This window comes from Cervus elaphus, chromosome 5 (genome assembly GCF_910594005.1).
Source record: "Cervus elaphus chromosome 5, mCerEla1.1, whole genome shotgun sequence".
Taxonomy (NCBI): Eukaryota; Metazoa; Chordata; class Mammalia; order Artiodactyla; family Cervidae; genus Cervus; species Cervus elaphus.
The window spans coordinates 108,889,893-109,016,833 of NC_057819.1; the positions used below are offsets into that span (position 1 = coordinate 108,889,893).

General features: G+C 52.5%; 2 protein-coding genes, 3 long non-coding RNA genes and 1 other non-coding gene across 10 annotated transcripts in view; 4 read left to right on the plus strand and 2 right to left on the minus strand.

Annotated features, from left to right (window-relative positions):
* DLX4 (distal-less homeobox 4) overlaps positions 1-5,111 on the minus strand; it is a 6,276-nt gene extending 1,165 nt beyond the window's left edge. The window contains exons 1-3 of one of the 2 annotated variants that reach the window (XM_043904231.1): positions 3,960-5,111; positions 378-637; positions 1-40 (exon numbers count right to left, since the gene is read on the minus strand). The exon at positions 1-40 is cut by the window's left edge and continues 1,165 nt beyond it. In XM_043904231.1, coding sequence (XP_043760166.1) covers positions 1-40; positions 378-637; positions 3,960-4,224 — 565 coding nt within the window. In that variant the 5' untranslated portion in view covers positions 4,225-5,111. The remainder of the gene's footprint in view (positions 41-377; positions 638-3,959) is intronic. The other variant, XM_043904232.1, reaches the window with a different exon arrangement.
* Positions 3,764-9,018, plus strand: LOC122694879. The gene is made up of 2 exons (XR_006341262.1): positions 3,764-4,017; positions 7,738-9,018. It is a non-coding gene; the product is annotated as an uncharacterized LOC122694879 (long non-coding RNA).
* A 36,870-nt stretch (positions 9,019-45,888) lies between these two features.
* Positions 45,889-107,776, minus strand: LOC122694878. Of its 4 annotated transcripts, none has more exons than XR_006341261.1 (5): positions 107,655-107,776; positions 94,259-94,440; positions 91,814-91,896; positions 87,412-87,600; positions 45,889-46,037 (listed from the first exon to the last, which is right to left on the minus strand). It is a non-coding gene; the product is annotated as an uncharacterized LOC122694878 (long non-coding RNA). The 4 variants fall into 4 exon arrangements; XR_006341259.1 differs by lacking the exon at positions 107,655-107,776 and adding an exon at positions 101,395-101,499; XR_006341258.1 differs by lacking the exon at positions 107,655-107,776 and adding an exon at positions 98,546-98,702.
* Positions 51,216-51,318, plus strand: LOC122695841. Its single transcript, XR_006341588.1, has one exon. It is a non-coding gene; the product is annotated as a U6 spliceosomal RNA (small nuclear RNA).
* LOC122694880 lies at positions 72,387-78,482 on the plus strand. The gene is made up of 3 exons (XR_006341263.1): positions 72,387-72,486; positions 77,379-77,703; positions 77,953-78,482. It is a non-coding gene; the product is annotated as an uncharacterized LOC122694880 (long non-coding RNA).
* A 3,933-nt stretch (positions 107,777-111,709) lies between the features above and the next one.
* Positions 111,710-121,000, plus strand: TAC4 (tachykinin precursor 4). Its single transcript, XM_043900782.1, has 3 exons — positions 111,710-111,844; positions 116,733-116,826; positions 120,649-121,000. The coding sequence occupies exons 1-3, from the start codon at positions 111,710-111,712 to the stop codon at positions 120,678-120,680; spliced, it is 261 nt and encodes an 86-aa protein (XP_043756717.1). The 3' UTR covers positions 120,681-121,000.
* The last annotated feature ends 5,941 nt before the right edge of the window (positions 121,001-126,941 follow it).

The following is a 126,941-nucleotide window of genomic DNA, read 5'->3' on the forward strand; positions in this document are numbered from 1 at the left end:
TCTTATACTTGGAGCGTTTGTTCTGAAACCAGATCTTTACCTATGGGGAGAAAAGGGGAGACATTGGACGATCAGGAGGAGTGACCAAGGGAAAGGGGTCCAGCAAGAGGGAGTCACTCGTCCTGGGAGAAGAGCAGATGTTGGGAACATTGGCTCCAGGCCTCCATAAGCCCCTGAAGGCCCTGAATTCCTGCCTCTGAGTTAGTATCCAGTTCTCCCAGTCTGGGTACTGTCCTCTATGCCCTGAATCACCCCACCCCTTTTCCATCCCCCATCCCCTCCTACCCCCCACCCTTTTTAACACACTCCCCCAGTTTACTCAGGGCCAGCTAAGAGAACTGCGAAAATAAGGCTGGGGACTCATCAGTCATTCACACCTGAGGGTGAGTTCCCAGGGAACACACTTGGGGAAGGTTGGTGGAGGATGGCACTGGCCCCACCTGCGTCTGGGTGAGGCCGAGCTGCGCGGCCAGCTGGGCCCTCTCGGGCAGCGCCAGGTACTGCGTGTGCTGGAAACGCTGGTTCAGGTGTTGCAGCTGCAGACTAGAGTAGATGGTCCTCGGCTTCCGCAGCTTCTTGGTCGAGGCCTGTGGGCGCCGCTCCGCGGGCTCCGGGGACAGCGGAGGCTTCTCCGAGTCTGGGGTGGGAGGGGGGCGGCAGGAGACGGTGAGTGCAGGGATAGAGGGGCGGACGCGCCGTCTCACGGCTCATCTGCATCTCGTTTGCATTCCGGCCACGAATTAGCAAAAGCCCAGGCACCGGGCTCGGCCCTGCTCTACCTTGCGCTCACCCTCCTTTCAAACCCCACGTCCACTGCGTGCCGGGTGGGACTAGCCGCAGCTCTTGCCCTCAGGGAGCTGCCACTCTCCACGGTCCTACGACCCTAGGAGAGCTGCGCCAAGGGCCGGAGCGAGGGTAGGGGCGGCGCCCCGCGGCGGGAGGGCAGAGTTCAGCCGCGCGTGGTGGCGCCAGCTTGGGGCGGGGCGGGGCAGAGGGCTGGGGCGAGGCTGCAGAGGACGAGGGAAGGGCATTCCGGGCGGAGGGAACTCAGACACACTGTTCAGAGGCCAGAGTCAGTGTCTGCGTGGCAGCCTCCCCGCTGCCGGAAGACGGGCGGTCGGAGGGGCCAGACAAGAGTGGGCCTTGACTTGAACGCCAGGATGCGCAGTCCTCCCAGCATCAGAGTGTGGAAAGTGCCCCAGGCTTTGCCATCACCTCCCGTATTGTGAGGGCCTCCTCCTGAGGCACACCCTCCAGGAAAACTGACATCTCTTCCCTCCCCCAAGGCCGGCTGGCTTAAAGAGTAGGCTTTCAGGGGCCCTAGAAGCCGGTTGGGGCAAGACAGCCCCCTCCTCCGCCCGGCTGCACTCACAGAGGGGTTCCCGATTGGCACGCCAGGTGACCGCAGTTCGGAAAGCGCAGGCCCTCGGGGCGGCTCGCGGGAGATGCGGCCACCTTCTGCCTTCCCGTTCAGCCCCTCGAGGAACCTCGGTCGGGTCACAGCTCGGCCCGGGGATGGGGAGGGCAAGGAGTTCCCCTCTTCCGATTCCAGCGTCCCACCCTGCGCCACCCTGAGGGACATTGAGACCGTTCGTGCAAAGGACACGGCCGGGGTGGACGGAGCGGCCGAAATGTCCGCGTGCTTAGGGTTCGTTGCCCGCCGCCGAGCTCAGCGGACCGAGCCCCGGGCCCCGGGCGCCTAGACGCAGAGGGGGTCCGACCGCGTCTCCCACCGCCCCCCACCCTCTTCCTCCTTTAGGGCTCACCCCACCCACACTTGAGGTCCCCCGCCCTCGTCTGGCCGCGGTGACCCCGTGCCTTCACCTCCCCCGCATCCCTCACCCTTGGTCTCCGGCGCTACGGGCTTCTCAGATCCACCCGCCTCGACCCCCGCTTCAGCCAATTTCCAGAAAAACCGTTGGGTTTCCGCTCCCGCCCGCGCCTGTCGGGCCTTCCCTGCTTCAACCCTGCTGCTCGCCGCCCCGGGCCAGCCACGGAGCGACCACCCGCACCTCTTGGGCTGCAAAAACTGAACAGTTCAAACCCTGAGGCAGAGACAGCAGGGAGCCTGCTTCAGCTGCGAAACTCTCAACGCCCTCCTCACCCTACCTCTCCCAGCCGACCCCACTCCCAGTTCCTTTCCCCACCGCTGCTTTCTCCACACCAGTTGCAGCAAGTCAGGACGAATCTGCCCAGGTCGCAATTCGGGAGCGCGAGGGCCTCCCTCGAGGCAGCGCAGCACCCTCCTGCTCATCTGGGCGGTGGCACACAGCTCACTTAAAGCCAAACCTCTCCCTGAGGCAGGGGTGAACAAAAGGGGGGCAAAAGGAAGACCCCACAAGTCCTCTCTCACACCCCAATCATTTAATCTAGACTGAGCCAAATCCCTCAGGTTCAGTGAGGTTTTCGTTGGATCCGGGGAAATTTTGTAAAGAAAAGGAACTCTCCACTCTTTAGTCCTTAAACCAAGAAAAGGGAAGGTAAGACAGGACTGAAAATACCAACCGCAATTCCAAGAATTCTCTTAAGGACAGGGTTATCTTATTCCTATCCCACTAAACAGACACACAGGCACACACAAATGTACCACATTAGCATATACTGAAGAGACCAAGGGATTCGGTTTTTTAGAAACCAGATCATTGGTAGAACACCCCCCACCCCACCTTCAGCTGCTCCTCCTCCAACCACAGACCCAGCAGCAGAAAAGCAGCAGCTCCAGTTTTGGAACAGAAGGCAGTTAACTTTGGGGGGGCTTTGAGGAAGTTCCCTAAAATCCTCTTTTCTGGCTTCATGCATGAAAGCCAATTTGCAAGAGCCAAGCCTGAAAAACAGGCTGTGTCCTTGATTCATCCACACTTTCTTTGGACCTCAGTTTGCTCATCTGTACATCAAGAAGGTTGAGCTCCTGAATCTCCAGGGTCATTCCTGGCTCTGATGTGTATGAGGTCATGTGTTTCAGCAGAGCAACAAGGAAAGGGAGGGAGACATCTTGGTCCTGGGCTGACTCCAGCTAAGTCACCAAGTGAGTGTGCATCCTTGGAGGAAACTGTGCCAAAGGCAGTTGTGGGAGCAATTTGGTGGGGGTAGGGAGTGCAGGAGAACTAAGCTCTAAACTCAAGCCAGGACAGATGGATGGATGTATTGTGTTGCATGGGTACAGCCCTGTGCAAGGCTAGGACCAGGAAGACAGGCCAGTTCCCTAGCTTCTTTGAGGCCACCCAGTGAGCACAAAGTTGCTCCAGGCAATGGAACCGGGGCCTGACCTACCCCAAAGGCAAGGGGTGTAGATAACAGGAATGGCCAGTTCTTTGGCTGGAAGGCTGAGATCTACTAGGAGAGACTGCTTGACCCGCCTGTGGCTACATTCTTACAATGATGGGTAGTAGGGTCTTAGCCCCAGACTCTACCAGGTGAGTGTTTGGTCTCTGTCTGACACATTCAGGGGGGTGAAGGGGAAGGGCCCCAGAATACGCGCCCACTTCTACTGCCTTCCAGCTGGGACCTGATTTCTAGTTATCAGGCTTTGGCTTGAGCACTGCTTTCTGAGGCAAGAACTGGGAGAGGAGAGACATGGAAGAGAGAAGGAGTGCTGGATGGAGAGAATCCTAGGGAAGAGGCTAGGCACCTACACCCCTATCTGGATTGTTTCAGTTTTCCGTTACAAGTAGGTACACAACCCTGCTGCCCCAGGGGGTGGGGTAGGGAGCCCAGCCACCCGGCTTCACACACTGCAAATCGAAACCAGGTCGGTCTTGAAAACAGACCTAGATCAGCTCGCCCCCGCCCCTCCTCCCTGTCTCCCGCCCCATCCCTTCGCCCTCCCCCCACCCCCAGATCCCTTGGAATCTGAGTGAGGTCTGAATCCCGCCAGCTGCGCCCAACCAGGCGAGGGCGAAGTTTGGGGGCTCACTGGAGCAGGACCCAGAGGTGGGCAGAGCCGCCGCGGCGGGACTTACCTGTCTCCCGCTCTTGATGAGCCGGCTGAGACGGCGCCGTGGATAGCTGGCAGGGCAGGTAGGAGTCTCTGGGGATCGCCGGCCCGGTGTAGGGATAGGGCAGAAGGTGGCCATACGGCCCAGAATAGGGCAAATCGGAGGCGGCTGCGGTTGCGGGGGACAGGCCAAGCTGGTAGGCAGCCACTACCGATGGCACGGGGGCGATGTCCGGGAAGACGGCTTTGGAGGCGTCCGGGCCAGGGAGGGGGCAGGGCAAAGAGGTCATTGCGGCCGGGGCCGGGGCTCGAGGGCCTAGGCCATGGCCAGGCAGTGAGTCCGCTCCCTCCGCCAACTCTTTCTTTTCCGAGCCTCAGGCGTTGGGGCCGGATGAGCCCCTCAACCAGCCTTCCCCACACTTATCCCGGGGAAAGTGTCTTTCTGAGCCTCATCAGCGGAGAGCCCGCGCCTGGGAAAGGGGTTCGGGGTGGGTAGGGTGTCCCCCATGACTTTTCCCCTCCCCCCTAAATCCATGGGGCCCCCACTCGGCTGGCTCTAGGGTTCGGTTCCCGGGACCCGACGGGGTCCCCGCCCACTTAAACGCAGCGGATTGGCTACCACACGCGGTGACCTCACGGAGGCCTGCCCCCGGGGCCTTCCCCCCACCTCCCCGCCCCGGCCCCGCCCCCGGGGCAGCCCGGGGTAGGGAAATTCAGAACAGGGAGATGGGAGGCGAGCGGTGCGAACTCCCCATGCCCGGCTATCTCGGGGTCCGCTGCAGAGAGGTGCTGGGGTTGCAGGACGATTGGGGCAGTCTGGTCATAACGGCACAAAGGCAAGGAAGTCGACAGGGCGGCAATGCCCAAGGGCCGAGGGGAGCAGTGCCTTAGCGGAGGCGCTGTGGCTGCGGGGGCGAAAGGAACCTGCGGTCGCGCTCTCTGGCTCTGGGGGATCTGCGCGGCGGTTATGACCCTGCCGCTACGGACCAAGCCCGCCAGTCCCGCAGCTTATTCAGCGCGTCGGAATGCGTGGCTGCCGAGCGCCGGCAGTATGTTGGTAAACAGACGCCGGGTCGAAGGAGGTGCCGCCCGGCGCCCAGCCGGCCCAGCACGCGCGCGGCGCGCACGCCCCCGCGGGGCGCCCTGGGCCAGGCACGCCGCGACCGCCGCGATTGCGTCTCACCGCCACCGCACCCCCCGCACCCCGCCCCGTCCTCGCTTCCGCTTCCGGCAGGGGCCCGGGTTCGGTTGCGACACCGCAGCTCCTGCAGGCCCCCGAGGCCCAAGGAGGGATCTGCCGTCTGGGCTTCAGCCAGTGCGGCGCCCCGCCTTTCCTGGCGCCGCGTGAGGCTTTAGCCTCGCACGAAGCTGGACAAAATCTGGGAGTGGGAAGCGAGTCCAGTTTGATGGCTGCTCCTCTCAGGGAATTCCCTGCCGGGTGCTAGGAATACGGCAAGCAGGGCTCGTGGCCTCATCTTCCAGCCTGTGTGCTGGGCCTGCCCCTAAATAGTATCCAAGACCTTGCTGGGCTGGTGTCTCTGTGGCCACAGGTATACAACTTCACAGGGACTCTATTAAAATACAACAGATACATTAGCGTATACCAGCACACCGGTGTCTACACGGATGTTCACATTAGCATCCCTCCACGAACAGAGGTTCATTTATGTATCTGCAAATACAGAGTATATGCTGTGATGTGTACACATCTACACACCCAAAGATGAATGGCAATACCCTAAATAAAAGCACTGTGGTTGTCTCTCACACAGACCCACAACTATACAAGTCTAATTGTCGGTGCACACTCTAAAATAAAGAAAACCCAAGCATATAAATATTTATATACTTGTACCCATCCTATGAGACACACCAGTCCACACACATCTAAGCTGCTTCGTGTTAGGGGTGAGACAGTTAAACACACACACACTAAGCCTATCGGTCCTCACAGATTCCCCAGAATACCCATATAAACCCTCTGACATTTGAGTGTGCAGACAATTCATGTGTGTACACACGTGTGCTCTCTTTATCAGAGTAGAGTGAAGGCAGCAGTCTTAGAATTGGGGGGTAGGAGAGGACAGCAATTGGAAGAAGAGGGAAGCTTAGAAAAGGAAGAGAAGGCAGGCACAACAGGGGTGGCCAGGAGAGACAAAAAGATTGGGAAGAGTATGCAGTCAGGTGTCCTGAGGGAAGGAAGAGCAAGTCAGTTTCAAGTTGATGCACCGTTGCAATGTGGAGAGATGAATTCTGCCGCGAAAACACTCCTCTGACACCTGGCTCTGGGCTTTCTCACCTGAAGTCTTGGAGCATCAGGAGAAGGAGCTCTGTGAGGGAGCCCCCTCCTTTGGAGATCTGGGACCCACTTCCCTATCATCCAACAGGGTTTGCAGGGTTGAGAAATGCAATTTCCATATGGGACCTCCTTTCCCCCTTACCCAATTATAGCTACGCCCTCACCACTTCCTTAGAACTGGGGCTAAGAACTTACAGGGATATAGCCTTCCAAAACTTCTTGCCACTATCGTCTTCCTCTGGAGAGAGGCAGCCACACAACAGTACCATGGTGAGCTCCAGGGGTGGCATCTCAGTGCACACCAAAGGAGAAAAATGCTCTTTGAGGTTTCCCTGGTGGCTCAGTGGTAAAGAATCCAGGAACACGGGTTGATCCCTGGGTTGGGAAGATCCCCTGGAACAGGAAATGGCAGCTCACCCCAGTATTCTTGCCTGGGAAATGTCACAGGCAGAGGAGCCTGACAGGCTATACAGTCCATGGGGTCGTAGAGTCAGACATGATAGCAACTAAGCATGCATGCATGGCTGTCCGGGAAGTTTTTAGAAAGGAGTTGCTTTTGAGGTGGAACTTATAGTTTGGGTTGCGGGGCCATGTATTCAGTCCTTTCCATGCCAAATCTAGCGAGAAAGGGCAGGGGCAGCTTCCCCAGAGGCCCCTGAAGCAGTGACTTTGGGCACTCTCCGAAGCCAGGGGATTCATTGGGACTCATGGTGAGAGCTTCTCCTAGGCTCTCAGGGGCCTTCGCTGAGCTCATGCAGCTCCATGCAGCAGTAGGCAGCATCCTGCAGTCCTTTAGAATTTATGAAGTATTCACAACATCCAAGCCCTGTGCATCTTCACCAGAAATCTGTGAAGTGGCTACTGTTATTATCCCCAGTTTACAAACAAGGAAATCTCTACTTCCATCACCACCTCCCTCTTCAGGGCTCCCTCTTCCCACCTGCCGGAGGGTGTGGGGCTTCGAAACATCTTTAGGAAACTTTGTGGTCTCAGATGTGGAATCCCCATGGAGGGGTCCCCTCTGACCAATGCCACAACTTTGAAGCCTGGAGGGAGAGTGGGGAGATATGGAAGGGCTAGGGGAGAGGTTAGAAGGGATAGGCACGGGCTAGGAAGGGCTGTAAATCTGTTTGATGAGAAGGGAGGGAGAGCCAGCCTGAGAGGCCTGAGGCCTGGATTCCCATCCCAGCTCAGCTACAAACCGGGGGCCGGCTGTGATAGCCTGGGTCAGCCACGTCCAGTCTCTGAGACTCATTTTATCCACTAAAATGAGGAAGCTGCGCTTAAGACCTCCAAGCCATTGTCATTTGCTTTAGAATAAATTGCAAAAACCAAAATCTAGAGACCGAATAAAGCCAAGATGAAGGAGGAGGAGGAGGAGGAGGAGGAGGGGAGGAAGGAAGGCAGGCAAAACACATGAACTAACTCCCCTGTCACTACCAGTACTTCAGCCCCTGCTTGTCACAAAAGCCAGAAGTGGCTCTCCCAACTCTTTCTCACGCAGGTCCTCTCCTTTAGTGAAAGGGGCTCGCTTGGAGAACTCCAGCACGGAAGCGAGGGCCTGGGAGCCGACATCGGGGTCCCGGCTGGGGGACACGGCAACCCCGAGAGCTGGGGAGTCAGCCAAGCCTTGGTGAGTGGACACGAAAGATCCCGGTGGAGCACGGTGGTTTGCAGGCTCTTCGCAATCGCCCGGCAAACACAATCCCACCCGATGAGGTTTTGATTCTTGGCGCAGAATAAGCGCCCTCGGCGCTGGGATTTATGCTTCTCTCGCAGTCCCCCGAGTTCGGACTCTGCCCAGACGCTGGGAACCCTATCCAACAGAATGCCCCTCCTCGAAAACACCCCCAAACACCTGATGAGTGCAGTGCTCGCCGCGCAGTCCCTAAACTCGGTACCACACGGCGCGCCCGCGTTCGGGAGCAAGGGGGAGTGCATGCCACGGGAGCCGGGCGCCGGGGTCTGCAACCTGATGCAGGCCCTCCACGCAGCGCCTGCGTGGACCTGCCCTGGGGCGTGGTTCCCATCAAGACCCGGCCCAAGGCCCGCGGCCACCATTGCGGGATTAGCAGCTCCTTTTTTTCCTCCATCCCACCCATGGACCCCAAACGAAATTTTAATTTCGTCTGTTCTCCGTGGAATTTAAGTCCTACTTGTCGGAGCTTTCGTAGTAACTGGGTTTGGGAAAACTTTGTGAATAATCTGGTTTGGCAGGGAAGGGAGGGGGATGAAAAGTCCTCCCTCCGCTGGGCGGGGAGCGGGGTGGTTAAAGCCCCCACTCTCGGTGAGGCCCGCGAGGGGAAGGGGAAGTCTGTAGGGGCCCGCGTGCCCCGCCACACACAGGGATTTGACTCTTGCTGAAATGTGCATGAGTTATTGTCTCTTCTTTGTGATGGAGCAGTGAATGAGCGTGGACTGGCCGGCGGGCTGGCTCCTGCCAGCCCCGCCGCGCTCCGGGTGCTCTTACCTCCACGCTCCTGAGAGCTTTCTCAGTGATTGGCGTCCCGGCCTCATTTTCCAGATCACCTGGGAGAAGTTCCCGGGAAGGGGGAGGGGGAGACCATGGGGTCAGCGCCGCCCGGAGATCCCGGCACCGCTCGGCAGGCGGGCTGTGCCCTACGTTCTCCGGCAGGCTAGGTCCTCAGTCACTCTCCCCGTGTCATTGCATTATTTACAAATTTCACTCCCGCTCCAGGAAAAATCTTTTATTGGGGTTTGACTGGGACAGTTAAAGTACACACATATACGAAGTCATCAAGTTAATTAAAAACAATACTATGAACCACTCTTGGACCAAATAATTCCCTCCCCTCCAAAAAGGAAAACAAAAAGTGGGGCGGCCCTTTTGAAGATGCGTTAGAGGAGCCGCCCTCCGCGACGGGAGAGCCATTTGGCTGGCCTTGGCCCCAGCCCGGTGCGGGAGCGGGAAACGGCCGGGTTGGGGGCGCGGGAGTTCCGGGCCGGTGTCCCAGGCCCAGGCCTGTCCGGCGGACAGACCGCGGGACACCGCGCTGGATGCCCGTGGGAAGCGCGCAGAGCTGGCGGGAGGCCCAAAGCCAACCCGTCTGCAACGAAGTCGAGCGCCTGGAACGAAGGCAGCTCATCTGGTTTCTCCAGACTTTTCCAGACCCCCGCACGGAACCTAGGGCGTTCCGCCCAAGTCTCCGTCGCCCAGACCCGGACGGAAGCCGCTGGTAGGACGTGGCTGGAGTGGGAACAGCACCTAGCGAGCACCGATGAAGTGGGTGCGTGCACGGGCTCACAGAGACACAACACACTCCCTCCTAGACGCCAACAGCCGCAACACACACTCCGTAGGCCACCACGCCACGCCCGCAACACATATAAAACCGCATCACGCCCACCACACAGGTGACACGCACCTTGTTACTCAGCCCCATCCCTCTAGACCCCCTGGATCCAGCGGAAAGTCTAAATGGTGGGATTATTGGTTTCACTTTCTGTAGCCAAGACTAGACCCTTTGCAGGTCCGGCGTGTTTTGTTTTTGTTTTTTTTTTTTTTTCCGTAAGAAAAGAGTAGGTCTGATCCCGCGCCTAGTCTGGGTTGGAGTCTGGGAGAAGAGGGACAGTCGTACCTCTGCTGGGCTGGACCTGGGAGAATGACCCGAGTGCTTTGGCGAGGGGTCGGGAGTGGGGGGTGGATAGGGGGAGCAGGGCCTCCACATGGATGCGGAAGTCGCACCCGCACGCCCAAAGAGAAATAATCACGAGTACCAACAATACCGCCCCCCTCCCAACCCCGCCGCCGCCAAACCAAACTCCGCGGGCTTTACCCGTGTACCACCTAGTTGGGCTCTGGGGGGTCAGGCCTGATGTTGGGGGGAGAGTGGACAAGGAGAGAGGGTGAGAGGCAGCACAGTCCCTCCATCACTCCTCCCTTCTCTGGCAACCCTCCTCCACTGGGCTCAGCTGAGGGAGGCCCGGGTGCGAAGCCGAAAGGAGGGGCGGGCCCTCGCGCATCCGTCTAAGAAGGGGGAGGTGGCTCACGCCGCTCCTCCTGCCCACATCTACCCTCCACGTCAATCACCCTCATTGATTCCCGATGGAAAGGATCACACAGGAGAGGTTCATCAACTGCTGCTTGGAAAAGGCTGGAGGGCGCGGGAGGGTGTAGAGGGGGAAAGGGCTTGTTCTTGCTGGAGGGGATTAGGGGCTCTGCTCCTCCTGACCTCCAAGGGTAGCTGAACTGAGCTGAGCTATCCTTTCTGTCTTCTCAGACCGGTTTACCCCTTCTCTCCAGAGAAAACTCCTCTCAACTTGTGAGCTAATACGCATCTGTCCTGGCCCTACCTTGGCTGAGAGGTGGCTCCCAATCTCTGGGGGAGACAAGCCCTTCCCAGAAAGTGCCCAAGAACTAATGGGAAGGGGGAAGCTCAGTCCCACTCCTGGCTACTACCAGGCAACCCAATAGGGCACTGCTTAGCTGTCCGGGGGGTGGAGGGCGGTGGGTAGTGATTCTCTGACGCAGGGAGACACAGGGGGATCCAGATGGAAGCACTGTTCCTGAAAACACACCTAAGGAAACTTCTGGAGTCTTTGAAGGCTAAGGTGAGCTTGAGTATTCTGAAACCCTGTGTCTTGGGTAACACAATAGTGATGGTAATAACAGTGAACACTTATTAAGTGTTCTCTGTGTTCCAGGCACTAAGCTAAGCCCTTACATGCATCATTTTATTTATCACACAGATTCTATGAGGTAAGTATTCACTTTATCTCCACTTTACAGAGGAGGAAACTGAGGCACAAAAAGGCTGAGTAACTTGTCCAAGCTAGAACAGGCCAGCTTGTCATCTTAACCACCGTGGAGTTGCCTTGCCTGAAGAAGCATCGCTCAGCAAGGATGAGAGGAAGGTTTGGGGAGGAGGAGGGGACCCCAGGAGATGAATGTCTTCTGTGGAGTGGTGGTGGGAGAAGTTATAACATCAGTAATGGCTGATATTTACTATGGGCTTATGCTTTATGTGCATTTTTCTCAATGACAACTTCAAACAACCCTGCAAGGGAATCCTATCCTTCCTTTTACAGAAGAGGAGACAGGCACAGAAAAGATGTGTGTAGAGTCTACACCCACTTGATTGGAGGCAAGGAAGTAGGGAACGAACTGATACTGAGAGTCAGGAGGCCCCACATTGTGGAGGGCCTCCAATACCAAGAGCTTAGGATGGGGCTGTGGGCAGAGGAGAGGACAGGGATGGGAGCTGAGGGACTTCCCAGGGGCAGCTTGGGTATGACGACGTAGGCTGGCAAGGGAAGAGTCTGGTGGCAGAGAGCCCAGTTAGGAGGCTGTTGCAAATAGATCGTGTGTGAAATGAGGAGGGTGGACCCAGAGGCTTGGTGGCAGAGGTGATGGAAAGAAGGGGACATGTGAGAAAAGTTGCTCTGAGACAGATTCTGCTGGGCCTGGTGATTGTACAGGAAGAGGGTAGAAGCAATCATGACAGAGAATTTCCAGGCCTGGGCAACTAGAGGAGCCTGCGGAGAAACCGAGTGTTTGATTCAGAGATTCAGGCGTTTGGGTGAGTGGAGGGACCTACATTCTAGGTCTGAGTGCTCCAGCAGGCAGCCAGACACTCTGGTTTCCCTCCATGCCCCTGCAAAGGTGTATCTCCCTGGGGCCCAGCCAGGGTGCACAGGTGAGACTTGCATATATGCAGATGTATGCAAATGAGAGTAACTCAGCCTGGGCCCTGAGCCCTGAGCCAAGAGCCAGGGAGGAGAAGGGCCGCCCTCATCTCATCCTGACTCACCCTCTGACACGCTGCCTGGAATGCCACTTCCCCAGCTGGGCTTCCTCAAACTTGGGGAACTTGCTCCTGGAATCGCCCTAAGCTCAGGCCCTGAAGATCACAAGCCCAGGAGACTGGGGTGCTGAAATTGGGGACTGTTTTAATCAGAGTAAGGCTTTATTCTGAACCCTCTTTGCAAAATGGTGGCAAGAGGAGAGAGGAGGGGGAAGAATACCAGGGTAATACAGCCTTCTAGGCATAAACCTACATGGCAGTCCCCAAAACATTTTCATATCTATAGCTTCCTTGGGGCCTCATAGTAACTTGTGAAGTAGATGGTTTATTAGACCCATTTTATAGATGAAGACACTGAGGCCAGTGTTGTGAAGTGCCTTGCCAAGGAAAGACCTGGCTAGTGTATACAGAGCTGGATTTCCAATCCAGGCCTCTGACTCAGTGCTCTTTATACTACCGTATGGTTTGATGATGGACTGAGGGAAGGGGAAGCTGATCCTGGATGCTGAGGTTTCATTTGGGGATCTCCTGGCACTCAAGTACCCAGACAGTCATGGGAAAGTCTCCCCTAAATCCTCTTGGTCTTCAAGAAGTTCTCATTGAAGAACTAATTCCTTGTTGGTAAGCTTTTGATTTTAGATCTGAGGTCATACCCCTTCCATCTGGCTGGACCACGCACTCCACTTCCAGCTCCTTCAAAACTCACTGCAATTCAGTACTTTCTTTTTAAGCACTTACTAGGTACTGCTCTGGGAAGGGCACAGTGGGAGGTCAACCTCAGTCCCATCAAATAGTGAATTTGGCAATTTCTATGTATTAAGTCCATAGGGTCATGAAAGTTGGGCATGACTGAACACGTGAAGATGCACGTGTATTAAAATGGTGATTAAAAATACAAAGAAGAGTGAGTTAAAATACACATGTGCACACAGAGTTAAGGAATACTTATAAACTAGGTACCCAGCTCAAGAAATAAGACTCTGCCAGGTCTTCAGGTACCCCACTGAGGGGACCCTTCTGGACTATAATCCTCTCCTCCACTTGGGTATTCCAGATTTTGTGTTAATAACTTTCCTGCTTTTCCTTAGTTTTTTATCACCTATATCTGCTTACTTTCACCTGTTTGTGAACTTTTCATGAATGGACTCATACTGTACGCACATTTCTTGCTCCCCTCACTTGACCGTCTGTAGATTCTAAAACGTCCTTCTGCCTTCCCTGTTCGGTAACCACCCTTCTGGCAGCATTGTTCCTCTCAGATGCTCTCAGGAGGCAGGGGGCGGTCGGTGGGGGGGAGTTGCTGTGTGAGGGTAGGGATGGGGTCTTTTGCCTCAGGGAACACAGTGTCCAACAAAGGGACAGGCACATAATAAGTGCTCAGTATCCAGGCACTGAAAGAATAAGTGAAGATGAAGGAAACGGTGTACCTCTGGTTACATTAATGAGAAATCCCAGGGGCAGGGGTGATATAGGAGACCATAGGGTGACAAAGGACCCCTTTGTCCCTCCCTACCCTGCCACTGCTCCTCAGAGAGCAGAGGCTGTAAATGGCAGCATCTGCCTCGATTCTGGTCCTTTTCATGGCTTAGCCAGGAAAGCACACTTTATTGACCTGGGCAAATAAAACTTCCCTGTGCCTCAGTTTCTTCACCTGTGAAATGAATGTAATAATAAGCCCACCTTTATAATGTTGTGAAGTTGACCAAATTACCCTGGTTCATAGATGTTTCACATGTGTTAGCTCCCCTTCCTCTTTCTGTTGGTTCCTTTAGCTCACCCACTGGTATGTGCCTGTCCCCATCACTTAATCTTTCTGGAAGGTATCAGAGCCAACCTGATTATAAAGCTTCTGTTCCCAGAGGACTCGGTAATGACTGAAAATTTCAATCCCAGGACCAAAAGCTCCTGTAGGGCAGAGACCCTGCCTTCCCCAGCTCCTCACCCTCATGGCATCTGACACTGTACCCTGCATACCCAGATGCGCAGGGAGACATTTCGTCTCCAGCTAATCCAGGAGCCACCCTCAGCTCCTCCTAAGTACAGGGATGCAGGTGAGGGTCTGTCCCTCGGTAGCATTGGAACTCTTTCCCACTGAGGATCTCAGCTAATCCTCATCTTCTGGTCAGGTGGGGCAAGTATTGCCATCCCCATTTCACAGATGAAGAAACCAAAGCTCAGAGTGGCCCAGGGCCATGCCCCAACATTGCACAACCAGTATGTGAAAGGGCTGGGATTGGAATTCTTGCATCCTGACATTGAGGCTGTCTGGGTTTTTCCAGAGCCAGAGTTGATGGGAGTCAAGACTTAAAGAGAATTAAGATAACCAGCCCCACAGAAAATGGGCAGTGAGCTGTAAGAACTGTCTGAAAGTGTGAAAGGATTCAGACTGATTCTGTGTAATTTTTAAGGCCAGAATACTGAGAACCAAATGGAAGTTGGAGGAATGTATATTTAGGTTCAATATAAGGAAGACATTTTAAATAATTAGAGCATTCCAAGAGTAGCGCATTCTCCACCTCTGTCTTAGGCACCAACTCCCTCTGCCTTGTGTGGTGAGATTCTCAGATCTTGTTTCTTCTGTTGGAATAAGGCATTCTGGGGAACAGGTTTACCTCTCTTTGAGTTTTGCTTCCTCCAACCTGTGTGTGTACAGTCCATCCTCAATAAGTATTTGAGAGTTCCCGCAGTTGGAGGCATCAGGCAGAATTTGAGGGATACCACTGTAAGATGTGACTAAAAACCTGGGTTCCAGAGCAGGTGGCAGTAGGTTTGAATCTCAGTTCTGCTACTTGGAGAGCTGGTTTAGGATTTCTGAGCCTCATTTTTCTCAACTGTAAAATGGAGTTAGTAATACAAACCATTAAAATTGTTGTAAGGATAAAATGACACCCTGTATGTGACTAGCTGAGTGCAGCCGAGCACATGGAATGCTAATGATGCAGCTTTTTGATGACGTGTATACTTGAGGGGCTGCACCAGAGGCTGGAGAAATGGGGCAGGTCCCCACAAATGTCCCTCCAATTTGACAGCATGTGATTCTTCTATGAGCATCAGGAGAGGATCTGAGTAGAAACCTGGAAGCAGGTTGACTCAGTGGAGGAAACTGGGTTCAAAGTAAACAGAACCCCAATTCAGAGTCCCCAGGTACTTGAAACTGTCCCATGGACTTTTCCAACCTTTCCCTGCCTGCCACCCTCGCACTTAAGGCAAGCCCTCAGGCCTGGGGTTGGGACCTAGTACTATAGAACCTCAGGATCATTTTCCCTGGAAAAGGTACCAAGAGTCCCCAGACCACCCTGGAAGCCCAGCATCAGCCAAGCTCAGGGTCCCAAAGTTCTGTTTTGGCTGTCACCTTCCCTAACCACAAGCCCTTCACTGGCCCAAGCCTCTAAACCAGCCAGATGCCGTGGCTACCCTGGGAGGGTGACTGTTGCTTCTGCTTGCCGGGCACCCCAGGCTAGAAGAGGCCTTCGGCAGTCTCTGGAGTAGTTCTTGGCCTCCAGTACTGCTGTTCCTCAATGTTTCATAGTTCTTAGAGCCGGAAAGCACTAAGGAGGTCCCCAGAGCCAGTGGGTCTTCAATTCTGGAATCAAGAAGGTCTGGACTGGACCTAGAAACATTTATATTAATAAAATAATTCCTTCCCCACTGCCCACCATGAGAAGCTGCTTTGGCCCAGCTCCCTTGCCCTTGTGTTACACATGGATAAGCTCAGCCCTAGAGGGGACTTGACTGGACCAAGATGACATACTGGAGCTGGACAAAAGCCTGCTCGTACAGGCTTTGGCCCCTCGCACAGGATGTTTTCCACCCAAGCTGCCTGGCAAGGTTCACTCCTGTGAGGTAGGGGGGAGTTGCCACAGAAGCCTTTCCTGAGTCTATCGCTAACACTACCCTCAGAGGTTGTGTCAATTACACGAGAGCCATACACCCTCCTGGAAATGGCCACTGAGAAGAATGAGACTGAACAGTCTTGGACTTGCTGGGGGCCTCCCTAAGGTCAATGCGTGGGAGCAAATTGGTATTTGGGACTAGGTCCATAGAGGGTCATACAAGCACACATTTGGAAATGGCCATTACACTGCTGGGCAGTTTTGGTCTGATTTACAGTATCCTCTCTCTTCACCAGCATCCAGCACAGCACCTGGCACACAGGCTGAATGATGGCATGTGGAATGAATGGATGGGGTTTAATGCTGATTGGACCATCAGCATCTCCAAAACTACATGCCCCTCCCCTCGGTGGCTATGGGTGTGGAGACTCAGCAAAGCCTGAAGAATGAAAACAGTGGGCACTCAGAAAAGAGGATGGCCAGGGAGGTCCAGCCAAGAGAGGGGTTAAGCTGGCGGCTGTGAGTCGGACACTCCCATTCCCATAGCAGGGGCCAACTCCCACCAGGTCTCAGTCCCAGGGGGCCCATGAGCAGAGTGGGTCTCCATGATGGTGTTAGCAAGGTGGGGATGTGAGCATGTGACGAGTGTGTAACTGGGACTGCATGTGTGTGACTCTCTGTGGCTTGGGCGTGGCTCTGCGCAGTGTGTGCTGTGTGGTTGTGGGCTGCATGTGACCATGGTGTGGCTGTGTGTTCGTGTGACTATGTGGGTAGAAATGGGCATTGCCTGTGTGATATTGTGTATGCTTCTCGGAGGCTGGCTCTAGGGCGCTGGGTGTCAGTGTGTGTACATGGCTGGCTGTGCGCCTCTGGGAGGAGACAGCTGTCATGGCTGGACATGACCGTGTAGGACTCTGTGATGTTATTCGAGTGTGCCTTCTAGTCTGGCTGCGTGATGGTGAGTGTTTATGCCTGGTGGGTGACATGCCCTCAACTGTGTGTCACTGTGTGTCCCTCGGGGACTCACTGTGTCACTATGTGTGACTGTGTGTGAGACAGCATGCCCCTCAAACCACCTTCCTTGACTAGCTTTGATGTGGTTGTTTCTAGGGGCCATAGGACGCCAGTCACACTCCTGAGGACTTCAAAAGATGGCTGTCCTTTCTGTCAGCTGGGGAAAAACCCATTTCCCCTCACCCTCATCCTATCCTCTGCCTGGAGAGAGGCCTGTTTGTTTTCCTATTTGTACTGCCTAGGGTGAGTTCATGGCCACAACTGACTCACCACTCTTTCCAAGAGACGTGGGGAAGGAAATGGGGGTTGCTTGGCTGGGGCCTCTGCCCACTAGCCCGGGGACTTTCAGAGCAGGGCCAGGGGGGGACATCGGGGTCCATTCTGGGCTGTGTGAGCACCTCAAGCCATTCATCCTCCCCAAACCTGCAAGGCCAAGGAGTCTTCTTTCACAGTCATTGTCTAGCGCCCAGTCTCCTACGTCAAATAAGTGGCCTCTCTCTTTATCTAAAAGTTCTCCCTTCCCTTTGCCAAGGTCGATTAAAAAGAAAGTTGGAGCTTTGGAGGGGCCTTTGGCATCTCCCCGGGGATCGGAGTCACCGCAGGTAACCCATGCTCTGTCCAGTTGAAGCAGCAGCCAGGGTGCTCGCCTCAGCAGCACTGTTTGGGCGCCCCCTATGGGCAGAGGCTGCCCAGGCTGATGGAGGCGGAGCTAGAGCCCCGCACTGTTTGATGGGAGAGACACAGTCGGAGCCCCGGGAGTCTTAACCGGGAGTCAGAACCCTCCGACACACAGGCTCTGAGAAGACGAACAAGGAGGATTCAAACTGTTACTCCCTGGGCCAGGAGGAGAGTCATGTTCTGAGTCTGAGGTGGAATCAGAGAAGGCTTCTGGAAGGGGCTGAGGGAATTGATGCAGGCTGGGAGGGAGTGCGTCCCGGGGACCGGACAGCTGGGAGAACTGGGGTGGATCAAATATAGGAGGTGAGGTGTGAGCGGGGAGGAGGCTGAAGTGGCATAACCCTCATGTGACATGGTTGGGGGGCAGGGGAGGGGACTCGGGCTGGGCTCTGTCCATGTGGCAGAGGAACTCTACTTGAACAGAGATTCTGTGGATAGGAAGTCCCTGCTGCTGTCTATCTGGTGTCCCTCCGGCTGCAGCCAGCGTAAAGCCCCCGAGTCTGGTTGCCCAGGAAGGAGCTCAGAGGCTGTCCCTTACCACACTTTCCCCAGCTCTAGCTTGGGGAGCTGAGACCCCAGCCTTACTCCCAACCAACTTGCCCAGGCTACAGACCATCTTGCCCCCACATGCCCCTGCCAGGCTCTTACCAGCCAGTGAGGAAAACTTCCCACCACTCCTGCCCTTCTCGCCCGCTGCCTTGAGAGCTCACTCCACAGAACCTATCCCTCCACTCTCCTGACCCTGGCCTGAAACTCCCCCACTTCAAAGTTAGAGTTATTTGAGCCACCCTCCAGGAGGAATTGAGAAGAGCTTCAGACTAAGTCAAGGGGCTGGGCTTTAGGGGAGTCACTGGGCAAGGTGTTTAGCCTCAGTTTCTTCATCTGCAAAATGGGGCTAATGGCCCCTGCCCTGCTGGGCTCCCAGGGTGGGTGTGGGGAAGGTGCCAGTGAGCTCATGGGTGTGAAGGCCCTGGTGAGCTGTAAATAGTCTGGTGCTCGTGGGAGGGAGGGAGGGAAGGAAGCTGTGTTATTCCAGCTGGGCCTGGCTGCCTGGATGGAGGGCTTGGCCAATGGGGGGCTGGGGCCTGTGAGGGTCTCTTGCCAAGTACTGGAAACCAGGGTATTTAAGCCCAGCACTCCAGTGAGATCTGGGTGTAGGTAAGACTCTGCAGAGGCCGCATCAGGGACGAGCGCCAGGGTGACAGCAGCAGGGACTGTGGTATGAGCGCTTTGGGCAAACCATTTGGACAGCTTTGGGAAGATGGATGAGAAACCTGAGGTCACTGGTGACATCACTCTCAACCTCCCTGACATCCCTGCTTCTCAGGGGAGGAGGACAAAGACGCGATCTCTGTCCCTAAGCTCTGGGGACAGGAGGCTGAGAATGTTAGCTAGCAAGAATTCAAGGGATTAGTTGTGGCTTTTTCTGGTTAGGAAGATTCTGGAGCTTTAGCCAGCTTTTCAGGAGGGTCTTGCTGTATCTTTCTCTTGTCTCTCAGAGACAAATTTCAGACCCGCCTCTTCCAGAGGCAAACCAGGGCCTTCCCCTAGGTACCCTTGTCCCCTCCAACCCATCTGCCTACTGTCTCCCTCTACAGAGTCACCTCAGTCTTCCCCTCCTGAGCCTTTGAACAGGCTACCCTCCCCATTCTGGACTTTCCTCCCCCAGAAAATACCCTCCTCAGCCTCAGATCGAGTCCTGCCCCTGTCAATTTCTTGCCAGATGACCCTGGTCAAGTCACCAAACCTCTTTGAACCTCAGTCTTCTCACCTGTAAAATACGGCTAATACTACCTCCCAGGGTGGTGAGAATGAAGAGGTAATGTATAATGCCCTGAGCCTACTTCCTGTCCCTGGTGAGAAACTCAGCACCTTCACTTTTCCCAGCATCCTTCCCTGTGCCTCAGTTTGCTTTGTACACTGAATTTGCCTTATTTATGGCTTTGTAACAAATCAAAAGACAGACATAAGCTGAGAGCTTACTATATGGTTAGCACCATAGCATGCTCGGTCGGGGAGAGATCCAGAAAAGGTTCTCGGCCCACCTGGGAACATTTTCTAGCCAGGGTGGGCAGCTGACATCCATATACATGGAGTGTCCAACCACTCTGACAGTGCAGCTCTCACGAGACCAAATGAAGAGCAGGATTGTGCAGGAGGCAGAGAATGGTCAAGGCAGGAGTGGTTTGAGGGACTTTCTGGAGAAGGAGGTCCTGCAGTGTAAGTACAGAGGGCATAGCAGAAAGATGACCGTGGTGCACTCAGTGAGGACACAGGAGTGAAGAGAAAGTGTGGGAAATGTTGGGAGTGAAGACTGAATTAAGAGGATCATGCCAGAAGCTGGAGACCCTTAAGAGCCAACTCCTAAGGTACGTAGGAGGACTTAGATTGGACATAGTAAGAAACAGGGAGCCAGGGCACGGGAGCCTGAACAGGGAATAGGTTAGAAGGGAAGGGGTGGGCTGCCCATTTATTAAGCATCAACTGTATTCCAGATTGTGGCTAAATGCTTATTGTCTGTTTTCCTACTTAATCCCCAAGCAACCTGATGAGATACACATTGATTCCCCACTTTATAGACAGGGAAACGGAGACTTGGACAAGTTAATTAACCTCCTCAAGGTCATAGGATTAAGGAGAAATAAAGCAACTAAGCTGGCTAACTGCAGAGTCCATGCACTTCCTGGCTAAACCCAGTTTCCCCCGAAGAGGATGGGGGTCAGCATTGGGCAGGGTCCTTCTTCCTCTCCTTGCCCTCACCAAGCCCTTGGTGGAGCTTGTTTTATAGACTAGGAATGTTTGGGGTCAGGGTGGATAGAGTTGCCTTGGCAGACTGATTTTCCATTTGCTTAGGGGATGTAGAGGAGGCCATGGGACCACTGGTCACCATATATGGAGGAGAAGTCTGGAGGGCCCGGGGTGAAAGGGAGCAGAGGTGACTGGGTGTTTGGGCCTCCTGGCCCAGGAGGAGCAGGAGGTTGTTGACACAACTGAGGAAGCCACAGCAAGCTGTAGAAAGAATGAGAAGTCAGACACATTGGGTCAAGCAGAAAAGCCCCAGCTTTGGAGCCCAGCTTGAGCTCAATGCAGAGGCCTGACCTTGAGGATTTTATAAGCATTCTTTTCTGCCCCCTCCAGACTCGTGATGCTCAGGGAATGGTGACTGGATTACCTCTTTCCTCGGTCTCTCCACTGGCCCTTAGAGTGGGGTCTGGGAGTCATTTCAGGAAGGCGCTAACTGACAACTCCGCTTACCTCGGCCCCTTCTCCCCTCCCCCTCCTCCCTCAGCCCTTTGATGCCTGGAAGCCAAAGGACCGACTCCCCCCTCTACCCTGGGCCTTGCTTGTACTGACCCCCCAGCACTTGGGTTAGCTCTGCGTGCCTCTCTCCCCCAGGTCCCTCATCTCCTGCAATAGAAATCTCGAGTGCCCACTACACCAGGCCTTGTGCTGGGCCTTAAGGACATAACCATCCTCAAAAAACTTACATTCTAGTGGGGGAGATAGACAGTAACCAAGAGATTAGAGAGAAACTCATTTTAGCTGTAATTATGCTGTGAGGAAGGAAAAAGCCGAGGTGTGGAGACAGAGGGATGGGGCTGCCAGGAGACACAGGGACCCTATTTTAGATGGTGGCCACCTAGGAAGGCCTCTAGGAAGAGGACTTTTGAGCTCTGAATGAGAAAAATAAAGGTGAAGGGAAGAGCATTCTAGTTGGAAGGAACGGCCAATACAAGGGCTCTGAGGCGGGATAGGAGGTAAACCTAGGCAAGTGTTTCTGTATGAGAAACAGCAAGAAGGCTGGGAGGCTGGTGAGAAATGAAGGAGGGGAAAGGGGAAGATGAAGTTCCGAGGTGAGAAGGGCCTGGCTGGGGTGGGGCCTTGTGGAGTTGCCATATTATTTTGAACAAGGTGGAAGGGCCTTGTAGGGCTTGAAGCAGAGGAAGGACTCTCTCTGATTGCGTGGATAAAGATCCCTTTGGCTGAGGGGGTGAGTGCTGAGATCAGTCAGGGCCATTTCTCATCCTTCTCCTCTAGGATCTCAATGCCCTATAGCCCCCAGACACTTCTATGCATCTGCACACATGTCCCAGGGAACATTTCAGAGGTGCTGCTTTCATGTATCATCTCATAATGAAAAAAGTCCTAGGAAAGATTTTGGGAGACCCCAGTGGAGTGATTTGGAGGAGGAAATGGCAACCCACTCCAGTATTCTTGCCTGGAGAATCCCATGGACAGAAGAGCCTGGAGGACTACAGTCCATGAGGTCACAAAAAGTCAGACACGACTGAGCGACTAACACTCACACAAGGCAGAGACTATCATGAAAGAACTGCCTCATTTCCCCTCTGGGGCCCCTTTGTCCCCAGCCAGTGTGGGTATGCCTCAGGGTCAGGGGCTCTGTGAGGAGGGTGGCTCCTGACCAGGGCCCACACTGACACCAGACAAAAAATCTCATATCGGGAGAAACTGAGTGAAGAGGGAAGGGAGGCAGGCAGGTGGTGCAGCAAGTGATTCAGCAGGCGACCTTTGCCCTCTGCTCTCCCCCAGACCCTGCTGGAGCCCCTGGTTGCCCAACGTGGCGGGGGGCAGTGGCCTCTTCTGGGTGGGGCCTGTGGCATCTGGCGGCCTCCTGGGGGCTGACCCTGGGAATGGACGCCCAGCAGCCTTGGGAAAGGACTGAGTCAGATCCGGAGAGCGGCACAGGGAGGCCCAGCTGAGGTCACGGTCTGGTGGCTGGAGGTGGCTTCCTGACCCGAGTCCTCCACCCCCAGCTGATGTTTGTTCTGAGGGCCCTCCGACGTGCGCCAGGCACCTTCCTGGACTCAGGGTAGCACTCCTGGGACGCAACACACGCAGAGCCAAGACCAAGCCATGGCTGGACTCCAATCTCTGCCCCTCTGTGGACCCAAATTGACGGAGGCCGACCCTGCCCTCAAGGAGCACTCAGATTCAGGGGAAAGGCACAACCTTGCCCCCAAAGAGCCCCTGGTCTCAGAAAAAACTGAAACCCATTTAAAGAACTCAAAGATGACAGGACTTCCCTGATGGTCCAGTGGTTAAGACTCTGGAGGAAGGGGACCCGGGTTTGATCCCTGGTCGGGGAACTAGATCCCACATGCCACAACTAAGACCCCATGTAGCCAGATAACTAAATTTTTCTTTTAGAAGAACGCAAACATGGGAATCCAAAGGAAACTCTCCAACTGGATCAAGATGAGTGGGGGATGAATGAGGATTGGGGGGAGAAGCACTGTGCGCTCAGAGCTTAGGCAGTAGCTGTCCTGACTTGAGGGCACCCCTGTTCCCACATGGGCCAGCTCACTCCCGGCTCCTCTGTCCGGAAGCTCATTCCCTGACTCCCTCATTCCCACAGTGCACTGCGCGGGGAGTTGTGCAAGGGTCAGGCAGCAGGGTGGCAGGCTGGCTGGAGAGGGGAGATTGCTGTCTCCCTCCGACTCCCTGAGGCCTTCCCTCCTCCGCGTTGTTGCCCTGTCTGGCCTGAGGCTTCCCCTCCCTCCCCCACACCTTCCTGCCCAAGAACAGAGGCCAGAGGCCTAAGACAGGAGAAAGCCAGAGGCTAGAGCGGGGCTGAGGCATGGCTGAGTCCACAAGTGCAAGAAGAGAGTCAAATGTCCCCTGGACAGAGCCTTGTGCTGGGAGGTTCCCTGCCTGAGATGGGCATCAGTGAGCCCCCAGCACATACAGCAGGACTTAGCCCCAGGCTCAGAGACCCCGAAGGTGGATTCTAGATTTAAAACTATGAAAATCAGAGGGTCCTGGGGAGAGATGTGAGTGGTTTTATAACACTCCCAGCCATCTCCACCTGTAACTGCCTACCTTGGAAGGGAGTGAGCTACCCACCAGAGAGGCATTTAAGTAGAGTTGCAGAAGTTAATCATCCTCTCACTGAATATTCATTGACTAACTTCTGTAGGTGGCTCAATCCAGGCAGTAAGTGGGGAGGTGGGTGTTGAGTCACATGGGAGTTTAAAGTCCCTTCCAGCCTGGAGAGCCAAGGCCGTGTCAATCTAGGCAGGGTTCTCAGAGGAGGTGGCAAACAAAAAAGAAAGGACTTCTAAGCTGGGCTAGGAATGGCCAGGCCTGAGGCCTGGAGCCTGCTGAAGCCTGAGGCAAGCTGCTGCTAGACACCAGTCCCCGCCCCGGGGGTGTTCGGGCTTAGGTCCTAGGAGTGCAGAATGGGGAAGGGGAGCCAGACAGCTTCTTAGAAAGTGGTAGGCAGGTGAGCAGGGCTCCCCAGTGATAATTAAGGAACAAAGGTGCCGAGGAGCAGGGAGCCTGCGCGGGCCTCTGGGGCAGGCGGGCTAATGGGAGCCTGGAGGAGAGGTAATAACAAGCGGAGAACTGAGCAGACAGCCCGGCGTCGCTACACCCACAAGCCACCCCCTCGCCCTCCTGCGCCAGAACAATAACTGAGCACCCAGCTGGGGGTGAAAACATATGGATAATACACAGGCAGGCTGTTTTGGGCAGGCGCTGCAATGAGGTGGCTGCAAGGATGTGAATCTGTGGGGAGAGAGAGCCTGGGGGAAGCAGATGAGCCTGCGGGTGGCAGGAGAGGTCAGAAAGAGGGTAGGGATGGGGGCAGAGGACTTGGGCAGGGGTATGTTGGCCTGGGGTGGTGCCTGGGAAGATGCTTAAATGGAGCACTGTCCCCCGCAACCATGTTCTGGTGACTCATGTCTCCAGATGTTGCAGGTGGCCACTGAGGCAAGAGAACTGGGCTCAGAGACAGGGAGCCTGGGCTCTGGTTCTGCTTTGGAAAGTATTGTAACCCAGAGTAAGGGTTTGAATCCTGGGCCTCCTCACCTGTTGAAACGGAAGTAATAACATGTACCACGCAGGGTGGTAGAACAGTTCAGAGGGCTGGTGTGCAGGAAAGCCCCTCGCTCGTGGTACCCTCAATACAGGTATCCCCAGACTAGATGGAAATCAGATTCTCACCTGGAGCCACACACCTGGTTAGTCATCTACCCGAGCCTGCACACCAGCAAATGAACAGAATTCACTCTCAGAGCCTCACACAACATTTGAACTTCCCCAGTCCTTCCCACTGTACAGACACCTGTGTGTTACGTCTGTGACAGCAGAGTCCCTGAACTCCCCTTTTCACAAATTTCCACAGGTTCATGCAGCTCACCAGCTGCACCCCCCAAATAGAGGCCTGCAAAGCCACCCCATCCCCAAGCCATGCTGTAGAGTGCATTCCTGCTCACCACACAGAACCCCATCAATGGACAGAGTGCTCAACTAGTACAGACACATGGTTGCCCAAGCGTGCACACACACACCGATGTATACTTCTGCATGTGCCTAAAGTTTTGGAACCAGGACTGAGAGATTGTCTAGGTCAACCCCTGATTCAAGACTAGAGACAATTCAGTGCTCTCACAACTGATGGTTGTCTAGTCATTGGGGATTTCTGCATGCACACACATTATATACATGTGGTCACATACACACACATCTGTTAGTGCATTTGGCTAGCACAGTAGTTGTTCTCCTCCCCTCCATGCCCCTCCTTATTATAATCTGGTCCAGCAGAGTGCTGTCTGATTCATCTTCCAAGACTCAGCTTTTCCCATGTCTCTCTATTGCTCAGACACCCTATGTGGCACCCCATTGCCCTCTAAGATGAAGTCCAAAGTTGCTTCATCCTGTTTCTTGTTCTTTTTTTAAAAATATTTTTTGAAAGATTTTTTTGATGTGGGCCATTTTTAAAGTCTTTGTTGAATTTGTTATAATAGCGCTTCTGTTTTATGTTTTGAGTTTTTTGTCCACAAGATATGTGGGACCTGGACTCAGGGATCAAACCCACACCCTCTGCACTAGAAGGACCCCCAGGGAAGTCTCTCTCCCTCTCTTGCTTTGGTGGCTCCCCCAACTTCATGGGACACCAGTAACCTTAGAAGACATCAGTTCTGTCCCCAATCCAGTCCATAAATCCCCTTTAAAAGTTGTTGTCAAGCCTTCATTTGAGGTTCCAGTGATGAAAACTCACTACCTTCTGAGCTAGCCCATTTCCTTTTGTTATAGAAAGCTGTAGTTATTTGAGTTTAATCTAGTGAAAGCAACCCAGCCTGGTTCAGCTTCTGTTGCCTCCTGGAAGTTTGCTGTAACCTCTTATTCCATGGTTCTCCCTTGAGCATCCCCTCCCTTCATGTCAGCTATCATTTTCATGCCTCCTCTTCTCTGCCATGAGACTCTGAGCCTCTTGGGACAGAGTGCTTGAAATAACACAAGTGCTCAGTAATTGGGCATCTGTTTGGTGGCAAATGCCCACGTGCACACCCATGTTCAGCTGAGCATGTATGCACATGTGTGCAGGCCTGTCCCCATGCATTCTGGGAATGCACAGCACAGAGACTGCAGGTTCTGACACAGCTGGGCTTCAGAGATCATGACAGGAGACCCCACTGACCTGAGACTCAGATGCTCCAAATTGCCCGGTTCTGTTCCCATGGAGTGAGCAAAGCTTAAGGAGGGATCAGAGGTGCCTCAGCTACTCTCCTGGAGCCCCTAAACTGTCACAGCACCAATTAATTTGGTGATGCAATTGCAGCCACAGTCCCACTCTCTGACTCCCTCCCTGCATTATTTTTCTGCTCAGCACACATCCCCTTCTGCAGGCTATATCACTTGCTTATTTAACTACTTTCTATCTCACTTTTCTAGGATATGAGCTTCTTAAGCACAGGGATTTGTGACTGTTCTGTTCATTTCTGTATGCGTGTGTGTATGTACATGCTTAATTGCTTTAATCAAGTCTGACTCTTCACAACCCTGTGGACTGTAGCATACCAGGCGGTTCTGTCCACTGGGATTCTCCAGGCAAGAATATTGGAGTGGATTGCCATGTCCTCCTCCAGGGGATCTTCCCAACCCAGGGATCAAACTCCTGCCTCTTATGCCTGCCTGTATTTGCAGCTGGGTTCTTTACCACTGGTGCCACCTGAGAAGCCCTCATTTCTGTATCCCCAGCCTAAAATAGCACCTGGCACGTGGGGTCATCATCTGTCAAATGAATGATGGTAATAGATTTATTCTCCATCATCACCCTTGGACAGTGAGCTCCAGGAGGGCAGAGGCCATTCCTGGATCTGTCTGCTCAGTGCCCAGTGCAATATAGGGTGCACTAGAGGAGCTCAAGTCCATGCCTGTTGGTCGAATGAACAGGAGTCATCAGTAGAGTTCTTATCCATCCACAGCACACCCAGAGCCGCCTGCTGGCACAGCCATGGTGAAATGGGTGAGAGGACCAAGCCTAAGAGGAAGAAACCAGTTGCTACTCTGGTGGGTCTGCACACATCCAGCTCCTGACAGCCTCACTGACTGACCAAGCTGCAGTCTTAGGATGTAGACATGCGGGTATGGATCATGCAAGCTTCTTAGGAGTTCTAGGAGAAGCAGGAGGAGCCGGTGGCTATGGCTCAAAGGGACTATCAAAGGGCTATGGCTCAATAGGGTGGAAAGTGAAAGTCGCTCAGTCATGTCCGACTCTTTTCAACCCCACGGACTATACAGTCCATGGAATTCTCTAGGCCAGAGTACTGGAATCGGTAGCCTTTCCCTTCTCCAGAGGATCTTCCCAACCCAGGGGTTGAACCCAGGTCTCCCACATTGCAGGCGGATTCTTTACCAGCTGAGCCACAAGGGAGATAGGGTGGAACTGTTTGGCTTTGTGCCCTTTTCACAAACCACAGAATCAGCCCCTTTGTCATTTTCTAATAGGGCACCTTTAGGCCTCACTCAGCCTTTCTGACCTCAGTTTTTCTAGCTGGAAAATAGTAACAGTATTAACTGGTAAGCGAGCCACTAATGCAGAGCGGGCGCTGACATGTCATCTGTTATTGTGAGGACATTGATGATGATGATGAAAAAATAAGTAGAGGGAAGTAAGGAACCCAGCCTCTCATTTCCTAGTCCTGAGGGTTGTCCCAGACTCCTCTTCTGGATGTTGGGTTAAAGGGAGCGGGATCCCAGGGGCTGAGCTTTAGGGGACCTGAAGGCTGGAGGGACTCAGGGACCCAGAGGATAGAGGGCTGGGCCAGCAGAAGCAAGGTACAGGGAGACCAGGCTCTCCAGTCCACGGGAGAAAGGGGGACTGAGGCAGAACTGAGCCCATGTAGTTCCCTTGCTGCTCTGCATTATGCACCAGCGGGGGGAGGGGGGCAGGGCACGGTGGCACAGAGGATGGCAGCATCAGGAAGTTCTCCCAAGGGACCTGCTATCATGCTGCGGACTTGGAATGTAGGTTCCATTAGCTCTGGGCAGAGAATGTCCTTGCCCTGGAGGTCCCAGGGATAGTGAGAGAGCCCACTGGGCAAGGAGTCAGGAGACCCAAACTCCAGCCTAGGCTCTGCCTCTCACTCACTTTGGGGCAAGTCACTCCTCTCTGAGCCTTAGTTTCCTCCTCTGTCAAATGGGAGGACTGACTAGATGGTCTCTGATGCTTCCCTGAGAGACAGGTCATGGTTGTCTAGAGAAAGGGAGGTGAAGCACATCAGTATGATGCATGGCACATAGTAGTTGCTCAACAAATTTTGGGGGCCCAACATGTTTAGAGCTGTCCTCTGAGGAGAGAGAAGGCAAGGCTCCTGCCTATGAGAGGGTTCTGATCCATGGAGGAGGCAGCCTACAACCTCTCCTTATGGTGGAAGAGCTGCCTTAACAGATGACTGCCAAACTGCACGGGGCATCTGCAAGTGTACCCACCTGCCTGTTGGGGCTGGCGGAGTGCACACGTGGGCTGAGATGAGAAGGGGAGGAGAGGTCATCTCAGGCACGGGGTGGGCACAGTGTGTTCCAGCGATGGGACTGGAAGCACAGGCAGAGGCCAAGCTACGGAGGCCGCTGTGGACCAGGCCGAGTCCAGCAGGAAATGGGTATCAATGAAGCTGGCCATCCATCCCTAAAGTGTGCAGGGCCCAGGACTACAGTCCAAATGGAGGCCTACAGATCAAGATACTAAACTGCTAAATAAAATGTTCTTCTTGCCTTTCTTGACAAGTAGGCCTTCATAACAATAAAAATTTAAAATGTGTATAAAGCCATGGATTTTATATGGCTGAATATTATTATGACTAAAATATTCTAATATAACAATTAAAAGGCAAAATATAAATTATAGCTAATGAATATAAAAACAGTAAATTAGAATTATTAAAGTAAATCTAAATGCTTAATTTAAAATTTTATGAATATAACTATGTATGAAGAGATATTTTTATAAGATACAATGTTTGGTAATTCCAATGTTCAGTGCCCATTGAATTGCCAGTATAAAGATTCACTATCAAATTTCATGTATGATACATGTAGACTTAAATTTATGTAAATTGTTCAATAAATTATTTAGTATAATAAAATGTTTCTCACATGCAATGTGCATCTGTTTTGAATATTATGCTAATTTGTGTGTACTTCTAGAACTCAAAGAGAAGCAGGAACATGGATGCTTGATACTACCAGGAAATTTTATTATATAAGAATCCATTGCAAAAAAAAAAAAAAGAATCCATTGCATTATTCTTGAATTTTTTCTTTAAAATAACATTGCATGAATGCTAGCTGCAAGGAAGGATTTAGCAAGTATATCCATTTACTTTTTATTTCACCTGAGCACTTGCACAACATTCATTGATGTCACTCATAGAGGCACACTGGGATGGCATACAGACACAGTTGCTTTTTGTTTCCCGATCTTAGAGCAAGACCATCCTGGTGTGATCGGTGTTAATCACAAGAACAGGTGTTTAAAGTTCTGGGTTGTGCCATGCAGCGCTCAGCACCAGATCCTGCATAATCTAGGCATCCATGGGTATTTCAACAAACATCACACCAGTGCCGTATTCATGTTTTGAGGGGCCTGGAGCAGGGGGCCCTCTTGCTGATTCTAAGGGCAGTACTTCATTGAAGGGTGTTGAGCAGAGACACGGCATGGTTATATCCTCACATTAGCAAGACCACTATGGACGTTCTGGGGAATAGATTAGAGGGAAATAAGGAGTCTGGGGGGACTTTTCAGGGGCCCTGTTGAAATAATTTCTGGGTAAGAAAAGATGGAAGCCTGGACAGAGACGTTGGTATGGGTGTTAAATGGTGGAGAAAGGTTAAGAGGGATATTTAGGAAGAAAGTTTTTTCTCCTTTTCTCCATGGTCCCTAGAATCTTCTCTCCAAGATGGGGTAAGGGGACATACAGCTAAAGTAAGCGAAATTCCGAATCAAGGACGAAAGATGACCAAGCTGGACCCAGTCCTAAACTGTTCGATATTCTCCAGCAGATAGCAAGTGATGAACCAGATGCCTCGGTTGGCTGACCATCCCCATGGGGCAGTGCCTGTAAGTGTGAAGAGGCGGATCAGAGTTAGACCTCAGGCAGCTCTGCTCAAGATGGGTGCAAGGTGGAGGACAGGCTGGGGCCAGGGAGGAGCATCCCCGGGCAGGGCCTGCTTGGTTTGGGGCCAAGCGCCTGGAGGCATCAGGCTGGACAAGATGACCTCACAGGGAACTCTTCCAACTCCAGGCTCTCTGCCCTGATCCCAAGGGCTAAAACTCCGCCCGCGTCCTCCGCACTCCACCATGTCTACACCTGGCAGCCCTTGCAGATGGTTATCTCCCCTCCCCCCACCCCACGCCTCCGCCCGCCTGTCCGTCTGCCAACAGCCCCACTCCTGGCCTTTCATCTCGTGCCACAGCATCCAGGTCCGACGCGGCAATCCCCCGCCCCCCTGGGGCTGTCCAGCTCCACAGCTTCTCCCAGGCTTGGAGCCCACAGGGCGGGAGACCCGGATCCCCCGGGGCTATAGCCTCCTGCCGCAGACCCTGCGCAGGGTAGCCTGGGGGGCCCACCACTCCTCACCCAGTAAACAGGAGCACACACCTGAGGCATCCCCCCGCTGTCCTTTCCTCCCTGGCGACCTCCCCTCTATTGGTCCTCACCCCAGGACTCCTCCTGCCTCCAGGGCCTTTTTCTTGCCCTGGCCTCTCTGACTTGAAGGCCTGGGCAGCCAGGGGAAGCCTATGAGACTGCAGGAGAAGGCTGGACAATGGAAAGAACAGACGTCGGGTAGGATGGCCGCCATTTTCTTCACCCAATTTTTCTTCTTTTCCTGAGTTTGGCAGAGGCAGTCACAGTGCTGAGGCAGGGGGATGGATGAACTGACCAGTGGCAGGTCAGGATGGTCAGCTCCTCAGGTGATAGGTTGCCACTGCAGGCATCAGTCCCCTTCCAGCCCCAGCCCCGTCTGTTCCTAGGGCCTTGGGGGAAAGCATAAGGTGAGGGCGGCTGGCATAGGTGGGACAGGATAAGTCCTCTGATACTGGTGGGTGGCAGTTGCCAGGAGGCTGGGGGAGGCAGAGCGGTAAGCAGAAGATGCTTTGATGGGGACAGGTAGGCTGACCCAATAGGTCCAAGTGGACCTCTAGGCCTCGCCATGGACTGAGGTCTGGATGGGACTGAAAAGCCTGGGATACAGCCTCTTCCTCTGGCTGGAGTGAGTTGAGTGAATCTTGGCCATCCCCCAGCCTCCAGCAGAAAAGAACAGAAGCCCCATTTGGCAAAGGGAGAGCAGAGACTTGATCCAGAATCTCCCCTCTCCCAGCCTGAAGCACCCTCTGGGCAGCCAGGGGGGCCTGGCCTGAGTTCTGTGGGCCACGGTCATCCAGGAGCCAGGCCAGGAAGTGTGGGTGCCTCCTGCACAGGCTGCGGGGGCGGGGGGGCCCTGAGGTCAGCCACTGAGTGTTCTATACCTTCCTACCTGCTCCCCCACAGTACTGGGGGCCACTGCTCACTGCCGATGACATCCAGGTGGCTTTCCTGAAGCCTCGTTACCTGCTGCTTCCTGCTTTCCAGGAGTCAGGCAGGGAGCAGTAGTGGGTAGGGAGCTCTGTCATCACCCCCGACTGTTTGTCGGTCAAGTTGAATGGACAAATGAGAGGAAGGCATGCTCATGGGGGCTGAGAGGTCCTCAGATTTGCTCAGAAGCATCATGACTTGAGCAGAGCTTCGAGGGATGGGCAGGAATTGGAGAGAAGGGCAGTCACTGCAGCAGGGGAAAGAGGCAGGCAGGAGCCACTGCCCACGTTGGCCGCTCAGCATACTGACTGCCAGGGCTCCAGACCCACGGTGTGCTGAGAGGGGCAGCAGGAAAGTGTCTGTGCAGAGTGGGCAGGATTACCCTTGGAGGAAGCGGGTGAAGGGACATCATTATTTTACTGTTTATTTTCCAACACTGTGCAAACTCATGCAAGAATGCATTCATCCAGTACTTGTGGAATTAAAAATATATAATAAATGGTGAGTCCTGAATAAAGTGCTGGGTTTAGTTAACAGAAATGTACCAGTGTTTGATTCTTCACTGGGACAAAGTTACCTGAGCGGTACAGGTTGTTAACAACCCAAGGCAACTTTCTGTGTACATACAGTATGGGGAAAAGTGTATGGGAACTTTCTGTTTTATCTTTGCAACTTTTCTGTACATCTAAAATTATTATCAAACCAAAAAAAAAAAAAAAATAGGTGCTAAAGTATAATAAAGACCAAAAAGAAAGAAATGCCTCATTCAGACAAAGTGCTACCACTAAGAAAGTCCATTTGTCACCTTGCCACACTGGTGGCTAACTCTGGCCTGACTGCAAGGCTTCGGGGGCAGGTGGATGGGACAGGCCAACTGTGGGAGAGGTCAGGGGTCATTCCACAGAGTACAGGTCGTGGGGGAGACTCTGAACGCTTGACCAGGGGCATCAGGAGTGAGTTTGTCTCCATGGGCCAAGGAACTACTGGATTAATAGCAGTCCAGACAGTTTTTGGGTCGTCCAGCATGTGTGATGGGCTATGGTGCCAAAATGCAGGGGCTGTGGGAGTATGAACCAAGCTTTTAGAAGGCGGGGACATCTCATGCCTAAAGGGTATGTGGGAGATAGAAAGGGGGCGAGGGGAGGAGAGCTTTCTAGACAAAGGGCCCGCATGTGGCTCCTTCTGGAGGGGCGGGGAGTGGCAGCACAGGGTCACCGGCAGAAGGTGGAATCCGGACTCCTTACTCACTGTGTCCCTGGGCAAGTCACTTGAACTCATGGGGCCTCAGTGTCCTCATCTATAAAACGGAGATTATCATTCTATCTGCCTTGCCTGCCTCCTGGAGGCCCTGGTGTGGCAAGCCTCACATGAGACACTCACTGTGGAAAGACCTGGTGTGGCTGGCACACAGTCACTCTGGGAAAATGAGCACCAAGTCGGCAGTAATGGCAGGGTGCTGGGCACCCCCTCTCAGCCAAAGTCAGTTCTAGCCACACTCCACCCTGGATGCAGACCTTGGAGGAGCTCCCCACACCCACCCCTCAGCAGCATCCTCCCTAAGTGCCAGTGGCCTCCCCACGATTGCTGGGGGCAGATGCCAGCCCTCCCCGGGACCCCCAGGAGATAGCCAGAGTCCCCCACGGTGGGTGGGGGCGGGCAGCGGAGGCCCGGGCACGCAGGCTGCCAGCGCCGAGAAGATGCTGAGGTGGAGATGGAGGTATCTGTGAGGGCCCAAGCCCAGGGGGGAAAAAATTCTTGCTGGAGCTGTATAATTAAAATCCTATTAAGCGGCGCCTGGCAGTCTCCCATCAACCCCCACCGAGGCTCCACGCTGAACCCTCACAGCAGCTGCGGCACCCTGCTCTCTGGGCACCGGCTGGGGCTGGCTCTGCTTGGGGAAAGCTGAGGGTCAGGATACGGCTGGCCTTGGGCAGAGCCAGGGTGGGCCGGGATGGGCCCGGGAGAGGGGGAGTGTGGTCAGGGCTCCAGGCCAGGCCTGCCTCTGGGCCGCTGCATCCCTTCCACCCTTCCCTCTGCCCTGGGAGGACTCAGCGTCCTCTCTCCACCCGCTCAGCCTCTCTGCCTGCGACCGAGACACCATCTTCCCGGCTCCACATCCTCCATCCTCCTCTTCTCTCCTAGGCTGCTTTCCTCTGGCAGCTCCTAGAGCCCTGTACTGTCCTCCTCAGCTCCATTCTCCTCAGCTCAGGGCTCTCGCCCCCTGGCACGCTCACCCCCTCCTAAGCTGTTCTCCTGTCTGAGGCAACATCCCTTTTTCCTGCCCTCCTTGGTTCCAGGCTCCTTTTTTCCCATGCTATCTGCTGGGATTCCCAATCCAATTTCTATTTAACCCTTTTCTCTGTGAGCCAGCCCTTCAATATTCATTTCATCTACATTCTCCTGTCTTCCTGTATCTACATCCTGAGTACATTGGTGTCTTATCTCCCCCATTGGATTGGTTAATGTCTCTTCCCCATCACTCTGGAGAGCTCCCTGCAAGCAGACAACAAACCGTGTGAGTTTGATATGCTCAGGGATTGATTATTCTCCCTTCAGGAGGGCATCCATCCAGAGAGCCATGGTGTCCAGTCAAAGCAACAGAGTCCTGAGCAAGGGATAGGGGCTCAGACCTTGGGGATCCCCACCTATCCCTTCAGAGAGGCCTAGAGGTCCATAAGCAGGGTCAGTGAAATGGGGGTGAGGGTGTGGGATAGAGGGCCTGGCCTCATCCCCTGAACAGTGCATTCAGCACCTCTCCTGACCCACACCTCTAGTTTCAGAGCCTGCCCCTTAGCCTTCTGCCTTGGGCCACCAATGGGAGTGAATGTCTAATCCCCTCAGAAGGGGTAGGAGCCTGAAGTAACCCAATCTCCCAGCCCTCCCCCAGGTGCCAGCCCCAGATGACCTTGGTCAGTGAGAATGGTTTGAGGAGTGGCAGGCTGCCTGAATGCCAGCTTTTGGAGGGGGCCGGCCCGGTGTGTCCCTTTCTTTGTTTCCTGGACTCTCTCCTGGATTACAGGGATGGAGAACTTCTGAGAGGTCCTCTGCCACCACACAGAGCTGACCTCACCAGGCAGCCCCTGAGTCTCCAAGACCTCGAGGGCAGAGAATTTCACTCCCTTCAGAACCCCTCTCGGATCCTAGAGGGATGGCAGGACCAGGGCATGCCGCCCTTTCACCTTTCCAACTGGATTCTGAGTCTTTCACAGGCTGGTTTCTGACTCCTTGTGAACTCAGCTCCTCTTCCGGTCTGAGAGGAGGTAACACAGGAAGAAGAGAGCCCCCCCTCCCCCTCTCCCACTCGGCCCCCTCCCTCCAAGTCCTACTTCTAAAATTCTCAGCATCAGTCTAGGTTGAAGTGTGAGCTCTGCCACCAACTGGCTACATGACCTTGGGCAGCCATCACTCCCCGTGCCCCGGCTCCCAGACCCATTTCACCCTCTTGGTGAATCTAGGGATGCAGACACTGACCGACATCCCTCCCTGATGCTGCTCATCACTCTCCCCACCCCAGTCAGGCCCTCCCCATCGCTCCCCTCCTGCTTCCCCCGTCCTACAAGGTACCCACCCAGCAACTCTTCTCAGCACTTTCACTTCAACAAGCATTTATAGGGCGCATACTATGTCACAGGCCCTGTGCCAGCTGATGGGGTCACAGAGATAAGACATGGCCTCTGTCCATTGCACCCCTTCCTTGTTCATGTCATTTAGGAGAAAGATAAAACCAGAAATCGAAGCAAAGGCAGGTCAACAGAAAAACACAGATGCTGTTAGATGTTCCATGCAGATTTATGCAAACAAGCATGCAAATGAATGAAAGAAGGATGGTGGGATCAAATGAGTGTCTGAGCATAGATTTTGATGTAATGTTCAAACTGGATGGGACACTGGAGATGATGTGGTGAAGGTGGGGCCCAGGGAGGAGATATGCCTCCACTGGAGGCCTGTGGCACACAGGTTGGCTTTGGGACCAGAGCCCGAGCTCTGTGCACCAGGCCAAATGGAAGAAGCTGGGCCTTCAGGGGGGAAGTCTCCAAACTCCCCCAGACTGGGACAGTTAAGAGAGTTGTGGCAGCTCAGGCCACATGAGACTCAACCTCTGACACATCTATACCTAAGGCAGCCAGTCTCAGAGAAGTTGGTCCCTGCCTTAAAGGTTTTAAATTCTAAGAAAGAAGGTGGGCAGTAGCCCATGGACAATAATACAAGGTGCATAAGCCATGTCCCAGGGAGAGCCTGAGCATCTGCTGATAAGGACTGAGGAGGGAGAAGCTGTCCCCAGGGGAGGGGACACAGAGGCCAGAAGCAGGCCCACACTGGACGCCCCCTTGATTTACCTGCAGCAATTTAACTCTGTCTCCCGAATTGTCCTTCTACTCAGGTTTGGAGTAGGTGGGATCCTTTATCCCTGTCAAAGCCACTGCTCAGGTCCAAGCTCTTCATTTGGGCTAAGAAGGGCTGTGACACCCCCACTGAGCTCACAGAGCCAGTTGCCCTGAGCTTTCTCCTCCCCAGGTCACATCCTCCAGCTCTCACCATTGACGAGGAGTCATCAAGCCAAAAGGAGCCTGAAGAGACACATCATATGCTGGGGAGGCCTGTTAGGGTGACAAGGTAGGGATAGACGGGAGAAGTGGGGAGCCAGGCTCTTCTATTCTGGTTCCTTCTGCTTCCTGACTCTGCCTCTCCCCACAGCTCCCCTGTGAGACCTCAGCTGAGACCCCCCGCAGTTGCAGGGGTGAAGGCTCAACCAGGGACACCCATACACCTGGTCCAAAGCTGCGGTGACGTCACCATGCCTAATCTTCCTGGATGTGGGATCTTCCCAGGATGGCAGACAAAGTCCACGGGCTTTTCATTCCGTGGTGAGGACAGTGTGGAGGAAGAAGCCTGTTGAGTGGATATCAGAGGCAGCCCCACATACCACCCCAGAGGAGGATCCAGGGTAGCGGACAGGGCCAAAGGCCAGCTCCTGTGTTAGTTAGGCACTTATCTCAGAGGGCCTCATCCACAAAAGTACAAAGTTCTTCCTGAAGTCTGCCCTCCATCGCTCTGGCTGCAGTACGTCGCCCTCCCTGAACATTCGTCTCAGCACTACAAAGCTCAGCTAGTGATCAGCTAAGTATTTATCTTCTGCCATAGACCCAGCATACCGTCTGTCCATAGGAGCCGTGGAAGAAACTGACCATAAATCCCAGCACTTGAGGAGGTTACAGCTTCATGAGCAACACATTTCCCTGCTACAGCCTCCACACTTCTCCACTCCCAGCCTTCACTTTCCCTCAGGAGCCCCGATTCCGCTGACTGTATTCTCCAAAGTCTCTGCTGTTCCCCATGCTCTGTGCAGAACCAGCTGGATAAATCGCTCCCCTCTCTGGACCTCTTCTCCCTGTCTATAAAAAGAAGGGCCTTGTTCCCCTTTGTCGGGGGGTGTCTCAAAGATCTCACAGCCCACTAGGCCCCAGTTGGCTGAGTCAAACCGGGTCAAGGAGCTGGCTATGCTCCCAGACCACAGAGGGAGCCTCTGCCTGCCCCAGGAGGGCTGAGATGCAGGCTTCTTCCTCACCCCTGAGGGCAGGGCGGTCCTTGCTGACAGCATCAGCTTGGTGCCCTCCGAAGTCCTGCCAGTGTCAGCACTCTCCCCCTCCCCACCCCATCTCATCCCACCCAGCCCCACCCAGCCAGCTCCGCTCAGGGTGACAACATCACCAACCTCTTCCCAGAGCGGGGGCCTCTGGCAAGCTCATGAGCAGGAGGGTGGGGGGTCCCTCTGCTCCCCAAGTCCTATTACCTAAAGTGCCACCGCCCTGACTCGATACTAATTGGGGGGCTCATTTGCATTTTGCCTTTGCGAGACTTCCGAGAGGCTTCCTGCCACCCCATTCCAGCGGCTCCACAGATGTCTATTCAAACCCACAGCTGGCTTCAAGGGAAGGAGAGCAGGGCTGAGGAGAGGCAGGAAGTGGGAGCTAGAATACGCACTGGACCCCCAGCTTCTCCAGGGAAGGGTCTTGGCAAGGTCCCCAGACCTCGTGCCAGTCCTGACTCAGGGACCAGGGTGGGGATGTAGGGGGTGACGTCCTCCAACTCCCCAGTCTCAGTTTCCTCATCTGTAAACTGGGGCTAATGACACTTAACGAGCGAGGGGGGTGGGGGGCATGTAATTAGCTCCTGCTGCCTCTGGACTTTGAAGTGGGGGCTGGCTGGGAGGCGTGTAGGCAGGACAGAGTCGGAGGCCTGCGTGCGGCATCCTGCAGAGGGGACAGGTACGAATTCAGGGACTCTCTCCCATCTGAAGGAACACAGAAAGCTAAGCTTACACACCTAAAGTAGGTCCTGGAGGGCATGGGATAGACAAGCAGATCCAAGGCCTGGGGGCACAGAGAAGCCCCAGTGTGAAACCAAGAATGCCCAAATCACCCAAGAAAGGTGACCCATTCCACCCCTAATAGGTAAGGAGAGGGGCCTTGGGATCTAGACCAGGAGTTCTCACACTGTGCTTCTTTTATTTCATGAGCCGCAGTGGCCCGGCACATACCAAGACGCACAAGGCGTGTGTCCACAGGAAGGACAACAACCCTGGGCGCATGGGCTCATGGGAAGCTCACAAGGAGGTGAGAGAGGGTAGGGGTGGTGGGAAGGAAGGAGGTTATGGGGACTGAGCCCAGGGAGGTGAGGACAGGAGGGAGGGAGCCACCACCTCCCACGCCCTTGGCCTTTCCGCTCGCCCCACGACGTCAGGGCTGAGTCACTGGGAGAGGCCGCTGTCCAGCAGGGGTGGGAGGACCCTGGGGACCAAGTCTGGACACTATCCCAGGCCAGACAGTGCGTGGGGCACCTTTGGCCTGGTTGGCGCACACCAAGGATGCAGGCTAAAGCCAACCATCCACAGTCCCGCCACCCACGCCTGGTGGGCAAAGCCTTGGGCTGGGCCTGGGAGGCCCCAAAGGGCCATCTGGGAGGGTCAAGAAGTCATCTCTGGCATCCCTCTGCCTCTGGACAGGTCAACAAGGAAACCATCCAAGATTCAACAAAATATATATTAGGAAGTCCTTCTTGATGTGAAATCATGCATCTTCTCGCTACAAGCCATACCCATTGGGCCTTCATCTGGCGTAAAGACCAGGTGATCACTGCTTTTCCTGGGACTCTTCTCTGCCCCATCAGGCTTTCTCTCTCTAGTTCCGTTTGTTTCCAATAGCTGGTGCGTGGAGATAGCTGGATTTAGCCAATGGATGGAGCGTGTGGGCAGAGTCTCAGACCCCAGGATTAACAACCCAAAGCCACAAAATCCAAGTACTAATCTGGTCTCCTGAATAGAAAGAAGAGCCGTTCATTTGTTCCAGATATTGATTGATATCTACTGGGTGCCGAGCCCTGTTCTAGGCATAGGGATGTATCAGGGCTGGGGGGCCTGTTTCTAGAGGAGGCCTCAGGGGAGAGGTGGGTGTGGGCTGTCCAGGGAAACTCTGGGTAGAAACCCCACCCACCATAAATCCCAGAGGCTCCCTCAACTCAGGCCATCACCTTCCCACTGGCCCTCTATGGTCCTGTCTGAGCCAGGGACTCGCCGGCTGGAACATCTGGAATAACTGACGCGATGTTTTACCCACTCATCTCCACCCACTGGCTGTGTGTTGGGGAGGGTGGCAGGTGCGATTGATGGGGTGCTGGCTGTGCAGGTTGGTAAACCTCCTTGAAACGCAGGGTTTTCTGTCTCCTGGGTTGACGGTCCCCAGATGTCTACGGTGAGAGAAAGCTTCCTCAGATACCTGGGAGCTCACCCAGAAGCTGAGACCTGGGACCCTCCCCCCTCATCCCTGCCAGGGCTCACCTCCATCCCTCTCGGGAGCTTGCCCTCCTGGGCTGCTGTCACCCAGCTCTGGGTGGGTGTCTCCTCCCTAGCTCTGTGACCTCACCGGTTCCTGTAGGGCAAAAAATCCTGGAAAAGATGTTATTAACTCAACTGAATTAGTTCTAATTAAAATTGGAACATGGATATATACGGATGGTAGATTAGATAAAATATTGAATTGATGCTAAATTATGAAATTGATAACCATACTGTGGTTAAGAAAGAGAATGTCCTTATTCTTAGGAAACACAGGCTGAAATTATTTAGGGGTAGAGGCCACGATATATGTAACTTACCCTCAAATTGTTCAGGGAAAAATATCTACATTGAGAGAGAAAGCAAAGGGGATTAAACTTTAACAATAGTTGACATTTTTTCCAATAACAGAGCTAAAAAGAATGACTCCCCCATTTCTAACTCTTCCTTATATCTGCACTCCTCCCGTAAAGCCCTCGGATGAGGGATCCTGTGTCTCGTTCACTCATTCATACTTCAGGGCCCAGTCCATAGAACACTCTCAGAAGTAAGTATGGTTGACACACTTGAGGCATTCTTGTCTTTCTGTCTTTGCATTTGTCCCTTCATTCATTGACTTAGGAGTAAACACTCTGCATCACTCAGCACACATCCTCTTGGTTTCCCTAGAGGTGTATGGGAGCTTGTCACTCAATCGTGTCCAACTCTTTGCAACCCCATGGGCTGTAGCCTGCCAGGTTCCTCTGCATGTATGGGAGAGCTGGGGACAAACTTACAGAGCCCATTTTGGTGGGTCTCTGTGGTTCTGTGTGGGTCTCAGGCCTATACCTCAATGCCCCTGACGCAGACATTGATCTCCTTGAGATTGTCCTCATCTTCCAGGCCTCTCTGGGAATGGGGAATGGGAGGTACTGGATGGAGTTTTTAGAGGTGAGGCCCTGCCCACAGGCCTTTGGCGCCTCCTTCCTCCCTTCCTCTTCAACCTGCTGCCTTTGGAGGGCATAAGTGCTCCCAAATCCTAGGCAATGGCTATGGTCTTGGTGGGTGCTATGCAGCTGTGGGTCAAGCGTCCAGCCCAAGAGGGGCCTCCCTCCTCTTTCCCACTTTCTGACCGCTTCTAGTCACCCCTGGGCCTGGCCCCCATACCTGCCATCCGTGGGCTCCTGAAGTGACATCACAGGGTTCCCCCCAAGCACACACCCCACAGCAGCAGTGACTCCCAGCGCTATCTCATCATCTCTGCTCTGGAACATCAAAGGCCGAGGCAGCAGCGTCCCCCTCCTCCCGGCCCTGGGGGTAATCAGAACCCGTGTATGTAAATGCTGGGCCTTTCAAATAAATAAATACTGGAGCACGCTGGGCCTCCCACCCCTCACTGCTGCCCGGCGCCCTGGGCTGGGACCTAGGCACAGAGCCAGCCCTGATGAGGTCTCAGGGACCGCCTGGAGCCGGAGGTGTGTGTGAACAGTTTCGCGTGGGCTGAGGCCTGGCTTATCCTCAGCAGCATCAAAAAGACTGCATGTTGTGGGGGCCCGGGAAGCTGTGTGGGGAGGGAGGGTCCCTCAGCTGGTGCCCTCCGTCTCTCACAACCCCACCCATTCTACCTCATGCACAAGCCACCCCTCCTTCAACATCTTTGACTCCAGAGCCAGCCTGCCTCTTCCAACGAGTTCGATTGCATCCCTCAACAGGGGGAAAAAGAAAAACAGATAAGTGTTATGGGAAGGGAACCGTTAATAGGCCAGGGCCCTGCAGATTCCCATAGTAGAGGGCGGAGGGTGGGCTGCGTCAAGCAGCTGAGGCCAGGAGGAGGAGGAAAATGAGGAGAAGGAAGAGGATGAAGCAGCCAACATGGTGCTAAACGCTGAAAGAAGAGGGAGCCCCTGCACTCCAGGCCAGGGAAGCAGCTGTCCCATCTCCAGTGGCCAGGGGACATGCCAGGAGGGAGGCATGGGTTCAGGGCTCTCAGTCTTGGCATGTCAGCTGTGTGACCTCCGGCTGCTCACTTTGCGTCTCTGGGTCTCAATTTATCACCTGTAAAATGGCCTCTCCCACAGGGGAGCAGAAAGGATCACTGAAGATGACCCCAAGGAGGTGCTCTATAAACTGTAAAGAGCAGTGCCCCCACTAGGCTTGTCCCCATTGCTAAGAGGGGGACACCTTGAAGGGTGGGAGAGTCCCTGTGTGTCTTCAACTCTCCCACAGGGCCTGGCACAGAGTAGGTACCAAAAACATATCTGAATGATTGAATTTTTACAAAATGAATGAATAAATGACAAACTTGACTTCCTCAATGTCTTTAAGTTTTGGCCATGTTCTCACCTTTTTGGCTCAGGTCTCCTTGGAGAATCTGATGAAAGCAATGAACCCTCACCCCAGATAAAAGTCTATGCATATTTGAACACAATCTTCAGGATTCACACCCTAGGCCCCAGCTTCAGTGGGGTGTGTATGTGCTGTTAATAGTGACTTGTGAAGCATGTTCTTCTTGAAGGAGCTTTATGTGAGTGTTACTGTTCTCTTTTACAGATATAGTAACTGAGGCCCAGAGACATAGAGAGACTTGCAGGGAACAACAGCGAAGAAAAACAGCCAGGATTTGTTCAGCATCTGTGACTCCAAAGGGCTTCAAGGCCTGGGCTTTTACTAGGTTTTGCTCCCTAGAAGTTAAGCTTTTGTCTCAGGCTTTTGAACCCCTAGTTGGAGCTCAACATTAGACAATGCAACATGTTTCTGGAGGAGGTGGCGAGTGGGTGGCCCACGGGCTGGGGCAGACAGAGGCCGGCTGATGAGTAAAGAGGGCAAATTAGAACATGAGGCCCAGAGAGAACATTCTGTGGAGCTCTGACACCACACCAGGGACAGGAGACGGAGGGCAGGCCGCAGGGGTGGGGCAGTTTGGGAAGGGAGAGGAGCACAGGGAAACTCTGAGAGTGGAAACTCTGAGAATGGAACAGGATGCCCTCTCTGGGAGAGCTCCCCCAGGCGGGGTGGGCACAGTTAGACACCCTGGAGTGAGCTGGAAAAGGCAGGTGGAGGGAGCTTGCAAATACCAACCACTAGTCACATAGCAACTGGGTGTGTATGAAGGGCTCACTGCATGCCCAGCACTGTGCTAAACAATATAAGTGCTCTGTCTTGCTTAGTCTTCCCAAGTCTCTGAAGTTAGAACACATTATCACAGCCTCCCTTTACAGATATAGGAAATAAGCTACTTGTCCAAAGAAAGAGGTAACATAGAGTAGGTATGCAATAAATATTTGTCAAACAAATAGATGGATAGTGAGGTGAATGGATGGACAGATGGTAGATGGGTAAATGGAGGGGTGGAGGATGGATGGATGGACAGATGGATAGATGCTTAGGTGGGTGGATGGATGGATGAATAAACCTAGTAAACATGCCTAAGCCCCAAATTTATCTCTTAACTTCTCCCTAATCCTGGGAGGCAGTAAGAAAGAGAAGATTGCTAGAGCCTTTCAGGGGCTCCAAAGGAGAGGCACCCTGGCTGTTTTCCCCTATTTCACTCAATAAAATCCAGAGTCACTGCCACGAGGCTCTGTGGGATCCGATTTCAGCCTCATTTCCTACCATCCTCCCCTCCACTCATCTGCTCCAGCCGCAGTGGGCTGCGTGCTATTCTCTCAACACGCCAAGCTCTCCCCATCTCAGTGCCTTTGTACTGACTGTTCCCTCTGCCCGAGATACCTTCCATCAGCTGTCCACCCAGCTCTCTGCTCAGATGTCACATCCTCAGAGAGGCCTGCTATTCCAGATCAAAACTATCATCTGGTCACTCCCTATTCCCTTATCCATTTTAATTTTTCTCCTAAATAGGAGAGTTCTCCTAACCAACTAGCATCTCTTCTGTTTGGTCTGTCTCCCTTACCCCCAATCAGGAATATGAACTCAGTGAAAATAAAGGCTTTGTTTTGTTTACAGCTATATAAGAAGTACCTAAAACGATAACTTGTACAGTCAACGTCAATAAATATTTGCTGAGTTCATTCTCTGGGTCTGTGAATCTTTGTTTTGGGAGTTCATTTGTATCACTTCTTTTAGATTCCACTTATAAGGGATGTCACGTGATAGTTCTTCTTTTCTGCCTGACTTCCCTCAGTATAATGAACTTATGGTTCCTGGTGGGGAAGGTTGTGGAGAAGGGATAGTCAGGAAGTTTGGGATGGACATGTACACATTGCTATATTTTAAATGGATAGCCAACAAGGACATAGGGTGTAGCACATGGAACTCTGCTCAATGTTATGTGGCAGCCTGGATGGGAAGGGAGTTTGGAGGAGAATGGATGCATGTATACGTGTGGCTGAGTTCCTTTGCTGTCCACCTGAAATTATAACAACATTGTTAATCTGCTATACCAATACAAAATTAAAAGTTTAAAAACAAATAAACAACCATGATCATTCCTGACCAGAAAGATAGGCCCTGCTCACAGGCACTGCTAGGCTTAAACATGTGCTAAATCCATGTGGGAAATTGTCCCTCCTCCAAAAAGCCCTCTTGAATTTACACTTCTTTCAGCAAAAGAGCCCCCAAATCCCCAGTGCTGACTCTCCTTGCTACGTCCCATGGGACACAGTGCCTCCTTCCTGTCCTCTGCTCCCCAGCCTGTGATCTTTCCAGTGAGAGGAAGGGGGAGAGGGCCGGGCTCCGGGGTGCCCTCCTGGCCAGCCTACAGCAATCTTGCCCCAGCCAGGAGGCGGGAGGCGGTGCCCCAGGCTTATGGCATGAATGGGGCGGGAGGCGGATGAAAGACAGCCAGCGCTCCTGGCCTAACGTACAAAGAGGCCAGAGCAGGTGCAAGGGAGGCCTGGGGCCCGCTGAGAGGAGAAACTGGATCTGGATCTGGAGATCAGTTTCACTCACAGCACTGCAGGTTTCCATTAGCTTTCTGTGGCTGTCACTCACGCTTCAGGGACAAAGCTACGGCTGGAGGTTAAGGAGAGCCAGAAGCCTGGGGATGGGGGCTCTTTTCTCCCCGGGGCGGTCATGTCACCACTTCCCAGGAGGCAGCTGAGCGAGGAGACCATGGAGCTTAGGGAAGATGGGCCAACACTGTCATTTTATAGATGGGACCAAAGAGACCTCCAGGTGCAATGACTCACCCAGGCCACACAGCTACTAGCAGAGCTGGGACCTGAATCCAGGAGTCCCCACAATGGGGTCAGCTCTTGGGACCTGATTTTTATATACAAACTGTTCTGTCTCCTGGCGGCCTAAATCCGTGTGATTGGGGCTGGGAAGTCTCTACGGGGCAGCCAAGTTGGGGCTGGGTCTGGATGGCACATGGAGAGGGCAGGCCCAGGGCAAGGACCCAGACAATGCTCCCCAGACAGGGGTGCCACAGGCAGACAAGTTGGGCAGAAGGGCTGGGCCTCCCTGCACAGAAGCCCAGCTCCAAAGCCATCAGGTAGGGGGACACCTTGCTCCCACAGAGCTGCCCAAAGCTATCCTGACCCCACCCCTGCAACAGCTGCATTGCCCCAGGCGATGGAGGAGCCTGCGAAGGGGGCAGGGAAAGGTCTGTGTTTTGGGTGGGGGCAGGGTGGGAGGGGGAGGAAGAGGAGGACAAAGCCAGCCTGTGTGGCACCTGGGACATTCCCAGTCTCTGTCCTGTCCCTCCCTGATTCTGCTTGGACAGGGTGGGAACAATGCCCCCATTGATGCCCATACCCCCGGGGATAACATCTCCGTGTCCCCTGGGACAGGCGCCAAGCAGGTGAGCCTCGTGGGGGTTGGGAGCCTGCTCTACAGCAGAGGTTTCCTTTGGAGACCAGAGCACGGAGATAGTGGTGGCCACAGCAGAAGGGACTGGGGTCAGACTTCTGGGTGGGGCAGGGAACTCACTTCCCAGATTGGATGGAGCACTTCTCTGCTCTGAGAGGGAGCACGGGAGTAACAAGGACCTAACCCCTGATCACAGGAGCTGCTGGTGTGGGAAGAAGAGCCCAAGAGATGAGGACTAACCCTTTCCTTTGGTAGAGAAGCAACAGAGGAAGCAGGTGGAGGACTAAGAGTGACACATACCTTGGTTTTATCCAAAAAGTACAAGTCTGACATGGCTTTCCTTGTCAGAAACAGAAATGCCTCATTACCTACTTGGGGCATCTACTGGATTTCCAATCAACAAGACCTCAAATAAGAAGCTATATTTGCTATAATTTTAAGAAGAAATTCAGCTGGAGAAGATGTAAAGAAAAGGGAGCCTCTTACACTCTTGGTAGGAATGTAAATTGGTTCAGCCACTATGGAAATCAGTATGGAGGTTCCTTAAAAAGCTAAAAATAGAGTTACCATACAACCCAGCAATCCCACTCCTGAGCATACATCTGGAAAAGACAAAAACTAATTTGAAAAGATAGATACATCTCAATATTCACAGAAGCACTATTTAGAGTAGCCAGGACATGAAAGCAAACTGAATGTCCATCAACGGATGAATGGATAAAGAAGATGTCACATTTCTATACAGTGGAATATTATTCTTCTTGCCCTCAGCCTTTCCCAGCATCAGGATCTTTTCCAATGAGTCAGTTCTTCACATCAGTTGGCCAAAGTATTGGAGCTTCAGCTTCAGCACCAGTCCTTCCAATGAACATTCAGGGTGGATTTCCCTTAAGACTGACTGGCTTGATCTCCTTGCTGTCCAAAGGACTCCTTGCTGTCCAAAGGACTCTCAAGAGTCTTCTCCAGCATCACAGTTTGAAAGCATCAATTTTTGGCACTCAGTCTTCTTTATAGTCCAACTCTCATATCCATACATGTCTACTGGAAAAACCATAGCTTTGACCATATGAACCTATACTATACAGCAGAAGGAATTTATGGAAGAGTCAGAAAACCTAAAATGGAAAAGAATCAGGAAAATACATTATATACATGTTTCATATATATATATATATATATATATATATATATATATATATATATATATATGTATATGTATATATCTGAATCACCTTGTTGTATACCTGGAACTAACACAACATTGTAACCAACTATATTTCAATAAAAAAGAAGAAGAGGAAGAAGAAATTCAATACTGTAGACTTCATCACTCTATGGAGCACCCACCTGAGCGAAACTGTCCAGGGCTAGGTCAAAGGACTCCTGCTGGGGCACAAGGGGGAAAAGGGTACCCTGGACCCTGCTCAGGCTGGGTGACCCGGCAGGAGAGTTACCTTCTCTGGGCTCAGTAACTCAGCTCTGAAGAGGGGCCAGAAGCCAGAGCAGCCTGACCTCAGTGGACTGGTCAGCCTCTGCCTCCCCCACAGGAGTGCCCGGCCCCACAGTCAGGAGCCCTGGCCTGGAACACGCCTGGCATGTGCTAGCCTTGGGAGCTCATGAACTGTCTGGTGAATTAATTTTGAACAGAGTGTGGGGGAAAGTTTTTTATATTAGAGGTTGTATCGACATGATTAACAATCCAGTGTGAAGGAGGACTCAGGCCATGCTCTCAAGAAGCCTCTGTTCATTGAGCACAAAGATGATAAGAAAGTGGTTCAGAGAAGAGTGGAGCTTCCCCGGAGAGGGCCTGGGGACGACCTTAAGGACAGGGAGGCACTGAGATGCCCTCGAAGGATGGGAATTGTTCTAACAAGCAGGGATGGGGCGATGGGAAGTCCTCAGAACAGAAGGGTGAAGAGTCATTCACTCACTGACTCATTCAAACTGCTGATTGACGTTTCTTGAGCCCCTGCTGGGCACTGGAGGGGACAGACATGACAAGGTGTGTCCCTGCCCTCCAGGAAACCACCACGGCAATTCCATCACTGCCTCAGTGGGAGTGCCAGCCAGTCTTCATCAAGGAGGCAGTTTCTCAGCCTAGACTGGGGGTGACTTGGTTAGCAAGAGGAGTACATGCCATGTGTAAAAGTGGGGGAGCACATGTCATGTGAAAAAGTGGGAGAGTCTGGGGCCCACTGGCAGAGAATTATTTCTCTGTAGGTAACAGGGAGCCATGGAAGGCTTTTGAGCAAGGGAGTCCACATTTTCAGCAAGGTCCTTTGGAAATAGCCCTGGCTGCCACAAAGAGGCCAGGCTAGAGGTAGAGAAGTAAGGGAGGAGAGGGACATAAAAGTCCACCTAGGGTATGGTGGGGCCAGGCTGAAGAGGGAGGAGGGGTGGGTTGGAAGTGGCAGGGAAGGAGACAGGAAAAGTGGGTAAAGCAACTGGCTTGAGGGAAAAAGGCATGAGCTCCATGTTATCATCTTGCCTGGAGAATCCCAGGGATTGGGGGAGCCTGGTGGGCTGCCATCTATGGGGTCGCACAGAGTCGGACACCACTGAGCGACTTAGCAGCAGCAGCAGCAGCCAGGCTATCAGAGGATGAAGTGAGGTGGAGGGCGTCACAACATTTCAAGCAGGAAGGATATCTTGGAGACTTAAGGGAGCCCCCACCCTGTGCAAAACTCCTTCCTGCAATAGCTGCTCAGAGAACTTCAGTGAAGGGACGCCCCCTCCCCATCATTAGCCTGTCCTATGGTAGAACAGCTCCAGCAGCTATGGAAAAGGGCTTCTGGAGTCCTGTTGAAATAGAAAGTAGGTCAATAGATGGATGAATGGATAGATAGATGGATGAATGGATGCAAGAACACACAAACAAGGGTGAAAAGAACACATCTTGATATCCCCCATGCCAACCCTCGTAGCTCCAGTCCTCATCTTCCTGATCTTTCCTGCCCTCTCCTGCAGGAAGCCTGCCCTTACATCCTACCCAGGCAGCTTTCCTCTCCATCTCCCTGGTTCCCCCAGCTCAGATTAGTTGGATCATATGTCACTCCAGGGCTGTAGCCTGGGAGCTGCAGGGACAGGGACAGAACTGAGGTTCGTGTCCCCTGGTGTCCACATAGAACCCATCTCCAGGGGACCTCAGGATAGGAATGGTGGCAGGGAAGTAACCAGACTTGGTCCCCACGGCAGGCATCAGTGCACATTGCAGGCAGCCCTGAGCACCTGCCCGATGGACTTCCTCCTGTCCTCAGTCTTAAAGTCCCTCCTCTGGGGGGCGGGTCACCTGCTTCAAGCAGGTCCCAGCTGGGATCTCAGGTCGAGGCGTCTGCCATCACACTTTACAAAGCTGTAAAAGGGGCTAATGACCCATTCCGCTGGCCCCCAGCTGACAGGAGGGTCAGAGGAATGCTGGCAGGGCTCAGCAGTTTCCACATGAAAGTGCACAGAAACCTGGGAGGAATTTTTATCCTCCTGGGGAGGTGGGGGGGAAGGGAGGAATGTCACCTGGAAGCCATCCACCCTTCCCTCCCCTCTCAGGAATTCTCAGCCTTGAAAAATTAGGAAATCTAGACACCCCCACCTAAAAACCAACCATATCCTTTTTATAGACAGCCCCACATTTGATGGCCCCTCTTTTAAAATAGTCCTCTCTTGAGGACATTTATCCGTGTGCTAAGAAGTGTTGCAAACTCTCCCCAATGCAATCCTCTGATTAGCCTTATGAACCTGGTATTCTGATTTCCTCATTTTACAGATGCCAACACTGAGGCACAGAGACGTAATTTCCCCAAGGTCCCACAGCAAGCAAGTAACAGGATGTGAGCCTGCACCCTTATCCACTTTCCAAAAGGAGTCATTTCCTTCTGATCCTGGAGGGAGCTGGAACCCCAGCTGACAACAAGGGTGAGCAGAGAGGAAGCTGGATTCACAACTTGTCTGATTTCCTTCTGCAGCCCTGCACCCTGGGCTGGGAGAGACGGCCTCATTTTTTAGAGGCAGAGCCCAAGGCCCCTCCTTCTCGGCCAGTTGAGAGGAGGTCAGAAGGCAGACTGCTCTTCCATCGACCTGGACTCCAATTAGGGGAGATGACACACACCCAGCAATCACATCACCACAGGGAGTCATGGGGAGCCTAAGAGAGGATCCTGGATACAAATCTCGCCTCCATTGCTCACACCTGTGTAGTCTTGATACATTTCTTCACCTTTCTGAGCCTTAGTTTCCTCATCTGTGAAAGGGAGAAAGTAACAGGACCTATTTCATCGGGCAGTTATAAGGATTAAATATATCATCTGCTCAAATGTTTAGCCCCGTGCCTAAAATGTAGGAGGCTAAACCTAGGTCAAGTTCAGCCAGCAGAAAAGCTGCAATACCCAGAAGAAGAGGGAAGCGGCCTGCACTGGGGGTGATTTGTGCCCTGCCTCCCGGGAAGGAGCTAGTCACCACTGCAGTTTCTTCGTGGGCAAACCCGTGGACTGGGGGCGGGGGAAGTGGGAGTTGGGGGGAAGCAACATGCACCAGCTAGGCACAGACCCCTAGCACCTTGAAGCCAGGAGAGAACCAGACCAACCAGCAGGCAGACTTTTTCCTCGGTGTCACTTTAAGTAAGTGCCTACACCTGCCAGTGTGTCTCCCTCTGAAAAGTGAGGGTGTTCCCACTGGCCCAGAGGCTAGCACTGCCTGTTGATTCTCTCTCCTTTATCCATTCTTCTCAGATGCCTGCAAAGGCAGCCCTGTCTCCTTAGTGGGGAGGGGAGAGGTCTGTAGGTGCCATACCCTTGGGGAAACAAAGACAGCCTTCTCCTAGGAGAAGAGCAACTGTTTGCCTCCAGCTCTTTGCTGTTAATCAGCCTTGGGGGAGATCAACAGAGGCCCTTCCCCTAAGGGTTCAGCCTGTGAGTGACTGAAAGTGGCCTCCGGCCTGGAGCAGAGGGCTACGTAGCTAGGGGAGGGGGTGAGGAACAGCAGGCTTTCTCAGAGGGCCATGTGGCACAGGCTTATCTGCCCCTTGGGGTCTGAGTCCTCGGGCTGGTGGAGGAAGGGAATGCAGCCAGACCTGACTCCCTTCCTCTGTCCTGTCCCTCTGGGTCCCTCCAATCCTCTATTCTCAGACAAGGTCATATCCCTCTAAGTGCCCACCCTGCTGTCTGGAATGGCCATACCTCCTAAACACCTTGAAATACACTCTTCCCCTCCTCCCCCTCTTCCTTCTCTTGTCCATCCTCCTCCTCTAGGAAGCTTTCCAGGACCCAGAAGAGGACAGAGGACTGTTGTCCTCTCAGCTCTCCGGCTAGGATCCACCCCTCCCACCTACTGCTTCCCCAACAAAGATGCTGAGTCATGACTTGATGCCGAACTTGGTGATTGGCTGAGTTCTGGACCCTGTGAGAGCAGGGTTTAGAGTCACAAAAGCTGCATGAAGCAGGAAAATGAGCAGGCTCTGACGTCGGACAGATCCAGGCTGGGCTGCCTGTCCCAGGGCTCTTGAGGATGAGCAAACTTACCCTCTCTGTGCCTCAATTCCCTCACTGTGGAGCAGTACATGAGACCATGTGTGAAAAGTTTTATAACAGTGCCTGGCACTATTATTGTGATGGCAATTATTCCAATCACAATATCTCAGGACCACATCAGCTCAGGAACAGTGACAGATTTTATTTTCTTGGGCTCCAAAATCACTGCGGACAGTGATTGCAGCCATGAAATTAAAAGATGCTTGCTCCTTGGAAGAAAAGCTATGACAAACCGAGACAGTATGCAAAAAGGCAGAGACATCACTGCTGGCAAAGGTCTGTATAGTCAAAGCTATGGTTTTTCCAGTAGTCATGACAGGTGTGAGAGATGGACAATAAGTAAAAAAGGCTAAGTGCTGAAGAATTGATGCTTTCGATCTGTGGTGCTGGAGAAGACTCTTGAGAGTCCTTTGGAGTGCAAAGAGATCAAACCAGTCAATCCTAAAGGAAATTAGCCCTGAACATTAATTGGAAGGACAGACGCTGAAGCTGAAGCTCCAATACTTTGGCCACCTGATGCGAAGAACCGACTCATTGGAAAAGACCCTGATGCTGGGAAAGATTGAAGGCAGGAGGAGAAGGGGATGACAGAGGATGACATGGTTGGATGGCATCACTGACTCAATGGACATGAGTTTGAGCAAGCTCAGGGAGCTAGTGAAGGACAGGGAAGAATGGTGTGCTGCCGTCCATGGGGTCACAGAGCCAGACACGACTGAGCAACCACAACAAGGATCATAGGACCACAGAGGCTTGGGTCAGAAGGAGGCTTGGGTGATCACTTCAGCAGCACATATACTAATACAGATACGATACAAATATTAGCATGGCCCTGTGCAAGGATTACATGTAAATATGTGAAGCATTCCATATTTTTTCATTGAAAAAGAAACATATACCCCAATGTGCATTGCAGCACTATTTACAATAGCTAGAACACGGAAGCAACCTAGATGTCCATTAACAGATAAACAGATAAAGAAGCTCTGGTACATATATACAATGGAATATTACTCAGCCATAAAAAGGAACACATTTGAGTCAGTTCTAATGAGGTGGATGAACCAAGAGCCTATTATACAAAGTGAAGTAAGACAGAAAAAAAAAAAAAACCCAAGTATCATATACTAACGCATAAATATGGAATCTAGAAAGACGGTACTGATGATCCTATTTGCAGGGCAAAAATGGAGAAGCAGACATAGAGAACAGACTTGTAGACACAGCAGGGGAAGGACAGGACAGGACAAATGGAGAGAACAGCATGGAAACATATACTCTACCATATATAAAATAGCTAGCTAGTGGGAATTTGCTCTATGACTCGGGGAACTCAAAGGGGAGTTCTGTGACAACCTAGAGGGGTGGGAGGTGGGAGGGAGGGTCAAGAGGGAGGAGACATATGTATATGTATCACTGATGCATGTTGATGTATGGCAGAAACCAACACAATATTGTAAAGCACTTATCCTTCAATTAAAAATAAATTAATTTTTAAAAAAAGGAGCCTTGGAGGTCATGTGGGGCAATTCACCTTCTGGGTCCCTTCCCCCCAGCCTGCCTTTCTAGAAGCATCAGACCTGCAGTCTTGAGATAGAAGTCTCCTCTGTGATGGTCATACCCGTGGCACCTTCCCACGGGTACTTTGATGACAGGGATGACCCAGGTGGATGAGTAAGCCTCTTCCTGTCCTGCTCCCTCTCCCAAAAGTTCCATCCCTGGCCCCAAGGAAGTGTTTGAACCAGGAGGATCACCCCCAACTCCATGCTGAGCCTGTCAGCTGGGGCTCAGGGCCTATACAAGCCTCAGCCTCAGGACCCTCCTGCTCAAAGCTCATGATCTCTAGGACTCTGGGGCTGGGCAGAGTGGGCAAGGATAAAACCCAACACTGCCTATTTCAGACCTAGCCCATGATGTAGCTGCAGGCCAAGACCTATGGGTACCTGGCCCTCTCCTTCCCAATCCTGGCCCACCCTGCAAGAACTGGGCTTGGGAAAAGCTTGTTCATGATCTGAGAGGTAGGCACCATATGCAGAAGATAGTCTGAGCTCTAAGGAGATGGAGGCATGGCAATGGGCAGTCTGCATGCAGATGGGGAGGGAAAGGGGAAGGAGAGACACCCCCAGAGGGCTTCTGATGGAGCCCTCAGCCTGGATGAGGTTGGAGACCTGTTGGTGTCTGGCTGCTAGTGCAGAGTGTGGTGTCCAGGAAGCCTCCAGCCCTGCCCCTGGGAGAGGTGGTGTCTGGTGGAACCCAGGCTTGGGGTCAGGGACGTCCCTTGAGTCTGGCCAGCTCTCCAGACAGGTGTGGCCCTGCCCTAACCAGTCAGGTCACTGTGGGCCATCACCCGCCTTGGTGGGCTCCTTTGTTCTTTTCCTGCGGCATTTCTGCCCTGTGCCCCACTGGCACAAGCCTGGGTCGTGCCAGGGGGGTCGGTGAGCTGGGTGGGTTTAGCAGCTGCTTGGGCCAGGGGAAGAGGTAAAAGGAGACAGGCAGAGCTGGCAAGATGCACCCTCCAGTCTGTGCCCCAAAGCCCACTTGTAGATCTCATCCCACTTACCAGACCCAAGCCCTTGCTTGTAGGCCTTTGAGGGGCTTTGGGCTCTTGAGGAGGTGCTGGGCCCCCGAGGGGGTGTCATAGAGGATGGGGAAGGAAGCTCCTCTGGTGGAAACGCCTGGTGCAGCCTGTCGGCCCTCCTTCCCCACTAGGCCTCACCCTCTTCTCTCGTTCCCTTCCAGGGCTGCTCCTCAACTTCCTCTTCGGGAGCCCTTACAGATTCCTCCCTGCTCTGGCCAGGCTCAGCTCTTCATCTTGCCCCAAGTGTCAGGTACCTGGAACTGTGGGCTTTGCCCCCATCCCTGGCTGCCCACTAAGGACCTCCAGGAAGTAAAGCAGAAACATGCAGCTCTGCCAGGTGTGGAGCAACTGGGTACGTCCCTGGGCACCAGACCTGGCAAACAACCTTCCACTGCTGCTGCTGGAAGCAAAGGAAACAACAAGCCCAGCTCCCTGCACCTGGTGCCCAGAGCCCAGGGATGATCTCCAGGTGCCCAGAGCAGTCAGGAAAAAGAAGAGTGAAGGGCCAAGGGGAGCACACCCCTGGAGGCAACAGGCATTCCTTCTCAACCATGGGGCTGGGCCAGGCTCTGCCACCAATCTGCCATCCGGGGAGACATGCCACCCACCAATGGAGCAAACGGCCACTCACCCCAAGCTACTTCTTTAACTGCAACCCGCAGGCAAGACAAGTTCATCATATAGAGGGCCTCCTCCTTCCTGGCTCTTACCTCTCCTTCCCCTGATCTTATCCCCAGGAACAAAGACACCCTCTCCTTTTTCTAGTACTGCTCCCTTCACTCCTTCCTAGCCCTGCTTGCTCCACATTCCCCTCCTCCAAGAAGTCCACCATGGTTTCTCCCCTGCTCCAAGCTGTTGGCTACTTAACTCCTCCCCCATCCTATCCCCAGCACAAGTACCCCTGTGTACAAATGTTAGCTCACATGGAAGAGCTGCAGGGGTGGCAGGGAGTTATTCTTGGTATTTATTATTACTCAGGGGCTTCACTGGTAGCTCAGCTGGTAAAGAATCCACCTGCAACACAGGAGTCCCAGGTTTGATTCCTGAGTTGGGAAGATCCCTTGGAGAAGGGACAGGCTACCCACTCCAGTATTCATGGGCTTCCCTGGTGGCTTAGACTGTAAAGAATCCGCCTGCAATGCGGAAGACCTGGGTTCAATCCCTGGATTAGGAAGATCACCTGGAGAAGGGCATGACAATCCACTCCAGTATTCTTGCCTGGAGAATTCCCATGGACAAAGGAGCCTGGTGGGCTAGAGTCCATAGGGTCGCAAAGAGTCGCAAAAACACAGCTGAGCGAATAAGCACAGCACACAGCATTACTCCTCAGACGATTTACAGTTTTCGTAACACTATCCCTGACAACTGACTCAAATCATTTTTAACATTACTAAGGTAGGCAGAAAGGGCTAAGTATCTATCTTTCTATAGAGGACACTGGGGCCCAGAGAAAGAGGAGATTTGACCAAGGTCACGGAACCTATTAGAGGACTCAGGTCTTCTGACCCTCCGTGACTCCGGGACGCCCGCGCGGATTGGCACTGCTTGTTAGTCTGGGAGGGCCTCCTGGAGGAGGTGTACCGCGCGCTGCCTCGGGAGGGAAGGCAGAGACCCAGGTGGAAAATCGGCGCGGGCCTCGGTCGGCTGGGCGGCGTGGGAACCCGCCAGGCTGGAGCGAGGGGAGGGGGCGCCGCGCTCACCGCAAGGTTCCGCCCCTCGGCGGGCGCAGACAAAGGGGTCGCTGTGCCTAGTCGCCCCCTCCCCTTGCTCGGCGCCCCGCGCCCGCCCCCTCTCCCCAAAGCTGCTTTCAATTTAAACGCCTCCAACCAGCGGGCGCTGCCCCGGGGGGCGCGACCGCAGCGCCGAGCGCCCCTGTAATTTCCGCGGGGAGCTGACCGGCTCAAACACGGCCCCGCGGTGCCCCGACCGCAGGCCCCGAGACCGGAGACGGCGCCCAGACGGCCTTGCCCGGGTCGTGGGAGCGCCGCTGGGGCGGCCTCCTCCGAGGGCCCAGCCTGGCCCCGCCGCCTCCTCCACGCAGCCCAACGCCACCAGGAAGGCTGCGCGCCTGCCCCCATCGCTGCGTCTCTAAAAACCCACCCCTCGCATCTCTAAAAACCCAACTCCCTTGGGGAGGAAACCGGGTCAGGAGTACCCATTGTGAAGGACTAGAGGCTCCCTGAGGGCAGGGGTTAGTTCTCTTCAGACTAGGGGCTTGTAAGGGAAGGTGTTGGGTCAATGCTTCCCCCAGCAGACTGGGGAGATCTTGGATGGCAAGGCCTTGGGGTCTCCCTAAAAGAAAGGGACTCAGTGAAAGAATGTCTGAAAGCATGGAAGCCTGGTGCTCAGACCTAAAGTAAATTTTTGTGCTTTGCTTGTTAGTTAATACTACTACTGGTTACAGTTTCCCCAAAGCTAAGGCTCCCGGTAAGCAGGCATGTCCCACCTTTCGTCCCTTTCCCCCAATCCACAAGTGCCTACCCAGAACAGTCAGGAAAGAGAGGACACATCTCATGCTGCCCCCTCCCCAGGGACCTTCTTGGAAGATAAGTCTAAGTGACCTGAGCTGGAGTTCCTACTTGCCTCTGAGGAAGTGGAAGGGAGGGTCCTGCCCCCAGGTTAAAAAGGAGGGGACCCCAGCCTCTGGGCCTCCAGGGAAGGACCCAGCATGGATTGTCTCAAAGGGGTAGGTGGGTAAGAGCCACGGACATGGGGAATCTATCTGCAGATCCTCACCTTAGCACAGGTCAGGCAGAAAGGCCAGCTGGACACCAGGAAGAACTTTTGAGAACTGGCAGGGAGCTCCGGGGGCTTCTCCAGGTAGGGCTCTGTGTTGGGATGGTGGACATGCCTGCCAAAGCTCCCTTCTGGCCTGAAGTGTGTATTCTGTTTCCTGCTCCCCTCGGCCTGGGAGCTCTGCCCACCCAACCTCCCTTCTGAGAATTCTGGAGGGGGCATTTTGAGTTAGTACATATGAGTGAATTGTCTAAAGTGCCTGATGTCCCTGGATCACTGCTACACTCAGTAGATGGGGCTCCACTGGAATTTTCCAGATCATACGTGTGAGTGTGTGTGTGTGTGTGTGTGTGTGGTGTGTTGAAGGAGCACAGCTGGGGGCCCTGCTTGTCCTGAGTGCTCTGCGCCACCTTGTCCCCTCCCCCATGTCCCAAACACCCCTCTCTTTCCAGCCTGGCTTTTGTGGTGAAGCTAATCAGAAGTAATTATGGGGAAGGAGGGGTCCTTAGAGGGACCCCACAGAGACCACCTCATCCGCCCTGGCCCAGCCGTGGTGGCCCTGGCCCCCGGGGCCTAGGCCTCGCTCAGCTCCTCCTGGTGAGAGTGAAGCCAACAATGGCACCCCTGCCCACGGCTCCCCTCTCTCCCTGCCGACCCAAGCCCGCAGCCGCAGGTAAGTTCACACATCTGGGCTCCCCTCAGTTGGCCCCCAGGTCTTCCATCCTCATTCGTTCATCCCGCATTTACCGGGCACCTTCTCTGAGCCAGGGCCCACGCTGGGCACTGAAGTGACTGCTGCCTGCCCTGGGACGTGGGTCAGTGTAGACTCTGCAGGGGGGAAGGCAGAGGGCCCCCTCCAGAGGCACAGGCCGTTTCAGGGAGGCCCTCCCCTCACCACCGTCTTGCTGATGCTGAGGGGGCTTGGGGGACAGAGACCGTCAGCTCCAGAAGCAGTGAGGGCTTCCTGACTCCGCACTTCTAACCTGGCAGGCCACCCAGTCCCGCCCCCCACCCGGTGTTGACAGATGTCAGGCCAGCCCAGCTCCATCTTCCTGTCCTGCCGCTGCCCTCCTCTGGCGGCCTCTTCCACCCCCTTCTGTTCCCCTTGCTTCTTTGCTCAGTGGCGCCCTAGCACGAGGAGACCCTCAGTCAGCACACATGGGGTTCAGAGACTTAGACACCTCAGAGAACAGCTGTCCTCTCTCTTTCCCACACGCACACAGAATCTGAGGCCGGACGGGTGGCCGGGCGAGTGCAGGCAATCAGCGCAGCCGAACGAAATCCTGGTCTTCTGACTCCTGGCCCAGTGCTCTTCCTGGGGAGTCCTTCTTGACCTGCACCTGAGGGCAGTTTGGGTCTGCCCCTTCCTCCATCCCTTTACTGTGCCCTGGAGAACTGAGGAGCAAAGAGGGTCTCCACCATCTTGCCTCCTGCCCTGCCCCAGTAGCCTGGGCCCGAAGATGGGTGGTGGGGTGGAAAGGACCAGAGTGCGGCTCAGTTGAGGGTCTCTAATTTGCTCCTGCCCCTTGATGTCCAGAAGAAAACAGGCCTTCTGTGCCCAAGAGACTTCCAAGCAGAAGTGGAGGTCAATGCCCCCCCCCACCCGCCCCGGAGGTGCCAAGGTGGTAATTAGGCTTGGGGGTGGGCCCTGAAAGGATGGGGGTGGGGCGGCCATTATCCCCGGGAGCTGAGCTGGGCAGAGGAGCTGTGTGGTCTGGGCAAATGGGTGGTTTGTAGGTGGTCTGGGGAATGAATGAGTGAGTGTTTGGGAGGGAAGCTGGTGGGGGGGAGCAGAGAGAGGGGAGGGAGCAGGCGGAGGGTAGAGCAAAGCTGGGTCGTCTCTCCCTGGACTCACTGGTCTGGACCCCCACCCCTGTTCTGAGGCATCACCAAGGAGAGTCCCATGAGGCACCTGGGGGTCTCAGGGATGCTTGCCCGTGGCCTGCAGCAGTGGGCCACCTGGGCCACCACATGGGGTAGGGGTGTTGAGGAGAGGATGGGGTTGGGGGAGGGGGCCTGGAGAGCTCTCTGCTGAGATCATGGCTCTAGGAAGCCACCATCTCCCCACCTGCTCCCTCAGCTTCAGTGGGGAGAGGGGAGGAGGCTGGTGGAGGTGGTTCAATGCAGGGTCCCTGGCATGCGGTGTAGTGCTGGCCTACTTCCCCTGTCCCCACTCCCAGCCCTTGTCTGATCCCTCTCACTGCAAGGAAGAATTCCTTCCTGGACTGAGACGGGCCCTCTGATTGAATCCCTGCCCCTGTCTCAGCCTCACTGTAGCTGTCAACCCACGAGATGACCTCTTCTTCTAACCCTCAGGATCACCTGTCCACTGCTTCTCCACTCAGGCTGCACGGGGTAAACTATTAGTGACTTCACCGCCCTGAGCTTTGGTTTCCCTACGTGTGAAATATAAGTAATACAGTATTAACTCTGAGGATTAAGGAAGCCAGCCAGGGTCCGCATTCTTAAAGTGGCAGTTGTGGCAATGATTAATGCCCAACAAGATGTCTCTTGTGTCCAGAGGGTAATCCTCCTCCCAGGAATGGCTACCTGGAACCCAGGACCTGGCTGTGACCCCTGGCATAGGGACCAGGACTGAGGCAGGCAGGCAGTGAGGTGAGCAGGTCATGGGGAAGGGGTGGGGTTACTGGACTGTCCAGTGGCACCTGCTGGGGCCTGGGGCACATTCCTCCTCCCCCGCTCTCCCCACCTGCCAGCTGCCACCTGTGATGTCAGCGCCACTGCTCACCTGGCTTCTACAGCAAGAGAGAGTGCAGTGAGACTAGCTAGCAGACACAGCTGCTCCGAGGGAGGCAATGAAGTGAGGGAGCAGCCCCATCTGGACAGCCTTCTGGGGCACCTTAGCTGCTTGCTCTGCTAGAGGGACTAAGGGTCTCTCGGCCGGTTTCACCTTGGAACCCTTAGCACCCTGGGAGGACACTCACAACAAGGCTGGATCCCCACACTCAGACTGGGATCCCCCTGAGGCAGGGACTGGACCCGCACAATCAGAACAAAGGATTCGTGAAGGGGAGCTCACCCAAAGAACCTGGCCCACGGGGACTGGACTGGGATTTGATGGGCCTAGCCCCTCTCTGGGCTCAACAGTCTTATCGCACTCCTTATTCACAGCCAAAATTCTCCATTGCTGGCAAAGTCTGCAGTAAAGCCAGAAAGAACTAGAAAATCTGGGAGACTGTCTGCTGCCCTGTGATCTGGAAGTGGCTGAGGTCAGGGGGAAGGACAGGGCCTGTGGAGAGGCAGACTCTACATTAGGGTCATTCCCAAGTCAGTCTCCTTCCTCCTTTCCCTCCTCGAAGCTAGCCAGGCTAACCCCTCCTCTCCCTCTGTGCTCTGTCCCCACTGAGCTAGAGCTGGAAGGGACTGGTTGGCGTTTAGTGGTGGGGTGCAGCCAAGGGGAAGAAGGAATCTTTATCTCCCAGGCCTGCAGTCAGGCCAACATAGCAGCCTCTGGGGGCCGCTCCTGGGTGGCTGAGACCTTGAGGATGGAAAAGCCCAGATTCAGAGCCAATGACACTTATACCTTCAGATGTCAGCACCCACTCTCCCAGGAGAAAAGAGAGCCCCTTTCCCACCATTCCCTACTCACTCCAAATATGGATCATCTGGGCTTGATGCTCTGTCCAAGGAACTGGGAGGATTCCGAGGCACAGTGGGAAGTATCAGTTGGGAGTCATTTAGACAGAGAGAGGACAGAGCTTTGGAGAGAGGAAAAGACTAGAAGACCATCTTGCCCATGCCTCCCTTCCACGCCAATCCTTGCTGAATACCTCTCAGAGAATGTCTCCTGTTTTCAGGTCTATCTTCATGTGCATGCTGGAGAAGGAAATGGTAAACCCACTCCAGTATTCTTGCCCGGATAATTCCATGGGCAGAGGAGTTTGATGGGCTACACTCCATGGGGTCGCAAAGAGTCATACACGACTGAGCGACTAACACACATACACACACACCATGTGCATGCAATACAGAAGTCTCCACATCCTCACCTCAAAAATTAAAACATGTTCATTAAAGGCCTACTGTGTTCCAGACCTCCTGTGTGCTGAAGGGTGGTGTTCTAAGCATGAATGAGCAACACTCCCCTCCCTCACTAGCTCAGTCTAGGGACTGTAACACACAAGGCAGATTCCAGTTCAAGACAGAGCGAAATATAAGCTAGGCAGAGACGCCAAGAAATCTGGGTGTACAGACAGGGAAATTCATCCTGACAAAAGATCAAAGATAACCTTCCCAAGCATCCAAAGGGTAATGCAGAAAGTAATTCGGATCCAATACCCTGAAGTGCCTCTTCTGCCTAGAAGCCTTCTTTGAGTCCCCAGTCTAAATCTGTCCCACCCCCATTATAAGTTCTCCTTGAGTTCCTAAAGATACCCTGAACTTATCACAGTTTGTAAGGATATGTTTATTTATGGGATTATGTGATTAATTCTTCTCCCCCACAGCACTGTAAGTGCCAGGAACAAGCTTGTCTGTGAGCCAAGGTGGTGGGCCATGAAAGCATGCAGCATGACTAGGGTGAAACAAGCCACTAGATGTGGCTGGAGTTAAGGGGGTAAAGTGCATAGTGGCGGCCCAGACTGGCAGGGGAAATTGGCACCAGATCAGGGCAGGCTGTAAATGCCAGGTAACGTTGGGACTTTATCCTGCTGGCAGTGGGGAGCCATCAAAGGTTTTTGAGCATGAGAGTGGCATGTTCCAACCTGTGTTCTGAGATTCCAGGATCCCTTAGTACAGTGCGGAGGAGGGATGGGGGGTTGGGGTGTGCCCCCCTGGAGCAGGGGAACCAGCCTTTGTTGCAATAGTCTCAGGGACTGGTTTTAAAAGGCCTCAGTTTTGCATCTGGAGCAATCAAAGTGGAAAGAAAAGTGGGCAAGTTCGAACTACTAATACTACAGAAAGGATGGGGTTTGGTGACCAGTTGGATGGTAAAAGAGTGGACATTAAGGATGACTTGCAAATTCTAGTCATACTGCTTTGGAGATGGTGATGCCTTCAAGCTGGATAAGGCACACCCAAGGCAGCAGTTGTTGAGGAAGATGAGCTATATTTGAAAGATTGAAGGCGGGAGGAGAAGGGGACAACAGAGGATGAGATGGTTGGATGGCATCACCGACTTAATGGATATGAGTTTGAGGAGGCTCCAGGAGTTGGTGATGGACAGGGAAGCCTGGCATGCTACAGTCCATGGGGTCGCAAATAGACATGACTAAGTGACTGAACTGATCTGAACTGAGCTATATTTGGACATACTCCTGATGGCCACTCTCCATTCTCCTACTATAGCCAAAGTCAGCGCTCTCTTACCCCTCCACACAGGCTTCAGGGTGGCATAGCTTCCGCCAGGGTGGTGATGCTCATAGACACCAGGGGGGAGTGTGGGGGTGGGCAGGTAAGAGTTGGAGCTGGGCACTGGTCCTCCTCTCTTCCTGCCCTTGCTTGGCACTGCCTTTTGACTGGACCTCTGACTTCCTGCTCCTCTTGGAGCACCCCTCCAAGAGGAACTCCCCAGGGAGGCTGGCTAAGATGGGGAAGAGATCGAGAAGGAAAGATCTGAACTCTGAGGCAAATTTAGCTCCTAGCGCTTTGCCCTCCTCACCCCTGCCCACTAGATACCCCTGTGCACACCTGGATTCTTGGAACTCTTAGCAGAAAAGATAAAGAGGAGGATCTGGGAAAAACATAGGGATCTGGGGAGGCATTGGGTCCAGCCACATGCAGAGTACTAAGAGGGAGTGCAGGCCCCAGACATGGACACTGAACGATAAACCCAAGGTTGAACTTGCAGTCCTCTGTGGAGGGCTCAGGACTCAGTTCTCAGACTCTGGAAGCAGGAGCCCAGACCTCAGGGCAACCCAGTATGCCCCAGGGTGAGCCCTGGACAGAGAGCAAACGCCTGGTTGGCAAGACCCCCGATGAAAAGAGATGCATTCTGCATCACCCACACCTAGACCTCACAGCTTTCCAAACTGCATTCCCTGGAATCCTCCCTAGGTGTTTCCATCAAATGGGTGGGAGGGAAAGGGGACTTACCCTCTACTCCAACCAGAAACTGTCCACTTTGTTTGATTTATATACTAGGCATCCGCCTGAGACTCCTGCCTGGGGGGTATGGGAGGAGAGGGGCGGAAATGTAGGTTGCTACAAAAACATACAAATACATAATCCCACATTTTTAATTACTAATTCTTTACATTGGAGAAACTCAGTCTTAGAGCCCACTTTCCCTGACTCTAACAGCTGAGCTGACCCTCTTAGAGCTTCGGATGTCTGCACGACAACATGAATATATGGATTTCTGGACTCTCCGTTCAGTGCTCAGAGCTTCAAGGGACTTTCCAGGAGAGGGCACAGCATCATGGGAGGTTGGCCCGCCCCGCGGAGAGCCTTGCGGGGGAGACAGCATCATCTGTCACAGGAGACCTGGCTCTCAGCTGTGTCAGCCCTACGACCAAAGGGGCCTGAGGCCAGCGGGGTGGAGGTGGCCTCCCCCCGCAACCAGCGCCCAGACGCCCACTCAGCCGGCGCGCCCAGCCTCCCGCCCAACCGCCGCTCCAGCATCCCGCCCCTCTGCCCCTCGTGGTTGGCGACCACCCGGCAGCTGGCGGCAGCGAAGGGGTGCGGCCAAGAAAGGGTTAATCTGTGGAGCCTTTCATCAGCAGCTTGGCGGGCTCCCAAGGCCCACAGGCTGGGTACCTGGGCGCCTACCTCCGTCGGTGGGGCGGAGACGTGACCACAGAGCAGCCCTGCCGTCTGCATTCCTCCCGCGTGAGTGCGTGAGTGACAGCCGCCGCCTGAGCCCCTCGCCGGCCGCCCCGCCCTCCTGCCTAGCGCGCGGCAGAGGTGGGGGCGGGCCCCAGGGGAGGGGAGGGGAGGACACCCCCTCCCCCCTGCCACCCCCCTCCCCGCCCCCACCCGCACACACACCGCGCCCCCTCTTCTCTCCTCTTGCTGTGACCAGTGCTCTGGAGTGAGTCCCAGAGTGGGGAGAGACCAAGAAAAGGCTGCTGCGGACACAGCAGAGGCAGGGGTCAGGATTCAAGGATGGAGAGATGACCTGGGCTTCCTGGAGGAAGGGTCAGGACAGGACAGGCACAGCCAAGTCCTAGGCCCGGGTCCCTGGGATTTCTACCTTTGTTCCCTGTATCCTTCTCCTGCTCCAGCTCTCCACATAGGTTTCAACCCTCCTATTACACAGTGGCGGCATGGGCCAGCCTCAGTTCCCTTCCCTGAACTCAGGGCTCTCGCCTTTGATCTCCTCTTGGGGCCTGTTGGTGGAAACAGGAAGTTGCCTTTGGCTTGAAGCAAACTCAGACAGGGTGTAAACAGGCAAGGACCCCACCTGCAGGCTTCCCCAAGGTGGAGACCAAGTGTCAAGACAGTGAGGTGCGTCTTTGCTCTGACACAGAGGCAGAAATGCGCTCCCTTCACCCTAGGCCTGGGGTTCTCCACGAAGGCCAAATGGACTAGAGAGGGGCTTCGTAGATGGGTCCTTGTCTTCAGGAAAAGCCTCTCCCTGAAGTAGGGTTCAGCCCAAGGCGCAGCACCCCTCCTCCAGACTAGAGCACAAGGCACCACTCCTGGAGAGGAACTCCCCCCGGTGGCATCTAGGGTTGCCCAGAAAAAGGAGCTCTGCAGCTCCCCAAATGCCTTAGTAGCCCCAGGGTCATCAGACCCAGGAAACTAGCAGAGACTCCTGAGAACTTTCCACATCCCTCCTCAAATTGGCACTTCAAGCACAGTTTGAAGTGCAAGCTCAGCCCTTGTCTCCAGCTTCTCTCTCTGTTTGGCTTCCAAGGGCCCTGGGCTTATGTGCAGGGGAGAGGGAGGGAGGGGTTTGGCGGGAAGAGGTATGTGGAGGGGAGGTGGGTCAGGGCAGGAGCAGGTGGGGGCCAGCCCCTGAGCAGCCCTACTCCAGGACCATGGAAGCACTACTTTGCCCACTGGTCTCCCTCCCCGCTCCAAGATTCTCAGCCATCTTCTTTACATCTTGGCCTCTTTCAGTTCTGTCTCAGGGAGGCCAGTTGCTGCTGAGCAGGTAGAAGTTGGTCTGATATCTAGATTTTCAGAAGTCTTCTCGGCCTTTGGAATCCTGCCAGGATGGCCTTCTCTCCCTTCTCTGTCCTCAGTTAATTATGTAATTAATGCCTGGGGAGTGGGGTTGAGGCCACTTTCAGGCTTTCAGGGGAGGAGCAACTGACTCCCTGACTTGGGAAAGAAAGTGAGAGTGAAAGTGTTAGTCTGACTCTCTGTGACCCCACCAACTGTAGCCCATCAGGCTTCTCTGTCCATGGAATTATCCAGGCAAGAATACTGGAGTGGGTAGCCATTCCCTTCTTCTGGGGATCTTCCCGACCCAGGAATCAAACCCGGGTCTCCCACATTGCAGGCAGATTCTTTACCATCTGAGCCACCAGGGAAGACCCCCACCCAACTTAGGGCAAAGGGCTTATTCCTGACCTCAAGAAAACAGCAGTCTTTGTCTGAACAGGAGATGGAGTAAGGGGGTAGAGGGGGAAGATATCCAAGAGATCTTGCTTTGCACTGCCACAACTCCGCCCTGGGGCCAATGACTGCATCTCAGTTCTCCCATCTCTGAAATGGGATAATAACTCCAGAAACCACACACAGCGGTTGTTCTGAAGGTTCCTCTCTTAATTAGAGATGGGTGCTGGGTGGCCGGTGCCCTGGGAGAGCAGGCCAGCTTGGCTGCTGTGATCACACCCCAAGCCCATGGTCCTCAGCATGAATGAGATGAATCACTAAGTTACCCACTGCCTGCCCCAGTGGCCCCCCAAGTCAGGGTATCCTTCCAACACCCCAGGCACTACCTTGAAAAGAAATCTGAGGAACCCACAAATAATAATAAGGCATAAGAAAAAAAAAATAATAATAAGGCATAAGGCAAAATCAGGTAAGGACAAAATAAAGTCAAATGAGAAATCAGGCAGCAGATCTCAGAAGAACCAACTTTCTGCCTGGTTGCTGGGGCTGATGCTTAGATAGCATGACCAGCTGTCCCAGTCTGCCCAAGACTCTTCTGGCTTCAGCACAGAAAGACCACATCCCTGAAGACCTCTTAGTTTGAGAGAAACTGGGACAATTGGTCACCCTTTTTCAGGGGGCTTTGGAGGTTGGAGAGATCACAGATGTCTGATTCCCTTTACTCCTCCTGGTTTTCTTTAGGTATCCAGGTAGCAATGGAAAAATGCTGGAAGCCTGAGAAGCTTCCACCCCAAAACTATATGACATCACGATGGAAAGCAGTCCTCCCCAATGCTGCAGGCTAGGACCCCTTTCACCAGTCATCTCTCTTCCAGGAGAATTCTCATCCAGGGACTGTGGTCCTCCCAGGACTCCCCTTCACATACTTCAGGCAACAGCAGAGCCCTGGTGCTCCCTGGCAACCAGGGAGAATCTTTGAGGAGACAAGCCCCAGGTTGCCATCTGGTGGTAATTCCCCAGGGAAGAGATTTGCCCAGGTGACCTCTAGGTCAGGCTCCTTTAAATAGCCCCAAATTGCCTTTGACACAGGCAACCTAGGGTCACTGCTGGGGGAGGAAGACCCAAGACTTTGAAGGCCACACCCCCAGTGGTACTACCTTGAAACTACTTCTAGGGGCAAGCCTTCCAGCTGTGCAACAGTCATCCATAGGCATTCCTGAGGGGTAGCTGCGGCAGCAGTCTTTGGAAGGGGCAGGGAAGGGGCGAAGGAAGTGGGGGCAGGCCCTCCCTTATACACGCCTAGCTGTTTTCTTTTAGGAAACACCAGACCCTGCCTCCTCCACCACACACACAGACACACACACACATACATGAATCTCTGTTGATCTCATAGCATCACCATCACTGTGTAAGATGAGCAACTATGGGCCAAAGGAAACCTGGTGGAAAGCTTAGAGAATGCTGCTCCCCAGGCCCACCCAGCTGTGCATACACACACACACACACACACACACACACACACACACAGGGCGTACAGGTGCCTGGGCCCTGTTTGGCACAGGCCATCACCCATGGAAGCAGGTTAAGGGGGTGGTGGGCAGGCAGCCTGGCCTTGGGCCTCTCACTCAGAGCCAGGCCCCCCAGGCTGGCCAGGGAGCTGTCAAACCCCCCACTACAGAGACAAATGGAGCCGTCAGAGAAAATCGCTTCTAATGGGGAGCAGGAGCCAGCCTGGGCTGGGGCTGGGGGAGGACTCTGCTGGCCAGATGTGAATTCTTCACTAATCACACCAAATTGGCCCAATTTGTTCACTGACACGTGGGGGGACTGGCTTCATCTTTCTCCCACTGAGCAGTCTCCCTCCTTCCCTCATGGAAGTGCTTTTGCTCTGGGGATGAGGCTGGCCAGCTGACAGCAGGCGGGGGGGAAGAAGATGAGGCCAGATTTACACACACTCCTCCCTGTGGGAGCCCAGAAGTTGGCTGGGGCCGGCCTCCCCTCCATCTCTGCCAATCCATGAGGCCCTGGGTGCTGAGTTTAGGGACCCTGGGGAAGGGGGTGAGCAAGAAAAGGGGGTTAAGGCTTCTGCTCCCCGGGAAACAGGTATCATAGGCAGGAACTAGGGAATTGGAGATATTCTTGGGAAAAGCAGGGAGGGGTCTTGGGAAGGTCTAGGGGATCACTGCAAACAAGATGATGTCACTTCTTGGAGGCAGCAACGTTTCCCAGGTCCCATTAGGGCCACAAACTCTGAGCATGGTGTTGAGGGGAGGCTAAGGAGAACCCTTGGCCCCTCTCTCCAGCTCTGAGGAAAACTGACCCCTTAAATGCATCTGCCAAAAACCATGTCCTGAAGGTGGGACTAGCAGGAGAGCTGCCAGTGAGACTCTGGGAAGAACTTCCCCACCTTCCACTTCACTTGGGCCTCTCCTTCTCCAATGCAGATCAAGAGGTGTAATGAGATGGGTCTCTACAGAGGTTTGTGGGCTCCAGGAGATAGAATAGGGGCAATAATGAGATGGGTATCTATGGGGTTTGGGGGTTCTAGGAGGTGGGATGCGGCAATGATGAGGGGTCAGCCAGGGCAGGGACATAAATGGAGGCCCCAGCCCCTGGCACTCTCTCTTCCCTGCCCTGCACCAGGAAAGGGAGCCATGTATGCGGCTCTGGGTGCTGTAGCCCGCCATCTAGGGTCCATCCTCCCCCTGCCCCCCTGCCATCACCCCACCCCCACCCAAACAGCCACTGGGGCCTAGGAGTTTCAGGGGGTGCAGGCCAGGAAAGATGGGAGTGAAGGGGAAAGACTGTGTAGACCTGGACAGCAGCTCAGGGCTGCTTGGGCAGGGAATTCTGACATTCTGTGGTAAAGAAAGGAGATTGTGCCAAGTCTTTCCCTTGGTTTCATGGAGTCCTCACTCTTGAGAAGGGAGATCCAGTTAGAAGAGGGCCAGAACAGGGCTAGTAACCTTGAGGCCTAAGACAGGGGCCTCCCATGCCCAGCCCAAGAGTAGTACAGCTGCTGGCCCATGCTTCCTGCCTGAGGGCTGGGGTGAAGATGAAGGGCATCCAGGCACCCCAGCCCGGCTAGCTCTGGGGAAGAGGACAGCTCCCATTCCCAGGCCCCTTTCCTTCCTTTTTCTCTGGCCTCCTCTAGGCTAAGCAATTGCAGCCCCTGGGCATGGCCCTTAAGAACTTTCCTAGGTCAACTTTCACCCCAAATCCCAACGTTTCCAAGGCCCAATCCTGTTGTAATCAGTGCTACCCCCTTGAGGGGAATTCCACTCAGGAAACCAGGGGGGTGGGGCCAGCCCTGAGGGGGAGATGGGCCACCAGGTTCTTGGAAGGCAGGGAGGTCACCTGGTGTGATAACCTGTGGGACCAGGTGTGGCCTGCTCCTGCAGGAAGGAACAAGACAGAGTTGGAAGAAGGGGGCTTAGGAGATAGACAAAGATGGCAGCCAAACACTGTCGGTGAAGTCAGGGGGCATCCTGGGGAGAAAGGAGCATAGGACTGATCAGAGTCCACCCTGCTCCATCAGCAACTTAATTTTATTTATCGATAATTCCTACTCCTCCCTACCTCCCCTGCCTCCTTAGTTCTTCCCAGCTAAACGGAGCGCCCCCTCCTGGCAGGGTTGTCAACCTGACTTCCAGAGAGCAGAGCCCAAACAGGAAGTAATACAGGAAAGTCCTTTGGTTTCTTTTAGAAACACTCTCTCTACCTTCTGTTTTCTCACTCACACAGTTCCTAGTTGACTTGTGGCCTTATCTTCCCTCAGACCAAGAGCTCTTGCTCCTACCCAAAGAGTCACCCTGACCCAGGTATGAATTCTAGTTCTGCTACTTACTTGCTCTGTGACCATGATCTATTATTACATAACTTGGAGCTATTATGTAACCCCCTTAGAGACTCAGGTTTCTCATCTATGAAGTTGGAAACCTACCACAGAGGATTCTGTAAGGACTGTTGCAGATCACAGAAGCCTTTGGCTTCATGGTACCTGGAAGACAGAGCTACTGGGTAAGTATCCTTGGATGCATGGATGGATGGGCAGATGGACAGAAGAGCTCTCTGTTTATGTCTTTTGCTTGATTTCCTTACAGATTCAGGGGCACCATCTGGATTTCCAACAGGGATTAAGCTCTTGTGTCCCAGGGTCCTCAGCAGTAAAATAGATGGTAATGAGCCTCCCTGCCTCCTAGGGTTATTGTGAGGCTTGATGCGTAAGTCCAGGTAAAGACCTTCCAGCAGAACCTGGTACTTAGCAAGAGTTCAGTAGGTGTTGGTCTGCTAAAGGCTATTTTGTCTCTTCCCCAGCACAGAGGAGGGCCTTCCCTTCAGCCCATACCACTCTGTCTTTAAACAGCTAAGGAACAAGATGCCACAGGACTCTTCTTCTTCCCTTTATCATCTTGTTGCCCCCACCCAGCCCAGTCCTCCCACCTTGGAGATCAGAAAATCCTTTCTTCATTAAACGCCTTCTCTCAGAAATATTCTCCCCAAGACTAAAAAAACTCCAGACAAGTTCCACTTCCTCAGTGCCCTCCCTGCCCCACCCAGGACCCAGTTTGGGCCACCTGCCCTTCCCTCCCTCCCTGTCTCCAGGACGGATCCTTCCCCTGTCCCTGCCCTGCTTTCAACCAGTGACCTCCCTCTGAACCCTCCTCCCTGTTGCCCCTCTGCCTGGCACCTGGGCCTCCATCTCCCAGTGGCGGGTGGTGGTTGTGTGTAGACTGAATCTGCAGCAGGTCTTGGGAGGAGCAAGGGGTGCCAGAACCAGCCTGGGCCGGTGGCTCAGGCCTCCTCTTGCTGAAACCTGCCACCTCCCAGCCCCTGTGGACACACACTCATCCTCTTCTGCCGCCCCCAGGAAGTGAGCTCCAAACACCTTTGCCTAGAAACCAACACTCCCGCCTTTCAGATCCTGTCCTGGGATGGTTCTGCCAGCTTGTCACCTCAGGTGGGACCTATGCCCTTTGCCTGGGCTCTGGTCCTCTCTAGACAGTCCTTCCTCACTGTAACTGACTTGCCCCCATTCTGAAGTGGGCCCTATCACAAATGACAGAGAGGAAATATGGTGGTTATGGGCAAACAGTATTTCTCAAAGTTCCCTGTGGGGGATCTGTAAGAGCAGGGTCCACCGGCCAGTGGGAAGGCCATTCAGAACAACTCACTCATAAACACTTTGATTTCTGGCCTCTGGTTTACTTGTAATAGATCGGTACATATGTACATGCACGTTTTACTCTATATTATGTCCAAGTTTGCTTTCATATAAAAAGCATGCTCTTGGGAATTCCTGGGCAGTCCAGTGGTTAGGACTCCACGCTCTCACTGCTGAGGATCCGGGGTTCCATCCCTGGTTGAAGAACTAAAATCCCACAAGCTGTGTGGCCAATAAAAAGTAAAAAAAAAATAAAAAGGATGCTCTAAAATATATAATTGAATTATTTTTTTCTCGAAAAATCTTTAGGTCAAATAGACATATCAGAAAGACATGCAATGTCTGGGTATCTCCTGGCACAGCCCATGTAGTACAGGGCATATCAGTGCCTCTGCCAGAGAGGTTCAGGCTGAGGGAACAGGGAGGAGGAGATTTGGATGAAGCCAGTGAACAAGCAGTCAGAGAATGTTGCAGGAAATTCTGGCCCCTGATCCTTGAGGCTGAACAGAACATTATTTTCTTTCCTTCCGTTGCTAAACTGACCTTATCTGAGACCAAGTTCTCCAGCCGTAAGTCCCAAACATGCCCCATTTATCTCAAATTTTTCTGCAGTGGGATTTCCCCCAAGGCTCACCATTCCCAATTCCAGCCAAGCCAAATCTTTGCTCTGATCCAGAGAAGAGCCCTTGGCAGTTCCAATTCTGGGGGAGCAGCGAAGCACATCCTCCCATCCCAGCAGTCTCTCTGACACCCTCACACACAACAGCGTTCTTCCTCTTCCGTCACTCCACGCCTCAGTTTCCTTATCTGCAAACTGGTGGAGTTGAATTTTGCTCTCTGAGAATCTTCCTACAGCACGAATCTTAATCTCCTTAGAGAAACCATAGGCTTCACTAAAAAATCAGTCTCTTTACTTCAAAACTAGTATTCTTCCATTCATTCCACTAACATCTATTGAACCACTACCATATGCCCGGATTCATGCAAGGTACCAGGCTGCAGATAAAGCACGGTTCCTGCCCACACAACACTCAAATGTGGGGATGAGCATGATGTGGGAAGCCTGCCTTCCTTTTTTCATCACTTAACAAATCTTAAAGTACCAGAGCCTCAGGAAACCAAAGGTGGTGACCCAGCCCTGGTCCTGCCCCTGTACAGAGGGAAGACCCCACACTGTGCCACAGGAGAGCGCCGTGAGTCAGCACTCAGGTTTCCGTGGAGGCAGCCTGGTTTGTATCCAGTCTCGGCACTCACTACTGAATCTCTCCAGACTCGTTTCCCCATGTAACCTGGACTTGATAATAGTACTTCCCCACAGACTCCTCTCCTGCTGTGCCCCTCACCCCATCCAGCCTCCTGCCGCCCCACTCAGTCCCTGAGTCCTCTCTGCTCCCACACACTGGCCTTCTTGCTGCACCACATGCCAAGCAAACACCCAACTCAGGGCCCTTAAACTTGCTGTTCCTCTTGCCTCCATTGCTGGGTCCCCAATATTCAAACGGCTGGCTCTCTCCAGGAGGCCCATCCCACCATTCTCTGTCCCCTCATGTTGCTCCAGTTTTCTTCAGAGCACTTACCTGACATTATATATCTGTTTTCTTCCTTGTTTATTTTTTCCCTCCCTCTTTAGAATGTAAGTGCCAAGAGGGCAGAGTTTTTAATCTGACTTCTTGTTTTAATTCACTGTATCCCCATCCCCAGTATCCAAAATAATGCCTGGCAGATAGTAGATGCTCAATAAATGTTTCCTTGACTGAATCTTGAATAAATGAATAGTGGAGATGTGGGAAGTAAACCAAGGTAAAGCCGGTAAAGTGCTGCCCCGTCTCTGGAACAGCGTGAGCGATACTAATGGGAACTGTTAATATTAAACACACACCAACAGCCTGACTGAAAGGGACTGGAATTTCATGAGGAGAAAAACAAAATGCAGCCAAAATTACATATATTACTTCATGCAATAAACACTTCTGTTGCCATTTGTGTCATCCATCTCGATTAGAAAATGGTTTACTCCCGACACTCCAAAAATTCAGCCTGCTAATGAAGAATCACTAATTCTTCATCTTCTTTAAGCACCTGTTATCCAACTTTTGAGGGTGTGATTTGGAAGAAATCAGCAAGATGTCTCTTCTGTGGCCACCTGGGCCTGGGAGGGGGACTGAGCCCCTCCCCCCATGCAACGCTGCTAAGTGATCACAGAGCTGAGACGGCGATGACCGTGACCAAACGGAGCCACTTCTCTTCCTGGCTGGGGCCCTGAGTAAAGAAAGGGCCATGGACGAGGCCCCATGAGGGGTCTCCTGCCTCTCACTGGGAGTCCCCACTGCCCCTCCCAGCCTGGAGTCCCCTCAACCTAGAGCTCTGGAAAGGAGGATGCCCTTTCCCTCCCTCCCATGCTGAGAAGCCCATCATCACCAACCCCACACAAGGCCTTTCTTTGTCTTGGCCAGTTGAGGACAGAAGGGGAAGCACCTGCTTTCAATGTCTGGTATGACCTGGAGACAAATGGGTCCCCACGGTCCTCCCCACTCTCACAGTGGGCCCTGGGGGTGGCTAAAGCTTGAAGGTGACAATTCCTGACCAGTTTGAAGGCAGAGACAGGTCCCAGCCCTTCGCGGCTCTACCATAAATTCACCAGTTACTGGGCCAGGCTCTCATCTACCACCCGAATGCGACAGGTGGGGTTAATAGCCCTATTTTGGCTGAGCAAACAGTCTCGGAGAGGTCAGGCGACTCGCCCAAGACCAGAACCAAAGCCAAGTCCCCGTGACTAGGGCTGAACGTGAGGCACTTCCATCGCTTCCATCACTGCAGCGTGGGCCCCAGGAGAGGAGGTGCAGCCTTCTGGGCAGACTTGGAGGAGGAGGAGAGGCTCAGGGCTGGGAAAGGGGCGGCCAGGAGCAGAGAGGAAGAAGGCTGGGGTCGGGTGTGGCCTAGACAGCACGATCCTGGGATTCGAAGGCGGGGTGGAGTGAGCCCAACTCGGGAGGGGCCCTCGGCCAGCCCTGCCACTGCCCGGCCCACAGCGCGTCCCCGGCCACCCCCAGACTGGCAGGACTGGGGGAGGACATGCAGAGCCTGGGAGCCTAGATGTAAGGGTAAGCTCCCTCCTCCAGCGTTCCCTGGCGAGTTGGGGGCCCCCGGGAAGAGGCTGGCATGAGGGCCAGAAGGCACGGGGCCAGCCTCAGGCCCGGCCGGGTCTAAGGACAGAGCCGCCTGCAGCAGTGGAGCAAAAACGAGGGGTCCGCTTGGGGCCTGCGCCCAGAACTGCAGGGTGGGCGTGGCGGAGACGGGAGGTGGGAAGTGGGAGGTGGAGGGTGGGGGAGAGGGCCTGTCGGAGGCCCGCAGGGCCTGGCTGCCTAATGGTTTTCTGAGGAGGTTCCTGGCGGATTAGAGGTCTGCTCCGAGCAGGGCGGGGCCGGGGGAGAGGTCGGGCAGGAGCCGCTGGGCCGTGCTGGAGAGAGGGACCCCGGTTTTTGGAATGGGATAGTGCCAGGGCCTGCACGTGCCCAGTGGGGCCAGAAGTTGGGGTGGCTTTTCGTGCTAACCCAGCGCCCAGTGGCTGCACAAACAGATGCTGGCTCCCTGGGGAGGAACGAAGATCTACCCAAGTGAAGGTGCTGGTGGGGGTTGGGGTGGTGTGCAAGGGGGTACCTTATGTAAGACAGAAATGCCAAGTGCAGAGCAATGCATGGGGTAGGGTGTGGGAGACTAAACTACCCCAATGCCTGCTGGAGAGGACTTTTCCATGGGTTGAGCCTGGGAGAGGGTTGCCTCCTCCACAGGCCCCCATCTCTGCTGGCAGAATCCCCTGCCCCTCACTGAGCTTTCCCCTACTTTAAGCCTTCTCCGTTCATTACCACCCCCACCACCAATCCCCTCCCTCTGCCTCAGCCTCCCCTCACATGGCCCCTTCTGCCTTGGCCCCTGCCGGTCCCTGCAGAGACCCATCCAAGGAGGCTAACACCTCCTCCAGCCAGGCCCAGGCCTGCAAGTCTCCCCCTCCCTCGCTGGAGCTGGCCGCAGGCAAGAGGAGCTTTCTCCTAAGAGGACCCCAATTCTTTTCAGGGAGTTGACCCAGAAGAGGGGCTGGGCCTTAAATGCAGGCTGGATGACTTCAAAGGGCGGTAGGTGGGGTTGGCGCCTGGTCACAGGTGCCACTCAGGGTGGGCCAACCTGCCCAACCAGGTCAGGGCTTGCACTGCACCCCGCCCTCTGCCCAGAACATCACGACACAGACCTGACAGCAGCTCCACCCATCAGAGACTCCCCCAGGGCCTCCCGAGAAAGACCTGAGACACAAGATCCAGGATTCGAGGCACAGAGGGCCTGGCAGGTCATCCTCGCTATCCTCCCACCCCAGCGCCCTGAGCCTCCACACACCCATTCACCCACGTGCACACCCACCGAGCTCTTGGCTACAGAGGGACAGAGATGAGGTCCAGGGCCTCAGAGGCTACACTTAGCTTTGTCCAAAAATACTTCCTGCTGTGTATCCTTTGTCTGAAATTCTGAGGAAATGAACACAGAGTAGGACAGTCCTCAGGCTGGCACCAGCTCCTCTGGACCATGGGGCCCTTGAACCTGAGACAGAAGTCCTAGACACACCCTCTCATGGCGCCCTCCGCCGCCTAACCAGACTATATGTCAGATGAACATCTGCACTTTCCTATGCTCAGTACCAGGTGCTCAGGACCATCTAGGGCAAGGGCTTAAAAAAGGCTAAGGTTTTTTTCCCTCCTGTAGGAAGCTAATAGCCTCAGCTTGCTGATCAGTAAAATGGAAATAATAATAGTACATACCATAAGGCTGTTGTGAGAAGTAGATGAAATACCATGTAAAAGTTCTTAGAGCCTGGCATAGAGTAAGTGCTCAATAAATGGCAGGTGTCATTGCTATGAGTATTAACAGGACTCGGGGAGACCACATGGAGAACCACATATGCCACTCTGGACTTCTGCAGCTGAGTGGGTTCTGGCCTTGTGCAAATCAGTGTTTGCCCCGGCACTGCCATTCCACCTGCAGCTCATCTCAGAGTAACAACCCTCAGGATTCAGACTGACCCTGCTATCTACCAGAAGGGCCTCCAAGGCCCCAGGCAGAGGGAGGAATGGTCGGTGGGGGCACATGGCCATGGGCTACATATGGTGAAGACTCACAGAGGGAGAAAAGGCCACCAGAGAGAGAGTCTTAGCCAATCAAGTTCCAGGAAGGCCTCAAGGAGGAGAAAGCTTCCCGGAGCAGGGGGAATAAACGGAGGGAAGTGGTTCTGTGTATCCTGGGCCAGAGATAGGATGGAGACAAAGAGGGTTAGGAGCGGGGAGCGCTGGGGGAATACAACAGGGTGTAAGGGGATAGAGAGATGAGATCAGCAAACAGGGGAGCGGGGAGAGCACCTCACCCTGGCTCTTTCCAGGCCCCACACTGGCTAGGACAGGCTGGGTACCAATGAGCCATGTTAGCGTCAGGTGGGGGAAGCCTGGCTTCTCAGCCAACCTCTGCCTCTACAGAGTGTATTCATCTCCATGCATTTAATTCAGCAGTTTGGCAAGGAAATGGGCTTTATTTACTGAACGCTGATTGCCAGGTTCTAAGTATAGGCAGTGACTGAGACAGTCAGGGTCCCTGAGCCTGGGGAGCCTGTAACCTGGAGGGAGCAGTGACCCCTCAATCCGAGAAGAGAAGCCCTCCTACACACAGGGAGAGTAAGGAGGCAGGGGCTGGAGAAGGTAATGTGGGAGGGCAGAGCAGGCCAATCTGAGCACCTCCCCCAACCAGGGGGAAGGGAAGGGGGAATGGCCTGGCCAAATGGAATAGGATCTGAAAGGCTGCTGGGAGGGATGCTGTTGGCACTCATTCCTGGCCTGAGTGGGAGGGGATGTCTCTGGACCAGCCAGCCCTGGACTCCAGCTACACCGACCTCCCTTACTTAGGCAGCAAGAGCCGGATGGGCCACATTCCACAGAGGCCCAGGCTGCCGTCCTACTGGGCTCGCATGCACCCCCAGGGGCAGGCTGGTCTCAGGGCTGGAAAAACTGGTCTTCCTGCTCCCCCCATCCCCAATACACACCAGTCTGGAGTTCGAGGATTCAGGAGAGGGGGGTCACAGGAACTGGAGCTTTCCTCCTTTCCACACTTGTGGACCAGGGAGGGCATGAGAGGACCTTCTCGCCTGTGAGGAACATGGCTTGATGGGATGGTGGGGGCAATTTTAATAGATTCAAAAGCAGGATGGGATGAGGGTTAGATGGCTTTCCCTCTCCCGGCCTGACAGGGGAGATGTCCTGCTTATAAGCAGGAGAGCTTGAGGATAGACATCAAGAACTTCCCCGCTGAATGAACTGGATAGTGGTGAGAGAGGAGTGAAGTATTCTCTAAGAAGAAAAGGAGAGAATGGCTTTCAGCCTGGGATGAACCCAGGAAGTGCAACCTGAGGATGAGATGACTGGCTCCTCACCAACTCCTCCTTCCTTACCGAGGGGTAGGGGGGCTGTCCTACTGTCCTCATGGATCACTGCCACTCCCTGGGCCATATTAGACCTAAGAAAAACTCCAGCCCCTGGCACTACCTCTTTAAGAATATCCTTCACAGCAAAAGATTTACTGTAGACCCAGAGAGGGAAACTGGTGACCAAAGTGAAGTCCCCAGATTGGCCCAGGGACATGTCAAGCCCTGTCTGGGCTGTTGGGAGCCCCGCCTCCTTCCTTCCTCAGGCCTGTTGTGATGCTGGTGCAGAGCAGTCCCAGTGTGTGTGTGGGGTGGGGGGGGCTTTAATGGACCATGGCCAAGCGCCCGAGGTTTCCAGCCCAGCCCCTCTTGGAGTGAAAAAGACCAAATTTCTGCTCAAGGTCCTTTCCTGAATGTAGGCCACAGATCACCCACCCGCCTCAGAATCAAGGAGCACTTGTTCAAAATGTTCCCACAATCTCCCCACTGAAATTCACTGGACCAGAAACCTGTATTTTATATGCTTTCCCCATCAAGGTCTCCACCCCCAAGTCCATCAGTGATTCCGAGAAGTTTAAAACTTTCTGCAAAGGACCAGCCCAATGAGCAGTTCCTAGAGAGTGGAACTTGGGGGAACTCAGAGTAGGTAGGCCGTAGCCTTCAAGCCTTCTGTTGTCCCAGGGAGAACAGTGTGACTGGAGCAGAAATTTCCCCATGACAAGTGACCTGAGTAAGAAAGACCTTTTCCCAGTGTCTCTGTCCTTTCACTTGATATTCACTTAATAATCTCTGTTGTCAGCAACTAAGTGGTCATCTCAGAAGAGGTCCTGCTCGCTTGCCTGAGGGGCACAGGAGGGGTAAGGCTGGAGGATGAACAGATGATCATTTAAGATTCCCTGGAGACCCAGAAGCATACTTGCCCAGCTTTCCCACAACGGCTTTCAGGATGGGCCAGTCTTCTCTCTGCCTCATCATAGCACTGCCCCATCCAGACAAGAGTGACATTTCCTGAAGGTGCTGTGACTCCTGGAGGGGAAGGGGCCTCTGGCTCTGTAGTCTGATATCCCACTGATATGTTCCTACCAAAGTGGAACTCACTGATGGCTTCATCATCCATTCACACGTTCACTTATACACCAGGCTCCAGTCCCAGTCTGGGACTCAAACAGACTTATGGCACAGATAAGACATAATCTGTGCCATCAAGAGAGGCTCATATGAAACAGACGCTTGTGATCCAAGGTGTTCAGGCAGTTAATCATTCACCCACCTATGCACCATTCACAAGGTCCTGACTGTCTCCACCCGCTGGCCTTGTTGCCTACAGTAGAAGGATGCAAAGAGCAAGGGCTTTGCAGTCAGATGGTCTGCAGTTCAAATCCAGCCTTCTGGCTCCCTGGGGAAAACCAGCCAGCGCTTTGGCTCTTCCACCTGGGACTTCCCCTGGCTTGTTAGAGAGCCAGGAACAGTGTCAATTAGGGATAATTGAGCTAATAGCACATCAGTGAGTGAGTTTCTAATCATTGATTTCTCCTGTTGCAGCTTCTCCAGTCAAAGCGCTTATCACATCATGAGAGCGTGGTCTCTGGGGCACACACACACAACTCATACATGAGACTGGATCTCAGCACCTAGGTGTGCAGTAAGAGCTTGCTGTGTGAATGAGTGCTGGGTGCGAAGAGTGAAATTAGCAACAGCCTCCGGAAGGAGTTGGGCATTGTCACGAAGGTTCTGCCTTTGATTAGATCTATCGGCAGGTTTTTGGCTGAGAATTCACAGACCTGTGGATCAGGTTAACATGTGAAGGGTTAATGCTGACTCCTCTGACCTGCTTAGTCCCAAGGAGCCACGTATTCTAAGTTGCCAGGTGAGTGTTCAGACAGACACACCATACAGGATGACTCCAATCTTCCAGCTGGACCAGAGGGGGTGGGGCAGGAGCCAACGCCAGAAACAACTAAGGAGAGAGGGATACCTGGGTCTGCTTCCTTCCACCTCCCCACTGTGGAAGCGACAGTCAGCACCCCCCACCCCATCTCCCAAGAGAAGCTTTTGTATGTATCTGAGAAGTGCTTTGAAATTTCTAGCCTTAAAAGGACTTCTGTGCACTTCCCAGACATGAAGACTGGCAGGTGAAAAGGTGCCTCGTGGGCCCACCAACCCCAGCTCTCAGTGAACACACCAGGAGTGATTCCTCAGACTTTCCTTGGTCTTTCTCCTCTTTTCTGCAAGAAGCTTCCAACAAGGAGAGGAAAGGAATGCTCTTTCCTGCCGGTGCACTCACTCTGCTGTATAGGGGAACAGAGCCTGCCCTAGCCCCCAGCCAGCTGGGAGCCAGGCTGCCAAGGAAGACCCTGCCCAGGAGATGCAAGGAGGAAACAGATCAATCCATCCACCGGGATTTGGGTCAGACTTGCCTGAAAGGCAGACCCTGCTCCCAGGATCAAACCACCAAGGAGGAGACCAGGATGCCTTCCTCTAGGGATGGTGATGCATACACAGCACGTTCAGGAGCATCTCTCAGGAACCCCAGGCTGGAGCGAATGCTTTGTAGCAGTATGTTCCCACCAACGTGAAGGGACCGACATCCTTGATGATTGTTACCTGTGATGGGACTGCCCAATGCCTCCGGACAAGAAAGGTTCACCAAGTTAGATTTCGTCCACAGTGGGCGCTCTGTTTGAAAGATCGCTGTTTGTGTATGGAGATAGGAATGATGGAAAACCCAATCAGGGAACTGTTTGTTCTTTACTGTTTGTTAATAAAGTCCCATTTGTGTTGAAAAAAATTTTTTTAATGCTACAAAGTTCTGGAAACACACCACCGTTAACCAGAGTTACCCGATGGGTTTATGGCACGCATTGTATTCTACAGACTTCGGTACTGCTTACAGAAATTCTGTATATCTAAGTATGTATTTAGCAGTAAGACCACAGCAAAGGCTAGACTGGAACCCCCCAACTGGGATCAGTCCCCTAGGCACACCCTCCTCTCTCCTTTCTGCGGCACTGGGAGACCAGAGCAAGCCAGAGTATCTGCTTCCCACACACAGGCATTGGAGGCTGCCTGGCTCTGCAGGCTCATTCTTGTCTTCCCAAGGCTTTGTCAGGATTCCTCACGCTTCAGTGGGACCCAGGGTGAGCCACTTGCCTCGCTGTGCCTCAGTTTTCCCATGTGTAAAATGGGAGTCGGCCATACTAATAACTAGGATCAAAGAGATGATGTTTATGAAAATATTTCATATTAGTGACTGCTTCTCTTTTCCAAATGAAGGCGTCCCCTTTTGGGGGGGCAGGAGGAAGGTTGGAGTGAAGGTGAGTACCTGCCAGGTCCTTCAGGGGAGGGCCAACCACAGCAGTTGGGCAGCACCCAGAGGTCTGGGCGGGAACTGCAGCCCTCCTGCCTGCTGGCTCACTCCACGGACAGGAGGCTGGGGGAGCGGATGGGAGTCCTGCCCAACCCCACTCTCAGTGGGCAGCCTTCGGGTCCTCTGCAGGCCTCTGGGGTTGGGGCGGGCAGAGGAGATGAAGGGAGAGAGGAACATGGATCTTCCTCCTGCAGAGGAAGCTCTGCTGCTCAGGCGTCTGAACTTGGACTGCCATAGTGGGGACCCTGGGCAGGATGAGGAGGAGGTCCTAGGAGGGAGCCAGGTCCCCTTGAGAGGTAGAGAGGAGAAGGGCAGGAGCCAAGGGCCAGGGTGAACAGTGTCATCCATGGAGGAAACAGGCTGAGAGCTGGAGATAAGGTGGTTGTTCAAGGGGAGAATGGAGCCATTTTGGCCAGCCCCCTGCCTCAAAACCCCTCCCAAAAGGGATGAGTATCCCCTATCCCAAGGTCGGCTTCCCCAGGTCTAGCCCTTCTTGGGAAGTTCCTTCTGGAGCGTGACCTCGGATGTCCCCCTCCCTTCTGCCTGGGCTGGGGGGGGAGGGAAACCGCTGCTTTAGTCACGCCAGATAATCACCTCTGGTCACTCACTGTCTGGCCTCTTCCTCCAAGTAACTCCAAGTATCTCTTAGACATTATCTCACCATGTAGGCCTGGGAGGGGGGCGCCGTGGGTAGTGGGGGGAGGGGGGGGAGCCACATTTAAGAAAGAGAAACTGAGGGCAGAAAGGACCAACATGCCCCCTACCCTGTGTCCCCACGTAGGCTGGGAAGGGGACACCGTGTCGTACTCCATACGCCAGGGAGGGGTAGCAGGCAGACAGCAGAAAGAACCTCCAGGAGGGCACTCGAAAGGGGCCTTTGGAGAAACCCAGTGAATGCCAGATTCTGTGTCAAGAGCTTTATGGGGACTATGTCATCCCTTCTCCCACTCTCTTATCCTCACTTTACAGATGGGGAAACTGAGGCAACCACTTGTCTGAGACGGCTCAGTAAGGGGGAGTGTGGGGCAGCCTCTTGGTGGAACAACAGAGCAGTCAGTCTGGAGGCAGAAGCATGCCTGGGGCGACCTCCGGTCAGTCCTCCCGGAGGAGCCAGTAGAATGACCTTTAGGTGTCCTTCGAGGGGAGGGTGGTTTAGTTGCTGTCTGGTCCTACTCTTTGCGACCCCATGGACTGCATCACACCAGCCCTCCCTGTCCCTCACCATCTCCTGGAGTTCACCCAAGTTCATGTCCATTAAATCGGTGATGCCATCCAGCCAAGTCATCCTCTGCCACCCTCTTCTTTTGCATTCCATCTTTCCCAGCATCAAGGTCTGAAGGGGACACCTCTGCTAATCGTTGCTGCAGGTGCCAGGCCTCAGCTCACCACACTATTGACCTTTTTCTCCCCAGTGTTTTCACAGAACCTGATTTTTATGTCTGGGAGAGGAAAATAAGCCAGAAGAGGACCAACGGCTTCCTTTTCCTGTGTGTATATGACCCTCGGGTCTTTTTTGGTGCTAATGCGGGTGCCTCCTTCCCTCTGCTGTCAACTGCCTGCCTGTCCCATACATCACCCAGTGCCACAAACAGCAGGGTGGCCCTCCAAAACCTGAAGCAGCGGATTGACTCTCTAATTCTACCTCCCCGCGGACCCGAACCTGGTAGGTTTTTTGTCATGTACCTCTGTGACCTGGGAGGTTCTTCCCGGCGTCTGACCCAAAGCCTTTTCGAACAGTATGGCTGAGGCTCTACATGGGGTAAGAAAGGCAACCACAGTCCCTGCCTCCATTTGGAGGTGAGAGGAACTGTCCAAAGGCCTTCTTGGACACAGGACATCATGGGATCCCAGAGGTCGTACAGCCCCAGGGCTCAACTCAGCCAAGGTGAGAAGGCAGGCGCCACGTGGGACCTGGACCCACCTGTCCCTCAGCAGCGTCCCTCATTAGAATAGTAAGTGGAAAGCCATGAAGGACTGCTTATCTGATGGGAGCCCCACTCCAGGGGAGCCCCCTCTCCCCGGAAAAGCCTCATTACCAGGGCTCCACACCCGGATCTGCCTGCCTGTTTACTCTGTCCTAGGAACAACACACTCAGCACTTCAAAGGAGTCTCTTGATGGTGTGTGTGCTGGGAGGAAGGGGGCGGGGGGAAGGGAGTGGGCAGGCAGAGAATGGCTGGTGGGGGGCCTCAGGGCCGGTGAGCACCCTCTGGAATCAGGAATGGATCACTGAGGCAGCACCGCTTCTGCCCTCAGAAAGCCCCTATCTTCCGATGAAATACCGCCCTGCCGTGGGAGCCCCTGGTCTGATGGAAGAGGCAGCTCTCTCCTCCCTCCACACACACACAGACACCAGGACACATAGACCTGAGTGTGGAAACTGACTCTCCTGTACACCAGGGCCTCAGACCTCCAGCTGCGGATTGAGGAAGGCAGCCCGGATGTCCCCTCGTCCACTCTGAGTTCCTGACTTGAAGCCCCAGCAGAGCCTGAGGACTCACTGTGTGACTGGCCACCTAGACTCCCACCCGGGTCTGAGCAACACAGACATTCCCATCCCCTCAGAATCCTCCTCAACCGCTCTGCCCACCCTGGTCTGGTGGGACGTCTTCCCTGAATCTTCCTGGTGCAACTGGGCAGAGCTTCCAGAAGATAGAGGACCTTCTCCCCTCCCCACTCCAGGAGAGTCAGGATGTGCCTCCGTGGATCACACCTGGGAGGACAAGTTGGGGGCTGGCAGGCACCGTCTCTTGCTTCACAGTCCAACAGCCACCGGGGGGCCTCCAAGAGAAGCCCTCGCACCCTCACACCTTCAGGGGTTTCTCTCCCCACCTGCTCTCTCCATCCCCAGCTTCATTAAAGAAGGTGGTTAACCTCAAACAACAAGCAAATTGAAGTCCTGAAGCCGATCAAATAGGAGGCGCCCAGAGGGTAAATTGAAGGCAACCTGCCCAGGCCTCAGAATTATCCTGTTCCCTTCCCAACTCCCAGGCTCCCTTTTCTCCCAGGTTCATAAAAAGTAGAAGGTTGAAATGAGGAGCTCGGTTGGGACAGAACATGGAATCCTGAGGTCTAGAGTAGGTACTCCTGGGAAAGGTCCCCAACACAGATGGCCCACCTGCTTCGGTGCCTCCTTGGGAATAGCGCCTTCCCACGGAGGAGCCAGGCCACAGTGAGCATGGGATCCAAACAGCTCTGGCATCTCATGGCAGAGGTGCCCTGGCAAAGCCATGGTGACAAAGAGGCTGATACGGATCCAATGACACTGCCCCCAGGAAGAGAGTATGGGCTGCAACTGGAATTGAAATAAACCATGGAAAATGAACTTGCACCAAGAGAATGTGGAAGATTCACCTGGGACAATTTCCCATTGGCAGTATGAAAGACAATTTTATAGTAACAGTTCCTAGCTTTCTCTAGTTGGTTTTTCTTTTTTTATTTTGGCCGAGCTGGCAGCTGGTGGGATCTTAGTTTCCTGAGCAGGGATTGAACTCAGTGCCTCAGCAGTGACAGCACCAACTCCTAACTATCAGACAGCCAGGGAACTCAAGTTAGTTCTCTGTTTTAATGTACGTGAGAAAATCTAACTCACCAAGTCACCACTTCACAGCTGTTATTGCTCAGAAGTATTTATTTACTCATTCTATTTGACAAACAGCGCTTTCCATGAGCCAGGCACCCTTCCAACTGCTTTATAAACACTAACTCGCTTAATCCTCACAATAACCCCATGAGATAAGTACATTGTTATCCCATTTCACAGGTGAGAAAACAAAATGCACAGAGAAAGGACTTGCCCAAATCACAAAGCTAGGAATTGGTGGAGAAGCTACGTTTAAAACGCGGGTTGTTATCAAATCAGTCAACTTGAAAGATCTCACTGCAGAAGTCAGGCCACTAGTATTCCCACAGCTGAGGTGTGGGAAGCACTGAATTCAAGGGACATAATTGGGATTTTATGTCCAATTACTTATCTGTTTAATTGTTTGTGAAGATTAATTTAAAAATAAATGAATGTTTTTATTCATATCTCCACCCATTTCCCTTGCTTTCCTCTGCCCAGTCCCAGATGATGAGAAAAGATCCAGGACAGGTGATTCATTTTTGCTGGGTCTCAAACCAGAGTTCACTCCTACATCCCTACCTCCCCATCAGCAATTCCATCCCCATTCCTGTCCTGACTTCCTTCCTCACAGCGCAAGGAACTGGATCCTGGCATTAGGTCATTAGCAGAAACCATAGAATTCACATCCTTAGCTCTGCTTATGAATTCAAACAATTACTGAATGCCAGAGCTAGAGCAAGAATATATAGGGAGGAGGGAGAGGGAAGGAAGAAGAGAAGGACAGGTGCTCTTCTTTTCATACCGTTCATGGGGTTCTCAAGGCAAGAATACTGAAATGGTTTGCCATTCCCTTCTCCAGTGGGCCACATTTTGTCAGCTCTCCACCATGACCCATTGTCTTGGATGACCCTACATGTCATGGCTCATAGTTTCTTTGAGTTAGACAATGCTGTGATCCATGTTTCATTCACAGTGTGAAAAAAAGATATGACACCGAAAGATGAACTCCCCAGGTCTGTAGGTACCCAATGTGCTACTGGAGAAGAATGGAGAAATAATTCCAGAAAGAATGAAGAGATGGAGCTAAAGCAAAAACAATGCCCAGTTGTGGGTGTGACTGGTGATGGAAGTAAAGTCCATTACTATAAAGAACAATATTGCATAGGATTGCATAGGAACCTGGAATGTTAGGTCTATGAATCAATGTAAATTGGAAGTGGTCAAACCGGACATGACAAGAGTGAACATCAACACTTTAGGAATCAGTGAACTAAAATGGGCTGGAATGGGTGAATTTAATTCAGATGGCCATTATATCTACTACAGTGGGCAAGAATCCCTTACAAGAAATGGAGTAGTCCGCATAGTCAACAAGAGTCCAAAATGCAGTACCTGGGTGTAATCTCAAAAACAACAGATTGATCTCTGTTTGTTTCCAAGACAAATCATTCAGTATCACAGTAATCCAAGTCTATGCCCCAACCACTAATGCCAAAGAAGCTGAAGTTGAACTGTTCTATGATGACCTACAAGATATTTTAGAACTAACACCAAAAAAGATGTCCTTTTCATCATCAGGGACTGGAATGCAAAAGTAGGAAGTCAGGAGATACCTGGAGTAACAAGCAAATTTGGCCTTGGAGTACAAAGTGAAGCAGGGTAAAGGCTTACAGAGTTTTGCCAAGAGAATGCACTGGTCATAGCAAACACCCTCTTCCAACAACACAAGAGATGACTCTACACATGGACATCACCAGATGGTCAATATCAAAATCAGATTGATTATATTCTTTGCCCCTGAAGATGGAGAAGCTCTATACAGTCAGCAAAAGCAAAACCAGGAGCTGACTGTGGCTCAGATCATGAATTCCTTATTGCAAAATTCAGACTTAAATTGAAGAAAGTAGGGAAAACCACTAGGCCATTCAGGTATGATCTAAATCAAATCCTTTACGATTATACAGTAGAAGTGACAAGTAGATTCAAGGGATTAGATCTGATAGAATGTCTGAAGAACTATGGACGGAGGTTCGTAACATTGTACAGGAAGTGGTGATCAAAACCATTCCCAAGAAAAAGAAATGCAAAAAAGCAAAACAGTTGTCTGAGGAGGCCTTACAAATAGATGAGAAAAGAAGAGAAGCTAAAAGCAAAGGAGAAAAGGAAAGATATACCCCATCTGAATGCAGAGTTTCAGAGAATAGCAAGGAGCCATAAGAAAGCCTTCCTCAGTGATCAATGCAAAGAAATAAAGGAAAACAATAAAATGGGAAAGACTAGAGATATCTTCAAGAAAATTAGAGATACCAAGGAAACATTTCACACAAATATGGGCACAATAAAGGACAGAAACAATACGGATCTAACAGAAGCAGAAGATATTGAGAAGAGGTGGCAAGAATACACAGAAGAACTATACAAAAAAGATCTTCATGACCCAGATAGCCACAATGGTGTGATCACTCACCTGGAGCCAGACATCCTGGAGTGTGAAGTCAAGTGGGCCTTAGGAAGCATCACTATGAACAAAGCTAGTGGAGGTGATGGAATCCCAGATGAGCTATTTCAAATCCTAAAAGATGATACTGTGAAAGTGCTACACTCAATATGCCAGTAAATTTGGAAAACTCAACAGTTGCCACAGGACTAGAAAAGGTCAGTTTTCATTTCAATCCCAAAGAAAGGCAATGCCAAAGAACATTCAAAGTACCACACAATTTCACTCATCTCACTAGCAAAGTAATGCTTAAAATTCTCTAAGCTAGGCTTCAGCAGTACATGAACCAAGAACTTCCAGATGTTCAGGCTGCACTTAAAAAAGGCAGAGGAACCAGAGATCAAATTGCCAACATCTGCTGGATCATAGAAAAAGCAAGGGAATTCTATAAAAACATATACTTCTGTTTCATTGACTATGCTAAAGCCTTTGACTGTATGGATCACAACAAACTGGAAAATTCTTAGAGAGGGGAATACCAGACCACCTTACCTGCCTTCTGAGAAATCTGTATGCAGGTCAAGAAGCAGCAGTTAGAACTGGACATGGAACAATGGACTGGTTCCAAATTGAGAAAGGAGTACATCAAGGCTGTATACTGTCACCCTGCTTATTTAACTTATATGCAGAGTACATCATGCGAAATGCCAGGCTGGATGAAGCACAAGCTGGAATAAAGATTGCAGGGGAAAATATCAATAACCTCAGACATGCAGATGACACCACCCTTATGACAGAAAGCAAAGCGGGACTGAAGAGCCTCTTGATGAAGGTGAAAGAGAATGAAAAGCTGGCTTTAAACTCAACATTCAGAAAACAAAGATCATGGCATCGGGTCCCATCCCTTCATGGCAAATAGATGGGGAAACAATGGAAACAGTGACAGACTTTAGTTTCTTGGGCTCCAAAATCACTGCTTATGGTGACTGCAGCCATAAAATTAAAAGACACTTGCTCCCTGGAAGAAAAGGTATGACAAACTTAGATAGCATATTAAAAAGCAGAGACAATACTGTGCCAAAAAAGGTCTGTATAGTCAAAGCTATGATTTTATCAGTAGTCATGTATGGTTGTGAGAATTGGACCATAAAGAAAGCTGAGCATTGAAGAACTGATGCTTTTGAACTGTGGTGTTGGAGAAGACTCTTGAGAGTCCTTTGGACTGCAAGGAGATCAAACCAATCAATCCTAAAGGAAATCAATCCTGAATATACATTGGAAGGACGAATGCTGAAGTTGAAGCTCCAATACTTTGGCTACCTGATGCGAAGAACTGACTCATTGGAAAAGACCCTGATGCTGGGAAAGATTGAAGGCAGGAGAAGGGGACAACAGAGGATGAGATGGTTGGATGGCATCACCAGCTCGATGGACATGAGTTTGAGCAAGCCTCGGGAATCGGTGAGGGACAGGGAAACCTTGCATGCTGCAATCCATGGAGTCACAAAGACTCAGACATTACTAAGCTACTGAACTGAACTGAAGGTGTTCTTCTATTGATTCCCACTGAGGAGAGCACACTTTTTCTGCAGCTGAGGTTGTGTCCAAACCCCTTGACCCCAGTGGCCCCTGCCCACCATCAGAAAAGGCCAGGTGCCTCTCAGGGACACTTCTCTAGCCAGTGTCACCCAAACGACCAACCCCTTGCCCACAGCCCCATTCCTGGCTTTGGCTGGGGGTGGGCGGGGTGTGCCCCTGAGAGATGAGACAGGACTTGCCAGGGAGCTGTCAGGCTCTGGGGAGAATGCCCCAGCCTCTGGAGGCGCAAACAGAAATCAGGGGACACACCAGGCCGACACTTCCGCCAAGCCTCCTCCTCCTCCAGGCCTGTCCTCAACCCCTTGCTCCAGGGTGGGTTTCAGTCAGATCCCCGCCATCCCCATTATTCCATTGCCCCATCTCCCACCCCAGCCCCACCTCTCCCTCACCCCCACTTCATTCCTTCTCAGCCCAGCTACCTCTGTCCTCCTGCTGGAATCCAGCCCCAGGTCCTCCTCACCCAGCACCTGAAGCCCCTCTCTCATCCCACAGCCAGAACAAGGAGGCAGCCCCTGCTATACCCTGGCAGCCACCCCCAGTCACTGGGGAGGCTCTTTCAGACTCTTCCATGTTGCTCCCCTTCCCCAAACTGAGTCACGTACACATACCTTCTGCCCACCAGGCGCCTAGCAGCCATAGCAAAGATGGGTAGGGCACATGGTGGCCTGTATCCATGGCAGGTCAGGGGCTCAGTTCCTTGCTCAGGGCAGCATCTCTCAGTCCTCAGAGAGGATGATGGGTGGGAGGAGGGCGAGGTGGTGAGAAAGGGAGAAGGAAGGGGTCCAGCTAAGAGCTACCTGTTTTAATGCAAACACACGGTGCATAACATGCAGCCTGCACTGCTCTCTGCTCAAAAAACCTTAGGTTCAGGGACTCTCGACCCTGCTAGCAAGCCTCTGAGACAGGCACTATTACCGATTCCTTTGTACTAATGAGAAAAACTAGACACAGAGAGGTTAAGTAACTTGCCCAAAGTCACACATCTAGGTTTCAGAGCAGGATTTGGACCCAGGAAGTCTGGGTCTCTGCTCTTCTGTGAAACTTTCCTATTTAAAAGCACTGCACCCACAAAATGAAGCTGGGGATCCCCACAGAGGTAGTCCGAGCCCTTCTGAAGCTCCAAGCTCGCTCTGCAGCACTTCTTCCACCTCCACTCTCTGTGGAGCTTGAAGAACTGAATCCTAGCTCTGCCAGCACCCTAACTGTATGATCTTGGGCAAGTCACTCTACCTTCTATGGCCTCAGCTCCTCAACCCTAAAATGAGAGCTACTGATATCTCTTCTCAGGCAGAGTTAATGAGACCACCTGGATGACGTACCCACTAGGTGCCTGGCACTGGTAGGAGCTCCGTCCAGAGTAGGAAGGAAGGAGGAAGACAGAGAGTTCTAAGGGAGGGAGCTGACGTGGCTGGACTCTTGGGTGGGTGTGAAGAGGAGGGGTCTCTTGTCAGGGGCTGGGGTAAAGAGAGGGACATCACCCAGAGAAAGCTGGTGCTCTGCAGTGGCCTGGCCGGTCACCGCCAGTGGGGGAGGGACCCACTCTAGCATTCCTTTCCGAGGGTAAGAAGGCACCGGATCCCAAGGAGGAACAGCCTACCCAGTCTGGGCCCAGGCCTGGACCCCATGCCTCCCACCAGCCCTGCAAGACCAGAGCCAGGATGCAGCCCACAGGATGCTGGCTGGGGCCACAAGGCCCTGTTCCTGGAGGAGAGTGGGCAGCTAGCACACACAACTTCCCCAGAAGGGGTCCTGAGTTCTGAGACTGCTGTGGCCCCAGCTCTGAGAGGCTAACAGCTGTGTTGGGATGGGAGGGGTCTGCACTCAGCGGGGGTGAGCCCATCCACCGCCCCTGGCCTTGTCACCCTGGCCTAAACCAGACACACAGCCCACCCACAAGGGATCCAAGGCTTCCCTGGCTCCAAGGACTGAACCAAATTATTTCCCAAATGTGGTAAGTAATGAGAGAGTGGGAAAGAGAGGGCCTGATTTCCCAAAACCTGGCACACTTTCTGAATGAGCAGGACTCTCCTCCTCGTTTCCTCACCTGCAAAATGGGAGACACAACAAAACTCCTGCCTGCATCTCAGGGTTGCCAGGGGCTCAAAATGAGATCAAGTGTGTGAATGTGCGACTGTAAAATGATCACAAACTGAAGGAGTTCCTGTCTGAGATGGGTTGCATCAGTCAGTTGCAAATATAGCTATTGGAGCTACTGCTATACAAGCTGGTTTGGGTCAGGAGAGCTTTCTTTCTTTCTTTCTTTTTTTTCAGGAGAGCTTTCAACATTGGCAAAGGTGAGGGGAGCCCAGTCTCAGCCCTCCAGAACTTTGATCTTCTATCAAGAAGAGAACAGGCTGATCTGCCATCACAATTTAGTTCTAGATCTGCCTATCCTTGGTCTCGCACGCCTCCTCTTCCTTGAAACTGGAACCTATCAGATGAGGGCACACAACCCCTGTTCTCCGAGATGCTCAGTTGATGTGGCAGGGCCAGCCTCAGGTCTCAGGACTAGCTCCCACCACCTGATTCTGGAGACCAGACCCCAAGCAAAGAGCAGGTCCCCATAGGGGGTGGGATGGTTCTGGCGGGGAGTGGCCTGGGACCTGCTTTCTACCCTCCCACTCATCTCTGGGGTTCCCTGAGCCTGCTTTTGAGGATGTGACCAATCTGGCTACCTGGGAATGAGTGGGTTCCAGACACCCCAGGGGCTTCTGTCCTCCTGGGCTCCGCAAGGCAAGACCCCTGCAGGGATGAGCTGAAGGCCCCTCTCCCTGGCAGTCACCCCCTGGCAGGCACGGTGGGGGGACAGGGCAGAGATGCCTGCCCCTGAGATTTTCTGGGTTTAGGAGGGAGGGAGGGAGTTGGGCCAAGGGGAGTGAGTGGCCCATGAGAAGGTAGGGAACCCAGGCTGACCCCACCACCCCCTGCTATGGACCCCCTTCCTCTCCTAGCAAGGGCAGGAAGGGAACCTTTGATTCTGAGCTTCCAGGAGAGAGTCTCTTCAAAGTATTAGTGGGAGACTGAAGCAGGAAAATAACGAAGCAGGGACTCTAGCGAGGTCCTGGCTCCAGGGTCCTGGAGAGGCCTTGATGCTGACAATAAATGCCAGAGGCTTTAAACATCCAGAGTTTCAGGGTGAAGACGCAGCTGTCCCTGCATCCCTGTAGCCTTCGGGAAGCTGCCCAGGGCCTCAGAGCTCAATTCCATCTGTCCCTCCGTCCCTCTCACTCTGATGTCCTCCCTCGACCCACACTTCCTTCCTCTCCTTTCATCTATTCAAAGAATTGAGTGGCTGCCTTCAGCCCAGCCCTCCGTAAGTACTGTGGATCTTATAGTTCTGTGTGGCTGGGAATCGTGTCCTTATTTCACTGTGTGGGCCCAGCTCTCTGGGTATCCAGTGTGTCTTTTTGCTCCCATGAAACTGAGGGACCCCCCCTCAGACTGGGGCTCCCCAGAGCCAGTGCAGCAGTGTCTCCCTCAGATGGCCACCCCCGGGGTCCCTCCCTGCTGCAGAGGTGTGCTAGGACAAGTCTATCCCGGGAGAACATGCCCACCTCAGCCCAAATATCCAGTTTCTAGGGCAGAAAAAACTCCCTCACTCCTCCAGGCTTCTCCTCAGCCAAGAACCTCAGACTGGGGACTCTGCCAAGTTGGCAGAGCTGGGGAAACAGGCCACAGTTGTCAGGTGGGGAGAGGGTGAGACCCGGGCAGCCAGGTGCTAACTCAGGAGGAACAGATTCACAGGTGAGGAGCAGAGGCTCGGAGACGCGCGGGCTGGTGACACTCAGGCAGAGCTGGAGCCAGTGTCCGGGCCTGGGAGCTGCCTCCACAATCACCGACCACCGGGACCCAGACGCTGACACTGGACAATCACTCTCCCCCATCCCACCCTGGCCCATGGGATGGTGCGGGGGGAGAAGAGGCCAGGAGGCGCTTCTCCACTCCGCCTCGAACCAGGCCTAGAGACAGGGGCTGCCATGCCCTCCGTCATGAACCAACCACCCCCGCAGCCCCTGAGGACCCCCTTCCTATCAGCAAAGGGACAAAGAGTGTCCCCAGGTGCCTTTGGAATCAGGGAGTGGTCCTGGCACTTGATCCCCAAAGGGTGGCTAGGTAGGAGAGGGAGAAAGAAGGGGACACGGAGGGACAACAGAGGAGGCAGGGAGGAGGTGGTGCTGACCTTAAAGATGGAGAAAGCCAGGGCATCACACCGCTTACACAGCGGCACACGCATCCACACACACTTGAGCCTGGACTCATACCTGTCTGCTCACTCCTGCTCTGGCTCACGTTTATGTGTAAATGTGTGTACATAGAAACTACATAGATCCTTTCACATCAGAGACCCAAGTCAATTCTCACATCCACACACACATCACGCATGCTCAGGACTCTCAGACACAACCCTCTCCCTCATTCACATTCGAAATGACCTCACAGGATTACAGGCACTCACAAGTCACAGCCTCTCACACCACACTTGTCTATAGAGTCACAAACCCTCGCTCCCAGGCACACCACGTGTGCACACACACACCCACAGTCACTCAAGCTTGTGTACACACTCTCATACACACACTCAGCATCACACACTCCCTCACGGCCATGCGCGTACACACACACACACGCAATCACACATGCTTGGGCTGTCAGTTCAGAGGGGGTGCCCCCCAGCCTCTGGAGTTCCTGATCCCCTAAGCATCCCTGAGGCATGGCATCTCCTGGGTCCTGCCCAGAAATGCCCCAAATCGAAATCCCTGCTGAAGCCCTTGACTCACGAGCTCACATCCACCCACGGGTGCCCATCTTTGCCCAGAACCTAAAACTGGCCAGAACTACCGAGGCCAGAGAGAAGTGAGGCCCCAGCCAGGGACATGTGTCCTGCTTTTCCCCCAACTCTCTGGAGCCTGGACTCCCACAGGGCCCTGAGCCCTCAGCCCAGCAGACTTGCCTCCCCCTGGAGGGACCCTGGATAGGGCACAGAACATCCTTGTGCCTCAGTGTCCTCACCTGTAAAAAGATGGGGTCACCTCATTCCACGCCCCTGTCAGGAGTCACAAGGCTCCCACGTGACCAGGAAAGGGCACTGTCAGCTGGAAAACATCAAGTTTAACTTCCGGGTTAGTCATCTCTTTTGTAGCATCACCCTCCTCATGGCATCCTTGCAAAACAGGCCCAGAGAGGCCCCAAGGCTAGTCCAGAGCTGCAGCATGAAGGGAGGGCTTTCTCAGCCCTGGGGGTCTATCCACACCCAGACCACTCAATGCTCAAGGTCAGTCTCTTCAAAAGGGCCCAAGTCTGTGCCACCAGGTGCCCTGGGGGGTAACAGGGAGGAGAGGGCCTCTTCTCTGATGGGGATAAAGCCCTTACACCAGAGGGCAGATGCTACTGAGATTTGTAGGCTCTGGCTGGGGCCAAGGTGCAGCCTGAGCCCAGTGCCTTGGAGGGTCGGGGACCTGTAGAGGTTTCGATCCCCTACTTCCCAGATTAGGTCATGGAGAGGCTCCTGGCAAGATCTCCATCCCCCGGGGAAAGAGAATGACATGGTGCTGCCTGCCACAGGGCTGCAAAGGGGGCTCATGGGGTGGGAGGTCAGCCCGGCCCAGAACAAACAGACCCTGGGAGGGCCTGAGATAAGTCCAGGGAGGGGCAGGAGGCCTGGAGACTGTGCTGGGAGCTGAGGGCACGACCAGGAAGGAGGTGGGCAGCCTGGAGCTGACCTAGCTCATTGCCCTGTGGTCTTGCCCTGGCAGCAGTTTCCACCAGGGAGTGGGTAGGGCCTGAACCCCAGGTTCCGGGTGGGAAAGGCGCAGAGGAGGGCAGCCTTCAGTGTGGGCAGGGGATGCAGATCACATTAGAAAGAAGGGAAAAAGAGAAAGATGGAAACAGAGCTTATAGAGATGGAGAGAAGACATGGCAATAAAGACAGAGAAGTCAAGTCTCCAGTCAGAGTGAGAACACACCGAAGGAGACAGAGAAGGCAGGACGCCGATCACACAGCAGCCCACGCACGCATGCACATGTGCACAGACTCACACCTGTCTGCTCCCTCCTGCTCTTACCACGTTTATATACAAACGTGTGTACATAGATCCTCTCACATTAGAGACCCAAGTCAATTCACACGTGCATACACACACACACACACAAGGGAGAGAGCATGCATCCATGGGAACTGCAACCTGGGGACCCAGCCTGGGACAGAAGATCAGAGACACAGAGAGCCAGAGGACCAGGAAAAGAGAGATGGAGAAAGAGAGAGAGAGAAGAGAGATAAAGACGAGTCAGAGAGCTGGAGCCAGACTGAGAGCAGGGAAGGGAGTGAGGGCGAGAGGCAGCCTGAGCCAGGCTCTAATTATGGGCGGGCGGGCAGGAGCAGAGGGCAGCCTGTTTGAAGTCTGTGGTGAGAAGCATCAAAGGGAAAGGAGGGAGGCCAGCAGGGCGGGGGGCGGGGGGGAGACACAGGAGGGGCCGCCCTCTGCTCGGGCCCACCTGGACCTCCCAGTCTCCACCCCCTGCCCTGCCCAGCCCCCAGCTCCCTGCCACCCATCTGCTCAGGACTGGCCAGAGGTCCGACCACCTGGTCACCAGCCTGGGGCTCAGGCTCCTGCAAATCCCTGCTGCCTTCTCAGCATCCCCAGGGGCAGGGCAGGTTTCTGGCCTCAGGGACTGCCTGGACTGGGGGGGGGCAGGCTTCCCTTGTGGCTCCTGCAGCTGTCCCCTCCCTATCTCCCAAAAAAGTATGTCCTGGCATCTTTTGGGCCCCCCACTTTTGGGATCCTAAGGTGAGTTCCAAACCGTGCCAGCTTTGGCATCTCAGCACCAGTCCCCATGATTGGTCTTACCTTCAACTGGGAAATCTCTAAGGGAAACGCCCACCCAGGTCATTCTGGCCTCTTTGGCTGCAAGAGGATGTCCCAAAATGACCTCTGGGCCACTCCCTTTTCTCAGGTCAGCAAATCAGCTGTGCTGGAACCACTATGCATCACCTTCCCCAAAGAATGTATGTTTCTGTCCTTTCTCTTCTGATCTTTCCAGAGTTCTACAGCCCTCTAGGCCAGAAAATCCTTCTGGTGTTCTCACCCGAATCCTTCATGCTGCCTCATATTTCAGATAGAGGCTAGCAGGTCTCTGTACAATGGCCTAGACACACAACATGAAGGTCCTTGCTAGAGACCATCTCCTTGGTCTCAAGCCTTCTCATTCTCTGGGGCATCACCTACATCCCTCTGGTGTGTCTTCCCAGCTGCTGTTCCTTAAACCTGTTCTAACCAGCTAGAGCAGGATGCAGGGGGTGGTGGTGGGCTCAGAATAAGAAGTGGCCCAAGCAGAGAAGCCAGGCCAACATGAATAGGAATCCTGATTTTACAGCCTCCTAAATGGGCAACACCAGGCACATTCTTTAATCTCTCTGGACCTCAGTTTCCTCATCTATAAAATGCGAGAAATACTCACTTGAAAACACACTGTGAGAATTGAACATGATGCTGTATGTCAAGTGCCTGGCCTCCAACAGGTACTTGATGCATGAGGCTCCTATAATTGGGAGGTCAGGCCATCCAGGGTCCCAGAGGGAAGATTTTCCCCAAGAGAAAGGCAAATGAGAATCCTCTTGAAGCCAAGAAGAGGCCTGACACCTGGGAAGGGGAAAAGAAATGATTGCACTCCACCTATCCCCCGACCAAGCACACCCCCTCCTGGCATCTGACTAACACATGTCTTGTTACAGCTTCCGTCTGCCTCCTCTCATTCGGGAAAACGGGTCAGTGTCCACCTTCCATTGTTAGAGCAGAACTGCGTTGTCAAGTTCGTGTCAGCATCACACCACCACAGCAGATGCCAGGCTAATCTCTGTGGTCATGGTCTCCTCCAGTGCTGACTAAACCTCAGGGAAACAGGGAGGAACAGCCCTAGATCCTCAGGAAGTACAGACACTGTCCCTAGAGAAGGAAGGAGCCCCCCAGAGAGTGCAGGAGAATCACACCACCCTGTCTGCAGTCTGTAACCGTCTGGGAGGAGATGCTGTCCTGCCCAGCACGCAAGCGAGGAAGATGATGGCAGGCTGAGAGGGACGTGAGATCTAGACTCCCAAGTTGAGCCATACCTGTGCATAAGATGGACACATCACCTGCATTCAGACTCTCAGACTTCAGAGCAGAGAGACAAAACCTACCCCTGAGTGTGATATAAATCAGGTTGCAACCAACCAGCATATTCTAGATTTTTCTAAATATAATTTCTCTTCATCAGTTCAGATGATTGAGGGCTGACCAAAACCAAAATACTTGTGAACAATTCATTTTCTATGTATAGCCTGTCTTTCAAAAGCTCCTTCAGGCTCTCAAATCTCACCACGAATCCACACACACATATCTACCCACCTTCCCATCTCTACCTTTTCATACATTCATCTATCTATTTATCCATCAATCCATCCACTCTTCTATCCATTTATCCATCCTTCCATGCATCCATCCATTCACCTACTTTTCCATCCATCTATCCATCCAACTATCCTCCACCCACCTAATAATCCATCCATTCAACCATTCACTCATATATCCATTTATCTAAATACCTGCCCACCCATCCATCTTAACACCACCCACTCACCCATCCACATGTTCCACTTGGTCACTTATCCGTCCATCCATTTACCTGCCAATTGACACATGCATCCCCCACCCAACTCACCTGTGCGTTCACCCTCTTCTATATATTTATCCACCCACTCACCACTATATGTCCATCTTCATACACTGATCATCTCTTATATTGAAGGCATGGAGCCAGATCCCTAACCTCCATGACCATTTGCAGTTATTGGGAAATCCCAGCTTCTTGGTATGCTTGGCAGCTTCCCTTCCAAGGACAGAATGGGGCTGGTGCCTCATTGTCTCCACTAAAGACTGAATAAAAGGAGATAGGAGGGGACTAAACCTTGGAATAATATTTGGATAGAAAAGAGGAATATGGGACAAAGTAGATCCCAACCCATTTGGCAAAAGGAGGAAGAGAGCATCTGCAAATACCTGCAAATCCCAGGATGGATGCAAGGACTGTCCATGCCACAAGCCCCCGATTGCTTCAGGATAGGGTGTGACTCAGGGCGGAGCCAGGTCAGCTCAACCAGCTCCCACTGGCCTGCCCCCATTCCAGAGTCTCCTGAAGCAGCAGTCTTCAGGGATGGCAGGGACTGAGGAGGCAGAGGCCCAGCCACAGGCATTAGGAGGGATCCAAAGGGTCTCCCTTGACACTTACAGACCAAGATCTTGGCTGTATCTATTGCTCACCAGTTGTGTAACTTTGAGTAAATCCTTTAACTTCTCAGAGCCTCAATCTAAACACCTCTGAATTGGGAAACGTAGCTATAGCCATCCTTTGCTGTTATTGTCTAGTCACTAAGTTGAGTCTGACTCTTTACAACCCGACTGTACCCTGTAGTCAGGCTCCTCTGTCCATGAGATTTCCCAGGCAAGAATACTGGAGTGGGTTGCCATGCCCTTCTCCAGGGGATCTTCCCAATCTAGGGATCGAAACCACATCTCCTGCATTGGCAGGCCAATTCTTTACCACTGAGCCACCAGGGAAACCCCAATACCTGCCCTACCTATTGAGAAAATCCTTGAGAGTAAATGTGAAAGAACTTTGAAAATCATTTCTGATTTTGCACAGTACAAAGAAAATGCTAGACCTAAAGCCTCAACATTAAGTGGTGCGACCAGCCCAGTCTACCAGTCACTCTCCCCATGGAGAAGCCATAGGTGGCTCTCCAGAAAGAGGAGACTCAATGTAATTCCCGTGTCTCCTGCACTGAGCTCCTTTGAACACAGTTTTGCCTCGCTAGGGCTTCCCTGGTAGCTCAGTTGGTAAAGAATCCGCCTGCAATGCAGGAGACCTCGGTTCAATTCCTGGGTCAGGAAGATCCCTGGAGAAAGGATAGGCTACCCACCCCAGTATTCTTGGGCTTCCCTGGTGGCTCAGCTGGTAAAGAATCCACCTGCAATGCAGGAGACCTGGGTTCGATCCCTGGGTTGGGAAGATCCCCTGGAGGAGGGAAAGACTACCCACACTACCAGGATTCTGGCCTGGAGAATTCCATGGACTATATAGTCCATGGCGTCACAAAGAGTCTGACACAACTGAGCGACTTTCGCTCTCACCTCACTAGGGTGGGCCAAGCCCTCCCCGGAGGGGCGCCCACCGCCCACCGCCTTCTCTCTCTTGCTCTCAGCACTTACTGGCCAGATCACACCCTCCCCCAGGAATGCAGAGGGAAGGAATGGGAGGTCGGAGCTGCAGTCAACTGTGGGGGAGGGGTGCAAGAGCCAGGAATGAGAGGTTCAAAGACATAGGGGTGACGCCCCAGATGTAGGCCTGCCAAGCACATGCTCAGTGACAGAGAAGTGGAAACCCAGGGGAGAAGGTGGCTCCACCAGCATGGAAGGTGTGTACCCCACTTCTCATCAGGCTGCACCTCTGCTCCCACCAAGGTGTGGGGGCAGGGGACACACACACAAATACACACATACACACTCCAGGCAGGAGAGGCTTCCATGGTGAGGGCACCGCCCCTGGGCTCAGAGGTGTGTTGGTGCCAGCCGGGTGGGCTGGCATGAGGTGGGGAGAGGGCGGCGCGGGCAGCTAATCCCTCCAGCGTCTCCCAGACGCCCACAGAGACCAGGGTGAGCTCTTTGTCTGAGTGCAGAGACGACAGAGGGGCGGCGGGCAGGCGGGCAGGCTCCTCTTTCTCTCTCCTGCCTCCCGCCCCAGGGCAGGTAGAAGCCTGCCGTCTGTGGGGATGGTCGGAGGGAGCGGGGGTGAGAGGATTAGGAGAGAGACAGGCGCTTATGACTTGTAGGGTTCCCTCCCTCCGGCCCAGAGGGCCTGTGGCTTTGGGGTAGGGGTCCCCAGAAGGGCAGTGGGCCATGACCTGCAGTGGGAGCAGGACTCATGTGGAGTGGGAAGCTGGCAGCCCTGCTACATTCACATACCCAGTCACACCCAGAATGACAACCTACACACACACACACACACACACACACACACACACACAGCCTGAGTCCCAAACTCTGCATCCACACATGTGTTTACTCCCAGGCTCACAAGCACAGAGACCAACATCCAGGGGGATAATTACACAACCCCACAGGATCAAAGTTGGACAGTTTAAAACAGCCCTCATCTACCACCATCCTCATAGGCTGCCCCCCAGAAACATCACGACGGGGTCACATGTTGTCCTAGTCACTTACAGCGGAGCAATGCCATAGCCACTGGTGTGTCATCTCACACCCAGGCGCCACCAGATCCCAGCAACACAGTCACCCACACCACACGGGTCCCAGCCCACCAGCCCCATCACACAGAGGGTGCCCACCGCCTAAAGCCCGTGGCAGTGAGTCAAACACATGCACCCCTTCCGCACACCCAAAACCCTCACCCCCAGCACCACTTGGCACCATGTAGTTGCCTCTCCGTGGGCCTGTTTCTCTCTTACACAGATATACCTGCCCCCACAACCCTCCACCTTCTCCAAAATATCAATGCCCAAACATGTCAGCCTCCTCAGAGAGAATGGAAGGGCCACCCTCTCCTGTCCCTGCAATTCTACCCCCTGAACACCTCTGCTGCTTAATTTTAAGTACAGGCCCCTGGACTCCCAGGCCCGGCTAACCCCATGCCACAGACACATGAGGCCTTAGCTGGACCCAGGCTCACGGGGGCAGGCAGCTGGTCTACCTCCAGGCCGGCCCTCCAATGCTTGCTGTTGTTTTGTTTCTAAGCCGTGTCCGATTCTTTGCGACTCCATAGACTGTAGCCCACGTCTCCAGAGCCTGCAAACCTAAACACATCCTGAGAGTGGCATTCAGAACTGAGAGGCCCTGACTGGCACTAACACTGCCCCCGCCAGCCACAGAGATGCACAGGGTCACATGTACCCCTTCTCCTCCCTGACCCCGCTCCCTGCCCGAAGCCTGTCTGCCCTGCAGCCCAGGAGCCCAGTGTTGGCAAGCTGAGTCCCGCTGTGGCCAGCGCCTCCAAGGATGAAAGACCTCTGGCTCCTCCAGAAACCAGGGCTAAATATACCCCTCGCCAGCTTTCTTGTGCCTAACTGGAACCAGCTGGGCAAGACCCACCCTTCCGCCTGCAGGACAGGCCATGGGCCATCAGAGCTGGGACCGGTAGATCGACAGGCCATTTCCTGGGAGTCGTGCCTGACAGAGAGAGCACTGGGATCCGAGGAAGTGGATGAAGCACCCTTCCCCAACCCCCATCCTTCCACAGGATGCTCCCTGAGCCCGGCACACAAAAAACGGGCTCCTTTCAAGCCTCAGGCTTTCTATTTGTAAAATAAGGATAATTCATCACTGACCGCGTAGTGTTGTTGTACACAATAAATGAATTCATACAGGTAAAGTGCTGGATCAGTGCCTGGTACACAGTAAGCGCCCAGTAAACTATTATACACACTCTGGGCTCCCCTGTGGGACAGGCCCAGGGCTAACAGCCTCGAGTCAGCAGGGCTGCAGGGAGGGGGCAGAAGGATGGACCCGGGGGGTGGGGGGGGACAGATCAGTGAGGGGCACCGGGGAGGGGTCAGATGAGCCAAGGACACGCCCCCACTGAGCCCTGCTTCAGGTCTGGCCACGTCCCCACTTCCCTCCCCCTGCCAGGACTCCGCCCCGGGCTGTGGTCTGTGCTGTGGCTGCAGCTCCCACGCCACGGCCCAGTTTAGCGGCTCCAGCCCGCGGCCCCAGGACAGCCCACTCTCTGGCCCAGTCCAGAGGCCTGAAATAGGAAGGAAGAAGGGCCTAAAAATAGCCCTAATTACAGAGGGGCCCAACGGGGTGGGGGGCGGCGGCTCCTCTCTGGCTCCTGGGCACTGCCACAGCCGGCCCCGGATCCTGCTCCGGCCCCGGGGAAGGGACCCCACCCTGGGCCTCCTGTCCCCAGCCCACAACAGGCCTCCCAGTGGGTCAGGGGGGTGAGGGGTGGGGTGGGGGGATGGGCCAGTAGGGGAGCTGAGCCCAAGTTAGGGACAGTGCTGTCCCCTCCCCTGACTCCAGGGCTGTGACTGCCCACCCCTGCTGCTCCTCATTCATGAGGATCACTCAGCAGCTGCCAGGGTGCTGCCTTCACAGCCTACCTTTCCCTCGTCCTGACCCCTGCCCCCTCCAGGAGGCCTGCCTTGAATACCCTCACCTGGCCCTGGCTCCATAGCAGGAGAGGTTCCCAGAAAGCTGCCCCTCCGTGTCCCCCTTTCGATTGGCTCCTGGGGTAAGGTTGTGTTTCCCACCATCCTGGGGGCTTCCCGAAGGCAGAGAGGGGCTGCCTCTTCTGCATTTCAGCCTTACGAGAAGAGACAGAGCATGAACATACATAGAGAGGCCAAAGGGAAAGGAGAAACTAGTTCGTGTAAAGATGCCTAAACTCTGAGACGACCAAGAGACTAAAATAATAGCGGGCACTTCCCTGGTGAAGTTCTGCGTCAGGTTTGAAAGAGACACCAAAGAGACAGTGGAGGGGCCTCAGCATGGAAGAGAGTGCTCAAGGGCCCAGCTGCTCTTGGTGACCCCTGCCGAACTGCTGCCAGCCCAGGAACCCCAAGGTTTGGGAAACTGCAAAGCTGAGGTTCAAGCTCCCTTGCGCTACACACTTGCCGTCTCACCCTGGGTGACTGACTTCATTCCTTTGGGTTTCATTCTCTTTGTGTATACAGTGCACACTACCCAGGAGGTCACGGGTTTGAGGCGGAAACCCTGTGATGTGTGCGAATACCCTTTGTGAGATAGGTGTTACCCTAAGGGGCATTAGAGCCTCTCCAAGGAGCTCCTGGCCCCTACCCTGGCCCTGCCCATATTTTGCTGCATCTGTTTTCCTCCATGTTTAAAGTCTCAGGAAGGTGTTGGGCAAGGTGTGGATGTTGTGAAGGGTTAAGGGTGGTTAATCACCCTGGGCTAGGGACATGGAACAGGGTGTACCCTCATCTAGGATGGGACACATGGTACGCTGGTGCCATCTGGTGGCTACAGATAGCAATGCTAGTTACTGGGTTAAGAGAAGAGGAAAGTTAAGGAAAGCAGGAAAGTGGGTGTAAAAGAAAGGAGGGAGACAGAGGCGGGCACGAGGGAGAGAGGGGAGGAGGGAGCAAATGGAAAGAGGGAGACAAGCCAGGGGCCCACAGCAAAAGGGGAGATGCCCAGGACTGGGCCTGTTGGATGTTGCCACAGGCCTGGGCAGCCGAGAACAGCAGCCCAGGAAGATCTGCAGCCTCTCAGAGGCTCCCAGAGGCCATGCGGCTCCAACCCCAGCATGAGTTTGAGCCATGAGGCCTGATGGTCAGGAGGCTGAGATCCAGCAGGTCAAACCAGGTGTTATTCCACAGGGACCCCTAGTTCTACGGCCACCCCCATGGGCCTTCAGCTTGACCCCCAGACACCAGCGATGGAGTGAAATGGTCCCTGGAAAAGGTTGGCCACAGCTCCCCCGAGGACGCGTGTAAAGGTAAACACGCTTTTGTACATGTCGCCCACATGTAAGCGCCCAGCACACACCCTACAGGCCCCATGGACACCCATGACACGCACCTGTGTTACGCAGATGGCTTGGGCCGGGTGGAATGCTTGGAGGCCCCCACCTTACCCTCTCCCCTGCTTCCTCTCAGGGGCGGGAGGCAGAGGGCAAACTTGTTTACCACTTCTGCTCTGGGCAGTGGTGATGAGCTCAGACTGGCCCATTGCCCTCCACGGGCAGGGCCAGGCCTGAGTCATGGGGGTCAGATGACTGCAGAGGCTAAATGGGTCCCATCCTGCAGCCCCCAGGAGCTGCTGACAACCCCGCCCTTTCGCTGATGGTGGGCTGCCCTTCCAAAGCAATCAGGATGGGGTGGGGAGGGGGATTCCCAGGCTCAGGCCCCAACCGGCCCCTCCCCTAACCAGAGGACAACAGGGCAGATGACCCCCTCGATCTATGCCCAGCCAGGCCTGGTCCCCTGAACACGCGTCCAGGAGCAGCACCTCCCTCTGGGACATCCTGGTTCAGACCAACGCCCTCCCAGAATGCCAAGCACTCCTTCAGTCATGTGCAAGTCCCCAAACACATCTCAGAAATAAATGGAATGATGCAAAAACGGTTGTGCTGGAGATTATGATACTTCTCCCTGGGTCGCAGTCTGCCACACTCTGAAATGAGAAGAGGGATCAGTGTCGTCCAGGGGCAGTTCCCAACTGACACCTGCCTTGACCTGCAGTATGTCTTTGGGGGGCTGCAGCTGAGGGAAGCTGAGAGAAAGTCCTCAGCTCTGTTCCCCCCACAGATCCGCAGGCCTTAGGATTATCTGCCAACAGGAAGACCACAGCCTGGCCCCCTTTGACAGCAGAGTAACCAAGGTCAGCACCAGGTACCCACCTTCATGATGTATTTTTGCCTTGTAAAAATCCTTTCTAGTATTGTGGGTATTTGATTTCCATTGAAAATAAATTCCTAATGATTTTTAACCCCTCTCTATTTTTTGGAGTTCCACCAAAACTACAGTTTTCATGAGATCCCTCCCAAAGGTCCCAGCTCACAGGAGATGCACTCCACTATTGACCCAGAACATTCCCCCAGGGGCACAGGTGGTCTTCCACTGCTGCTGGGATTGACCTCACATCCCCAAGGACCACTAGCCCCCTTAGTCAAGACCAGAGTCCTTTACTCCCTCCCCTCCCAGCTCACCACGCTACCCTCCACTGGTGTGGCACAGACAAGGACACAAAGCCAGGTTCCATCCAGGTCATGTCACTAGACTCACCAGGTGGCCTCAGAAAGGCCAGTCCCTCATCATGGGTATTACTGGCCCCACCAGTACAAGGAAGGAATTGGAAAAGATGACCCCAGAGGTCTCTCTGAACCCTGAACTCTAGGGTTTTATAATTCACCAACAGAGGCATCTGTTTTTATTACAAGACTGAAATGAGAACTAAGGAAAGAATAAGTGTGAGGGCTCCCTGCCCCCCAGCCCCAAGCCGGCACTGACTCTTTCCCATTGCTCCTTTGGCACTGCCCACTTCCTCCCGGCCACCCTCTGGCTTCACTGATCCTCACACTCCTCCCACCGCCACCCTGCCCCCGGCGGCCTCCTGCTTCAAGCCCTGACAGTGTCCTGGCCCTCCCCCATCCGCTCCTCTGATCTCCAACCCTGGCAGCCCCTCTCCCCATCTTGGCACAGCATCTTTCAGCTTGCTGTCTGCCAAGCCTGGGCATCGCCCACTCTCCATGCCTAGGCCCCAGAGTTTGGCTTTTGCCTCCCCAAGCCTTCAAGCCTCAACACTATCCTCGCCCACCCGCCCCCCTGGGTGCCAGAGACTTGCTGATTCCTGCCAAAGTAGGCATGGTCATCCCCCCGCCTCAGGGCCAAACTACGGCTCCAGCAGCACTGACTGGTCCAGCCACTGTCACCCCTTGGGTCCTCAGATGAATCCCTCCCAGGGTGATGACTGCATTTATTCTTTGGTAAGAAACAAGGACAGCTTCACTGTAGCAGCAGCAGCAACAGCAAAGACTGTCAGCACCCCTCACGGGTCCCAGCGCGGCGGGTCCAGACCACAGGAAGTCCCCAGGTGGACCACTGGCTGACGATGGGCTTTCAGGACCCTCTTGTCAGGACTCTTAACAGGAAACTGAAAGCAGACCCTGTGCCTGTGGGCTCAAAACACTGGTGGGAGCTTGCCTACCCCAGGTCAGCCTGATTTCTGCCCCCAACTTTGTCACTGTATAACTTTCTCCACATTTCCAGCCTGGATGGGAATGGCATTTGGGGGAGAATGGATCCATGTATATGTACGACTGAGTCCCTTCACTGTTGACCTGAAACTGTCACAACATTGTTAACTGGCTACACCCCAAAACAAAATAAAAAGTTCAGAAGAAAAAAAAAAAACTTTCTCCACATTTCATACTGTTAACCTTTCCTTTTTTCTTTTTTTAACTTTATTTTCCCCGTTTTTCTTATCATTCCTCTTTTTTTCAAAATGTTTTGATTATATCAGGCACATAAAGACGTATAGATAATATCACAGCAAATTTCGATGCTCACTACCTAGTGTGGTTTTGGGGGGCCTGTTTTGTCTTTTTGGTCACATGGCTGTGGGATCTCAGTTTCCTGACCAGGGACTAAACCCAGGCCCTTGGCAGTGAGAGCATGGAGTTCTAACCACTGGACTGCCAGGCAATTCCCTCACTACCTGATTTAAGAGAGGAATCATTACAAAGAAAATTGAAGCCACTTGTGTTCCCTCCCTCCTCCTCCTCCCCATGTATAAGTTCACTACATGTGTATGTCCATTTATAATATGGAAATATGTTTTTCATGCTTTTAAATTCTACGTAGATGGACCTATAGTTTAGGTATCCTGATATAACTTGGCTTTTTTAGCCCAACACTTTATGAGTTTTATCCACGTTGATACACCACTCTAATTTATTCATTTTTACTGCTGTGTAGTATTCTACTGCCACAATGGACTTATCTGTTTTCCTGTTAAAGGACATTTAGATTATTTCTCATCTTGTTTTAAATTGTAAAGGTAATAAGTGCACATATTCTCACTGTAAAATATTCAAATCATATAGGATACTGAATAAATAATGGAAACCTCCCTTTACCTACTTCTCCATCTCAAAATTTACCACCACGATCACCTATGTGTATTCTACCAGCCCTTTTTCTTTTTTTTTTTTTTACCTTTATTTTGGGTCTCTTTATTTTATTTTTTTTTCATTTATTTTTATTAGTTGGAGGCTAATTACTTTACAATATTGTAGTGGGTTTTGTCATACATTGACATGAATCAGCCATGGAGTTACATGTATTCCGCATCCCGATCTCCCTCCCACCTCCCTCTCCACCCGATTCCTCTGGGTCTTCCCAGCGCACCAGGCCCGAGCATTTGTCTCATGCATCCAACCTGAGCTCTACCAGCCCTTTTTCTAGTCATTAACATATGCATGTTTGAGGTGAGGAGGATTTGGGAACCTATGAAGGGAAAAAAAAAACACAATCCCACATAACTCCTTTGTTCTAAAACCTTCAGTGACTCCATTGTCTGCTGGACAAAAGCCACACTCCCCAGCCTGGCATTCAGGGCCTCATCTCTTGGTTCCCCAGTCCCCAGGCAGCCTGGACAGGGTCTCACTGAACTCAGCATTCCTCTGAGAGCCCACGTGTTCCAGACTTCGGTCAGGGAGAGCAGGACTGGGGTCAATCTTGAGTCTCATGCTCCACCCGCACCAGCCAAGTTAGCCCACTCATGGGTGCCATTTCCATCTCTGAGTGGCTGGCTCCAGTCCTCCTGACTTGAGAAACAAACTGTTCTGCAGACAGCAGGGTCTGGAGGCTCCACTTGGTAGACAAAGGATGGTGTATTATAATTATACTTTCACTTAGCAGTTCACTTTTCTGCCACACTTGCTAACTAAGATCCAGGAAGAAAATGCCAATTGGATTCATGAGCTTCGCCTCTCCCACTAATGGGGTCAGGCTCTGGCGGCCTTTATTGCACAGAGGCTCCGGGAGACGCAAACACACAGGCGAGACTTCACCACCACATCTGAGGCAAGGGCTGCGCAGACCCCACATTCCCTAATGTGGGGGATCCACACGCCTCCCTCAGCACCCAGGCCTGAAGCTTCTGAACCCCGACTTTAAGGCTGGGCACACTGAACCTTGTCAGAGAGACCTGGCCACAGGGAGTTCCAAGTCTGAGAGAGACCCAGTTCCTGTCCTTAGGAAACTCTCAACATGACAACAAAATATCAGGGAATGCCGAAAATGACTTTCTTTAATCTGACTTTCCTGTAAAATAGGGATGAGTGTTATTGTTTAACTATAGTATTAATGGCAATCATAGTAGCTACCATTTACTAAGGCCTACAATGTGCCTGATGCTGCATGAAATTCTTTTATGCGCTATCTCATTTAAAAATTTTACCAACCTTAAGAAGTAAGTATGTTATTATTCCTATTTTATGGTGAAGGTCAGAAAGGTTAGTCTGAGTTCACACACTGTTAAGTGATGGGGTCAGAATTCAAACCCGGAATCATCTTCTTAGACGCTACACTTTGCTTCTACTCTTTTTTTTTTTCTAATAAAAGTATTTTTTCTTTAATTAATTTGCTTCTCTTGACTTCTATCCTTCTTGTGGATAAACACCCCCCACCCCCAGCCACTGTGCACATTTGTCTTTCCTCATAGAATCTAATTTCGAAAAAGATGTGGGTAGGTTGGGGGCCAGGGACCTGGGGAGAAAGGTGATGGAGGAGGAAGGGAGATGGAGTGAGAAGTCCCAGGGCCATAGGCCTGGGCCAAGAAGCACTTTTGGTGGTGGGCGAGGGGTCTGATGAAAAGGGCAGGGACAGGGACTGTTTTCAATCATTCTCAGGATCCAGGAATTTCTGGTACTGGGCCACCTATACCTTCAGGCCCTCTCAGAAATCCTTGGGATATTACTGACAGGCTACAAATGCCAAAGGCAAGGCAGGTTTGGGCCAAATTGTCTGCCATGCCCACACAACCTGTGGGCACAGAGGGTTATGGCTTCATTTGCTCCATCTATAATCCATGTGTAGAGACCCACTTTTCCAACCCAAAGTGTTGTGGCTAGGTCAAGTGTCTGAAGTGTGCGTGCATGTGTTAGGCCTCTTTGGGGCCGCATGGACTATAGCCCGCCAGGCTCCTCCATCCACAGAATTTTCCAGGCAAGAATACTGGAGCGGGTTGCCATTTCCTACTCCAGGGGACCTTCCTGACCCAGGGATGGAACCGCGTCTCCTGCATCTCCTGCATTGGTAGGCGGATTCTGAAGTGTACACATACTGTAACCACACTGTAAATGTGGGTAAAGAGGGCCCAGGATTCTTATTCTATCCCCCAGATACCACTGCCATGGCACTTTCCACACTGTTTAAAATGTTAAAATGCTTGTCTGGTTTTTCAGCTGTGTTGTGGGGCAACTCCCATGTTGTAAGGTCTCATCAAATCCAGAATCAATGAATGAATGCATGAATGTAATCTCAAAGATTCGCAGTAAAACTAAGCCATTGCCGTTGAAAGGGTCCAAGCATAGGGTGCAAAGACTATTGCCCCAATTCCACACCAACGGGATACATGTACCAGGAACCACCCTGCCCCCTCCATTGGAACGACCACGCTGCGCATCCCGAGGAGGCTCGCCTCCTCTGGCGGCCCAGCCTCCCTTTCTCCTCGCGTCTTTCTATCCAAGGGGCAGGCCGTGAGACTAGGACCCAGCTCTGGCCCCTTCCAGATCCGCCAACGCCGAGTTCTAGAAACGCGCGCGCGGAGGTGGGGTGGGCGAGTGGATTGGGCTTCAGAAGGAGCCTCCACATGGGGGCGCTGGAAGGGCGCGGGAAAAACTGAAGCAGGGTCTCTGTGGCGTCCTCTGAGGCTGGGGAACCCAGAGAGCCAGCGCCCCCTGTCCCTTTCCCGCTCCGGCCCGCCCCGCCCCTGCCCCGGCTTGCGTTTGCGTTCTCAGCCGCAAGGAAAGAGGCCGATCAGGCTCGGGGCTCCGCGGCTTCACAGCTGGACGGCCTCGTCCGAGGCACCCAGCCTCCCCGAGCCGGCCGGTAAAGTGGGGCCAGTCTTTCCACCTCCTTTGGACGCAGTCGGCGCTCAGGAAACGTCAGCTTCCTGCCCGCATCCCGCCCTCGGCTCGTGTTTCCCTCTCCCCAGCTGTACTCCCTCCTGCGTCCTTTCTCCTCTCGGCTCCGCAATCTTAGCCAAACCGCAGCCTTTAACAATCGTGCGCGCCCACCCGGCGCCCGGGCAGCCTCGCCGCGGCCGCGACTCACCTCGCGGCCCGACCGCCCCCGGCGCCGCCCACGCCCCAGACCCGCGCTCGGCCAGCTCCAGAGGCCTCGTCCCGGCTCAGCAGCGGCTCCCCAACCCCCCGCCGGGCCACGAGGATCGGGCGAGGAGGGACCCACAAGCCAGGGAAGTGCCCGGGTGGCCGAGGGCACCGGGCGGGGCGGCGGGCTCGGCAGCCGAGCCGAGAGCGCCAGCCTGACCGCAGCCCGAGGGCAAAGCTGCAAATAGCCGCGGTTTCCAGCCGGTGCCCGGCCTCCCTCCCAGCCTTCCGGACCTTCGGGATTTTCTCTCCCTTCTTCCCGCCGCCCTCTCCTCTGCCCCGTGACCCCTGCCCCCTCCCCGCTGTGCCCCCACCACACCCTGTCAAACTGGGGCCAGGAGACCAGCGCTAAGGTCCAGGGTTCCAGAGGTAGAATAATCACAAATCTTAAGTTAGGACTAACTGAGCACATACTATGTGCCAGTCACTGTGCTGAGCTCTTTAAGGGTGGGCATTCATAAAACCTTTACCACCACAGATGAGGGTTGGCTCCAATTTGCTGATGGAGACACTGAAGCTCAGAGAGAGTCCTTGGGTCCTAAGGTCACTGGGTTTCAACCTGCAGAATGGGAAGCCATCTCCCCTGTCTAGAGGGGAATGCTATTACTCTGCCTCCAGCCATGGACTGCTTGCTCTTGTGGGAAAATGGGAAGCAGCTGACTGGGGACCTGGGATGCCAGTCAACCAATAATTCTCAGTGTAACCTAGAGCAAGCCCAACCTGCTGGCTTGTGAAATCCAGTGTCAGTTTCCACATCTGTAAAGTGAAGGGACCATTCATCTCTGTAAGGAAAAACTTGTTAACAAAAGCGGAAAACCTTTGCAAAACTCTCTCAGTGTTACTGTTGACAAATAGTTGAAGTAAAGTGGTAACATATTAAAAAAAAAAAAAAAAGCGGAAAACCAAAGTGGATTGTAAGTTATTAAGTGCCCTGCCCATGGAAAAGTTAGCTGGGGGCTGTGTAGATTCAGACCCACAAACTAGGGTTTACTAGGTCAGAAGGGGCTGAGCTGGGGAACCAAATGCAGGGATTCTGAAGTCATCAGGGTTTGGGGGGGGTTTGTTTTCATTTTAGCAGCTCTGCGTCTTCATTGTGGTGCCTGGACTCCTTGTTGCTATATGCTGGCTTCTCTAGTTGTGGCACTCACTTTTCTTGTTGCGGAGCATGGGCTCTAGACAGCAGACTCAGTAGTCATGGTGCAGGCTTAGTTGCCCCAAAGCATGTAGGATCTTAGTTGCTTGACCAGGGATCAAACCGGTGTCCCCTGCATTGGAAGTAGTCTTCTCAGCCACTGGACCACTAAACTATCAGGTTGGGATTCACCAAGGAGATTCCTGAAAGGGAGTGAAAGTAGTGTGTCCTTCCCCAAACCTCCATGCCCTTGTAACATCTCTGCCTTCACTGGCCTGGACGTGGAGTGACTGCATGTTTCTTAAGGACCCACTGTGTGCCAAGCACACATATATCACAGCCCCATTCTCGGAGTGCTCATGGCATAACAGAGCAGCGTGGCAGGGCTGTCCTCAGTCCAGCTGACCCTGTGGGAGAAATGGAGCCAGACACCTTCGTGCAGGGGGTGAAGCTTCATGCCAGGCTGTACTGCACGATGAGAGAGCGAGGACCAGGTTCTGCCTGCACTCCCCCGGTCAGCAGCCTCCTCAGCGCAGGATACAACCTGCACAACCTCTGACCACATCCTGTGCAGAGAGAGCTGCGAGAGATATGAGTGGGAGACATAGGGGAAGCCTAGGGGAGGGGTCAGTTAATTCTTGCTGGAGTCAGGAAAGAGAAAAACTCTACTGGGGGTGACCATTAAGCAGACTGTTCACAAGTGGGAGTTTACCACGTGGAAAAGGAAGTCCAGGCAGAGAAACAGCTAAGGACAGCGTGGAGGGGTGGGGAATCTTGTCCTGTATGGGAGCAGGTGGGGAAGCTGTCTGCGGGCAGGAAATGGGCAGACTGAGGGCATGGAGCACAGCCTTCTCTCCCCCCCATTGCTTGTTGGCACAAGCAAACTGAATGCAGCTTGTCTGCCAACCAGAGTTCTCCTTTCCTAGAGGCTGTGAGATGCTGTTGGGCCCGGACGGTGCCTCATTCATCTTCTGTCGCCCAGTGCCTCACCCAGCATCCATAATGTTAATGGGTATTAAATATTTACCATCATGCACTGTGCTAAGTGCTCCACATGCATTATCTAATTTCATCCTCAAACAACTTTGGAAATACATGCTATTAATAATCTCATTTTACTGATGAGGATTCTAAGTAACATGCCTAAGGTCACACAGCTATTTAGTGAGGGCCCTGGGGATGGAATTCACAGCTCTCTGACCACATGGCCCTTGTTCTATATCTGTTAGATGGACTAAGTGGAGAAGGGCCCTGAATTCCATGCTAGGGAGCTTGAACTTTACACCATGGGCAACGGGGGAGACACTGGAAGGTTGTAAGCTGGGAGAGACGGGTCAGGTTAGGGCTTTGAAAAGACCACTTTCACAGCAGTGGGAAGATATTTTAGAGCTGATGACATTTGAGCAGGATGCCACTTTTCTGGCAAATCCCAATTCCTCCTTGTATTTTTTTTTTAAGTCTTGCCTTATCTCTTAGGGCAAGACTTATATGCAGAGTACATCATGAGAAATGCCGGACTGGATGAAGCATAAGCTGGAATCAAGATTGCAGGGAGAAATATCAATATCCTCAGATATGCAGATGACACCACCCATATAGCAGAAAGCGAAGAGGCACTGAAGAGCCTCTTGAGGAGTGTGAAAGAGTAGAATGAAAAAGCTGGCTTAAAACTCAACATTCAAAAAGCAAAGATTGGGTCCCATCACTTAATGGCAAATAGATGGGGAAACAATGGAAACAGTGACAGACTTTATTTTCTTGGGCTCCAAAATCACTGCAGATGGTGACCACAGCCATGAAATTAAAAGATGCTTGCTCCTTGGAAGAAAAGCTATAAAAAACTTAGCATGTTAAAAAGCAGAGACATTACTTTGCTGACAAAGGTCTGTCTAGTCAAAGCTATGGTTTTACCAGTAATCATGTATGGATGTGAGAGTTGGACTATAAAGAAAGCTGAGTGCCAAAGATTTGATCCTTTTGAACTGTGGTGTTGGAGAAGACTCTTCAAGGAGCCCCTTGGACAGCAAGGAGACCAAATCAGTCAATCCTAAAGGAGATCAGTCCTGAATATTCATTGGAAGGACTGGTGCTGAAGCTGAAGCTCCAATACTTTGACCAGCTGATGTGAAGAACTGACTCACTGGAAAAGACCCTGATGCTGGGAAAGATTGAAGGCAGGAGGAGAATGGGACGACAGAGGATGAGATGGTTGGATGGCATCACCGACTCAATGGACAAGAATTTGAGCAAGCTCTGGGAGTTGGTGATGGATAGGGAAGCCTAGCATGCTGCAGTCATGGAGTCTCAAAGAGTCAGACACGACTGAGCAACTGAACTAAACTGATCTCTTAGGGCAAGACATGGCGGGGAATGCCAAGGAAGGGGTGCAGTGACAGGAAAGGGAAACTAGTGGTAGAATACTACTGGGGAGAGGCCTCTCCTGCAGGGGAAGGGAGAAGCCAGGCAGTTCCCCCTCTCCATTTCCAAGATGCCAAGGCCCCCTCAGGGCTTCTAGTCAGGAAGCCAAAAGCACTAGGCCTTACACACTGTCCCATTGTGCACCTGCCTCCCGGGGGAACGCAGCCAAAGGTAAGATGGTGTTGCAACAAAGATCAGCTTCTGGGGGCGGCAGTGGAGGAGGCCTGGTCCCTTCTCTGGGCAGCTCATGATATCACTGGCTTTTCCAGCAAGTGGGGTGGGGAGTTACAGGAAATGGCCCGGGGCATCAGATAAGCTGAAGGAAGAGGCTGAGTAGCTGAAAGGACAGAACAGGTGGAGCTTCCCCCACCTGCTAAGAGGAGCCAGAGAGAGGACCAAGCCTGCTTGAGGCAGTCTTTGGGCTGAGAGGGGTCCCCTAGGGTCCCAAGATGCTGCTCTGCGTCACCTTGCTTCTCCTCCTGGGGCTGTCTGCATGCACTGTGGCAGGTGACAAGGAACTGGCAGGTGACAAGGAACTGGCAGTCGATGCTGAAGTGGGCTCCTGGGTGGCTGTGACCCTGGAGGTAGGTGCCTTTGGGGAGAGCAGGGCATGATAGCAAGAGAGCAGGTTGTACACTGCATGGTAGGGTGTCTGCCTCCCCTCTCTGGGCATGTTCAAGGCTGTCGCCCCTGGCCTGATAGACCTCCAAAGAGATACAAGCATATTTTGTTGTTGTTCAGTCACTCAGTCCTGTCCGACTCTTTACGACCCCATGGGCTGAAGTGTGTCAGGCTTCCCTGTCCTTCACCATCTCCCAGAGCTTGCTCAAACTCATGTCCATTGAGTCAGTGATGCCATCCAACCATCTCATCCTCTGTCATCCCCTTCTCCTCCTGCCTTCAATCTTTCCCAGCATCAGGGTCTTTTCCAGTGAGTCAGTTCTTCACATCAGCTGGTCAAATTATTGGAGCTTCAGCATCAGTCCTTCCAGTGAATATTCAGGACTGATTTCCTTTAGGATTGACTGATTTGATCTCCTTGCTGTCCAAGGGACTCTCAAGAGTCTTCTCCAACACCACAGTTCAAAAGGATCAATTCTTTGGCGCTCAGCCTTCTCTATAGTCCAACTCTAACATCCATACATGTCTACTGGAAAAACCATAGCTTTGACTAGACAGAACTTTGTCAGCAAAATAATCTCTCTGCTTTTTAATATGCTGTCTAAGTTTTTTATAGCTTTTCTTCCAAGGAGCAAGCATCTTTTAATTTCATGGCTGTGGTCACCATCTGCAGTGATTTTGGAGCCCAAGAAAATAAAGTCTGCCACTGTTTCCATTGTTTCCCCATCTATTTGCCATGAAGGGATGGGACCCGATGCCATGATCTTTGTTTTTTGAATGTTGAGTTTTAAGCCAGCTTTTTCATTCTACTCTTTCACCTTCATCAAGAGGCTCTTCAGTCCCTCTTCACTTTCTGCCATAAGGGTGGTGTTATCCACATGTCTGAGGTTATTGATATTTCTCCCTGCAATCTTGATTCCAGCTTGTGCTTCATCCAGTCCAGGATTTCCCATGATGTACTCTGCATATAAGTTAAATAAGCAGGGTGACAATATGCAGCCTTGGCATACTCCTTTCCCAATTTGGAACCAGTCCGTTGTTCCATATCTGGTTCTGTTGCTTCTTGACCTGCATACAGGTTTCTCAGGAGGCAGATAAGGTGGTCTGTTTCCCCAAACTCTTTAAGAATTTTCCAGTTTGTTGTGATCCACACAGTCAAAGGCTTTAGCGTAGTCAATGAAGCAGAAGTAGATGCTTTTCTGGAATTCTCTTGCTTTTTCTATGATCCAATGGATGTTGGTAATTTGATCTGATTCCTCTGCCTCTTCTAAATCCAGCTTAAACATCTGGAAGTTCTCGGTTCACGTACTGTTGAAGCAGAGCTTGGAGAATTTTGAGAATTACTTTGCAAGCATATGATATGAGTGTAATTGTGCGGTAATTTGAACATTCTTTGGAATTGCCTTTCTTGGGGTTGGAACAAAAACTTTTTCCATTCCTGTGGCGACTGCTGAATTTTCCAAATTTTCTGACATGTTGAGTGTAGCACTTTCACAGCATCATCTTTTAGGATTTGAAATAGCTCAGCTGGAATTCCATCACCTCCACTAGCTTTGTTCATAGTGATGCTTCCTAAGACCCACTTGACTTCGCATTGCAGGATGTCTGGCTCTAGGTGAGTGATCACACCATCATTGTTACCAGGTCATTAAGATTTCTTTTGTATAGTTCTTCTGTTTATTCTTACCACCTCTTCCTAATATCTTCTTCTTCTATTAGGTCCATACCTTTATTTTGCCCATCTTTGTGTGAAATGTTCCCTTGGTATCTCTAATTTTCTTGAAGAGATGTCTAGTCTTTCCCATTCTATTGTTTTCCTCTATTTGCACTGATCACTTAAGAAGGCTTTCTTATCTCTCCTTGTTATTCTCTGGTCTCTGCATTCAGATGGATATATCTTTCCTTTTCTCCTTTGTCTTTTGCTTCTCTTCTTTTCTCAGCTATTTGTAAGGCCTCCTCAGACAACTATTTTGCCTCTTTTTTTTGCATTTCTTTTTCTTGGGGATGGTTTTGATCACCGCTCCTATACAGTGTGAACCTCCATCCATAGTTCTTCAGGCACTCAATCAGATCTAATCCCTTGAATCTATTTGTCACTTCACCTGTATAACTGTAAGGGATTTGATTTATGTCATACCTGAATGGCCCAGTGGTGTATGGAATTAACAGTGTGTGTGTGTGTGAACAGTATGTGTGTGTGTATGTGTGTGAACAGTATCTGTGTTCATGCTTCATTTAACAAACTTATTTAACATATACATGTTCCTGACACTGTCCTAAAGGCCTCATAAATATTAACCCATTTAATCCTCATATCCACCTTGTGGGAAAGGCACCATTTCTATCCCCATATCACAGATAGGGAAACTGAAGCGTAGAAAGGTCAGGCCGCTCGTCCAATATTACACAGCTTCAAAAGCACAGCTGTACACCTTGCCCAATGTCTTATTCTGTATATCTGTGTCTCGGAGGACATTGTCCAGCACGTCCTTTCAAGGGGGTCAACTTAGAGTGGGATCACTGTTTTGTCTCACATGTAGAAACTTATTCCCTGATAAGAAATGGTTTGATTACCAGCCTCTCCTACTAAGCTGACCTGAGTGCTGTCAATGGGAAGAAATCTCACAGCTAGAGACACAGCGTCTGTGCCTCACCCCATCTGATCAGAGAGGCAGAGATCCTGACCTCGGAGGGTCCCATCAGACAGGGGCATGAGGCCAGTGGACTAGAGATACACAGGCAAAGTGCTCAGAGAAAGCATCCAGGAGGGCAGACGGGACAGGGCTGGGCCTGTCCCCTAGTCCGAGGACGGTGAGGACACTGGGGCTGCAGGACGAGCCATCAAGTAACAGCCATGCCTGGTGGCCCTCCTCCTGATGGGCTTCGTTCCTGGTTTGTCTGAACGGGAACTGTGTGCCGTTGAGAAGACAGCAGGCTAAGGAGATGAAGCTTCAAGTCTCAGCTTCTCCACTGACTCTGTGTGACCCGGGGACATCAGTTTCCTCACTTGTAAAATGGGAGGTGGGGGGGGGGGGAGTGGGGAGATGGCCCCCAAGGTTTTTTTTCCAGCTCTGACATGGAGTCTCTGCCAAACATCAGGGGACATGGCCCAGGCACTAGGAAGCTGTGTAACAGGGACCACTCTACACAGTTACATGGGAAACATCATCGATTTCAACCAGTGCCTCGTGGGACTTTCCACACTGCACCTGCATCTGATACTTCTTGGCTCACTCTCGTTTAACATCCCTCTGCTTCCCAAGACACAGAATTTGAGATATAGGAACCACCTCATCTGAATGAGGAATGATGCCTCTGTTAGGGATGATCTGATTTTCTCCCTTGCTCTCAGGACTCCCGGGCTGCAGCCTGGAGCTGGGGATTTGAGTTAAAGGAGTAAGAAGGGCTTCTGGTCTGGGCAAGAGTCCTTCCTGAGTAAAAGAAGCCTCCTAAAGGGCCCCAGAAACCTGAGGGGTGGGAGAAAAAAAACATTCTGTCCAGCTTGCATTTGAAGACTGCTTTTTACCAAGGCAAAGTGCTTTTCATAAGCTTTTCAGAAATAGGTCCAAATCCCCAAAGACACTTTTCCGGTTCCTGGCCAGGCTAGATGACTCCAGCCTGAGACAGCTGCCCCAGCCACTGATGTCCTGGAGAAGAGACAGACTGAAAGTGACTGAATTAGTCCAAGGCTTAGAAAACAATCCAGTCCTGATCCCAGAAGTTGGGATAAGCTGGGAGAGCCAAGGGGGTTTCCACTGCACCCCAGCCAGGTCCCCGCTTGTCCCTGAAGCTTCAGTGCTGCCCCTGGGGAAACTGGGAATGGACGAGCCGATGACCCAACCCCAGCTGCCAGCCTCCAGGTAGGCAGCTTGTGTTACTCTAGGGCTCTAGTCACCAGTCCCACCCTTCCTGGAAAAGGAGACCCCATCCTCTTCCCTATTCCCAGACTATCAGAGAAAGGGCCATTCGTTCGCCATCCTGCATCCCATACATGCTGAGCTGCTGTGTGTACCAGGCACTATGCCAGGTATTGGGGATACAAAGATGTGAAGATGGTCTAATGACTGTCACCCACTATCACTCTCTCCACTAGCAAGCATCTCTCCATCTCAGCAGAGCCAAGCAGGCCCTTCATCAGAGGCTCCAGTAGAAACCACGGAAGGAGAGGCCTTTGGCCAAGGTCACAAAGGTTAATGGAGAAATGAGAACTCAAATCTATAGTCCTTGGTCCAGAACTTTCACCCCACCAGCTCAAGGATGAAAATGTCTCTGCCTGAGGGAGTGGCCTCTGCCCCGGGCCACATGCCATGAGAGGCCCAGGTTAAATCCAGGACAATGAGGGGAGTGCCAGAGGAAGAGAGAAGAGCAGGAGTCTAGAGTCAGACTGAGTTTGGATTCTGACTCTGTCACTTCCTGTATGAACTTGGACAAGTCACCTAATCTCCACAAACCTGTGTCCCCATCTGTAAATGGATAATTCACATGGTGGTTGTGAAGCGTAAATGCCTGGAATGTCTGAGCTTTTGAGTTAGAGGACCTGGGTTCCAGTCTGGCTTCATCTCACATCCTGACTGGTAATCACTCTGAGCCTTAGTTTCCATCTGTAAAATGGAGACCCAAATAGTACTTTCTTTATGTGGTTCTGGTAAGGATTGAGTTAATATATGAAAGTGCTTAGGAACACTTTAACGTTAGCCATTTATTACTGCTGTTATTATTATTATTTACAGTATTGTATAAAATGTGAGGAGATCAATGCCAGCACAGAGCATGGGTCATTGAGATTGTTATTGTTCAGACTGTCTTGTTGTCAGCCTCCCCCGAACTCTAAGGAACTCTCTGCTTCTTCAGGAAGATGTCATCCCCAGCATCCTACTTCAGCTCCGGGATGTGAAGAAGGGCAAAGCGAGCCAGTTCTTTGGGCTAATGGGGAAGCAGGTAGGAGGTGAGTGACAGATGTGGGCGGATGCCCAGGGAGGAATGCTTCTGGGTGGGTTTTGACCCCAAACAGAGGCCCTAACTTAAAGCCCAGGACTCAGCATCCCTTACCCCAGTCCAGTAGGGGTCGCTCACGCCGTGGAATGAGATACAGTGTCCATGTCAATTGTTATCCAAATCAGGACATTTCAGAGACTGTTAGTTATGCCAGGCAACAGGTACAAACCACCCCAGCATCTGGGGAGTGCAGCGACCTTACGGGTGGAGACAAATATTTTGCACCCTGCTGGTGCCCCTCCTAGGCTACTGCGGAGGACTATGGAGAGGTGGTGGAACTTGAGATCTGCCTCTGATGTGAGTAAAGCCTAAGACGAAGCTTTCTATGAGATTCTGTTTAGTTCAAGTAGAATTATTAAAATGGATCTATGTTCCCTGAGGGCACTCTCGATGTGAAATCTGTATCCTGGGAGGACAAAGATAGAAAAAACCTGAACAGAGAGCAGTTTTCTTATTGACAACTAAATTTTGAAAAGTGGTTTTGGTGAAGATATGAAAGCACTGGCACTTCCATACACTTTAATACACTGTCCATTTGGAGGACATGTTGGCAATATCCATCAAAGTTGGCAACATGCATACCTTCTGACTGATAGGTTCGCTTCAGGAAATCCATCAAATAGAAATGCCATTGCTACATAAGCCCTGAGGTATTTGTGCCAAGTAGCAAGAATGTGAAAATAACCTAAAAACTATCAATGGGGGGATAATCAAAATATATCAGACATATCCATGGCCTTTTTTTCGCCTGTGCTGAGTCTTGCTGGCAGCACTTGGACTTCGCTAGTTGTAGCATGGGCCTAGTTAGTTACCCTGTATCATGCGGGATCTTAGTTCCCCAACCAGGGATCAACCCTGAGTCCCCTGAATTGGAAGGTGAATTCTTAACCACTGGACTACCAGGGAAGTCTGGCACATCCATGGCCTTTGTGGCCATTGAAATGGATGAGGCAGATCTGTGGAAAGATAGAGAAAGATTTCCAAGATATTGGCTAAGTGGAAAAAGCAAGTTATATAACAATACGTAAGATAAGAGCCTAAATGTTTAAAAAAATCACTGCATACTTACACACACACACACACACACACATATGAAAACATAAGGAGAGTTCCAGAAGGATAAATATCAAACTGTCACCAGTGTTTTACATCTAGGATAGGAAGTGAAGGTGAGGGAGAGCAAAAGTTAAGGGAGACTTTTACTACACTAACCTCTACCTTACCATTTCATAGTGGGCAGTTATTCAGAAACTGCTTTTGTAATTTTAAAAAATATATATAAAAATTAGAGAAAATCTTCCTGGTACATGCACCATGAAATAAAATAGAGAAAATTAACTTGTGACCAAACTTTGGCCTCAGTTTCTTTTACAAAATGAGTTTTGGCCTGGGCCATTTCAGAGGTCTCTTCCAAGTCCAGAAACCCAGGAAGCAGGAGGTGGGGGTATACGGGAAATATTTACTGAACACTGTGCTCACTTGTGACTAAATCTCATAATATAAAAAAAAAAAAAATCTCATGATATCCCCTTTATCACCAGCAGGGAAACTAAGGTTCACATAGGCTAAATACTTACCCAAGGATGCCCGACTCACACCAGGCAAAGACTCCACAGTATGCACACTTCTCACTACCCTAAACTGCCTTCTACCCAGAGTGTACCTTGTGGGGCTCAGTCACACCAGGACAACAGGGGGTGACCAGAGCCCCCAGACACCCACCAAAGGCGTGGATCCCAAAGAACCATGACCCGTTTCATCTCACTGGACCCCCAGGGAAGCAGGGCAACCCTCATTTCTTCTCTTTCCCCCAGGAACACCTCCCATCCAGTCAGAGGGAACAGGTAAGTGTTGTCCACACCTTCCCCCACGTGCTTCCTGGGGAAGACCAAGTTGTCAGAGAGGTGGGGGAGACGCTCTGGCCAGGGTGGGCATTGTCGAGGGTGGGGCTGGAGTGGTTTGGCTGCATGCTAGGCTTTCTGGCTGTTTCCTTAGAGAGGTGGTCTATGCGTCCCTAGGGAGCAGCTGCAAGGATGAGGAGAAGATGGCGATGAATCCAGTTCTGCCAAAGGTTCAAAATTACCGTGGGTCTAAAGCTGAATTGAAGAAACTCATCAATCCAGAAGGACCTTAAAACTGAAAACCCTAACCCTGTCTAAAATCCTTCAGTGAAAAGGGCAAATCGAAATCAATACAAACCAGCCTTTACCCACCACCTTTCAGTGCTCCCAGGAGCAAGCCACACACACCCTCCCGGCCACCCTCACTGAGGGGACTCCTAGCTCTACTTCTCCTTCCCTGCCCGCCTGCCCTACCCAGAGCCTGTCTTCATGGCCTAGGCATGGCGCCCTACTTGGCACACGGCCCTGCACTGTTCTGCTGGGTCACACGGCTGGTGTCCCCAGAGTAAAAACCACCCCACGGGCAGGTGAAAGTCTGCCATCTCCTCTGTCCCCACAGTTTCTATTAGAGGTGCTCATGAGGTATTTGTGGAAGGAAGGGCAGAAGGGAGGGAAAATGGAAGAGAAAGAGGAAGGAATCAATGAATGAATCAGTGAATGAAGAACCTCAGTTCCTAGAGAAATTACTCTATTCATGAGTCCCCAGTTCTGGCCCTGTCTTTCTTGGTTCCTAAGACAGTCTTCCTCTGCTTCACTTTCTTTTTCTTCTCTGTCTCCTCTCTTCATCACCAGGGTATCAGGGAGAACCAGTGGTCCAGAGGCAAGGAGGAGCAACTACAGAAGGTAGGTGATAGCTTCTCCACCAGCACACACAGGCACATTCTGCTCCCCACTCTCAGGGCCAGCTGAAGCCACAGAGAATGGTGTGTGGTTCTCCAGACCCTGGAACATTCCCCTTATTCCCTAATTGTTAGAGAGTCTTAAGGTATTTTCTGTCTTCAACAACCTAAATAAAGGCAATATCACTCTCGGAGGGGTTACCAGCTGACGCCTTCTGGCCTGGGCCACAACCACAAAGGCATTCAAAGGGGGTGCTCAATAAACAAACAAGAAGGTAAATGAATCAGTAGATAAGTCACTCAGGCTGGGGAAAGACTCATAGCTCAAGCTAGCAAGCTCAAGAGGAAGGGCAGGGGGTGACATAGCTGATTAAGACACCAAGCTCCAGTCTGCTTCCTTAATCCTGACCTCTCCCCCTAGAGCTGCAGACCTGTGGGCCCCTCTCTAGCTTCCTAGATAGAATACCTGCTCCTTCCAACAGAGGCTCTTAGGAATCAACGTGGGAAAATTCTCTATATTCCCCCAAGAGTTTTTCCTAAGTGTTTGAGCCGTTTCATTTGAAGGGCCATGGAAGTCACCCCAGTGCCAACATGGAAATGCACATCCCTCCATGCAAAGCATTGGCAGGAACCTCAGAAATAATCATTTTTCGGGGATGGAAACAATTTGCCCAAAGTCACACGGTGAACTGATAACAGAGCCAGGACTAAACACAGTCTCCTGCTCCCCAGAGTCCGGGCACTTCATGGGGCCCTCAGAGGGCCAATGGAATTTTAAGTGCTGGATTACCACTCCCTTTCTTTAAAGAGGATTAGGGAGGGTTGGCTCATCCACTCTCTAGAGGCATTTATGATTGAAAAAGGAAGCTCTGCCAGATTAACCTGGAATTTGATTGCCTTAAATAACAATTCAGGAGAAACCTGAATTGGGCAAATGGAGGGCCTTGAGTGGATGACCAGGGAAGGCCTCCAAGAGTGGAGGAGGCAGACAAGGCTCCCCTAACCACTGCTTATGTGCGGCACTCTTCCCAGGCAAAGAGGATGAGAACCGTGGGTCAGAGTGAGAGCCCCCACCCCACGCCTCCCAGAGGACGAAACCCTTCTCCTTACCTGGATGTAGCAGCCAACCAGCCGACAAGGCCAGCCCTCTTCTGCGTGTCTTCTGTGCTCACCACGTGTCCCTCCCACCACGCTGAACTCACTGGGCCCCTCCCAGGACTCTGGGTCTCAGGCAGCGGTCGTGCATAAATGCACTGTGGTCACCACTGTAAGCTAGCTAATGACCCCACACACGCCCGGACCTCACTGGATGGACCGAGCCTTCCTACCCCCGTTTCTCTAAATCCTGTGCCGATAACACAGCAAGGGTTCAATAAACCAATGAAGAGCGAATGATTTCTTCTCTGGTGCAGGGCAGAGGACAGGGGTGGCCTGGGCTCAACACCCTGCCCAGGGGCCTGGCATGTCAGCAGCCAGGAGACCTCTTCCAGAGTTGTAAAGGGAAATGCTAAATCGCCCTGGTCCCCACCTGAGGTGGGAAAACAGGCTTGGGACACAGGTAGCCCTTGCCTACCCACCATCATAACCTCAAGGACCCAAATTCATGTGTCTTTGGACTTGCAGAATTGGGGCCCAGGTCCTTCATCAATGCTCATCTCATCTCAGTTGAGGTGGCCCCTCAACTGACCACTCTGCTTTGGGGTCAGAGGCAGCTAGTCATTTGAAGAGCTCTAGTGTAAGGAAAAAGGCCACATCTCAGGGAGGTGACGGGGGACCAGTCCTGGCCCAGCTGTGGTCCTGGGAGGTGGTTCACTGTGACAACTCAATGTGAAGAAGCAGAAGAGAGGACTGAATATTTTATTCCCATGTTTGAAGTTGGAGACATTCAAGCTTTGGCTGAAGCCACTGACCATTCAGTAAGTTTCCTCTTTGGCTGGCACTATGCTGGGCCCTCAGGTGGGACTGGGAGCAGGGAGGGAGACTGGAATTTGTCCTTGAAGAACTACCGACCACAGATGGCAAAGGAGAAGTACTCACTCAAGGGAGCCCTTGCTCTCCAACAACCCTTTTCACACCCACCATGTCCCCTCAAGCTGGTGTCTGGACATGCCATTCCCCTCCCATGCTGGTGAATTCTTACTCAGAGGTCCCAACCCGGCAACTGCTCATTCACTCCCTCCACCGATTTCCCACAGCACTTTGCAAATTCTTCCACCACAGCACTCATATCTGATACAAAATTAACAGTTTATCTCAACAACAGGGTTTATCAAGTACACAGACTGCTTATTTGTCTTTACCCCAGTGCCAACAATAGAGCTCAGAGGTCCTTGGAGAGGGTTTTCACGAAGGACTCACATAGAATGCATGGTCCTCAAATGCTCAGCTCTTGACCTGCAGTCCCATGACTGACCGTTCTCACTGGCTCAGGTCTATAGCCAGCACTGCTGCACACCCTGCTGTGGGCTAGAAACCTGCGAGCGGCTCCCCCTCCCTCACTGCCCCGTCTAAACACCTCCCCTCTAGTTGGTGGTTCTTCCAAATACACCTAAATTCATCTTCTTGCTGCTCTCACTACCCTTATTCACAGGAGGTACTATCTTCCTTTGCCTAGGGGGCAGCAGCCTCCTCAACAGGCATCCGTGCTTCCCACCTTACTGTTCTCCATCCAGAGCGGGACCTTTTAACATGGTGGACCCGTCCATCCCCTACTGGCCACAGTTCAGTTTCCTAGGTCAACCTGACATTCTTGTTGGGATTTAAGGCCCTGTGCTCCCTGATCCTCCCCTCTACCCCCTCAGCCATTACCAGACATTCTCTCAGACCCTTAGGCACACCAGAGGCTCGCCAGCTTTTGTGATCTGCGCTCAGGCTCTCCCTCTGGGAACGCTGCCCACGCCCCGCCTCCCCACCCACTTGGCTAACCCAATCATGTCAGGTCCCAGGATAAAGCAAGCTCCCTTCTCAGTCTGGGCTTCCTGGATAACCAAGCTCAGCTAGTTCTCTCCAGTTATGCTTACCCAACACCTGTCCTTTGCCCTTCAGGGCACTGATCACAATTAGGAATGTAATGCTGATATTCTCCAGGAGACCAAGTTCTAGAATCTTTTGTGTACAAATGAATGACTGAATATATTAGACAAATTACCTCCACAAGTACGATCCTCAATCTGCACCAGAAATCCCAGAGCCAGGATTCGAGGGAAGGGTCCTTCATTCCAAGCACATTTGACCCCTACAATGACTTGGGTGTCTGCCACAATTACAGACATGTCTCAGGCAGAAAAATAAGTCTTCACAAGGAATTCTTTTAGTTGGGCCATTTCAGTAAGTACTAAAGAAACATCTAAATGTCTGCCCCACAGCATACTGGTCTCCAGAGAATCCTTCCAGACCATTTTAGGAAACGTTACATTCTGTCTCCTTCTTGGAAAATCTCAAGAGGTTCTGAGATGCCCTGAACTCAAGAAACATCAATATGCAACTTCAACTATGTTTTCCAAGTTTGACTATAGTACCCATTTTACCTGTAATACTTCACTTGGGGGAATGCTGACATGGAGGCTTCCCAAATGAAAACAGGAAAAGAGACTAATCCAGCTGCATGTGGAGGCTGTGTAGGGGAATGATGAAAACTACCCATGTGGAGTCCACTTATGGAAACTTGAAAGCCAAGATAAATGGGAACTTAATCCAAGAATGGGAAGCCACATGAACTCCGGGTGAACTGGAGAGCTTTTTCCTAATAGCAGGATATTCACCTTTCCTGATCTACTTCTGTAAGGTAGTGACTAGGAATTCTAAGGCTAGGCAAGGACCCGAGAGGCAATTTGACTGGAAGCTGAGATATCAACCAGGGTTAAACTGGGTCTGTGGGTGCCACTGCATGAACAGTACTCCCCTGGAGTTACACAAGGTGGAGGTCCTCCTCTGGGCACATCTGGTTTCCAATCACAGGCAATCATTTACCAAAATAAATCTACAAAGCCCAACTGTGAAGGCAGGCAGGTGAGGTTCCTGCCTTTTCACTGGAGCCTTCTCAAACCAGTTTATTTATTAACCCAAGTTCAGAAATGACTTCAAAGTCTGTTTCCTGAACTGTATACAAATGTGTGCATATCTGCATTTATGTACTTTTCTTTAAAAAAAAAAAAAAAACCCCAATACTTTTATTAGATTCTCAAAAGGTCAGAAGGTCCTTTAATCTCAAGTCCTTTTTTCACTTACCCACTGCTATGTATCTGTATGCCTAACCATCCCAAAATAGTCAATGGTTTAAAATACTTCCAGGGACTTACTTGGCAGTCCAATTGTTAAGACTGTGCACATCTACTGTAGGGGTCATGAGTTTGATCCCTAGTCAGGGAACTAAGAGCCCATATGCCACTCAGCGTGGCCAAAAAAATAAAACAGTACTTCTCATGATTCTCTAGGTTGGCAATCTTCAGCTGGATGATTCTTTAGTTTCAGGAGGTCAGCAGGGGTCATTCTGAAGCTGCATCCAGCCTGCGTACAGGGTCTGGATTTTTGACACTTAAGCTTCTGGTCTGAAAATATGTCAGGTTTCCAACAGCAAAAGTAGAAACAGCTAGAGTATCACTTCTGGCAGCTTTGATTAGTGAAAAGTCCAGCCCACACCCTGAAGGAAAATTAGCTCTTTTTGGAATGAGCAGCACTCATATACAGAGATGGGATTGTTGGTGACCATTTCTGGAGGTGATCTACCACACCTTTTGAGATAAGGGTATAGGTTTCTAAAAACTTGGCATATGATTGAATAAAATGTGAGTGGTTTCCAAAACATGTACCGAGTTAAGAAACACTGGTTTCTTGAATGGACATGACTTGTCCAGGGTAAAGATGTTCTCACACAGAACATCCGGAGGGAGCAGCAGAGCCAGAGCTGTGCAACAACACAGGTTATTTTCTCCACTCTTGGGCACAAATCAACAAACCCCAAACCCCAGAATGGTGGTAACATCTACAGGTATCACGTAAGACAGAAGAGACAAACTGATATTTCAGCACAAGGGACATTTTTCACTAGGCAGTCCTTTTTTACCCCCTTCTTAGTGACATTCATTGGCATTCTGTTGAAGATACCACAAAGGAAGTGGGCAATTAAACTGCCCTCATCAGCAGGAGACAGTCTGGGAGATGCAGTCATACAAGTTTGTAGCACAAAGTGCTGGAGTAAAACCAGTGGTCAAATTCGATAACTCCATGATCCCAATGAATAGCAAAAAGTAGTTTTTAGTAGTTTTACATTTAGCAAAGTTTCACCGTATTCTCTGAATATGCAAAACCCTATAAAGCACTGTATATATAAGTGTATCTGTGAAACCATGAGCAGGCAGGATGTTAACCTTCAGTAAGGCCTTCTCTTTGGTCGTCACTGGACCTCACTTAATGGGACCTGCACAAACCATGCATATGCCAAGGGCTGAGTGAAGGCAGGCAGGTGGGGCTCCCATCTGCCTTTTCACTGGAGCTTTCTCAAACCCTCAGTCTCCTGAACTGTAGACACATGTGTGCATATTTGTACTTCTGTATATTTTTCTTTTAAAAGACCCAATACTTTTATTAGATTCTCAAAGCGTCAGAAGTTAAAGTAAAACGGGTAAGGATCACCACGGAGAGCAATACTGCTTGATCCCAGTACCTGGGATCATAAAAACCATGCTCTGACTTCAATGTTTGGCATATCAACTGCTCTTCAAAGGAGGAAAAGGCAGACATGTTTATGCCTAGTTACTAATAAACTTCCAAAAAACTGCTTTTCACTCATTTCATATTCCAGAAGGAATGCATGATGGAAGCAAGCTGTGGTATTTTTTTATACTGGCTTCACATGAACTCCATGAGAGGCCATTCCTAACCCCAGTCAGGCAACCCGCCCAGAACCACAGGGATAAACCAAAGCTCAGGTCATGTCCAAAGAATCATCTTGCCATATAAAGGGCACACCATATTCTTAAAAACTACTTAATGTGACTCATTGTTCCCCTTTGTGAGAAATGGGAAAGCAGGCACCGAGGCATCAGATGACTCACAGTAGTTTTGTCAGAAGCATGGGATCTGGACTCAAGAGAAGCAAAGCTCTCAATCTGTTTCTATAACCTAGCAGTAAGACTTCTGAGCCTCAAATTTTCTCCTGTGGAAGAGGGCTACAATATTTACCTTCCAGTGATGACGTGGTAAGGACTGAAGGAAACCACAAAAGTAAAGGGACAGTGCTTACTAAACAGTTTATTCCTAAATCAGAAGTAGAACCAGAATGAGGCACATCTCTGTATCCTGGTTTAGGTCCCTGACCTACAAATGCTGCCTACAGGAGTAACTAAACTCAATTCTTTCATCTTAAAGTTTTCACCAGTCTTGTCATTTCTCTGGCAATGGAAGCCACTAGAAGCATGGGGGACTGTGGCTGAAGCAAAGAAAACTAACTAGAAGGGAGAAGGTAAATCATTAGGGAATCAAAAAAGCCAAGAAAGCAAATGGCAGAGGGGAGGGTCAAACAAGGCAGTGTTAAAGTACCCAGCACAGTGCTAAGCAGAAAGGAAGCAACCAGCACATGCTGGGGCTTTCTTCCTCTAGAAATGGTTGGTGCTTCCACTTACGGAGTCTCAGCCTGATGTAGGAATGATTCCAGACTTTTGCTCTTCTAACAAAGGAGCCTAAGAAGCTAAACTTCTTTTGTGCAGGTACAAAAGGAGCCACAGGGAACAGTCTGACTCAAAACAGCCAAGGAAGTGAATGGTCAGTTCCCACACCTGTAAGGATTTAAAGCAGAGAAATCTTCCTTTGATTTCTAGGTGAGGAAAAGGGACGGCAATAACCAAAGACTTGTGATCTGCACTGTCTATCCACTATCATGGTCCATGTTACCTTCCTCAATTTTTCCAAAATGGGAGAGACAACAGAATTTCCCTTTGATGCAAACACCTAGAAGAAGGAAATCAGGGCACACAGTTCTCTAAGATATGTGTAAGAATGGTCTTTTTATAAGCCTGAGTTTCTCTCATCCCATTTCCCACCCTAGTAGGTGACACACAGGACTCTAACCTTACCAAGGAAGACACTTAGTTTTTCTGCCACGAGAGGTTCTCACCATGCTGGCCACAGGGGGCAAAACCACTCCAACAAATACAATTTCCACCCTCCTCCTCTCCACCATCCAGTTAAGTGCCCAGTCTCCCATTTCTCAAACTAGGTAAACGCTACAGGGAAGCGCAGTTACTTTCAGAAATCACCTCAACCTGAGAGAGACAGTGATTAGAGATGGCACTGCTCACTACTGGCAAGCAAGCCTGGACACGTCTCTT

Bases quoted from the DNA above. Each gene is read 5' to 3' on its own strand.
- TAC4 (XM_043900782.1), top strand. From the start codon at position 111,710: ATGCTGCTCTGCGTCACCTTGCTTCTCCTCCTGGGGCTGTCTGCATGC. The intron at 111,845-116,732 runs GTAGGTGCCTTT...CTGCTTCTTCAG, and splicing joins GGGTGGCTGTGACCCTGGAG to GAAGATGTCATCCCCAGCAT. The intron at 116,827-120,648 runs GTGAGTGACAGA...CACTCTTCCCAG, and splicing joins AATGGGGAAGCAGGTAGGAG to GCAAAGAGGATGAGAACCGT.